We start from the raw sequence: 144179 nt of genomic DNA, 5'->3' as shown, positions 1-144179 counted from the left end.
TATAAAATCAATGCATGGAAATCAGTTGCATTCCTATACACCAACAATGAAGCAACAGAAAAAGAAATCAAGGAATCGATCCCATTTACAGTTGCACAAAAAAACATAAAATACCTAGGAATAAATCTAACCAAAGAGGTGAAAAATCTATACACTAAAAACTATACAAAGCTTATGAAATAAATTGAATAAGACACAAAAAAATGGAAAAAGATTCCATGCTCCTGGGTAGGAAGAACAAATATTGTTAAAATGTCAATACTACCCAAAGCATCTACATATTCAATGCAATCCCTATCAAAATAACACCAGCACTCTTCACAGAGGTAGAACAAACAATCCTTTTGTATGGAACCAGAAAAGACCCCAAATAGCCAAAGCAATCCTGAAAAAGAAAACCAAACCACGAGCATCACAATTCTGGACTTCAAGCTGTATTACAAAGCTGTAACCATCAAGACATTATGGTACTGGCACAAAAACAGACACTTAGATCAATGGAGCAGAATAGAGAACCCAAAAATGGACCCACAAACCTATGGCCAACTATCTTTGACAAAGCAGGAAAGAATATCCAATGGAATAAAGACAGTCTCTTCACCAAGTGATCCTGGGAAAACTGGACAGCGACATGCAGAAAAATTAACCTGGACCACTTTCTTATACCATACACAAAAATAAACTCAAAGTGGATGAAAGACTTCAATGTAAGACAGGAAGCCATCAAAATCCTCGAGGAAAAAGCAGGCAAAACGTCTTGACCTTGGTCGCACAACTTTACTCAACAGGTCTCCAGAGACAAGGAAAACAAAAACAAAAATGAACTATTGGGACCTCATCAAAATAAACAGCTTCTGCACAGCAAAGGAAACAATCAGCAAACTCAAAGCCAACCAATGGAATGGGAGAAGATATTTGCAATGACATATCAGATAAGAGGTTAGTATCCAAAATCTACAAAGAACTTATCAAACTCAACACCCAAAAAACAAATAATCCAGTGAAGAAAGACATGAATAGACACTTCTCCAAAGACATCCAGATGGCCAACTGACACATGAAAAAATGCTCAATATCACTCATCATCATGGAAATACAAATCAAAACCACAATGTGATACCACCTCACCCCTGTCATAATGGCTAACATCAACAACTCAGGCAACAACAGATGTTGGCGAGGATGCAGAAAAAGAGGATCTCTTTTGCACTGCTGGTGGGAATGAAAACTGGTGCAGCCACTCTGGAAAACAGTATGGAGATTCCTCAAAAAATTAAAAATAGAACTACCCTACAACCCAGCATTTGCACTACTGGGTATTTTATTCAAGGGATACAAGCATGCTGTTTCAAAGGGCCACATGCACCCCAATGTTTATAGCAGCACTATCAACAATAGCCAAAGTATGGATAGAACCTAAATGTCCATCGAAGGATAAAAGGATAAAGAATATGTAGTATGTACACACACACACACACACACACACACACACACACACACACACAATGGAGTATTACTCAGCAATCAAAAAGAATGAAATCTTGCCATTCGCAACTATGTGGATGGACTAGAGGGTATTATGCTAAGCGAGATTAGAGAAAGACAAGTATCATATGACTTCACTTACATGAGGACTTTAAGATACAAAACAGATGAACATAAGGGAAGGGAAGCAAAAATAATATAAAAACAGGGAGGAGGACAAAACATAAGAGACTCTTAAAAATGGAGAACAAACAGAGGGTTATAGGAGGGATTGTGTGAGGCAGGATGGGCTAAATGGATAAGGGCCATTAAGGAATCTACTCCTGAAATCATTCTTGCACTACATGCTAACTAACTTGGATGTAAATTTTAAAAATTAATTAATTAATTTAAAAAAAGAAGAGAGAATAGGTCACTGAGACAAAAATGGAAATATTATGCATAAATGCTGATTTATAGTAATTAAAATAGCCTTATTATTCTAATTGAACTTTGTGGGTATTGTTAAATTTTAAAATAGAAAATGGTAACAAACTTTTTTTTCTTTTCTATTGGGGTCCTTTTCTTACCTTTTCTTTGTTGTTGTTGTTTTACATTTTTTTTTTTTACTGAAATGAAACAAACATACAAAGAAGATCATAATCTCAAGCTTGGTGAAATGTCATCAAAAGAACACATTCATGTAACCATCCCTAGAACAAAAAGTAAAACATTAGCAGCATTTCAGAAGCCCTTCATCCCACTCTTAATCACTTGCCCCTACCTACTCCCCAAATATAAATAAATACTATTTTGACTTGCTATCCTGACACCATAAATTCATAGTGCCTACTTAACTTTATATGAATGAAATAATACATAATGGAAGATTCTGAGACTGGATTCCTTTAATAACATTGTATTTGTAAGATTTCTATGTTTTGGTATATGTAATAGTTTATTCATTTCTATAGAATTAGAATTCTATATTCTATAGAATATAGTAGAATTTTACTATGTGAATATACCAAATTTATCTATTTCACTTAGTGGACGTTTTGCCTTTGTCTGGTTTACTTTATTATTATAAGGGCAATTTTGATCATTCTTTAGATGTATTATAGTACATCATAAATTTGTGGTTATAAAATTTACATATATTTAACTTGAGTAAATAATCACTAATAATTTTTCAGAGTGATTGTATGAGCTACCCAAAGCCATCTATAGATTCAGCGTGATACTTATCAAAATTCCAATGGTGTTTTTCACAGAAAAAAATCCTAAAATTTATATAGAACCACAAAAGTATCTAAATAGCCAAAATAATCTTGAGAAAAAGAACAAAGCTAGGAGTATCACACTTCTTTATTTCAAACTGTATTACACAGCTATAATAAAACAGTGTGGTACCAGCATAAAAACATACACATAGGCCAATGGAAAAGAATCAAGAGCCCAGAAATAAACCCACACATATACAGTCAACTAATATTCGACAATGGAACCAAGAGTGTTCAATGGGGAAAGGACAGTCCTTTTCAGAAATGGTGCCAAGAAAACTGATATTCATATGCAAAAGAATGAAATTGGACCACTATTTTACACTTCTCAAAAAAAGTAACCTGAAATGGATTAAAGACTTAAATGTAAGACTTAAACCTTATAACTCAGAATAAAACATAGGGAAAACTCCTTGACATGGGTGTTCACATTTTTTTGGATATGATACCAAAAGCACAAGAAACAAGAGGAAAAATAAACAAGTGGGACTATATCAAACTAAAAAGTTTCTGCACAGCAAATGAAACAATCAACAAAATAAAAAGGGAAACTACAGAATGGGAGAAAAAATATTTGCAAACTATACATCTGACAAGGGTTACTATCCAAAATATGTAAGAAACTCATGCGACTCAATAGCAAACAAACAAACAAGAAAAAAAAAAACCTGATTTTAAAATGGGCAGAGGACATAAATAGACATTTTTTTTCCCCAAAGAAAATGCACAAATGGCCAACAAGTACATGAAAAGATACTCAGCATCACTAATCATTGGGGAAATGCAAAACCACAGTAAGATATTACCTCACCTATTAGAATGACTATTATCAGAAATATATATAATACATGCTGGTGAGGGTGTGGAGAAAAGAGAACATTTCTGTATTGTTGGAGGGAATGTCATTTGGTGCAGCCACTATGGAAAACAGTATGAGAGTTTCTCAAACAAGTAAAAGTAGATCCAGAAATGCCACTTCTGTGTATATATCAAAAGAAAATAAAATCACTATCTCAAAGAGATATCTGCACCCCCATGTTATCATATTCATAATAGCAATGACATGGGAACAGCCATACGTTCGTTGATGAATAGATGGATAAAGAAAATTATATATAATATATATGCATATAATCATACACACATACACTAGGACATTATTCAACCATAAAAAGAAGGAAATCCTGCCTTTTATGACATGGATGAACCTTGAGGGCATTATGCTAAGTGACATAAGTCAGACACAAAAACATTAGTATTGCATGATCTCATATGTGAAATTTTAAAAACCTGAACTGATAGAAACAGAGGGTAGAATGGTGGTTGCTAGGGACTGAAGGATGGGGGAAATGGGAAGATGTTTGTCAAGTGCACAAACTTTGAGTTATAAAATAAGTAAGATCTGGGTTTAATGTACAGCATGGTGACTATAACAATACTGTATTATTATATACTTGAAAGTTGCTGAAAGTTTAAATCATAACTATTCTCACCACACACACATAGTGACTATATGAGGTGATGGAGTGTTAACTAAACCTGTTGTGATAATCATTTCACAATATATATGAATCATATCGTCTCATTGTATATTTTAAATTTACACAGTGTTATGTGTCAAATATATTTTCAATAAAGCTGGGAAAATAAATTAAATTAAATTAAATTAAATTAAATTAAATTAAATTAAATAAATGTTTTCTGGAGGGAAAAAAATGGTTGTATGAATTTACACCCTTCCAGCAGTATAGGAGAATTCCTATTACTCTACAACCAACCATTAGTATTATCAGTCTTTTTTAATTTTAGCAAGGCTGATAGTTATATGCTGGTATCTTATGATTTTAATTTGAATTTCTCTGATGACTAATGATACTGAAATTTCTTTTCCTTTACCTGGTAAAGACTTCTGCTCATTTTTCTATTGGATATCTGGATCCTTCTTATTGATTTCTAGGAGTTTTGTAGAGACAGAGACATAGATTACAGATGGAGTTCTCTGTTGGTTACTGTATATTTCATATATATTCCATTCTATCAACTCTATCAACTCAACCAAATCTTGAGGTTACATTTTTGCTAGTTTTAATTTCCATTTCCAACTGTGTATGTCTATTTAGCAGTCACTGAGACATTGCTGGTTTCTGTGAGACTTATAGGGCTTAGCATTGCCAGGGTAGGTCTGCTCTACAATAGTATATGAAATAGGTTTCTTTTACAGGTGAGAGAAAAGTCACCTCCTTATCAGGGTTTGGTACATCCCTTCCTGCTGGAATAGTACATTCTTATATGACTAAATATGCAGAAGTTCAGGTCTTTTCTTTGTGATTCTTTTCAGTGTGATCTCTAGAACTCTTATGGCTTAGTTTTAGTGACTCTCTCTTCCCACCTCCCCCAAACTCCTTTGCACCATCGTCTTCACTGCTAGGCCCAACATGCCTGCTTGGCTTGGTCCTACAGAGGTGATTTTAATCTGGAGTGCAGCTGACTGGGGCACCAAACTCTGAATGGCAATAGGGTTTTAATCTTGAAGCCACAGTTTCAGTAGATGGGTGGGCAAATCCAGGATTCTCTTTGACAAGCTAGTGGTTTGGCTACTTTCTACATTCTTCGGCATCAGTAAATTTTATCCCATCAGGTAAGCAGGGAAAGGTGTCAAGAGCTTACCTGAGTCATTCCTTGGCTCCTTCTGGCCAGCCTCACATCCTCTGGTAAAAACAGGTAGGCTTACTGGCCATTGATAGTATTCAAAAAAAGAAACAATAGGTTATGAAGGCTGGGCCAGTATATGTGGACCAATGTGTCTCTCGTCAGGAAAGAGAGAGGCTACTTCCTGATCTGCAGAATAAGCTTTTCTGATGTCTTCAAATCCTCTTTTCCCTGGATGCACCAGCTTCCACGGGATTAGTGAGATGAATCCTAATTCTGATGTCTTAGAATCCAGCATGTTTTCACTCTCTTGATGGTGTCTTTTGGTGATCAGAAGTTCCTGGTTTTACTGTATTCCAACTTACCAAAATTTCCTTCTAAAGTAAACTATTTTGTGCCCTTTTATAGAAATTTTTGCCTACCTATGGATAAAGATATTCTCTTATGTTATCCTCTCAAAGCTTACTACTTTTCCTTTTGCATTTATATCTAAAATTTACCTAGAATCAATTTTTGTATGTAGTGTGAGATAGGCTTTCATTTTCGAGGTAGGGAAGGAATAAAAATGTTTTCACTCTTACAAGAGTTTGAAAATCACATGGCTATAATATATATCATCATTTAATGGGTACAGAAATAAAATCTAAAAGATGAAGTGATTTTTCTAAAGTCATATATTGTGTCTAGACCCTGGTAACCATTGACCCGACTTCTAATTTTACATCTGTTCTCCCTCTTCTTTCCTCTTTTCTGTCTTCTTCAAGGCCCAGTGTCCTAATGCTCTTCCCACTATTTCTCCACTTAAAAATATTTTCTGTATTTATGTAAGTTATCAATGGTCATAGCTTGGGGTTATCATTCTGTAAGTATCTCCATTTCACATAATCATTAAGTAAAAACTGGTGATGTTTTAAAGTAGACTTTTAAGAGAATGCCATTATGTGTGAAAGAATTAGGCAGGGGTGACAAGATGTTAAAATGTCTTTCCTTATTGATAAAGGCTCCAAGTTTAGGATAAAGGTATTAGAGGCCCACACATTCTAGAAGGATGCTACACAAAAACAGTAGGACTTGCTAACAAGTGGCCATACTGGCCCTTTGGCCATCCCCCCTCAAAAACCTATATAACATAAAGCTAGAGATTAATTGAAAAAGAATTCTTAGAAGAGAATTAATAGAAGTAGAGAAATTTATGTCAATTTTCTTTTCTCTCTACAGCTAATTATTACTGATCTAGTAATTAGTAAGCACTCACTATGTATTAAGAACTACACTAAGTTCTGTAAATATTTATCTTATTTAATTATCACAATATTCCTATGAGGTGGACACCTGTATCTGCCTGACCCTGGAAGTGAGTGCCTCTGTGAATTTTATGTCATAGGCTCTCTTACTTCACCCTGGGCCTGGCCTTGCTGGAAAATCATGAACAGTATGAGCAAAAACAAAGTCCCACCTTCCACATTTTCTCAGATTATGCATACAATTTATGTTCTACCAACTGGGCCCAGTTTAATGATACTTAGAAGATAGAAGTGAGCAGAGGTCATCTTTTGGTTGCTGTTCATGCTGGCAGGTGAAGGCTTGAATGTATGAGAATCAAGATGCAATAGTGGCAGCCAAAAATGGCAGCTGTGTCAAGAGGCATTTGTGGCAAAGACAGTAGCTTTTTGATCCCTGAATTGCAGCTCTAGTATTGTGTCCTTGAGCTGAATTATTTCAACCCTTGGCTCTATTGCTTCAGCAATTCTAATTTATTTTGAAGCACATAATTTTCCATATTAAGTCCCTTTCTGATGAAGATACCCTGAGTGATTTTTGTTTTATGCGCTGAACTCTGTCAGCAACAATGGATTAAAAAAAAATGGCAATGGTGTTTCATTTTTTGCTTACCCTAATAGATTCATCAAATCCAGTATCTAGATAGAGTCAAGTCTTTCCCATCTGGAACTCACTCTGTTATCATGAGCCAAGTTAGCTATGGAGTGAAAGGTGGAACCCCATCCAGGCAACAAGAGCTGGCACATGCTAAGCTTTTCATTAAAAGCAACTCTGAGGAAAGATGCCATCCTCTTGCTCTAAGACCATGCTGGAAACTATTCACTTTGCCCTCATCACCAGTGCTACACATGCTTTCCCAAACTACTTCCCAAAGTACTGATCATGAGGTTTCTTTCTTGGCCATATCTCTGATCCTCCCAGGGTCAGCTCCCAACTCTCCCTGCTGAGCACACTACTCTGTACTTGACCCTGACTGTCCCCCATAACTCCACTTCCTGAGTGTTCATTCACTGTTTCTATAACACCCAACCCTGTACATCCCAGTCTTTATCCTGCCAACCTTCATGTTGAGGCAGAATACTTCCTACTGCTATTTTTGATTTGAGAAGAAAAATCGCTAGAAATTTGTAATAAGTAGCAAAGCAGTGATGTTTTTGGCAGGACTTTGGCCTTCTCTCAGCAGGACATTTTTTGCCCTGCAAGGCAGTTTAATCATAACCTTAATGATGTCTGCCCACTGCTTAATATGATGCTGCTCTTGTCTCCAGAGTGAGGTGCAGTGTGGGCACGTAGGCACCCTAGGGCTTCGACATGTTTGAGTTGTCAAGCTCAGCTCTTGGAAATCTGTTAATTTCCTCTGAGGTAATTTGAGTGTGATTAAATTAAGCTGCCACCAGGTGGACATTGGAGCCTTAGTTAAGCCGTTTTAATCTCAGTAGCTAGCCTCCCTATAGACATGATAAGATGAAGAGAGGATGTAGTGTGATTTCCACTTAATTTTGTTTAAAAAAAATGAACAGAAGAGAAAAAAATCATAGTTTAGCATACTACTTAACCAGAAATAAAATAAAGTAGTATAAAGACATTTATGCGTTTAACCAATATTTACTGAGTATCTACTATATGACAAATATTCCTCTAGAATCAGGAATTGGGCAGAGAACATGACAAACCAAGTACCGGACTTCATAAAGTTTACATCCTAGGAGGGAGGGGGACAGGAAGGAGAATAAAACAAGCAATAAATAAAAATATATATGTATCCTATATCACATAATATTATGATATGTGATATTATATCATGATATATATAGTATATCCCTAAGCACAACCATAAAGACAGATTAAATCACAATAATAATCACCTAGATATTACTGACTCTACCTCCTCCTCTGCCAGTTTAGCCACGAAGGACTGTTCTCCTCTATAGAGTTTCCTCTTTTCCCAAGCCCAAAGTATTTCTGGAATTTTTTAGGACACATCTCAGCTATACTTATAGATAATCCTAATCAGTAATCTCAGTCAGTTACCATGTGGTTCACACCAGCCACAGTTAATGTTTATTCTGAGTACCCATTACCAACCAAGTATCTTTGCCTCTGCTACACACAACTGCTTTCATCTTCTCCCATTTATTGCTCAAACGAACATTTGTTAAATACCTACTTTGGTCCAACAGGGAATAAGACAGCTACGTCTTTATCCTCAAAGAGTTGATTTCCCTGCATTGAAGAAAGACAAGGAAAGGAAATATAATTGTGAATAAGTGTAGCTAAAAGAAAAGTACAAAATACCATGGAATCACTTAGAGGAAGAAGATAGAAAAGATGCTCATAAGATAGGCTTTTGAATAAGTCACGTGTAGACTGAGACTTAAAGGACTAATAGGAGTTAACTATGTGAACAATAAGTGAAATAATGTTCGCTGCAGAGGGAACACCATACTCTGTAATCCTGAGACTTGACACATTTCAGGAAGAATAGTCTCCTGCCCTGCACTTCTATTAATGTCACAGAACACTTAAAACATGGACATTAGGCCAAGAAGAAATAACCAGAGACTAGATATACCTTCCACCAAAAACAACTAAAAATTAACAACAATATAGATTTAAAACAACAAATATAGATTTAAAAAACATAGTGTTTGAGATTGAAAAGTCCCAGGATGGAACTGATGGCAAATTACACATTGCATAAAACACTAGCGAACTTGAGTATACTTCAATAAAACTATTCCAAACAGAGAAATTAAAGGCTGGGGAAAAAAGGACATCATTGGGCTTTAGGGAATTTTCAAGTGGTCCAATTTGTATACTAGGAGTTACTAAGGGCCATAAGGGATAGAAGTGACAGAAAAAACATTTTTTTTAATAGTGGCTAAAATTTTTCTAAATTTTTCATCCATGTCATGCCAAATGACAAGATTTTGTTCTTTTTGTGCCTGAATAATATTCCACTGTGTATATATACCACATCTTCTTTATCCATTCATCAGTTGATGGATACTTGGGCTGTTTCCATAATTTTGCTATTGCAGATAATGTTGCTATAAATATTGGGGTGCATGTATCCCTTTGAATTAGTATTTTTGTATTCTTTGGTTCTTAACAGTAAAGAACAAATTGATGGTTACCAGAGTGGAGGTTGGGGTGAGTTACATAGGTCATAGGGATTAAAGAGTGCACTTGTGGTGAGAACCACATGTTGTATGGAAATGTTGAATCACTATATTGTACACCTGAAATTAATATCACACTGTATGTTAACTAACTGGAATTTAAATAAAAACTTTAAAAAATAAAAATAGAACTACCCTATCTATGATCCAGCAATTGCACTATTGGTATTTACCCAAAGAATACAAAACATTCATTCAAAGGGATTCATGCACCCTTATGTTTATTGTAGCAATTTTCAATAGCTAAATTATGGAAGTTGCCCGAGTGTCTATTGATTAAAAAAGGGGGGCGGGCACCTGGGTGGCTCAGTCGGTTAAGCGTCCAACTTAGGCTCAGGTCATGATCTCACAGCTCATGAATTCGAGCCCCATGTTGGTCTCTGTGCTGACAGCTCAGAGCCTGGAGCCTGCTTCAGATTCTGTGTCTCCCCCTCTCTCTGTCCGTCCCATGCTCATGCTCTGTCTCCCTCTGTCTCTCAATAATGAATAAATTTTAAAAAAAAATTTTTTTAAAGAATCTCAACAAATCCAAGCACAAGAAATGTGAAAAAAAAAAAAGCTACACCATGCCAAATTCCCTAAAACCAATGATAAATAGAAAATCTAGCAGTCATAGAAATTATACATCTTGTATACAGAACAAATGTCATAGAAATGGCAGCAGATTATTCATTAAAAACATTGCAAGCCAGAAGTACTTTAAAGTACTGAAAGAGGAAAGAAACATTATTTTACCCAATAAAAGTATATTTCAAAGAGGAATGTGAAAAAAAAAACTACTTCAGACATTTTAAAAAGCTGAAAGAATTAATTATCAGGAGACTTGTTCCATAAGAAAACTTGAAGAACTTGTTTCAAGCAAAAAAGTAAAAAAAAGAAATAAATAAATAAAATAAAATTCCAGATAATAGTCTCAATTCATACAAAAAGTATCAGAAATGTGAAGTATATAGATACATGTGAAGATAATTTTTCCATTATTTAAATATCTTTAAGAGATAATTTATTATTTGAAGCAAAATAATAACAATATATTGTGGATTTTATAACATATATGAAAGTAAAAATTACATAAAAAATAAGCCAGGGGCACCTGGGTGGCTCAGTTGATTAAATATCTGACTTTAGATTTCAGCTCAGTCATGATCTCATGGTTCATGGGTTCGAGCCCCACGTTGGGCTCCGCATTGACAGCATGAAGTTTGCTTGGGATTCTCTCCCTGTTTCTCTGCTCCTCCCCTGCTGCCTCACTCTTTCTCCCTCAAAATAAATAAATAAATAAATAAATAAATAAATAAATAAATAAATAAATATTTTTTTTAAAAAAATAGCCCAAAGGCCAAGAGAAGAGAAATGGAAATATACTCTTATAAGATTCATAAGTTTAACAGGGGCACCTGGGTGGCTCAGTCAGTTAAGCGTCCGACTTCAGCTCAGGTCACGACCTTGCAATTTGTGAGTTTGAGCCCCGCATCAGGCTCTGGATGACAGCTCAGAACCTGGAGCCTGCTTTGGATTCTGTGTCTCCCTCTCTCTGCTCCTCTCCCGCTCATGCCCTCTCTCTCTCTCAGAAATAAAGAAACTTAAAAAAAAATTATACATATAACAATGTCATATTGTTATATTGTTTGACATATATGTATATGTCAAAGTAGACTCTGACAAGTTAAATGTTCATTCGACAAAGGTGCAAAGGCAAATTAGTAGAAAAACAATTGTCTTTTCAACATATTTGCTGAGACTATTGGATAGCCATATGGGGAGGAGGAGGTTAAAATAAACGTTAATCCATATCCCATACCACATAAAAATTAACTAACAATGGATTATGTACCTAAATATAAAACTAAAATTATAGGGGTGTCTGGGTGGTTCAGGTGGTTGAACATCTGACTTTGGCTTGGGTCATAATCTCACAGTTTGTGATTTTGAGCCCTACCTTGGGGTCTGCACTGACAGTGCAGAGCCTGCTTGGGATTCTCTCTCTCTCTCTCTCTCTCTCTCTCTCTCTCTGCTGCTCCCCCACTCATGCTCTCTTGCGCTTGAAATAAATAAATAAACAAACATTTAACAATAAATAAATAAATAAATAAATAAATAAAAATAAAATTATAAAACTTCTAGAAGAAAATCTTTGTGACCTTGGTTTGGACAAAAATTTCTTAGATACATTACGAAAAACATGATCTATACCCAAAACAAAAACAATAACAGAAGATAAATTGGGCTACATCAAAACTAAGACTTCTGTTCTCCAAAAGATTATTTTAAAAGAATGAAAGACTGGGAGAAAAATGTTTGCAAGTCACATTTATGATAAAGAATATGTATCCAGAGAATACATCAAAACTCTCAAAACTCAATAACAAAGTAAAAATAAACAACTCAATTAAAAATGAACAAAATACTTAAAAGATACTTCACTAAAGATATTAGCTGGATAACAAATAAGCACAGGAAAGGATGTTCACAGGGTTAGTCATGAGGGAAATGCAAATTTAAATCATGAAATACCTCACTACACATGTATTAGAATGTCTAAAATTAAAAATGACTGATCATACCAAGTGTTAGTAAAGATACAAAACAAAGGAACACTCATACAGTGCTGGTGTGCATATTAAAAAAGCACAGGCACTTTAGAAAACAATTTGGCAATTTCTAAAAAACTTAGACATACACCTATCAGATAATTGACATTCCATTCCTAGCTGTATATCCAAAAGATATGAAAACGTGTTCATCCCAAGATTTGTAGGCAAATGTTTGTATCAGCTTCATTTGTAATAACCCAAATCAACAAACAACTCATATGCCCAACATCAGGTGAATGGATAAACAAATTATGGTTTTCCGTAAAGTGAAATATTATTCAGAAATAAAAAATAAAATACTTTTGATATATAATATGTTCAACAATGAGGATGAAATCAGAATAGTTATGCTGAATCCAAAGTCCAGAAAAGAAGGGCAAATATTTTTTTTCTATTTCTAGAAATTTCTAGAAAATGCCATCTCATCTATAATTACAGGAAGCAGGTTAGTAGTTCCCTGAAGATAGGGCATTTGCGAAATTCATGAGGGAGGGATTAAAATGGAGCATAAGGAACGTTTTAGGGTGATGGATATGTTTATTATCTTTATGGTAGTGACACTTTAATGGGTATACACACACATCATATATAATACACACATCATATATAATGTATATAATTTTCCCAAATTGAAATGTACAGCTTATTATATGTCAATTACATCTCAATGAAACCATTAACAACAAAGACAACAATACTGCAAACTGGCTGAGGCTCTGTGGCGAGAGAGCCTCCATTGCCAATTTGGAGTGGGCTTGCTCAGAGCGATACCAAAGTCCTGCCGCTTGTGCTTCCAAGCCATAAAGAAGCTTTTTGTGAGATAGCTTTTTGTTCTTCTGCATACTCACTTCTCTTCCAAGGATGCAGCGTGGGAATTGGGGGAAGGGAGGGCGTGCTCAGTGCTTCCTATAAATCCAAATGGCAGGCTCTACGTTTTACCCAGAACCACTGTCCTTTCAGACCCAGAGGCTCCCTTTTGCTATTGGTCGAAGTTTATAAGCCAGGCTCTCTTTCCCTAAGGATGAGCACCCCCCTGGCCATCCTTGGAGTGTCTCACCCCAAACCACATCTGGTAGATTGTATACTAGTTTGCCAAACATCAAATGACTTGTCTGAACTCAGGATAAGGCTTCTACCATACATATTTAAAGGGAAATGCAATTAAAGCAATTTAAAAAAAAATAGAAATAATTACCCACTTAATTTATCAATCATTGCTTAATCTACCCCTGGTTTCCCCTGCAGATTTGAGTTGAATAATTTGTTCAGCTCAACTAAATGTATATACCTCTATGAAACTCCCTCTGCGGAGAGATGCACAATTTTTCATTTTCAGCATTTTCATCAGTTTTGTCTCTGCCTTCTTTCTTATATAGAGCCTTTAATTGTCCTGACAAGAGTGTACAATTTTAAAAGGCTTTTGTTAAGGATCCTTGCCTAAGTGCTCTGAGACCTCATTTATGGAAGGCTGGGATGGAATCCTGACAGACAATGAAGATGGCTCTTTGGGTGTAAAAGGGAGAGAGCAAGAGGATAAGCCACAGTGAGTATTGTCTTCAAACATTTCTCTCTTCTCCCAACATCCCAATAAATTGAATAAAGATGTATTCACTCCCCTGGGAAATCTCACCTTGCCTCAAGAATACCAAGGTATATGTAGCAAGCAGATAGCAGAAATTCATTTCCCTAGTTAAAACACTTGATAAGTCTCCAGTTCCAACTAAGCAGGGAAGGGAACATAGACTCTTAATCATGGGCTATAATTCTTTCTTATTATCTCAAAGTTTGCCATTAGTCTTTGTATTATAAAATTCTGATTACTTACAGATACCAATAATATCAATCACTTGAACCAACAAAGGACCTTAACCTTTTATAGAATTGAATGTGCTACTCATTACAGAAAACATCTTGTATCCACTGAAAATTCTGTTTTAATCAGTTTTTATCTTTTATTCTTTTCCATAATTTTTTCACCCAGAGATCCCTTGGGCTTCAATATGTCATATAAATCTACTGTGCCGTGGAATGGTCTGAAGTATATAAAGTGCTCCCTCAGTTAATACTACCACCCGCAGCAATTTGATTTCACTGCTTTCCTTGGGTGTTTCTATGTTCTCCAAACACAAACTCACAATCCTATCCTAATTCCTCTTTTCTTCTCTTCACCCTCATAACACTTCCAGCAGCATGATGGATCACGAGCAGTGGGTCACCCTTCAGTCCACCAACACAGACAAAACTTCAGATGGATAAAAGATAAATACATCATAATATAATACCATAGCAATCCCTTCTTATGCGTATTTCTTTGGACAAAGGGGAAGCCAGCCTCTTGTTCTGCCCTATAACCCACACCCTGTACCCCACACCCCACAGTTCCTATAGATATGGGAAATTTCTATACATTGCTTAAGTTTGCTTTTAAACATTACAATTACAGATACCTTGGCAAGGTTTATGGTTTGGCTTCTTTTGAAAAGTTATGTCCCTTTTCTAGTCATAAGTTCAAGCTTGTATGACTTTTAAAACAAATTTAAGTGGAACACGAACGTATTATGAAACAAATATAAACCTCAGGAAGGTGAGAGAACCTCAGAACCTTTATTTATAAACCCTCGCAATTGGGGCACCTAGGTGGCTCTGTCAGTTAAGCGACCGACTTCGGCTCAGGTCATGATGTCACGGTCTGTGAGTTCTAGCCCCGCGTCGGGCTCTGTGCTGAGAGCTCGGAGCCTGGAGCCTGTTTCAGATTCTGTGTCTCCCTCTCTCTCTGCCCCTCCCCTGTTCATGCTCTGCCTCTCTCTGTCTCAAAAATAAATAAACGTTAACAAAAATTTTAAAAAAAAAAACTCTCAATTAACCCACTGTTAATAGTTAAGTAGAACAAGAAGCTGTGAGCTCTTCCATTCTTGGTTGTCCTGAGCACTGTGGAATAAGCAGCCTTGCCTTGTGCTAATACCATAAGGACTCTGGTTCCAAGATTCTAGCTTTAGAATCTTGGCATTCAAGAAGATTTCTTGACAATATCGATGTTGAAATTGAATAGAATTTTCCTTTTAGAGTCCCAGAGCCAAGTTCGGATAATTACTATCATCAAATGCACAAGGATCTGAATGAGACTGTTTCTATGTCCAGGAAGAACTTTGGATTTGAAACTACAGACATTTGTTGCCATAATTAACTTTTTTAACATCTTGCTTTCCATGTAGATAAAAACAAAATGCACTTTTTAAAAGCTCAAAAGCAGATAATTTTGGGGTGCCTGGGTGGCTCTGTCAGTTAAGCAGCCGATTCTTGTTTCAGGTCAGTTCATGATCTCACAGGTTCGTGGGATTGAGCCCTGCATTGGGCTGCATGATGACTGTGTAGAGCATGCTTGGGATTCTCTCTCTCCCTCTCTCTCTCTCTCTCTCTCTGCCCTCCTCTGCTCACACACATTTTCTTGCTTTCTCAAATAAATAAACATTAAAAAAAAAAAGCAGATATTCTTTCCAAAGTCCCATTCATCTTCTGCTATGGGTTGTTGGCTTGTTTTGTGGTTTAACAAAGTTACCTGGCATGTGTAACACCCCGGGTGCAAATTGTTATGACTGAGAAACATGATTGCATTTAGTCAGAGAAAGTTGAGAGATAATTCCCACATGGCAAACAGAAATTACCTCATTCCTCTGAAAACTGGAAACATTTTAATGGGATTTTCTGAGGAAACTTATTTCAGTTAGTGCCTCCAGGTTTAACAGAATGCATTCATGACAGCAGTTCAACAGGCTGCACATTCTCCCTTAGGTCTTTGAGATGTGTGAGTCTCTATAGTATGTGTCACCTGATCTCAGGTGATCCTGAGGTGGCCTGCATTGAAGAGTTCCACTCAGAAACAGTGATAGCAATTAGGAAAACTTATCAGACTATCTTTCTCTAAAGTTTGCAGTGAAGGGTGTGAAGAGATTTCATTGATCAGTAGATCAACTACTGCTTAGAAATAAGCAGTTGCTTTGATTAAGACACCACGGAGTCCATGAGACCAAGATGGAGAAAGTAGCCAGTCCCCTAAGTGCCTCCCTATCCTGATGCATTCCCAATGCCAATCTTTGTATCTGCACAATTCTTTTTCTCACAGCAACCTGAAAGAGCCTTTTTACGTTGTAGCATAAACATAAAAAAGATACTGATAGCATAGTAATAACAGTTGATTTTATTGAGACCTTACTGTGTGCTAAGAAAAATTATATGTGCTTTCTTTATAACTTAGTCATTGTTAACTTAATCCTATTAGATAAGTATTTTAATGTCGATCCTATTTATAGGTGAGGAAAATGAGGCACTGAGAAGTTTAGGAGATTTCCCACAGTCATGCAGATGGACAGTGGAAGATCTGAGATTGAAATGTAAACAATCTTGCTACAAAGCCCACATTATTTCACATTTAACCTCTATACCGAACAACGTGATGACCAAAGTTTTAATGGTATAGACAAGAATCAAAGAGGGAGAAGAAAAAAAGGAAAGAAGGTAAGAGAGAGGAAGGTAAGATTTGGAAGAATTTGTAAGGCTAGGAGTAGAAATCAGAAATTAGATATGAGAAACCAAGACCATCCAGGGATACAGGAACAATGCACAAGACATAGATAACAAGAGTAGACAGGACATGTCCCAGAGACAGAACAGAAACACCAAATTAAAGTGACACACTCACTTGGGGTAAAATTTGGCCTTCTGGTTCAGGCTGAGGAATCCATGCTTCATCTTATCTTGTCCTGTCTAGTCTCTCCACCATGTCCCAGAAATGTGCACACCTCATTTCCCATGGAAGCTGCCCTACTATGTCACAGCTCACTGGCAATGAGAAGAATGCCAATAATCAGTAAAGGCTGTCATGCAAGTCTAGATGAGCAGGATCTAACAGAGAAGGGATACTAATTCACAACTCTCTCCTGTATTAGCAGAGAAGCTGGATTGTGTCTTCCATATTATTGAGAAACTAATAAAGTTCAAATCTCTTTTCTCTCTTCTGAATCTTCATCAATGTTTAACTTGAAAATAGCTGTCAACAGCCTTGACTATCATGTCAACACCGGGTCTAGAGCAAGGATAACCAAAAGAGTGGGATCATTCTGTTCCATTCACTGAATATTAGGGTATAGAAAACTTAAGCCAGATGAAGACCGAATAAAATGAAATATTTAAGTGCTTAGTATAATGATGGGCACATAGTAAGAGCTCCAAACGGACTGCTATCATTAGCAACAGTAACTGTATAATGAAATTCAACTCATGAATCATCACCATACTATCAACATTTTAACATCTAGCCCATAGAACACTGAAGTCCTTAAAGAAAATTAACATTCAGATCACTCTTGGGCAGAGGCATAATTGCTTCTACCTTGCACACTCAATCCCTAGCCTTCAAGACCCATTCTGATGCATACACCTAAGATGCTCCATTCTGATGCATACACCTAAGATACTCCATTCTGATGCATACACCTATGATGGTCCTCATGACAGCAGCTTCTGCAGCCCTCTAAAATTATGCTTTGGTGCTCTGGCTTACACCCCAGGACTACTTAGCACAGATGAATGATTGCCAAAAAAAAATCTATCTTGTCTCAAACTTAGAGAGTTCTCTGTTTCTTACCTGTTCTTTCTCTAACCACAGGATTTGGCTCCTGATTCCCTTCTAATAAGAGATAGTATGGAAAAAGCTTGAGCTTTCAAGTAAGGCAAATATAAATAAAGGAACTACACTGAGGAGGATCAGGATGAGCATGACATGAGAGGATTCAGTCTGGGGACAGATACAGCTATTTCTTTAATTTTATCTATAAGGCTATCAGATATTACATACTACCATTAAGTTTCTGCAGCTTCTATAAGAAACAAGCACCAGTTCTGTTGGGAGACTGAGGTGAGGTCATCTAAGAAAAAGTATTCTTTAAGTAAATTTGACATGCCCAGAATCCTCTGATCAGGTGGTTTTTTGGCGCCCACAACTGCAGAAAACTCCTCTCAAGCCTTGTGGAAGTAAGGGCCCCAGAAGTCCTGGGCTGTGTTATGCTTGAATGGTCAAGACCAATTCCAACTCCAGCATAGATTTGGCTCCCAGGGTCTGGCCCACTCCCCACCTCTCATAGCTCAAACTTCAAAGTGGCCAGAAATACCTACAAGTGTCACACATATGGTTGCACTGATTACCACTCTCTGATTTGGGGATTCCTGCCAGGGAGTGGGAGACTGAAGGGCACATGATGCTAAAGAGACATGAAGAAGAAATCTGTGACTTCCATATGGACAATGCCAGGGTTCGGGAGGCCCTTTCATCAGGCTTTTGTAAATTAATGATCAGCATTAAGTCAACAGAGTTTAGTGGGGTGGCTGCTCCCTAGTGCAGAACGGGGTAAGTTATAATTCATGAAATCTGTTAGATGTGCAGGCCTCTGACAAGTTTGAGAAGAAAAGGTAAGGAGATGCAGTGATCAAGGACTTTAAGACAGGAAGCGATGGTGTCAAGAGAATGAGCAGCTGTGTCCCATTTCCTCTGATGACACCATCAGAAGGATCAGACTGCTTCGCAATAGGAGTGCCCAGGTGAGTCTAGCCCAGCAACCCCTGGCAAGCCTGCAGCTTCCATATGCCTCGCCGTGTTCATGGCTTCATTGAACACTACACTCATTGCATCTATCCTTGCAGTGATTCCTGATGGCAAGGAGGTGAAAGGCATCCAATAGTGAAGAAATGTCAAAAAGTCTTTCAATATCATATGAGCAGTTACCAGGGTTCTGGCAAAACTATCCTTCCGACCTCATACGCCCATCCCCAACTTTGATCATTTCTCCTTGGAAATGCCCAGCACCTGGTGGGCCAGTTCAGACTGGCATGTGCTCCAGCTCAACCCATCAAGACACTGAGTTCTCATGCCACCTCCACCACCCACCAGTTCCATTCCACCTGACAACTCCATGCTCACGAGGTAATAACCAGCTGTCAGATTGGGTTTTATCCTGGTTATAAATTAGTCTGTTTTAATTGGTTTTATTTCCAGTCAAATGTAGAGAATGGGGCAAGGGATGGATCCCTGTAGGGTTTCAGAAAAGCATTTTATTTTACTCTATCACAGCATCTTAGAAGAATTACAATAAAATAAAATGTGGATGCCCCCTCTCTCTTGCCCGCCTGTGTCTCAGAGTAATAAACTTTCCATTTCAGTGGGGGAATGAAGCTATTTGTCAGTTCCAATGTCAAGAATGAATACAATTTGAATTCTCCAGCCATTTATTTCAACAATTCTCTATTCTACAGCTGAAATAACTTAACATAAGAAATAGCTGTTCACTGTATGTAAAACTTGCAAACCTGGTTCCACAAGGCATATTTCTAAAAAGTAATGAATCTGGAAGGGCTGTTGGGTAAGACGCTCCATCCATCGTGGTGCGATGGTAATGCCCAAGTCCACTGGAGCACTTTCCTCCATCGTCCTAGGCTCAGGAGAAACATCCCAGTGGGCCAATCTCTTCACTTCCCTCTTCATTACCATCATCATAATTGCTGCCGTTTTCTCATAAACATTCACGATTCATCATCTTTCCTCTTTAAACCTGAAGCATTGATGACACCCAAATGGCCCTGAATGTGAAACCGTCAATGACTGAGACATTGAGAAAAATTAGAAGTAATGATAAAATTTTTCATTTCACTCCTGACAAGTCCCTACTGCAGACTGCTACAGAAGGCAAACCTGAGCCGCAGCATACAGCAGGAAAATGGCTTTGTCTGGATGATAGCATGAGGAGTAGACTCATGGGAAACCTGTCAATACCCAATGCTAGACTCCCATGTTTGGTATCTGTCCTGGGACTGAACACCAAACCTCAGTGTTTGGAAAGATCTACACTTCTTCACCTCTGCCCCCATCCCTGACACACCACCCTAACCAGGGTGAGCATGCAAACGTAAAGATTGACAGGAGCCTAAAGAATGTGGTCTAATGAAAGACCAAATTTTTAGCTTCTCATTAAAAAAAATAGCAAACATTTATGCATTCTATAGCTGTGTACCAGATTCTGAAGTATTTTACATATACTGCTTAGCCTTTATTATAATCCTAGAAAGTAAATGCTTTCACTATCTCCGTGTGAGAAAACTCAGATTCAGTGGCCTGGCCAAAGGCAGAGAGTTTTCAAATTGTGGTACTGAAATCAGATCTAGGTAATTTCACCAGAGCCTGCGCTCTTAACCAGCGCACTACATGTCCTCTCTCAAAACTGCATGTTACTGAAATTTCCAGAGGACACTTTTTGAGAATTGAATGTTCCTAGCAACGGTTTCAGTGAGGTTGTGCCTAAAAGTAGAAGACAATAAATTCCAGCTACTCTTGCAGCCTCAGTGTACCTATACATGTTTACAGCTGTTTTCCATATTCTACAAAAGAGAAAGAACCAGTCCTTTTTCTAGTATGTTTGTGTTCTTTATTTCCCTTTGGGTAAAATGAGGGGAAAAAAGAGGGGGACCAGGGAGGAGGGTTAAAGGCCAACACAGATGGAAGGAGCCACAAATGGAGGCATCTTGCATGTTAGAGAGAGAGTGGGGAGGAAAATCTCCGAAGCATAAAATTCACGCAGGAAACTATAAGGAGATATAGTTAGGTGGAAAGATGAACTGGAACAAGTTACATATGGCCTTGGACATTAGAGTAAAGAGTTAGGCAAGGTTTACTGTGGGACTGGTGGAGCAGGGGTAGGAATGGACAGGAACCCCACCAGAACTACACTCAGTTATCCTTCCCTGACACTCAGAAACTGTCCTCCCAAGGTCCTTCCCTCTGCTCTCAAAGACCTTGTCATCTCTTTTGTTTCCAGAGAAATTTGGAAGACAAAACTTAGATCTGAAGGCTCCCCTCTTATAAGGCCAGGCTGCTTGTTAAGGAAATTTCCCACAGCTCTTTTCTCTGTTTACAGACCAAAACAGAGCTAATATCCACAGACTCTTGCCTGTCAGTCATCAAAGTCTCCTGTCTTTCACAAAGAATTTATTTCTGCATGTCTTCTTTCATCTACCAGAGAGCCCCAAGTGTAACGCCAGCCACATTCACAAATCTCTCTTTCTCTCTCTGTCTCTCTCTGTCTCTCTCTCTCTCTCTCTTTAAGCTCCAGAGAAATATTTTATCCACTGAGTGATTAGTTCATAGACTGCTAAGGAGGAATATACAGTGCAACTCATCTCTTAGCTGAGTCAAGTCCACCTCCCTATTTCCATCCATTTAATTACTTTCCAGTGGCTATCAACCACCATGAAAGTCTAGAGTTTTGTGGGGGAGAAAAGAAGGGGCCTCATTGTCACTCCTATTCTCCCAGGACCTTGGCCATTGGTAGTTGGACCAGGTAAGGGGAGATAAAGTGGGATCAATCATAAAGGTGGGGTGAGTGTGAGAGTATCACATACTTTTTCTTACCCACACTTAAGGGATAGGGAAATAAGGGGCATGTCACTGTCTGCCAAAGCCAAAGATAATAAAACCTTGATCAACCAGGATAATGCTAAACTAAATCCTCAATTAATTAGACCTTTTTTTGTTTCTCCACTTTTGGCAAAAAGACAAATAATCAGATTTCAGATTGATGCCAGATATACATTTTTAAAAATCTATATCATAAGATTGAGAAGACAAGCCAAAAACTGGAAGAAGATATTTTAAAAGATATATCTGATAAAGGGCTACTATTCAAAATATACAAAACTCATAAAACTCAACAATAAGAAAATGAACAACCCAATGAAAACATGGGCAAAACATCTGGACAGAAACCTCACCAAAGAAGATATACAGATAACAAATAACACATATGGAAAGATTCCCCACAACACCTATCATTAGGGAAATGCAAATTAAAACAATCATGAGATAAACAGCTATTAGAATGGCCAAACTCCAGAACACTGATAACACCAAATGCTGGGGTGGATGTGGAGCAAAAGGAACTCTCATTCATTGCTGGTGAAAATACAAAATGGTAAAGCCACTTTGGAAGAAAGTTTGGCAAAATAAGCATACTCTTACCACATGATCCAGCAATCACAATCCTTTGTGTCTACCCAGCAGAGCAGAAAGCTTATGTTCACACAAAAACTTGCACACAGATGTTTATAGCAGATTTATTAATAATTGCCAAAGCTTGGAAGCAGCCAAGATGTCCTTCACTAGGCGATGGGTAAATTGCAGTACACTTAGAAATAGAATATTGTCCAATATTAAAAAGAAATGACATATCAAGTCATGAAAAGACATAGAAGAACCTTAACTGTATATTACTACATGAAAGAATGTATGTTATATGTTTGCAATTACAGGCAGTCCCTGACTTATGGTAGTTTGACTTATGAATTTTTGACTTTATGAACATGTGAAAATGATATGCATTAAGTAGAAACCATACACCAAATTTTTAATTTGGATCTTTTTCTAGGTTAGTAATATATGGTACATTCCTATCTTGGGATGCTGGGAAGGAGCAGTGAGCTGCAGTGAGTTGCACACAATCATGATAGGAAACAACCCATACACATAAAGCTATTCCATACCCATAAACCATTCTGTTTTTCACTTTCAGTATAGAATTCAATAAATTATATGAGACACTTAACTCTTTATTATAAAACAGACTTTGTGTGAGATGATTTTGCCCAACTATAGACAAATGTAAGTGTTCTGAGCATGTTTAAGGTAGAGTAGGCCAAACTATGATGTTCAGTAGGTTAGTGTATCAAATACAATTTCACCTTAAAATATTTTCAATTTATAAAGATTTTATTGGGCAAAACCCCATTGTAATCTGATGAATATCCGTATATGACATTCAGGAAAAGGTAAAACTATGGAAACAATAAAAAGATCTGTCGTCTCCAGGAGGCATAAATGGTTGCAGCACAGAGGCTTTTTAGGGAAAGGTAACTAATCTATATGAAATTATGATAGTGGATACATGTCATTATACATTCATCAAACCCATAAAAAGCACAACACAAAGACTGAGTGCTAATGCAAACTATGGACTTTGGATGATAATAATGTGTCAGTTACAACAAGTGAACTGAACCACTCAGGTGCAGGATACCAACAATGAGGATGATTGTGCATATGTGAGGCCAGAGAGCATATGGGAACACTCTATACTTTCTGCTCAATTTTTCTGTGAACACAATACCACTCTAAAATATTGTCTACTTTCTTCAGAGCTTGAATAACAAATCTCTCCAAACTAATCCTTCTGAAGTCCTGACTCCTGAACAAATTATGACCAGAACTAGGGTCCTAAGAAAAAGGCTCCTACTGCCTTGTAAATTTTTTTCAAAAATTATTTCTCTAATACTTCACTAAGCAGTTATTGAGGCACTGGACTAATCCCTGAGGGTCTAAAAATAATATAACCCTGACTCTGGCCTTTGAGGAACTCACAATGCAGTGGAAGAAACAGACCTGCAAGCAATCAATTGTACGAAGTAGTAGAGACTCAATGCAGTAAATGTAAATTGCTGTGGGAGACCTTAAAAGAGATGAGAGTTGGCTTGGAGGAAACTTTTGGTCAATGCTCAGTGAACCATCATCCATTGATACCTTCATCCATGCATTAAGGGACAATTCTGCTGAGCATTGGACCAGATAATAGGGAAACAACAGTAAGCCAGATGACACAGCCCTTATTGGTCAGGAAGATGACAGTTTAAAGGTCCCTATTTTAATTACTGAAGAACATAATATTTAAGCAGAAGCAGAAAACTCTTCTCAAAAACCTGGGTAAAAAAAATGTGTAAGTTCCAATCACAGACGAGGGACATTAGAGGTGCAATATTACAGTGGTTCACAAACCTACTTACACATTAGCCCTGCATGGTACTCTGTCAGCAAACATCAACACCTGAATTTCCACCCAAACCGATTAATTCAGAATAGCTCGTGATTGGTAGTAGGTTTACGTGCTTCTTAAATATCTCTAAGTTATTCTGGTGCATAGTGAGGGCTTGAAATACCGACTAATCTAATCCTATCTTTTCACTGATTGTGAATGATTGTCAAAAGATTGAGGTCAAAATTATAGATCCAGTCAATATAACAAATCCATGATCCACCATACAACTTAAGAACTATAACACTACCAATACCTTGTATCTAATATTCTCCTCCGAGTCCTTTTCCCCCAAATAGTAACCACTACCCTGAATTTTATAATTGTCTTTTTTGTTAATTTATGCCATATATATATACTGTTTACCCACATAACAAGCTATTAGACGTATCTTGGTTTTGAGCTCATAAAGAAGGTGTTTATATATATATAACCTATATATATAGGTTGCAGCAGCAACCTATAGATGCAGCAGCATCACCCAAAAGTTTATTAGAAATGAAGAATCTGGGGTGCTAGCACAGATCCACTAAATGAGAATCTTCATTTTAATAAGATGCCCACATATTAAAGTTTAAGAAGCACTGTTCTAAAGACTCATTTTATCACTGAGATTTATCCCAGTTGTTATATGTAGGTGTAGTTATGTAAATGAGTACTTATGATGCTTCCAGCTATTTTTTATATTATGGAAAATACCCCTATGAATAATCTTGTATGTCTCCTACTGTACAGGTGAAAAGGTTTTGTAGGATATATACCAAGGTGTGGAATTCATGGGAAATAAACTACATAAATGTTTAAATGCCAAAAATTTTCCAAAGTACTTAGATTTATGTATCTACTGGAATATGTAAGAGTTTCTATTAACTCACATTTTCTCTAACACTGAGTATTGTCAGATTTCTTGATTTTCGCCTGTTTAATGAATGTACTTATCACAGTCTTGATTTATATTTCCTTGATTTATTAACGACTTTTGAAATAATTTTAAATGCTTTCTCGTATTTTTCTTCTGTGTATTTTGCCAGTTTATTTATTGCATTATTTGAGCTTTTTCTTTGGGTTGTAGTTTTTTTTGTATTTATAGATACAGATATGTTTTCAATCATATGTGTTGCAAATAACTTTTTCTAGTATAGAGGTTCTCTTTCTATTTTATTCACTGTGACTTATGATGAACAGAAATTCTAAGTTCTACTGTAATAAAATTTATTTCTATCTTAGTAACTGTTCCCTTTTTAAGAGATATTTCTTTACCCTGAGGTCTAAAATATATTCTCTTCACATTTTCTTCTAACAATTTTAAAGATCAACTTTCATATTTAAGTCCTCAATCTATCTAGAATTAATTTTTGTGCTCTTGGTGCAGTCGAGATTAATGTCATTTTTTTTTAAGTATGGAGAATCAATTGTCGCAGAACCATTACGGAATAGCCCCTCCTTTCTTCCAGATCTGCAGGACTCTTGTGTACTATATATTCACCAATCTGTTTCAAGACATTGTCTTGTGTCACTGAACAATTTGTACTATTCTGGCACCAATACCACAGAGTATTAATCACCACAATTTTATAGTAAAACTTGGTATCTATTAGGGCAAGTCCTTTCACCTTCTTCTTCTCCTTTAGTTTTTGAGCTATTCTTAACCCTTGTAATTTCCATATAAATTATAAAATCAGTCTGTCATATTCCACTCAAAACATTGTTGGGATTTGTATTGAGACTACATTATGAATCAGTTTGAGAAGAATTTATATCTTTATAGTGTTGAGAATTTCTTTTTATGAACATTGAACATTAATGTCTTTCAATCAAGTTTTATCATCTTCTCCACAAATTATTATATATGTTTGGTTACATTTATACCTAAACATCTTTTTTTTTAAACTTTGATATTGTAAATTTTATTCTTAATATTACTTTCTAATGTTGTGTTGATAAACTATAGAAATGTAAATAATTTCTATAATTGTTTTTTAAGCAGTCACTTAGATAAACCCTCTCATTATCTCTAATTATATATATACATAATTTGTCAATGAATTATTTAAAATTTCTATACATACAAGTCATTGTATCTGAAAAAAATAACAGTTTTGTTTCTTATTCTAATATGCATATGTGGCAGGGACTGCTAACCATACTATATATATATATATATATATATATATATATATGTATACACACACACACACACACACACACACACACATATTCTTTCTTTTTAGTAATAGAACACTGTGAATTTCAGGTGGGATTATTGCTACCTTGCAGCTAGGTGTGAGCAATTGACCAAGTTCAGGGCAGTCAGTTGTGAGCAGAAATATATGAAACTTCCACATCATAACCATAAGGACCAAGTATAATCTAATTGACTGAGACTAGGATTTTGAGTTTGGCTGTTTTAGAAAAGTTAACTGATTCTCTACCCCCAGACAGCAGGCAGGATACTGATACTCGGAGACTTTCTCAAGAATCTTCCATTACCTGTTCTCATCAACTAAAGAATGAGAGATAATCTAGTGGCAAAAATCAGATTAAGACTGGTGCTTCTCACACCAGACTGTCATGGCAAATGGCCTCAATACAGCTACGACTAAATTGACTGAGTTATGAGCTGAGCACAAAAGTTAATACCTAAAAGAGATTTGACAGATGTAAAAACTACAATCTGAAGAGATCATTGGATGTGTTTACTTTTACATGAAATTGACTAGAAACTCAAAGATTAAAAGCTATTTAGTTTGTGGGGCATTATATTAATGCGAAAGACAAAACTCTTGCCTTTAGAAGTATAAAGTCATTCAATTCTTAAAGCCACACTTGGGCCCCAAACTTGCACTAACAGGAATTGGGCTGTGAAGACGTGCAGTTCCAAAAAAGCCATATTTTCTAATACTTATTCTAGATAGATGTATAGAGAGCCATGGAAAAGGGAAAAAACCTAGTGGGAAAAGGCAAAGAAAAATGCACAATGGACTTACTTCCAGAGGGCAGGAGCAAGGGCAGGCAGCTGTGCTAAGCAAGGAATCTGCTCTACTGCCAGGGCAGGGAGGTTCATAATTCATGCCCAGCAAGATTTGATGACCTTTGCTGTTTCTCACTCTTTGCTTTCCAAGTAGGAGTTTTCATTCTAATTGTATTTTTCTTATTTGGATTAGTAAAGATGTAGGCTAAGCTGTTATAGAAAAAGATACCAAAATAGAAATTTATTTTTTTCTGAGATAATATTCCAAATAAATACCAAAATAGAAATTTATTTTGTTCTGAGCTAATATTCCAAATAAATTAGACTCTAAGAAACAACCCAAAGTCATAGGCTGGCAGAGTAGAGCTCTTATCCTTAATACATGACTATAGCTTCTTTTTCTGTGTCCAAGTTGTTATGAATTCCTTACTAGCTATAAGTCCACAGTGAGTAGTGAGTATGCCGTCTTTAAGGAGGTATCACAGAAGGTACACACATTACTTTTACATATATTTCATTGACCCAAATTTTGTCACATGTCTGCACCTAGCTTCAGGGGAGTTTAGAAACATGGTGTGTAGCTAACTGGTCATGTCCCCATTGTAAAACTCTACTACTGAAGGAGGAAAGAGAGAATGAAATCCTGGAGATAATCAGTCACATTAATTCATTATTTTATATTGAGTGTGAAGTATTGGGATGAAGTTACTTTGCCCTTTATTTTTTCATAAGTAAACTACAAGAAGATAAGAGGAGAGAAATAAGCATCATACAGATAACCTGAATTTTGAACCAGCTGCATTAACAGAATGGGGCTTTGGGTTATAAGGGAAGAGTTTTGCTGGGGAGTAGCGGAGTGGGGGAGGGGGAAGAAATGCATGAAAACCTAGATGCCATAAAGGGAAAACTCAAGTATACAAGGGAAAATGTACAAAGATATTCATCATAGCATTATTTGGTGACAGGATGTAGAAGTAAATCTAAGTGTTAATCTCTGGGAGAATAAATACATAAATGTGGTAGATGTATATAAGGTTTACTATGTAGCAAACAGAGAGCAGCAGTAGATTAGATAAGTGGGAATATGGATGCATCTTAATGACAGTGCTAAGTACAAAAAAAGCAATTTATACCTTAATACAATTTATATAAATGTAAATGTACTTTAAAATCTAACAATACATATATGCCAGATTCCAACAAAAATATACAAATTAGCTTGTTACAATGGTTACCTATAGTGGGGGAAAGAAGTAAGAGTAGGGATCAAAAGAAAAATGTGGAAAATTAAAATAAGCAAAGAGCCTTATGTATATCCATGTCATTTTCTGACATAAACTGCAAAGGATTAACCACCTTCTGAAACTGAAGTCTGGGAAAAAAAAAAAAAAAAAAAAAGGAGTGACGGTGGTGTTCTCAGAAGTGAAGGGTTTGGAAACTTAGCCCCATCTGAGATAAAATTTTGGGGGGAGATGCCACCTGGCAGGCGTGGACACAGACAGTGTAGAAGTAGGGAGTGAACAGAAGCCTGAGACAAAGGAGGGGTGCTTGATTGCTGGTTGGTGAGAGCACAGAGTTCCTATGCCAGAGACTAGGAAGCTGGGTGACACCATTTTCACTTCTCCCGTGCATGTGTGTGTGTGTGTGTGTGTGTGTGTGTGTGCGCGTGTGCGTGCGCACACACGGCCACATCCATCCACCCCAGTAAGCTAAGCAGCGCCAACTAGTGGAGAATGGAACCATTACACCAACCCTGCCCAACTGTGCCCTCCAAGCACATGCCTTAGAGGACCAGCACAAGTCTCTCCATTGGCTTAGTGTATGGACTATAAAGTGCTTCATAGTTTGAGTTCTAGGGGAAATTGGATGTAACTTCATTCAGGTTTCATTCTGTTTGGTGGTTCATCTATTTGTGTGTTTTTTTGGTTTTTTGTTTTTGTTTTTTTTTTTTTGCCTTACTTTAAGTTGGTTTTCTTTTCTTTCTCCTTTCTTTTTCTTGGATACAAAAAGAGAAAAAATTATTTTTATGTTTCTTTTTTACAAATTTTTAAATTGTTTTTACTATTATTTATTTTTTGTAAACTTTTTAATTCTATTTCATTTTCTTCATTTCATTTTATTCTATTTTATTGTATACATTTTTTTAAATTTTTAAACCTTTTCTTTCTTTTTTTTCTTTTTTTCTTTTCTTTCCTTTTTCTCTATTCTATCAAGCTTCTCTCAGCTACCAGACCAAAACACACCTAGGATCTAGCTTCCTATGATATTTTGTGTTATTTTTTAATTTTTTAATTTTTTAATTTTTATTTTTAATTTAATTTTATTAATTATTTTCCTTCCTTCAATAGGAAAAAATGAAGGAATTCACCCCAAAAGAAAGAATAGGAAGAGACGACAACGAGGGGCTTAACTGACACAGATATAAGCAAGATTTCTGAACTAGAATTTAGAATCATGATAATAAGAATACTAGCTGGGCTGAAAAAAACATAGAATCCCTTTTTGCGGAGATAAAAGGAAGTAAAATCTAGTCAGGACAATATTAAAAATGCTATAAACAAGATGTAATATCTAATAGATGCCTTGTTGGCAAGGATGGATGAAGCAGAACAGCAAACTTTTTTCCCCAGCAGGAAAACTTTCTTAACCTGGGGAAAGACACAGACATCAAAATCCAAGAAGCACAGAGAATTCCCATTAGGCTGAACAAAAAACAACCATCAAAAAGCATATAATACTCAAATTCACAAAATACACAAACAAGAAAAGAATTATGAAAGAAGCAAGGGAAAAAAATCCTTAATCTATATGTGAATACAGATCAGGTTCACAGCAGAACTATCCACAGAAACTTCTCAGGCAAGAAAGGAGTGGCAGGATATATTCAATGTGCTGAATCAGAAAAATATGCAGCCAAAAATTCTTTATCCAGAAGCACTGTCATTCAAAGTAGAAGGAGAGATGTTTCCCAGACAAACAAAACTAAAGGAGTTCATGACCACTAAAACAGCCCTGCAAAAAAATGTAAGGGGTACTCTCTGAGGGGAGAAAAGATGAAACAAAACAAAAAGACCAAAAGCCACAAATACTAGAAAGGACCAAAGATCAGAAACTCCAACTCTACAGGCAACACAATGCCAATAAATTCATATCCTTCAGTACTCACTCTAAATGTTAATGGGTTAAACGCTCCAATCAAGACAGAGGGCATCATAATAGATAAGAAAACAAGATCCATCCATAATGGATAAGAAAACAAGACCCATTTTATAACTAAAGATGGCTTCAGATTGAAAGTAAGGGGATGGAGAACCATCTATCATGCTAATGGTCACCAAAAGTAAGCTGGAGTAGCCATATTTATAACAGAAAAACTAAATTTTAAAAAAAGACTGTAACAAGAGATGAATAAGGGCATTATTTCATAATTAAGAGGTTTATCCACCAAGAAGACCTAACAATTATAAACATTTATGCCCCCAATATGAAGTACCCAAATATATAAATCAATCATAAACATAAAGAAATTCATTGATAATAATACCATAATAGTAAGGGACTTTAACACCCCACCTACAGCAATCGACAGATCATCTAAAGAGAAAATGAACAAGGAAACAATGGCTTTGAATGACACAGTGGACTAGAAGGACTTAATAGATATATTCAGAACATTTCATCCTAAAGCAGCAGAATACATATTCTTCTCGAGTGCACATGAAACATTCTCCAGAATGGATCACACACACTGGGACACAAATCAGCCCTCAACAAGTACAAAAAGATCAAGTTCATACCAACAAGTACAAAAAGATCAAGATCAGACCACAACACTGTTGAAACTCAAAGTCAACCACAATAAAAAATTTGGAAAGACCACGAATACTTAGAGATTAAAGAATATCCTACTAAAGAATGAATGGGTTAACCAAGAAATTAAAGGATAAATTAAAAAGTATATGGAAGCCAATGAAAATAACACAACAGCCCAAAGCCTTTGGGATATAGCAAAGGTGGTCATAAGAGGGACATATATAACAATCTGGGCCTTCCTAAAGAAAGAGGAAAGGTCTCAGATACACAACCTAACCTTACACCTTAAAAAGCTAGAAAAGGAACAGTAGATAAAGCCCCAAACCAGCAGAAGACAGGAAATGATAAATATTAGAGCAGAAATCAATGCTATTGAAATAAAAAAACAAACAAACAAACAAAACCAGTAGAACGGATGAATGAAACCAGGAGCTTGTTCTTTGAAAGAATTAACAAAATTGATAAACTCCTAGCCAGATTTATCAAAAAGAAAAGGAAAGGAACCAAATAAATAAAATCAAGAATGAAAGAGGAGAGATCACAACCAACACTGAAGAAATACAAATAATAAGAGAATATTACGAACAATTATATGCCAATAAATTGGGCAATCTGGAAGAAATGGACAAATTCCTAGAAACATATAAACTACCAAAACTGAAACAGGAAGAAATAGAGAATTTGAACAGACCCATAACCAGTAAAGAAATTAAATTAATAACCAAAGATCTCCCAAAAAACAAGAAGTCTATGGAGGGATGGCTTTCCAGGAGAATTCTATCAAACATTTAAAGAAGCGTTAACACTTTTGAAGCTGTTCCAAAAAATAGAAATGGAAGGAAAATTTCCAATCTCATTCTACGAGGCCAACATTACCTTAATTTCAAAACCAGAAAAAGATCCCCCTAAAAAGAACTACAGACCAATTTCCTTGATGAACATGAATGCAAAACTCCTCAACGAGATACTAGCCAACCACATCTAACATACATTAAAAGAATTATTCACCACTATCAAGTGAGATATATACCTGGGGTGCAAAGCTGGTTCAATATCTGCGAATAAATCAATGTGATACATCACATTAATAAAAGAAAGAATAAGAAACACATGATCCTCTCAATAGATGAGGAGAAAGCACTTGACAACATACAACATCCTTTCTTGATAAAAAAAAAAAAACCTCAAGAAAGTAGGGATATATGGATCATAACATAAGATCATAAAAGCCATACATGAAAGACCCACTGCTAATATCATCCTCAATGGGGAAAAGCTGAAAGCTTTCCCCTTAAGATCAGGAAAACAACAAGGATGCCCACTCTCACCACTGTTATTTAACATAGCGTTGGAAGTCCTAGCCTCAGCAATCAAACAACACAAAGAAATAAAAGACATCCAGATCAGCAAGGAAAAATCAAACTTTCCCTCTTCACAGAGAATGTGATACTCTATGTGGACAACTCAAAAGATTCCACCAAAAAACTGCTAGAACTGGTCCATGAATTCAGCAAAGTTGCAGGATATAAAATCAAAGCACAGAATTTGGTTGTATTTCTATAGACAAATAATGCAGAGAAAGAGAAATCAAGGAACTAATCCCATTTACAATTGCACCAAAGCCCATAAAATATCTAGGAATAAACCTAATCAAAGAGGTAAAAAATCTATACACTGAAAACTATGGAAAGCTTATGAAAGAAATTGAAGAAGACACAAAAAAATGGGAAAATATTCCATGTTCATGAATTGGAAGAACAAATAGTGTTAAAATGTCAATACTAACCAAATCAATCTACATATTCAATGCAATCCCTATCAAAATAACACCAGAATTCTTCACAGAGCTGAAACAAACAATCCTAAAATTGTATGGGACCAGAAAAGACCCTGAATAGCCAAAGCAATCTTGGAAAAAAAAAAAAAAAAAAACAACTGGAGGCATCACAATTCCAGACTTCACGATGTATTACAAAGCTGTAATCATCAAGACAGTATGGTACTGGCACAAACACAGACACATAGATCAATGGAACAAAATAGAGAACCCAGAAATGAACCCACAAACATATGGCCGCCTAATCTTTGACAAAGCAGGAAAGAATACCCAATGGGAAAAAAAGCAGTCAAATGGTGACTTCAGCAAATCATGTTGGGAAAACTGGACAGTGGCATACAGAATTAACCTGGACCACTCTTATACCATACACAAAAATAAACTCAAAGTGGATGAAAGACCTAAACGTAAGACAGGAAGCCATCAAAATCCTAGAGAAGAAAGCAAGCAAAAACCTCTTTGACCTTGGCTGCAGCAAGTTCTTACTCAACAAGGAAAACAACAGCAAAAATGAACTATTGAGACCTCATCAAGATAAAAATCTTCTGTAAAGCAAAGGAAACAATCAGCAAAACTAAAAGGCAACCAATGGAATAGGAGAAGATATTTGCAAATGACTTAATGGATCAAGGGTTAGTATCCAAAATCTATAAAGAACTTATCAAACTCAACATCCAAAAAACAAATAATCCAGTGAAAAAAATGGGCAAAAGACATGAATAGACACTTTTCTGAAGAAGATATCCAGACAGCTAACAGACACATGGAAAATATGTTCAACATCACACATCATCCGAGAAATACAAATCAAAACCACAATGAAACACCACCTCACACTTGTGAGAATGGCTAAAATTAACAACTCAGGCAATAACAGTTGTTGGTGAGGATGCAGAGAAAGAGGAACCCTTTTGCACTGTTGGTGGGAATGCAAAATGGCACAGGCACTCTGGAAAACAATATGGAGGTTTCTCAAAAAATTAAAAATAGAAGCACCCTACAACCCAGCAATTGCACTACTAGGTATTTATCCAAATGATACAGGTGTGCTGTTTTGCAGGAGCACTTGCACCACAATGTTTATAGCTGCACTATCAACAATAGCCAAAGTATGGAAAGGGCCCAAATGTCCACCAACTGATGAATGGATAAAGAAGATGCGGTATATATACATATACATATATATGTACATATATATGTGTATATATATACACACACACACACACACACACACACACATATGCATATATGGAATATTACTAGGCAATCAAAAAGAATGAAATGTTGCCATTTGCAACTAGAGTGTATTATGTTAAGTGAAATTAGCCAGAGAAAGACAAATATATGACTTCACTCATATGTGGAATTTAAGATGCAAAACAGGTGAACATAAAATAATATAAAAACAGGGAGGAGGACAAAACATAAAAGACTCTTTTTTTTAATGTTTATTTTTGAGGGAATGAGAGAGCAAGAGCAGGGGAGAGGCAGAGTGAGACAGACACACAGAATCTGAAGCAGGCTCTAGGCTGTGAACTGTCTGCACAGAGCCCGACATGGGGCTCAAACTCACGGACCATGAGATAACGTCCTGAACCAAAATCAGATGCTTAACTGACTGAGTCACCCAGGCACCCCAAAACATAAGAGACTCTTAAATACAGAGAACAAACTGAGGGTTGTTGGAGAGGTTGTGAGTGGGGAGATGGGCTAAAGGGTGAGGAGCATTAAGGAGGACACTTGTTGGGATGAGCACTGGGTGTTATATATAGGAGATGAATCACTGGATTCTACTCCTGAAATTATTTTTGCACTATATGCTAACTAACTTGGATGTAAATTTTTAAAAATTAAAAAGTAAAATAAAATAAGAGGATAAAAAGTACAGCATAGGTACAGTACAGTATAGCATAGCATAGTATAGCATATAGTCAATAATATTATAATAATTGTGTATGATGACAGGTGGTAACTGCACTTACTATGGTGAGCATTTCATGTTGTACACATACCTGAAGCTAATGTAACATTGTATTGTCAGCTATAGTTTAATAAAAAAATTTTTTAAATTGAAATTACCAGGCATGCAAAGAAGTAGGAAAATATACTAAATATAATGAGGAAAAATGAATCTCAATAAAAACCAACCCATAAATTATGTAGACAATAAGATTAGTAGATGAGGACATTATCATAACTATATTCTATATGTTCCAGAAACTAGAAAAATATTGAACATGTCAGAGATGGTGAAAAGTTTTTTTTTAAATTCCAAAATGGAACTTCAAGAGATGATAACTACAATGTCTGAAGTAGAAAATACAATGGGTAGGATTAACAATATATTCGACATTGCAAAAGAAAATATTAGTGAATTTGAAGAAACTATAGAACAAAAAACATGGAAAGGAAAAAGATTTTCAAAATAAGCAGAGCATCAATGAACTGTCTGGTGATTTCAAGATGCCTAACATGTATTTTTTAGCCTGAAGAAAGGAAAAATATTGAAAATTGAAATTTTGAAATTTCAAATTGAAATTTCAAATTTCAATTGAATATTGAAAATATTGAAAGCAGAAATATTGAAAATTTGAAAAAAAATAGCCAAAATTTTTCCAAAACTGATAAAAATTTAGTAAATACACAAGTCTAGGCACCTCAATCAACCCAAGCACAAGAAACATCAAAGAAGCTCCAAAAAGACACATCATAATTAAATTACTTAAAACCAGAACTTAAGAAAAAATTTCAAAGCAGCAAGAGATAAAAGGCATATTTCATACGGAGCAACAAGATGAGGATGAGAGCAATTTCTCATCAGAAACAATGAAAGTCAAAAGAAAGTGAAGCAATATTTTTAAAGTATTGGAAAAGGAAAAAAACTGTCAAACAACCTTGAATTCAATACCCAGAAAATATATCCTGCAAAAGTGAAATAAAGACTTTTTCAAGCATAAAAAACTTTTAAAACTTTTATTACCTGCAGAATGTTGCCACACACACAGACACACAAACACACAGACACACACACACACACACACACACACACACACACACGTTAAGGAACTCCTTTGGGCAGAATAAAAATGATACCAGAAAGAAATATGAATGCACAAAGAAAGAAGAGCATCAGGTCTGGTAACTACATGCGTAAATACAAAATACATTTTTATTACTTACATCTCTTTAAAAGACAGTTTACTCTTTGGCTAAAATGAACAAATCAGACTATAGATGCTGGAGAGGATGTGGAGAAATAGGAACCCTCTTGCACTGTTGGTGGGAACGCAAACTGGTGCAGCCGCTCTGGAAAACAGTGTGGAAGTTCCTCAAAAAATTAAAAATAGATCTACCCTAGGACCCAGCAATAGCACTGCTAGGAATTTACCCAAGGGATACAGGAGTGCTGATGCATAGGGGCACTTGTACCCCAATGTTTATAGCAGCGCTTTCAACAATAGCCAAATTATGGAAAGAGCTTAAATGCCCATCAACTGACAAATGGATAAAGAAGTTGTGGTTTATATATACAATGGAATACTATTTGGCAATGAGAAAGAATGAAATCTGGCCTTTTGTAGCAACGTGGATGGAACTGGAGAGTGTTATACTAAGTGAAATAAGTCATACAGAGAAAGACAGATATCATGTTTTCACTCATATGTGGATCCTGAGAAACTCAACAGAAGACCAGGGGGAGGGGAAGGGGAAAAAAGAAAAAGTTACAGAGAGGGAAGGAGGCAAACCATGAGACTCTTAAATACTGAGAACAAACTGAGGGTTGATGGGGGATGAGGAGAGGGGAAAGCGGGTGATGGGCATTGAGGAGGGCACCTGTTGGGATGAGCACTGGGTGTTGTTTGGAAACCAATTCGACAATAAATTATATATATAGATAAAAAGACAGTTCACTCTTTAAAGCAAAAGCAAAAATACTGAAATGTATGTCAGGGTTTACAAAATATGCTGAAATTAAATGTATGACAATATCACAATGATCAGAAATAGAAAAATAAAAGTATGTTTTTGTAATATTCTTAAACTATATATAAAGTGGTATAATTTTAAATATTTTTTATTTTATTTTATTTTTTTAAACATATTTATTTATTATTGAGAGACAGAGAGAGACAGAGCATGAGCAGGGGAGGGGCAGAGAGAGAGGGAGACACAGAATCCAAAGCAGGCTCCAGGCTCTGAGCTGTCAGCGCAGAGCCCGATGTGGGGCTTGAACCCACAAACCGCGAGATCATGACCTGAGCCAAAGTCAGACGCTTAACCAACTGAGCCACCCAGGTGCCCCAAATATTTTTTTATTTTAATTTCAGTATAATTAATATACAATGTTATATTAGTTTCGGGTGTACAATATAGTTATTCAACAATTCTATACATTATAAAGTGGTATAATATTACCTGAAGCTAGACTGTACTACATTACAGATGTGTACCATAAACCTTAAATGAAACACAAAAAGATCATTGCAGATGAGGCAACAAAGAAGAAAACATGGTATCATTAAAATGTTCCATTAATCCAAAAGAAAGGAAAAAAACAGCTAAAAGAAAACAAAGAATAGGATGGCCCAAATGAAAAACAAACAGCAAGATGATAGATTAAAATTCAACCATATAAATAGTCATATTAAATAGAGGTGGTCTAAACACCCACATGGTTAAAAAAAAAAAAGCAATAACTAACTAAAAGCTACCTACAAGAAACCCACTTTAAACACAACACATTGTTAGAAGTAAATGCATAAAAACTACATATTATTCTAACACTGATCAGAAGAAACCTGGAACACAGCTTGAAAGGGATCTTGTTAGCCAAATTTGTGGCAGGGCATTAAAAAGAATAATGGCAGAACGTGGAAAATGAGGGACTTCTTTCCAATTCATTCTATAAGATCACCATTTCTCTGATACCCAAACCTAAGACATTATAGGGAAAAAAAAAAAGAACATCTTTCTTTCCTTCTCTTTCTCTCTACATACATATACACACATATATGTGTGTGTGTATGTATATCTCTCATAAATATTGATGCAAAAACGCTCAACAAAATTTTATTCAATCAAATCTAATAACAGTTTTTTAAAATGTTTTTTAATATTTTATTTATTTTGAGAGACAGAGAGAGACAGAGAGGGAGAGTATGGGCCAGGAGGGGCAGAGAGACAGGGAGACACAGAATCCAAAGCAGGCTCCAGGCTCCAAGCTGTCAGCATAGAGCCCAACATGGTACTCAAACCCACAAAATGCGAGATCATGAACGGAGCTGAAGTCCAACGCTTAACCGGCTGAGCCATCCAGGTGCCCCTCTAATCATATGTTTTTTAAAAATAATACATAATGACCAAATGGGGTATGTTCCAAAAATTCATGTTTGGATTAGCATGAGAACATTAGTTAATGAAACTAATATTAACAGACTATATGATTCTCTTAGTAAATATAGAAAATGTATTTGATGATGTCAATGTTAGTTTTATGCATCAACTTGGCTAGGCTACAGTACCCAGTTATTTAATCAAACACTAATCTAGGTGTTACTGTGAAGGTATTTTGTAAGTGTGGTGAACATCTACAATCAATTGACTTTAAGTAAAGGAGATTGCCCTTGATAAGGCAGTGGGGGCAGGGGCCTCATCCACTCAGTTGAAAAGCCTTCAGAGTAAAAACAGATTTTCCAGATAACAAATTCTGCCTCAAGACTGCAGTATTAATTCCTGCCTGAGCCTACCCTACAGATTTTAGACAGGCCAGCCCCTATGATTGCATGAGGCAATTCCTTAAAACAAATCTCCTGATATTTATATAGATAATTTATGAATATAAATATATATTTATTATTTACTTAATACATTCAAAAATATACATTATTTATAAAAATGTATATTATTATTCAAATTCCATCTATATATAAGATATAGATAGATAAACAGAATATTAAGGATAAGTTTCTGAATTGGTTTGTGGGTTTCTGGAGTTGGTTCTCTAATCTTACTAAATTTAAAGGTAATAATGACTTTATTTCCAGTGGTAAAGACAGTGATAGTCTATGGCATGATGCGACCATAAAGATATATAAAATATCCTTACTGGATACTCCTCACCAAATACTTACAAAAGACAAGGCTCTGGGTGACCATCTGTTTGATACCTAGTTTATTTAGACTAATAAGTATAATGAGATAGACTGGTTGCTCCTAAGTGCACTGGAGAAAGTAGGAAAATAAGCAGTTGAGCTCAAGGCTTCAAGTTCCTAGCTCAAGCTCAGCATAAATCAACAGAAAGTGTCTATGCCATGCTACAAAGAAAGTCTTATGTCCTATAGCAGCAGAACTGAGACTTCTGAAAAACAAACTCGGAGTCTCATCCCCCAAGTAGCTGAATTACAAAACAAATTGAATTCTCAATTTCATAAGGTATATTTTGCTAAACTAAGGACATTGTCTAGGAAGGAATAGGATCCTGAAAACTAGAATGAGAAGATGTGGGCAGATCCTGATGAAGCTGGAGTTATTGAACCCCGAATCTTCTTTGCCAGCAGACTGCTTTGCTATCCCTGTCCGAAGAGATGACCCCACTTTGCCTGAGAGAACTGTAATAGCCTTTCCTGAGGTAGTTGACTTGCAAGACACTACTTATTGTTCTCAGGATCTACCCTCACATGACCTCTAATTGCTTCTAGACCCATAGCAAGATTCAAGTCCCAGCAGATCCTCAAGGATGAGATACAAAATGTGACCCATTAGGAAATGCATACACTCTAAAACACTGTGTGATTTTTCCAATTCATACAGGGATAAATCTGGGGAATATGTGTGGTAATAGATATTAGTGGTGTGAGAAAATGGTAGAAGGAACATAAAATTGGATCAGATCAAGTTCATTGGCATGGTCCACTAAGCAGAGATTCTCATTTCAATGTTATAGCTCCAGGGGTTAGAAAGAGATCTAATAGTTTGTCTGGTTTGTTAGCTGAAACATGGACCAAAAATTGGCCAACACTAACTGAAATTGACATGCCAGAACTGCCTTGGTATACCATAGGGTAACATATCCCAAAGCTTAGGAAGATTTGAATGTTACAGGGATTTTATCAGGTAAGAACTGCTTTACTTCTGTGTCCAAGTGACTTGCCTTTCACCACAACTCTGTGAAATAAACTGTGAGGTGAGCCCTAACATTCTTAACTGTGGTCGCTTTTCTCCTTAGGCTAGAAATTCCAATGGGATCTGCTGCTCCAAACTAGGATACTTAAAAGAATGGATATAATTGGATCCAAAGGTAGCTGGGGGTCCAGTGGAGGCACTTAATCATCAAATACAAGGTGGGTGTGGTTACAAATGGACAGCATGATCAAGACAGTAATCAGAATAATCCGACACAGATACCTATGCTATTGGTTATTTGATCATTGTCCCTGGAAGAGAAATAGATGGGCAATCTACTAAATCAGCAAAAGTGTTTTAGGTCAAGAGAACAGAAGTCTAATTTGAATCACGAAAACAAAAAGTATTGCCCCTTCAATCAATGTTAAGACTTGATCAAGTTTTACCAGGGAGATTGTACATTACAGAAAAGGAAAATAATTGTACTTTTGAGGGGTTATTGAAACATTGGCTCTGAACTGTCACTAACTTTAGAAGACCCAAAATGTCACTGTGGCCCACTAGTAAGAGCAGGAGCTTAAGGGGCTTATGCAGGTCAGATTATCAATATGGTTTTAATTCAAGTCCATTCCGCAGGGGGTACAATGGGTCACCAAACACATCCTGTGGTTATTTTCACAGTTCAGAATGGATAATTGGAATAGACTTAATGAGCAACTGGCAGAATCCCCACAAAATCTTCCCTAACCTGTAGAGGAAGGGCTACTGTCATAGACTGTAAGTCTAAAGTTCTCTTTTTGCCAGGAAAAGAGTGGATGCAGGATTAAAATGAGAGATGGCTTATGTCCAGGGAAAAGACAAGAGCCCCGAATAAGGATCCTTGCCCCGTATTTATTCAGATCAGAAGGCTTACAAACGTGATGGGCGTGCCCAAAGAGACAAAGAAACTGTAAACATTAACTTGGGGATGTGAGGGGGAAAAGGGGGTTTTGGAGATATACAGTGTTTGGGGTTTGGGTCAGTGTAAAACAAAATCCTGGTGCTGGGCAGATGGGTAGATGGTTGTTAACAGCAGACAGGAGGCACCATCCCTGTTTATCTTTGCTAACCTAAGGGATGAGACAGACAGGGGAAATAACCTCAGGGTTAACAAGACACCTTTTCTTTTGTTAGCCATCTCCGCTCCAGGCTGCTTTGCCTGCAGCGCAGATGTCCATAGCCCAATTCACCAATTTACCTAACCTGGCCCTCTTCTCCTATGAAAGCAGCCTTCTGCTATAGTACTAAATTTGGGGTGCTTTCACCCTGAATATCTAATCTTGTTATTCCTATGTATTGGCCACCTTTGTGCTGTTTCAGTTCGAGGCCTTTGCCTCTCCATTTTGGGGGCTCTGCACCCCCTCTATATTTTGAGGGTGCCTTTGCACCTCCATATTCCTGGCACCTTTATGCCTCCCTATTCTCAGGGTGTCTTTGCACCCCCCTATTCTTGGAGTGCCAATCTGGTTTACCCAAACTCAGGTGTGAACATTTTATGACTTTGTATTTCTTTATGCCTCGTTAACCCATTGGTGTAAGCCCAAGAGATTGCTAAACTTATCCCCCACAGGCTACTATGGTGGGAAAGGCCAAGTGAAAGCCACTAAAACTGCTTCTACCTGGGAAAAGAGTAACCCAAAAGCAATAGCATACTCCCGGATGGATTTCAGAAATTGGTGCCAGCATCAAGGACTTGAAGGACACAGGGGCAGTAATTCTATCATACTCCGATTCAACTCCCTAGTTTGCCTGTGTGGAAAACAGATGGATCCTGGAGACTGACAGTGGATTATCATAAACTTAATCAGGTAATGATTCCAATTACACCTGCTGTTCCAGATGTGATTTCAGTGCTTGAACAAATTGACACATCCCTGATACCTAGTATGTAGCTATTGATCTGGAAAATCCGTTCTTTTCTTGATACCTATTAATAAAGACCACCAGAATCAATTTGCCTTGAGCTAGAATATACTTTCACTGTCTTAATTTAGGAGTATATCAGTGCTCCAGCCTTATGTCATAATTCAATCCACAGAAACTTGATTGCCTTTCCCTTCCACAAGATCTCACGCTGTACCATTACATTGATGACACTGACATGCTAGTAAGCTCAAATTGGCAACTATTCTAGACTTATTGGTAAGAAATTTGCATGTCATAGGGTGGGAAATAAATACAACAAAAATTCAGATGTTTTCCAGTTCAGTGAAATTTCTAGAAGTCCAGCATTGTCATACATATTGAGGTGCTCCTGTATCTCCTACACACAATGCCTAATGACCCTCTGGATTTTAGAGGAAACATATTCCTCATTTGGGCATGTTATTCTGGCTCATATACTAAGTGACCCAAAAAGCTGTTTTGAGTGGGGTCCAGAACAAGAAAATACTCTGTAACACGTCCAGGCTGACATGAAGGTGCCCTGGCAGTTGGGCCATATGCTCCATCAGGTCAGTGGTGTTTCAAGGATCAGTGGCAGAAAGGGATGCTGTTTAGAGCCTTTGGCAGGCCCTTATAGGTATTTTCCCAAGACAGGAAAAAAAAGGAATATCTCCATATAGAGAATTGCACACAAAGGTTCACAAGAGTTTTATTTCATATAGTCGTAAACATTAAAAAATCCAATGTCCATCAACAAATGAATGAATAAGCACATTATGACATATCCATACAATGGAATACTACTCACCTATAAAAAGAATGGATCAATTGTTAATTGATCCATGCAACAATATGAATGAGCCTCAAAACAATTATGCCGGGTTGCCTGGGTGGTTCAGTCATTTAAGCATCGGACTCTTGATTTCGGCTGAGGTCACAATCTTACCGTTCATGAGTTTGAGCCCCTCATCGGCCTCTGTGCTGACAGCCTGGAAGCTGCTTGGGATTCTGTCTCCCTCTCTCTCTCTCTCTGCCCCACCCCTGCTCGCTCTCTCTCTCTCTCTCTCTCTCTCTCTCTCAAAATAAATAAATAAATAAAAACTTTTTAAAATTAAAAATAAATTTGAAAAAAAAGACAATTATGTTGAGTAAGAGAAGCCAGACACAAAAAAGTCTATGGTGTATGATTTCATTTATACACAATTCTGGAAAATATAAACTAATCTAAAGTGAAAGAAAACAAATCAGTGGTTGCCTGGGGGAAGGGGCAGGACAATGTTGCGTGCACAGAGGGAAAGTTTTGAATATGACAGATATGTTAGTTATTACTGTGGTAGTGGTTCCATATGTCAAAACTTAATCAACTTGCACACTTTCAGTATGTGCAATTCATTTTATGTGAACTAAACCTCAATCAAGTTGTTAAAAATATTTAAATATAAAAAATTAGTGACATGGGGAAAATGCTTCTCTGTTTCCCATTCAAAATGATACAGTTGCCCTCTTACCATAGTTTGTTTTGAGGGATGTTTTTATTTTATTTTATTTTATTTTATTTTATTTTATTTTACTTTACTTTTAGCCTCTTAGGACGTTTATATATTATATATATTTGGAATGACTATATTACATTTGGAATTGGTTTGGTAGAATTGGCTGGTAAAACTCTCCAGTGTTTTCTTTGTGGTAAACTTTAAAAATAGTATTAAGTTTCTTGATAGAGTAGATTTATCCAGACATTTTATTTCCTCCTGAAATTATTTTGTAATCTACATTTTTCTAAAATTTTTTTCCATTTTATCTTAGAGTTTAAGTTGGCTGTCATAAAAATTGTCTAGCCTAGTTCTCCCCTATATCTGTAATTATGTCTCCTTTTTCTGACTCAATATTGTTATTGTGTTTCTCTTTTTTGTTCTCAATTTATTTCACTTGATTTTTTCTTCTTTCTTATTACAATCAACTTTTGACTTTCTTACAATCAACTTTTGACCTTGTTGATCTACTTTATATTATTGATGCTTCCTGAATCTATGTGTGGATTTATGTTTTCATTCCAGTTTTAGAAAATTCTGTGCCAATATCTCTTTGATTCATCTTCTCCATTCTATTTTCTATACATTATCATACCTCCTTGCTCTCTGTGATATAGTCTAAGTAATATATTTAACCATATATTCCAGGTCATTAATTTTCTCTTTGGCTATGTATAATCAACAATTAAAGACATATATTAAGATGTTTATTTCAGTAGTGTGATGGAGGAAAAACTTTTCCTCTACCCTCCTGGGTTCTGTGACTAATTTAAGAATTGCATTGACATAAAACAGATTAACAGGGAAAAAACATTTTAATTATTCTTATATGCATCAGAATTTCAAAAAACATGAGACTCAAGGAGGCAGCCAGATGATTGAGACTTTATATACCATCCTGAGCTAAGGAAAACGGGGAGGGGTTTCAGGCTTCTGCAGGTGGGGGGGGGCAAAAAAGGGGAAGGAGAGAAGAGGAAATACATGGTAAATTAAAGTTGCCTTCTTATGCAGTTAAGAGTCCCTCAGATGGGAAAAAGTTAACTCTGGAAGTAGCTCTCTTCCTGGTACATACACATTTATTAATGGAAATTTCATTCATAAGTGTAAGTTTCCTTTATACAGGGGAAAAATTAAACTTTATTTGAAGCTTTTTTTTTTCCTTTAGCTCAAAATAATCCATATGCCAAAGTGACATATTTTGGGAACTTCTGAACTTCTGCAATAGATTTTTTCACTTATAAAAATTCCATTTGGCTATTTTTAAAAAATCTATATGGTCATATTGTATTATCTGTAATTGCTAGGTCATATTTATGTTTCATTCCTTTGGAGTTCATACACAGATAAGTATCAGTTAATTTCCATTTCTACAGCCCTGTTCGTCTAAATTTGATCTGTTTATTATTTCTTCTGATTGTCACTCAAGGTGGCTTGCCTTCTCATATACCTGATGACTTTGGATTTAGAATTCATATTCAGCCTATATTAAATGTGATTAATTTGGGGGGTTTAAAATGAGTATATTTTCTTCCAGAAAGGATTTTCATCTTTGTCCTCCAGAAACTAGGGAGCACCACTGGCCTGGAATCTCTTCAAGTTCCCCTCAAGGATTGTGGGTAAGGCAGGAGTCAGGGGCTGAGTTTTACCTCCTTCTGCTGATACAAGGCTCAGAACCTGGATTACAGTCCTGCTGAGGACATCTGTCCTTACGGCCACCCCGCCCACTACTCCTAGTTCTGGCTTCATTTCAGAGTTCATTTTCTGTTCTTTTGTTTTGGGAGAGGGACAGGATAGCACAGCTTGAACTTATTACCTATTTGTTTCCTCTTATGGATCCATCAATTCACCAAAAAGTATTTGCATTTGGGATCTAGTTGTTCTGCAGTGGAAAAGCACTTAATATTATGTGCAGTCAGATGACATATTTAAGTCTGGGTCTCTTTGAATTGTAGTTCAATGTTATTTTCATTTTTGTATGCCATGAAAGCAAATCCTGACAACTATTAAAACTATCATCCTTCTTTTCAGTATCCTGATCATCAAATTGTGACCATCCAGATAAGCCACAGACAAAAAGGAGCTCTTATGAGCTGAATTGTGTGTCTCCAGAATTCATATGTTGAAGTCTTAGCCCCCAATACACCTCATAATGTGACTGTATTTAGAAATAAAGCCTTGTGGTAGTTAGTTTTACATGTCACTTCGACTGACCATGGGATGCCACATTAAACATTATTTCCGCATGTGTCTGTGAGGGTGTTTCTGGAAAAGATTAACATATCAATCAGTGGACATAGTAGATTGCCTTTTCAAATAAGAGTGGTCATCAACCAATCCATTGAGGGTCTGAATAGTACCAGAGGTGGAGGAAGAAGACATTCACCATTTTTACTGCCTCACAGATAGAGTTAGGACATATCATCTCATCTTCTCCAGCCTTTAGACTGGGATTTACATCATCAACTCCCCTGGTTCTCAAGCCTTTAGACTTGTACTGAATAATACCTGGATATCCAGGTTGCCAATGGCAGATCATGGGACTTCTCAGCCTCACTGGCAGGAGCCAGGTCCTCGTAACGAATCTACATGTGTGTGTGTGTGTGTGTGTGTGTGTGTGTGTGTGTGTACACATATATACTTGTTCTGTTTCTCTGGAGATCCAGACTTAGACTAAGAACTTAGTCTAACTAAGACTAACTAACTTAAACTAACAGACTTAGACTAGCTAAGAACGGACTAAGTTCTCCTGACAAAGAGAACTTTAAAACAGTGAGTAAAATAAAATGAAATTATATAGGTGAGCCCTAATTCAAATGAGTGGTGTATTTATTTTTATTTATTTTTGAGAGACAGAGACAGAGCATGAGTAAGGGAGGGGCAGAGAGAGAGGGAGACATGAATCTGAAGCAGGCTCCAGACTTCAAGCTGTCAGCACAGAGCCAGACATGGGGCTCAAACCCATGAACAGTGAGATCATGACCTGGTCTGAAGTCAGACACTTAACCAACTGAGGCACCCAGGCTCCCCTGAGTGGTGTCTTTAAAAAGGAGAGAGAGAGGTACCAGGGAGGCACACACACACAAAGGAAAGACCATGTGTAGACACAGTAAGAAGGTAGACATCTGCAAGCCAATGAGAGAGGCTTCAGGAGAAACCAACCCCGCCAACATCTTAACCTTGGACTTTCAGCCTCCAGAACTGTGAGAAAATGAATTTCTATTATTTAACCCACCCAATTTGTGATATTTTATTATAACAGTTCTAGCAAATACAGGAGCTTACTCGGTGTTCCTCATGTTTTCCTTACTCCTGGAATGACTTGTTCTTCTTGTCTTCATGAGAAATTTAACCCATCTTTCAAGGCTAACACAAATGTCACTTCTTCTATGAAACTTTCCCTAATTCTCTGTGTTCCGGTATTTTGACATATTTCTTTGATAGCACTCTGAACATTGTGTCAATGCCTGTATCTTGTAAAAGATTGTGAATTATTTAAGAAGAGCAGCCACACAAAATCCATCTTTGAATTCCCAATACCTAGCTTAATGCTAATGAATGGATACATGAAAGGAAGAATGAAGGAGTAAAGGAGATAGAATTTCCCGTTAAGATGCCATTCTCCCTTCTGCCCTCTGGTGGCTATTTATTCTCCAATGCTACATCTGAGACAGCTCTTTGTAACTTCTTCCAGATAACTTGTTTTCCACTTTATGAAAAACTCCCTCCTCCTATTTTGATATTACCATACACCACTCTTCTCATTACATCACCCATAATGGGATGACCAGAGGGTCATCCTCCTCATTTTTGTACCAAACCCCCAGTCCTCGCTACCCTAACATCAGTACCTTCCAATGCCATGTAGATCATCCTTCTCAAAAACAGTTTCAAAATTTCTTCCTCAGAAGAAAATTTCTTCTTTATCCTACTTCAGAATCTCATTAATTGGATACACCCAGACTTTATCATCACAAATATTTTCACCTCTGGATATTTTGGCTCTGTAAATTAAATAATGACCCCCCCCAAAGATGTCCACATCCTAATCCCTAGAATCTGTGACTGTGTTACCTTTTATAGCAAAAGAGATTTGCAGATGTGATTAAGTTAAGAATCTTGAGATCAGAAGATAACGTTAGATTATCTGGGAGGGCTCAATACAATCACAAAGATCCTTATAAGACACACTTAGAAGGGTTAGAGTGAGGGGAGAAGTGACAACAGAGGCAGAACTCAATGTAATGTGAGGTCATGAGCAACAGAAGGCAGGCAACCTCTAGAATCTGGAAAGGGCAAGAAAACAGATTCTCCCCTAGAGCCTCCATAAGGAACACAGCCCTGCCAGCTGAGTTTAGATTTTTGACTTTCAGAACTTTCAGAGAAAAAAACTTACATTGCTGTAACCACTAAGTTTATGGAAACTTGATAGAGTTGCAATGGAAACTAACACAGGCTCCAACAAACCAATCTCTAACCACAAGCTTTGGTTCTTCTGGCTCACTCAGTCTCTTTCAATACAACTAACCCTATCTCATAATTGATGATCTCTCTCCTGGCTTCATTTCCTTCCTTAGACACATAGACATGATGATTTTAAGTTTTAACAACTCTCTTTTCAAGACCTCAAGGTCCTAACCCGAGTTAGGTCCTCAGTCCCTCTTTATTCTTTACATGAACTTCAATACCTTCTTCTGTTTCTCACAGCAATAATTCCAAACCAAATCACTTGCCCCATCACTACTTCTCTCTTTAGTAAGTTACCTTGACTTCCATTTTTCAGAGAAAATTGAGATGTGGCATGAGCTGCTTTCAGCATGCCCCCTTGGTGCAGCCCCCTTGTTCTCATTGTCAATGCCTATTTCTCTCTGCTGTCTCTGCCTAACAGACTTTCCCTCTCTCTTCCGCTTGCTCTCTCTATCCTACACTCACCTAAAATAATTTATTTACTTCTTTTTCTTTTTCCAACATTTTTCCAACTTTCTATGAAGACTTTATTGGCACCACCCAATTCCCCAGTTGACCACCCTTCCTTCGTGTTCCCATTTTATTGTACATACCTCTACTGCAACCATCATACCACACACGATAATATTTTGTTGCATTTATTTATGTGTCTTTCTTCTATAATTAGACTAAGAATCCCTTGAGGTGAATCACTATGTCTTATTTGTCTTGTTATCTCCAACAATCTAGCACTTTGCCTACAATGTTTTAAGAAATAGTAAGAAGGAAAGGAAGACCCTACTGAGATGGTGAGTGATGTGGCCAAACAGCCAGCCTCCTCCCACCACATATACACAGCATCACTACCACCAAACATCAGTTCTGCCTCTCACCTCCTCCCTGTGATTAATCTGTTTGGAGACTAAGGCTGGCCCCAGATCTCTAGGCAGAAACTCATTCCAGTCAAAATGACAAGTGGACTGGCATGTTCATCTGAGAGTCCTGTTTCATCAAATCCATTTCAGAATCAGGAAGGCACTCTTGGCTACCTCCATGCTCCAGACCATCTGGTCAGGTGGCACAGCGCCCACTTACAAGGTCAGTTTCTTACTACCCTGAACACTCCAGATTATGCTGCAGAGTAAACTTTCTCTCTGAACTGTCATTTAAAACTCTTCAAGATCACATTAGTTTCTTCCTCATCCACTTCTTTTAGTTCTTGGCTAAGTGGCAAGGATATTTCTCCAGAGCATCATTGTGATCTTTTAAGGACAATGAAGTGGTCTGGGTGGATAAAGGCAGCAGCACCCGCTTCTTATCTTCCTTTTCTGTGGGAAGAAGGGCAGCAGAGAAGTAGTCTGTGCCATGGAAATACTGAACCACATTCTAGGATCTCAGGGATGTGCTCAGTCTGCTTTGTGGACATTCTGATATTAAATCAAATATTTGCATTAGAATTGATAGGCATTAACTACGATGGTTCCTTTTGTTTTCAAAAGAAATCTTTGTCCGAACAATAGAAATGAGAGAAGCTACAATACATTTTCTTCTTGTTGGCACAAATATTGGTTGGAGTTTGCCTGATGATTCCTCTAAGCATCTGGGAACTAATGCTATAATGATGAAGGCTGCTAACACCATTGAGAAACCTGAAGATGAACAATCATAAACAGCACTATACAAATGATATACATCCTGTGTAAAAATAAAAAGGATAGCCACATTGCAGGCAGAGCTCCTAGGGACCAAGACGGTGAAGAAAGCTAGCTTCTAATGACACTGGCACAAACATTCTTACACATGGTCAGTACTACTGTTAGGTATTCAATCTTGTAGGTAATTTGGTCTGTGTAGATAACTGGAGGCAAATTTACTAAAACAAAACAACCAAACATAGAGCACATTTCAAAACAAATATATTTGATGATTGTCTCTAACTTCATCTCTACTTCTGCCTTCTTTTCTCATATATTTGGGGAAGAAAGGGGAAGAAGACATGGAGTGGGTAGAAACAAACTCACCCGCTTGAAGATTCAACATAAAGGCTACTTTCTCTGTGAGCTTTCCCTTACACCACTGCAACCCACAGTGATCTGTCCTTCCCCTGAACACCGATAAGATTTTGCATTTTACTATACACTATACTGACTTGTGTTGTTATCCATCATGATCCAAGAACTTGTCGTCTCCCCCATTAGCCACAAGGTTCTTGAGGACAAGGACTGCTTCTATTCCTCCACAGTACCCATTCACAGTGATTAACTATAGCAGATGCTCAAAGTGTCTAATAGCTTGGGTAATGCCACCAGCAAATAACTCCCAAATCACAAATAGGATTTTGTAACACAGTATATGAAATTTAAGGAATAAATCCATCCCTTAATAATGTTTTATGCCTTGTGTTCTGCAATTGCTCAGAACAAGGTAGGTGAGCTGTGTATTGGGGATTCGAGGGGGGGCTCTGGGGGAAAGCAGGGTAAATGTTGAAATGTATCATGACAACGAAAACATTTCCATATGGGATTGAAACAAACTGGGTTACTGAGACTTTGCCTAAGCAGGAAGAGATGTCAGCGAACTTTATTTAATAATTAAACCTAGAAGTCTCAGTCCTTCGGCGGGGGGGGGGGGGGGGGGGGGGGGGGGCGGTTCTGCCTGCAAGGCCGCTCTGCGTTCCACGAGTCTTTGGTCACACCCTTGAACACTGGCTCTGCAAGCAGTTTGGGAAACCGGTGTCCGCAGGTGCTGTCACGGCCGTTCCTCACCACCAGGGGGCGCTGCGCAGCGCCGCGCCTAGGGGTGCGCTAACGCTCTCCCAGCATGCCCTGTTCCGCCGACGTCGACCCGGAAGCTGTCGCCGGCGGCCGCCGGCCGGCAGCTGTGACAGAAGTCGCGCTGCGGAGCGCAGTCGTCCGGGACCCCAAACCGGCGGAGGGTCTCAACGAGGGCGGCGGCGAAGACACCGTTGAGTCCCTCGAACATCGGGGCTCGGTCTGGGCGCGCCCTCCAGCGGTATGTGACCCGGTGCACGGCGTCTGTAAGTGTCAGGTGAGGGCCGCTGAAGGCCCTGCCCCGCCCTCCCCAGGCTGCGCGGAGGCTCCCCGACCCCGCATTATGAAGGCAGCCGAGTCTTTGAGAGCAGCTTCTCCGCTGGAAGGGGCTGGAGCGAGGGGGAGAAGCAGAGCCGCCTCTGTCGCTTTGCATTGCCTCTAGGACGTGGAGGGCCCAGAGCCCCGCCGGGTCCTGAATAGCACTCCACATAACCTCGTCTCCGTACACAATTAATGCCCCATTCCCTAACTCAGGTGAGATAAGAGAGCGGTTGTCTGGGTAGCCACCTGCCCCTTTCAGCCATGAAGGCAGAGACAGTGTCCTCGTTGCAAGAGACTCCAGCTGAGTCCAGCTGGAGCCTCAGTAACCTGCTGAGTAGCCGGAAGCTGATGACTGTGGGGATCGTGCTCGGCTGGCTCATGGTCATCCACTTTCTGGTCAATGTGTGGCTTCTCTGCCTTCTGTCTGCATTGCTAGCGGTGCTGGGAGGATGGCTGGGCTCAAACGCCATTGTGGGGGCTTCAGGTCGACTGCATCTGGAACGCTTCATCCCAGTGGCCACCTGTCCTCCCAACCCTGAGGCAGAGAGGCAATTGGAACAGGAGATCAACCGCACCATCCAGATGATTATTCGGGACTTTGTGTCTTCCTGGTATCGCTCAGTGAGCCAGGAGCCAGCCTTTGAGGAAGAAATGGAGGCCGCCATGAGAGGCTTGGTCCAGGAGCTCCGGAGGAGGATGGGCATGGTGGACAGTCATGCTCTTGTTCAGAGGGTTCTGACTCTGTGCGGTTGTCACCTGCAGAGCTATATTCAGGCAAAGGAGGCCACAGCTGAGAAGCAGAGTGGTACAGTCGAGCCCTCCCAGCTCTGGGAGGCTTACTTCCGAGCTACTGCCCCACATCCTGCTGTACAGAGCCCCAGCACTGAGGTCACCTATACACGTGGCATTGTAAATTTGTTACTGCAAGGACTCGTGCCAAAGCCCCACTTGGAGACCCGGACCGGGCGCCATGTTGTGGTGGAACTCATTACTTGCAATGTAATCTTACCACTAATCAGCAAGCTTTCAGATCCCGACTGGATCCACCTTGTACTTGTGGGCATCTTTTCCAAGGCCAGAAATAATCCTACAGGAGTGGTTAAACCAACCTCCCCAGCCAGTGCTCTGGAAAAGCCCTCAGTGCCCACATCTCTGCCTCTGATTGTTGAGGTACAGAGTCTGCCAGAAGTGAGAGCCCCGTCTCCAGCAGCAGCACCAGTGCTACTAAACTGTAGCGAGCCAGAGGGGCCTTCCCACCACTCGCCAGAAGTTGAAGAAGGCCATGAAGCAATAGAGGGAGAATTGGGTGGAATGCCAGAAGAAAGAAAAGTAGGAAACAACTCATCTCATTTCCTACAGCCAGATATTCGAGGCCCTTTGTTCTTATGTGAAGAGCTGGAGTCTCCATTGTCTGAACTGAGTAAAGAAACCATCATGCTCATGACCCCAGGCAACTTCCTCTCTGACAGGATCCAGGATGCCCTGTGTGCCCTAGAGGGTCCCCAGTCTCTGGAGTCTAAGAATGTTGAGGCATCTGAAGGAATCGAAGGAGCAGAGGCTGAGGAGGGTCCAGGAACAGAAACAGAGGCAGGCCTGCTGGTCTCCATGCTGACTTCCTGCCCAGAGATCCACATTGACACAGCAGACAAGGAAGTAGAGCAAGGAGATGTCACCTCTCTTACAGCTTTGCTGACAGATCCGGAGAGGACCTGCCCCCCACGACCCTCATGCTTAGAGAAGGATCTCACCAATGGCGTGAGCTCCTTAGATCCTAGTCTCCCACAGGTTCTGCTGTCCTCCTCTCCAACCGGTCCTGTCAGCTCAGCCACCTTCAGCTTTGAGCCCCTGAGCAGTCCAGACGGCCCAGTTGTTATCCAGAACCTTCGTATCACTGGTACCATTACTGCTCGAGAGCACAGTGGCACTGGATTCCACCCATACACACTCTACACGGTGAAGGTAACAGGATTAGAATTTGGTCACCCCCACTGGGCTGGGAATGGGTTTGGAAAGCAGAGTCAGCGAAGCTAGGAATCTAAGGGAGAGAGGGTACTCTTCACTTATTATGTTTAATTGAACAAGAATCTATATGTGAATGGTCTGAAGATCATTTGTAAAGCAGAGTTGGCCTCTGTTTTGTACCCATGCAGACAATCCTAGAATCTCAGGATTCTTAGGATACTGAGGGTCATATTTTTCAGTGGTTCCCAATGTATAGAGTTTTGTCTAGAAATTCTCTTTCTACTGTTCATTTCTTTCTTTCCTTTTTTAATTACTAGTATTTTTTGTACTTTGTTTAGGAAGGAAGTTTATTTACCTATATACATCTCAGAAGGTAGCAAGTTCCTCATTCCTAGAGATGTTTAAGCACAGAAGTAGGAACTACTTGGCAAAGATGATATGAAGGGGTTCATGTATCAGATGGGTTCAGTTATAGCAGAGTCTCCCTTTAACTGGCTGTAGGATAGGCTGCTTCCAGATTACCTGAAGAGGGTATTTTTGGAAATTCTCATTCCAAATCTATCAGAATCTGAATATTTAAAAAGCAGCCCAAGTGATTTTTGACATGCAGCCAGGTTTGGGAATGTATGAGTATTGACTAGTGTCCCTCATGGAGAAAAATCCACAAAAAACATCCTAATTCGCAGGTGTTCCAAGTTTGAGAGCCCCACCCTGAATTCCATCTGTCTCATAGCTAGGCCTTCTCAGTGCTAGTGTGAGGGACTACTACTTTGCTCATGTCAGTTCATAATGAATAGTTCTCTCTGGCTCTAGAGAATTTTAAAATAGCTTTAAGTCCCACCAACAAAGAGATCGTTTCTTCCATCACTTGCCTCACACTATAATACCTCCTCCAAATAATAATGGTAACCTACTCCTAATGACAAGTGCATACATAGTTCTTCCACATAATTTCATTATATCTTAACTACTCTGTCAAAAAGTCTACCCTGTACTAAGTCACAGCTTCCATGCTGTTCAGGGTGTTCACTCTGGGGGAACATCCAGTACAAGTTGTCTTTTCCCACATACTGGCCCTCCACGCATATTAAGACAGCAAACCTTGACCCCTTACGACATCTCCAGTCTTCATGTGACTTCCAATCATACAGATGATATGTACTTAGGAAAACAAATTTCACTTGAGCTCCAAGAATAATAATTAATCTGCCCAAAGCAAAATAAAAACACATGGTTCTTTAATGCATTCCAGGCAAACAAATGATTTTATTCATCAGCTGTTCTGGATTATTTGTTCTTCTCCCAACTAACATAAATAATCACTGGTTGAGTATAATAGCAAATGGTTATCCTCTTATAACGTCCAAACCCATTATTTAGGAGTGAAAGAGGCAGTGTCACTTTTATTGCTGTTTTATCTTCTGTTTTATACTCTGAGATTTGAAAATTAATTAGCCAATTTTATAAGTCAAAGTGTTTGCAGGAGGGAGTTTTGAGATGGAAGAAGAGAATGGAGAACAGCAAAACTCTTCTTTTTCTGGGGCACATGTGTTAGGAAATGCATCTCATTCCTTAATTCAGCTGCCCTGGGAATTTGAGTTACTCATTACAACTCAGGGCAGCAATCAGCTCTAATAGGTTCAGAAACAATAGGAACATCTTTCTCCCTCTACCCCTACTCTGCTCTTACTCTGTGGCCAATGAGCTGCTGCACTAAACAAATTTGTTCATTCAACAGTATGAGACAGCTCTGGACGGTGAGAACAGCACTGGCCTGCAGCAGCTGGCCTACCACACTGTGAATCGCCGCTACCGCGAGTTCCTCAATCTGCAGACACGTCTGGAGGAGAAATCAGATCTACGGAAGTTCATCAAAAGTCAGAGTTTCCCCAGGCTGGACTGCCTGCTTGCTTTACATATCTAGCCACCTGATCTGAGAGGCTAGAGGCCTACTAGTTTGTGAGGAGGGATGGTGGAGGAGAACACAGCATCAAGGAGCCTGTGCTTCCCCCATTTGTTTTCAGATGCTTTTTAGTGCAGGATGGCACTGATCACATTGTTTCTGAGGAATTTCTTTGCCACTGAATGCTCTGTTCTGGGGCCTATCTAGTTTAAGCTTAAGAAGCTTTCACATTTGCTCCTGTGTCTGTGAGGTAGCATGAGGCATTAAATTAACTTTTCCAGAGGCATCGATGGATTGCTCTTAAATATTAAAATAGTATCCAGAAATGTTTGCCATCCTTCAAAAATCAGGCTTTTGTGTCTGTGTTGTTTGACACCCATAAGGCGTAGGAACAGTACAAAAAGATAATAAAATTTAAATCTAAATAAAAGCTGGTAAGCAGCTACTTTGTTTAAAAAAAAAAAAATTACTGATGATCACCCAAATAAAGTTTAGGCATAAGTTATGGATTTCAGTTATGTATTTTCTTTCTTAATAACAATAGCTACTACTGAGTTAAACTTGAAAATATATTCCAGTTTCTCTTCTGAGTACTTTACATATATTAGCTCATTTAATTCTAACAGCTTATGGAACAGATATTATCATTATACAGAAAAAAAAAGTCAAAGGAAGATTAAACAACTTGCCTTAGGTCATTCTCACAGTAGGGACTGGAGCAAAACTTTAAACTTGCAGAAGAAAGGGACGTCTGGGTGGCTCAGTCGGTTAAGCATCCGACTTCAGCTCAGGTCATGATCTCGCAGTTTGAGTTCAAGACCTGCGTTGGGCTCTGTGCTGACAGCTCAGAGCCTGGAGCCTGCTTCAGATTCTGTGTCTCCTCTCTCTGCCCCTCCCCTGCTTGCACTCTGTCTCTCTCTCCTCTCTAAATAAACATTTAAAAAACTAAAATAAATAAACTTGAAAAAAATTTAACTTGGGCAACTGGAGTTCAGAGCCTTCATCTATAACCATTGTAGTGTATGGCCTCATATACCTTAGTACGAGAGTAGATTGTAAGTATTATTTCCTTAAGATATATTTGGAACTCCTGAAATTAAAAAAATCCTAGGAATGTATTCAGTAGTTCTGTTTTCCTTACATATATGATATGTTTTATATGGAATACCTCAGTAAGTGTTAAGTGAATGAGTTTGTGTTTTTGTTTTTTGTTTTTTTTAAGACGTAAAGGGTCCTAAAAAGCTCTTTCCAGATCTTCCATTTGGAAACATGGATAGTGACAGAGTAGAAGCCCGTAAGAGCCTCCTGGAATCCTTTCTAAAGGTCAGTATCCTTCTGTTTTGGTTGTGCTCTCATTCTGATTACCAGATACCCAAGCCAAGCTGGAGAGACCTGGGGACAGGAATTTCTCTTTGAAGTCTTTCTTGTGTCTTTTGCAGCAACTCTGTGCCATTCCAGAGATCGCTAACAGTGAGGAGATACAGGAGTTCCTTGCTCTGAACACAGATGCTCGTATTGCCTTTGTCAAGAAACCATTCATGGTGTCCAGAATAGACAAGGTACCTGCAGGGCCACTGTGCTCAGCTTTAGTGTCCCATCAGAGCATAGGCAGGGACTAAAAAATAAAGGAGATTGGGGATGGGGAGAGACAGCAGAAAGGAGTCAGTAGAACGTGGACTAGAATTTTCAAGACCTCTTGCAAATATTGCTTGGATCATCACCTTCCTGAATTACAGTAAGCAACTATGAGGATACACTCACCCTGACACTATACATGTACACATATCTCCTGGGGGATATTATGACATTGTTATTCTAGTGGAAGGAGGTAAGGATAGATCTGTACCTCCATAAATAGGTGAGGTCAGAAAAGTCTTTTCTGGAGGAGATCATTCTTGGTATTGGTCACTCAAGTAAAAGAGCCCCAAGACCACACACTCAGCTGGACTTAGACTGGTGTGGTGATTCTCTGCTAGGGAACAGAGAGTGGAGAGAATTGTACTTTCAAGAGGGGATCTCAGAGCCTTTGGAGATGGTAGGAGAAGGATATTTCTGTAGTACATTATATCCTATAAATAGTGATTACCAGCTGATTTTAGAGTCCCCAGGGCACAAGTCTGAGACTTATGTTTATCAAAAGATGGGATATGTTTTAAAAGGTTAGAAAACACTGACTCATTAGCAGAAGGTGGGGCATCACTCTAGACTTAAGAGGATAAAATGTTAAAGTGGAATTTCATGTGGTAGAAATTAGGAGAAATTCACTGCTGTGAGGAAAAACCTGCAAACTGGAAAGGGATGAATGAGGTAGAATCCCCAAAGTTCCATGCAGATGTGTCCATCCACACAGATGTGTTCACTCACTGACTCACCATCCAGTTACTGCTTGCCTCCTCAAAGCCATGAATAGTATTAGCTGCTGGTGACACAACAATGACAAAGCAGATAAAGACCCTCCCCAGAGATCTACAATTTTGTGAGCCTTGAGAGCAAGGTGCCATTATCTATTCATACTGTCCTCTGTGTTCTTTCCTTGGTTTGTTATGCCCTATGCTTTACTGTAGTCTTAGCCACTCCAGCCTTGTCTCAGCTGTGCTAGCTGTGCTCCTTATAGAGGATGAACACAGGCATGAATTCAGGAAGGCATGACACTACTCTTAGCCAGCAGTGTTAATTAGCAAGGAGCACCAAAGGAAAAGTAAAGATTTCTTTTCATTTCTTGAGTATTGTAGGGTTTCATTTGTTTGTGCATTTTCCTTTTTAGCAAATATCTATATGCCATTTTCCCATTCTGAGAAATACAGACAACTCTTACTCTTCAGTGAGGATTGCTTTATTTGGTCTTTATGACCAAATATTTGGTGTTTATGAGTAGAAAAGTTGATATCAACTCAAGATTCCTTAATTTTGACATGAGTGATTTTTGTTATTCTTTCTGTAAAGAAGAGAAATTGTTTGAATTAACTGGAAAAACCAGTTCTTTACTCTGTGAATTACTCTGAGCATGTTAATATGTATGCTACCAGACTGCATTTCTTATTTGATAATCTTTACTCTTTCTTTTTTCCATATATCCCTGCCTATGTTACTTCCATTTATTTACATCTTGGTGAAAGTATTATTGATTTACAAACTAAAAATTATTCCTTTATATACAAGGAAAGAAATTGAGAAATGAAAAGTATTTCACCAGCCTGTAGAACTCTCAAGGTTTTTATTTATCTCATTGTTTGTTTTGACTTATTTTCCCATGGTATTGTTTGTCTTAACTCTGTGAGGAAGAAGATTTTTATGGCCATAGAGAAAAGGGAGAATAGTTGACAGTAAATCTGCCTGATACCTGACTGTGCTGATGAGTAAGACTCCACTAGCTAGCCTAGCTATCTGCGCATCCTAATTGCATAAAGCAGCGTGAGACAACTGCTCATTTGGTGGTTCCTGTCTGACCCTGCACCTCTGACCCCTGCAGATGGTGGTGAGTGCTATCGTGGACACCTTGAAGACAGCATTTCCTCGCTCTGAACCCCAGAGTCCCACAGAAGAGCTGAGTGAGGCCGAGACAGAAAGCAAGCCCCAGACAGAAGGCAAGAAGACTAGCAAGTGAGAAACCCTTCAGTTATCCAGGGACCCTTTCCAGTTCTCAAGTTGATTGCCAGTCTTCAGCCAAATCCCATCTCCACTTTCAATCCCTAGGAGAGAGGAGATGGGTAACACATACCAGTTATTATACAAAACCAGGCTCCACCAACCTAAAGGAGCCTAAGATCCAGCATAGGCATCCCTGATGAATGTTTGTCTCGCCATAGGATCCCAGGACTTAAACTGATCAGGAATTTTTAATTAGAAGGAAAACTCTAGAATAGAGATAGTGTCCTTTTCTATTTTCCTGTAAAATTGAGATGTTTCTTTTCTATGAAGAATTAAGGCTGATAACTGATCTCTGTTTGCCATCGTTTCTGCGACTCTTAGCTCCAAAGATGCATATACTAGCAATAAACAGGAAGGGGCCAGCTATTGTTTCCTGCACTAGGGTCCCAAATATACCCTTTCAAAGCCAACATGTGGAAGGGAATGGCACCACTCTTAACCTTTAGTGCAAATTTCATATCTGTATCTGGGCCATTATGAAGAGACAGAGAGAAAGACTGAGAGAGAGAGAGAGATAAGGTGTGTTTATGTGTGTGTTGGAGTGGGGAGAGGGAAGGATAGAGTTTGTATGTTTATGTCTGTACGTCTGACTGTCTTTGTGTACATGTGGGCATGTACCAGCAATAACACTCATAATTTTTAGCCTTTTTTTTTTTTTTTTTTTTTTTTTACCGAGCCCGTATTTTGAAAGGTGACCATGATATCTGTGCTTATAAGATCCTTGAAACATTGAGGTTAGCACTTGTGGTCCCTCCCCTGGTTTTATTTGGAATACAAGGAGAATAAATGGATGTGCAAATAGGGTACCAACAGTAACAACTAAAGCCTTGGTTTATTCCACACGTCTCTTTAATCTTTGACAAATTTTTAATGAGAATATAGTATATGCTAGCCATTCTTCTAGCTTATGGGAATACAGCCATGATAGACTGGTCCCTGTTTTACATTAGCAAAAGCCCTTTCACAAATGCGTTGTGCACATAGCTTAGTGCAGTGGTTGCACTATGTATTGAGAATTGCCTGACTATCTGTCACTTGGGGAATTTCAGGGCCAGGTCTCTCCTGGCAACTCTGACCACAGTAAGATCCCTAGAATAAGTATGAGTGTTCTTGTTTTAAGGTATTAATACTTGTCAGTCCTTCATATAGGAATCAAAATCATGCATTACATTCTGTTTCTGCTCGTTGTGTCAATACCAGGTCCAGGCTGAGGTTCTCATCCAGTAAGATTGCTCCAGCACTGAATATAACTGAAGCACCTGAGAAGATTCTCTATTGTTTCCAGGAAGGCAGTGTGGTAAGATAACCAGATGACTCCTGGAATTAATCACTGGGAGGTTGACCCTGCAGTTATAGACAATTGAGACATTCTCTAAAGTTAGGAGGGATGTAGGTGCCTTGCTGAAGGACCTAACCAGCATCTGTGTCTCTAACTTTTATTCTTTTTTTTTTTAAGTTTTTTTTTTTAATGTTTATTTCTTTTTGAGACAGAGAGAGACAGAGTGTGAGCTGGGGAAGGGGCAAAGAGAGAGGGAGACACAGAATCTGAAGCAGGCTCCAGGCTCTGAGCACAGAGCCTGATGCAGGGCTTGAACTCATGAACCACGAGATCATGACCTGAGCTGAAGTCGGATGCTTAACCAACTGAGCCACCCGGGCACCCCTCTAACTTTTATTCTAAAAGTATTTTCTCTGGGTAGTTTGTAATTCCTACTGGCTCTGGGTCAGCAGTTTGACTTCTCAAGCACCATGGGTTTGGAATAAAAGGTGGCAGAATGAGAAGGAAAGCCAGTTCCTGGAAAAGAATAGATGACCCAAATGTGTTTGCAGCAAGTGCAAATACAAAGGCATTGTTTGACTTGCAGTTTTGGTAGAAGCTAAAGACTTTCCTGAGGTAGTCACAGAGTCATTTGGGTTCTGTACTCATGATACTTTTGCAGAGAAGGAACAGGGAAACTCAAGTGCCACAGTTGCTCTCGTATATTCCTCATACTTTATGTGATGTGCCACTGGCTCTTTCCTCAGGAGTCAGAGATCCTATCCATGTCTGGGATGGAGTCCTTTATTGAAAAACAGACAAAGTTACTAGAAATGCAGCCAGCAGAAGTCCCAGAAAAAGACCGTGAACAAATCCCCAAAGGTTGTGTGGATGGTTACTTGTCAGATCCAGCCGTGCCAGCCCAAGACCTCAGCACCAGTGATCCGGGTAAGCGACAGGGTCCCTGCTCCTACAGAGAAGGGAGCCATGGTATAATATACTTGGGACTTGTGACAGTTGGGATTTGTCCATTTAATTTCTCTTCTGTTTAGCTAAGCAAACCATGTGTTAAAAACCAGTGCTTGAGGTGCTCTGCCGAGCCTGGCATACAAAGAAGAATCCGACACAGTCCCCAGAGCTGAGTCAAACAGGGGAACAGGGCACAAAAACAGGGAGCTCTGATCCAGCAAGATGAGATCCATGCTTATCATATCATTATCTTATGTATGTTATTTATGGCATGCTTTGGCATCTTTGGACTACTCCCTTTATCTGCAAAACTTCCTTCCTTCATGTCTGTGGTCCCCCTCTCCTGGTTTTCTTTCTGCCTCTCATGTAGTTAGTCTCTTAGTCCCATTTGTTGGTTCTCTTACTAGCCTTCCAGAGCTTTATTTTTGGCTCTCTATTCTTACTCTGCATGGTCCCCCTGAGTGATCTCATTTGTACTATTGATTTCAAATCTAACACATGTGCTGATGATGCCTAAATGTTGGATGTTGTCTTTCCACTTGCCTACTAGAAATCTTCACTTAGATATAGCACAGGGCAGCTGAAGTGCAACCTGTGTGAAATGGAATTCTTCCTCTCCCTGGAGCTTTTCCTTCTGTTTTATTTACTGCCATGGCAAGTGATACCACCCAGTGCCCCACCATAGAGCAGGAAAGAAGAGGTGAGGATAGGGCAGGTTTGCTTCCTAGAAAAAGTGCAGATGTTTTCTACATGGGCAAAAATGGGAGCCCAGGATATTAGTATGTTTGCTGAGCTACAATTTATAAAAAAGGTTTTCAGTTCCACCAAGACAAAGTTTCCCACAAAGTCTCTTCAAGAAGAGATCACAAAATCTTTAGTTCAGAAGGAAAAAAAAAACAAAAAAGCCTATTTCAACATTGTTTCTTGGATGTCCATGAATAGTCACTTGACCTCACTCTATGGGACCTCTGCTTAACCGTGAGGAAGAAAAAATGAAATTTACAACCCCACCTCTTCACACATGTCTCACTGGGTAAGTAAATAAAGTGTTATAATGCAAAAGCATCAGAACTGTAAGAAAGATGAAATGGGTAAAACAGTATAAACAACCAAAATCAAGGCTGTAAATTTTCAACATCATAACTCTAAAGATATAGTTTATGCCTGAGCTTTTCTTTTAGCCTTAAGAAACTCAAAATTCTCACATGAGAGGAAATTCACCATTTTGTTCCAGAGGACTTGGTGCCTTGTTTTCCTTTTTCTTATATTTTCTGCTATGACTAACTGTCACCACATGGTGGCAGCTCTAGGTAAACACTAAATCTGAGAAAATAGAATTGAGAAGGGTGACAGATGATCAGAATGATGCTGTTTCCCAAGGACCTAAATATCCTGTCTTTGAGCAAATGACTGGAAAGTAAACATACAAGTTCTAATTTCCCCTTGAAATGCAGTGCAGAAAAAATATATATATTGGGTGGGATTAAGAAAAAAGTAGAATTCAGTTCTAACAGATTCATCTAAATCTGAAGTCATTAATGTTCTAAAGAACCCTTTAGGGAGAAGAGCTTGGGCAAACTGGCCCAGACAATACCTATTTGTCCTAGACCAACAAAATTATTGTTGATGATTAATTGTAATATTAATCACAGCAATAGCATCAGATTGCTGAGATTCATTCATTCATTCATTCATTCATTCATTCATATATTCCTAGGGATGTCTCTTGGGAGGCAAATCACAGATGACATGGGACCCCTGAACAGGGTTAGAGAACAGATGCTTCCATCCATGAAATACATCTGTTCAAGAGACTTCAGCTTAGCACGGATGTGAACTCATTTGTGGTCCGCTTTCCAGTCTTTGAAATAGGAAAGAAATCAATAATTGTCATGGCCTATTTTACCAAAGGTATAGTGCTCTTTCTAGAACTGCATGTTATCTCAGAACCAAACTGAAGCCTCCTGGATCCCAACCCAACAGCTCTGTGTAATGGAGACGCTTTCAAAGCAACTTGTTTACAGGAGAATGAATCCTAAATCTTTCCCCAGATCTGCTGCCCACAACATTTCCATGATGCTTTGTGGAGGCCAGTGGAATATAAGGATGGAAGAGACTGGGCCTTGCCAATTCCAGTTAGTCACTAGTTGGGAGCAATTACTTGGAACAGAATGTATTCAGCTCCCTGGAGAGAATACAGAAGAAACAGAAGCTAGGTGGGAAAAATATTTATATGCAAAATCTTTTAGAAAGGCAAACAATATTTACTGAGTGACTGAGGAACATAAACAAAAGAATTATAAAGAAATACAGAGCCTATCACTGAACTTCTTAGATATAAAGTAAACATCTCTTGATTTGAGTAAAGAAGAATTACAGAAATACAAGATGATTGATATAAAGGTGAAGATCCAGTTCATTGAAATATGTTCCACCTGAATGGGTCTCTTCTCAGTTACTTTTGATGCCTTTCATTCCCCAGGAACAGAGACAGAGCTAGCTGACACAGCCCTGGATCTGCTCCTCTTGCTGCTAATGGAACAGTGGAGATGGCTGTGTACAGAAAACATGCAAAAAGTTCTTCGTCTTGTCTTTGGGACCCTAATTCAGAGGTAAGACTGCAGAGTTCTCTATCGTATTAGAGTCTCAAGTTGGACAGGGCTTGGGTGTGAATTCTGAATTCTGCACTGGAGAGGGAAAGTGTCGAGTCCAGGAAACCTGTGGCCATAACGGAAGACAGAGACTCTGTTGCAGGGGTACAGGGATGAAGACTGCCTGAAGTGTACCAAAAGGCTTGTATTAATCACCTCATTGTCTAAAGAGTGAATGGGTCTGCTTCTATAGGACTTCTGGCATAATCCACCGAGTTACAGACATTGCCTGTGATCTTAAAATACTTCAGCTCTTACTACTGGGGGATCCATTCTCCACCCAGTTAAACCCCAAGCCCTACACTGTTCACCTTGTTACAGTGAACATTTCACTGACAGTATGTATTCACTGTGATGATAAATAATGAGAAAGACAAGGCGAAAACAGATCAGTGCTCTGAAAATAAAGATTGTTTTCTCCAAAAGGTGTGTAAATAGTCAACAACTGAGCAAGTACTTCCACAGGATGGTAAGGAATAGAAGTATACTTGGACTTAAAATGTGGATTGTGATCCCAACACCACTTATATCTCTTAAAAGATCTGTGAAAAGATGTATTCTGTGGAACTTTTTGTGGTATCCTCTCCCACCTTCCCCAGAACTGAGGAGCCCTCTTGTCTACCCTTAGAGTTGTGATCATAATACTGATCACACAGCGTATTAGAGAAATAATGTTCTTTCCCTAAACTAGTGGTCCTCAAGTGAGGGCCAGTTTTCTCCCAGGGGTAGTTGGCAATATCAGGAGACATTTTGAGTTGTCACAACTGGGAAGGGAGATAGGAGACTATTTAATCTAGTGGGTAGAGGCCAGGGATGCTATTACACTACACAGGACAGCACTCTCCCCACTCCCAATGCCCCAAACAACACTGAATCATCCTACCCAAAATAACAGTAGTGCAGAGGTTAAGAAACCATGTTCTAGACTACCAGTTCTTTAGGGAGTACACCTGACTTTATATCCCCAGCAACTTACACAGGACCCAGGACATAGAAGATGCTCACTAAATGCCAAATCAAAGATAAACATTTCCTTTCTCATCACCTTCATACTTGAAAGCAGAGTCTGTCTGTGTTGTTTTCAGTCACTTGTGGATGTTGTTAATTGAGCCTTTGTTTCTCTTCTTCCTCTGTTAAGCTTTCCCTTGCTGATCTTCCAAAATCTTCCAAAACGCTGATCTTTCAAAAAATTGGAAGATCCTAAAACTAGCTAGTATGTGATAATTGATTACCCTCGTCCTTGAAAGCATTTACATGACAAATTGGTTTCAAAACACAAGAAAGTATTCAAAGATAAGGATTCATATATGAAAAAGGTAGGAAGAAGTTTACCTGAAGTGTAAATAACTCAGAATATTAAAGGGCTTGAGCCAGTACCAGATAAGGAGAGAGAAATATATTTGGCGATTATAGGCTGATCACTGAAAAAGTAGTATTTTACATAGTCAGGGTTCTTAGAGATCTAAACCAGGGAGATTAAATACAAGGGAATTTCAAACTTGAGAATTCTAAGCCAGATTGCATTTACCTCAGTGGGCAATGATTATAAATTCTCTCAGGATAGGGAAGAGAGAAGAGTAAAGTGGAGTGGATGGGATGTGCAGAAGTAAATATATTGTGCCCTCTGATCTGAGCAGTTTCTGGGTTTGACTGGTAGACAGTTGTCCAAGCTGTTTGTAGCATTCATCCACTTCACCTTGAAATACTCTTACCTGTCTATCTAGCTGGGAAATTGTTTTGGTCTTACTCCTTAATTCACCAGGCTGATCAGTAGTGAACAAAACAGATAGTCTCTACTTTTCATATTTTGTACAGTTTAATGGGGGTTAGAACAGAGGGCCTTATCCACGATCACAAAGCTAATGCATGGTGGAGCCAGAAATCAAATCCAGAAATTCCAAAGCCCAAGTTCTTATCCACACAATATACTACTACCCTGCTATGATTAATTTCTCTGAGCTTTGGTTTCCTTATCTGGAAAATAGGAATAACAATAGTGTCAATCTCAGGTGCGTAGAAGGTATCCAGTAGATGTTAGGTCTTAATTATTTGCACTTCAGAAAAAGGAAAGGATAAAAAAAAATTCTTTCTCTTTCTAATTCCTCCAGCTGGTGACCCCAGATTTGTTCTACTTTTACGTCTTCAGGTTGCTCTACCCTATACCCATCTCCTGTAGCAACTGCTATCCCCACTGTGCCTGTGTCTCTGAGTTTTGCAGAATAGAGCTCCTAAACAATAAAGGCTTTGTAAGGGGTTTCTAGGTGACTTTGTGCCAATGGGTTCCTTTGTTAAAGTAACAACTAGAGTATTCCCATGTCTGACATCATGAAGCAGACCACCCAGGTATCTTTCCAGCACAGACAAGTGTAGGTTAAGTACAGAATTCAGTAGTATTTTCCAGGTGCTCCTGGTTACATGGGTGGGGAGAGCTGCTAGACTCAAGTAATGCCTTCATGAGAAGAACTTTGAATCAGGCTTGCTCACCTTTTCGTCCCCAGCCCTTGACACTTCTACTAGAACTACACCTCTAGTTAGCTGGATAGATAGCTATCTGGTGAATGAGTATGAGCAAAACCCACATGGAGCTCACACCATAAACAAAATCAGGGAGAGGGCTTACAACTAAATTTCCCTTGACATTCCTTTAACTTTTTCTGTTTTAATGGAGTGGCATCTCTGTTTGTTAAAGGAGGGAAATTCTGGATGTCTTTAGTGAATTTGAATGAAGCCAAGATGAATCTTGTGCAAGAACAGAATTTTGTGGCTAGTTACTTCTGGAAAACTCTTTGTAACTGTGGTCTGTTATCTTTGTTCATCAAAGATTTTTCCAGGCGATGATATTTTGTCCTTATTCACTTGTCTCATATCCCTTCCTATCAAAAAGTTCCCACTTCTATCAAATGTTATTGTTAGGTCCATTTTGTTTTGTGTTAGCTACAGTGGAAATGGGAACATAGCCAGTTGACACCCTTCACACCCTAAGTCTCCACAGACTAGAATTAAGAGTTTCATCCTTCCCTGTTCAAGGCCTTTCATCCTTCCCTAGAAATCATTCCCATCTTTTAAATGATGCACATGGCCCCCTTCTCAAATAGCTGGTGCTGGGTTCACAGTGTTCTTGAAGCGTTTTAAAGGGAGTCAAGGAGTACCTGGGGGGCTGTCAGTTAAGCGTCCGACTTCGGCTCAGGTCATGATCTCATGGTCATGGGTTCGAACCCTGCATCAGGCTCTGTGCTGACAGCTCAGAGCCTGGAGCCTGCTTTGGATTCTGTGTCTCCCCACTCTCTCTCACTCTCTGCCCCTCCCCCATTCATGCTCTGTCTCTCAAGAATGAATAAATGTTTAAATAAATACATACATACATACATACATACATACATACATACATACATAAAATAAAAGATGGGAGTCAAGAGGCAACCATGGATATCTGGGGAAAGAATTACAATTCCCCTTCCAGAAGTTCAAAGTATCTGTGGTCTTACACCAGCAAGTTCCCCTGTGCATGGTAGACAGGGAATAGACAGGGCTTACTTCAGGACTCAAAGTGTAGATACTTTGTAGATAACAATGTAGATAACACAATGTAGATAACATTGTTACCTTCAGCGTATTTAGTGCCCAGCAAACCTTTGTTGAGAGTTTACTTTGTGCAGACACTATACTGAACACACAAGCGCATTATATCATTTAATCCCCTCAAAGCCCTGTAGAACAGCTATGATCCCCGTTTCAAAGATGAGGAAGCTAAGGCTTACAAAGAAGTGTGGTTACTTAATCCAGATCACAGAGCTAATAAGTATACCACAGGCAGAATCTGAACCCATGTTTGTCTAATTTTCAGCTTAATGACTTTATCTTTTCTGATCAGTTTTGTTCTGGGATTTGAAGGGATTAAAAACCAACAAAATTGGGGCGCCTGGGTGGCGCAGTCGGTTAAGCGTCCAATTTCAGCCAGGTCACGATCTCGCGGTCCGTGAGTTCGAGCCCCGCGTCAGGCTCTGGGCTGATGGCTCGGAGCCTGGAGCCTGTTTCCGATTCTGTGTCTCCCTCTCTCTCTGCCCCTCCCCCGTTCATGCTCTGTCGCTCTCTGTCCCAAAAATAAAAATAAAAAATGTTGAAAAAAAAAAATTAAAAAAAAAAAAAAAAAAAAAAAAAAAAACAACAAAATTATTTTGCCTCAGAGTAGTCTACGTTCCCCAAGAGGAAATTTTCAGTCATTTTGTAAAATCCAAACCACATTTCCCTATATGCACATTCTCATGTAACACAAAGGGCCCTGCAGCATCCTAATCCTAAGGTCATCCCATGTTACATGTCCCCTGAACGGCTTACGCTTCTTTTTATTTTTAAGATGCAGTTTATACAGTGCTACATTCTTGGGCTTTATTTGCTTTGGTAAGCAAATAAGTTGGAATTTGATATCCCCCCCAAAGCTACAGCACCTCCCCCACCTCCCCACCACTCCACATACCTTTGTTACTATTACAAGAGGTACAGTGTGGTCCCTGCCTGCTTCAGTGTTGGCCTCTCTGAGACTGTCCCCAGGAAGCACCATGGCTGTTCAGTCTCTGAAACCATAAGTATCTGAGCTGTATCCTTTTGCAGCATACTTGGGCTGTCTTTAGTTCTGCACTTTAAAGGTAGTTGGTATTGATGGCACTGATAGCTATTGCCACTTCTCTAGTCATCGTGAACACACTGCAGTTCAGGCATCAGGGACAGAACTGCCATCTAGATTTACATTCATTACCTTAAAATGTCATAATTTTCCAGCCGCCAGCATTATCATCTCTAAGAAAATAAGTTAGCTTCTGCTTTCAACTTTGTTTACTCCCCTTGCTCCCTTAAAAGATCTATATACGTAACTGCCTTGGATGCCAAGGACTCCTGCCAAATCATGAACAGTCACTCCCTCAGTCTCTCTCTAGCCTGCAAAAAAAAAAAAAGGAGAGTAAATTCAACCTCATGACCCCTCCTTCTAAGCCAGGGTTGGAAGAGTTCTGGTCTGAGCCAGGCTTCATAAATCTCCCTTGATTGTTGATGTTGTTGATGGTGTGGAGAGAGTGGGGGAAGGGAGCTAAAGAGAAGTTAGATGCCCAAAAAAGGCATTGTTAAGTCAAAGGGAAGTCTTGCACGCATGCGCGCCTGACCTCGTATGTCAGCTTCCGTGCTGGGAACATCCAATTATGTAAGAAGGAGCACTCCTTGTTTGGAATTAGAGACAAAGGGAGGGGAAGAGGAGTGGGGGTAGCAGTCTAAGCCAAGAAGTGAATCCAGCTTGTGCAGACTGCTCATGTCCGAAAACAGAAGAAACTTAACAGTATCCCTGCATGCATCAGAATCAGGGTTAAGAAATTGGACAAGTACTCAGATATGACTAGGCTGGAGGGAAAGAGGAGAGATGTACTGTGCTCCATTGATGGTAGAAGGTTTGGGGCAGGAAGACCCAGCCAAGGTAAGGGGTGAGATTATTATGGAGTCCTGATGTAGAGCAAAGGAATGAGAAGAAGCTGGACTGGTTCCCTGCTTGGATGCCCAGAGCAGTGATCTGATAAAAATATGAGGCAGGCTAGCAGTAGAGTACACGAATGCCACGTCTCGTGGCTCTGCCCTCCCCATGGCCCCGAAGATGGCATCAGACTCTGTGTCAAAAGGGCAGCAGACACATTCTTGGCATCTACATCAGGATTTCTTAAAGAGTGAGTGAGTGAATGTGTTTGTGTGTGTATGTTGAGGGGCACGTGGGAATGGAATAGTGTGGTAAAAAGAGTAGGGAAAAGGGAAGAAGGTTCTGTGATCTGTGGGCAAAGAGACTAGTTAAGTATGTTAAGTCAGGAATTATATGGAGATGAAGAAGAAAAGAAAGAATGTGTCAGGTTTAAGGAGTCCAACAAGCAGTGCACTTGAAAATTAAATGGATGAAAAAATTAAATGGCAGGCACTGGACTTTATGCCAGGCCATGGACTCATTTTCTTAGAAAAGCAATATCTATAGATTATCTCCAGGGAAAATCAGAAGGTGTATGGGGAGAGAGTAGGGGAGCATTGGAGAGGCTGTGCTGCCAGGCAAGAATGTGCATTTTCCAGAAAGAGAATTATGAATGGCTGACCGTGTACTCTTTTGCCTCCACTAATTCTCTTAGGTCACTCCAGAGTCTTAGGTGCTCTCTAAGAGGAATCTATTCAAGGGCCTCTTTCTCGGTGGGCATGTCTAGGTAGCAGATGGATAAAGGGTCTTTCTGACATTGGTTATGTCTTAAGGGGGGAACATCAGGCCTGCCACCAAAGGGTACAAGTAAGTACAACAGGAAAGGAGCTAACATTTGTTAAATACTAACTATACCAGGTAAGCAGCCATGTACTTCAGGTACTAATGTGCAGTGCAGTTCTGTGAAATAGACATATATTTACACATTTTACAAGTGAGGAAAATGATATTTGGGTTAAATAACCTTCCAGAATTATAGAGCTAGTAAGTATCACACCCAGGATTCCACTTCAGTCATCCTGGCCTCAAAGCCTATGAAATTGCTGCTGCTCCATACTGCCTCCCAACTCTGCAAGCTTCCTCACCAAGGCGTGACCACTAGAATTGACCTTGCAAGTTCCTATGCCTTATTTCCATCTAATCTCTCTTGCTTTCCATCTGACTAGACTGAGGGACACATGCACATGATGGTAGTATATAAATTCATTTCCATCTGCATATTTCTGATTTTATTTTTAAAACACTCCTGGATCAGAGATTGCATAGTTTCCCTTAGGGTCCCTGTTCTATATCCTATTCCCAGTCAGAAAAAGATTTTCAGAGTTAAGATTCAGAGTTTCTCAAGAAACGCAAATTACAGCTTTCTCCTTTGCTCCATAAACTTCTCTTTTGATTCAGCTTTGGTGCCTTGTGGTTTCTTACACTTGATCTCTTTCTACACACAATTTCTGTAGAAAATAGCATACTTTTGTAAGAGCCCCAGATATAAAATTATCTCAGACTAAGTCTTCAAATTTTCCTATCAGATTATTTTCTGGACCTCTCATTATTGACTCAGGCAGTTTTTAGAGTTGCTGAAAATAATTTTTTGCACTGATGGCTTTGGATTAGGTTGTATTGTGCTTCCTTGGGGAAAAGGAACATCGTTTGTCTTACGCTTCTTCCACTAGACCTTGACAAAGGTCTCAACTTCTATAGATTGTGCCAGGATGGGCCACAGCAGTCTCTCCTATTATGAGTGGCCTCCCTGTCAGATTTCTTAGGTGCCACTTACCCTACACCCATCTTAGGATAAAGACTTCATGCCTTTTCTATTATATACCGACAGTTTCTACTTGAATACCCCTTTAAAGTTGTAACAGATAGGTGGTACCTGACTGGCTATGTGCCTATGCCTGTGGGTTTTTGCACTTCTGTATATAAATTCTCATACACTGAAACACAGGCAGAATTGATCATTGCATCAGTTATGAATAAAACAGTATCATGAGGTATTTCAACTTCAAAACCTTCTTTCAAGGCACATTACTTGTATCTCTTGTCCATCTATAACTACAAATTGGAACCCAGGGCACCTGGGTGGCTCAGTTGGTTAAGCGTCCAACTTCAGCTCAGGTCACGATCTCACGGTTTGTGAGTTCAAGCCCCACATCAGGCTCTGTGCTGATAGCTCAGATCCTGGAGCCTGCTCCAGATTCTGTGTCTCCCTCTCTCTCTGCCCCTCCCCCACTCCTGTTCATTGTCTCTCTCTCCTTGTCTCTCTCTCTCTCTCTCTCTCTCTCTCTCTCTCAAAAATAAATCAACATTTAAAAAAAATTAAAAAAACAAATACGAACCCAAGACAGTTTTGAAGGACAGTTTCAGACTGTCTGTATCCTGAGAGTGGGGACTCTGTCTTATTCATCATTCTGTCATAAGCACCTAGCTATATATGTGGAAAGCACTTAACAAATTTATGTCAAATGAACATCTTCTTACCACTAGTGAGAATTGCAGGGATTCCTCAGTAGTGCTAGGGGACAAGAAACACAAACGTGAACTGAGCCTCTGTTATATCCCTCCCCCACAGCTCTAAGTGAGCAACTTGAATTCCCATAGCCATGGTTGAGCCTGAAAAGAGGGTTTTCCTTTGGGCCTTTCAGGCCTTCTCCTATCCTAGTGGCACTCTCCTTTCCGAAAGAACATAGTGCCCTCTCTGTCCTGGGCCTCCCACTGTAAGACCCATACAGGCTTGACCTCTCTGGAAGCGTCTCCTGCTGTTGTACCTTCTCAGCCCCTTTCCTTCCACACAGGGAAGTAAGAATATGTGCTTTGAAGTCAGACAGATCTGAATTCAAATCCTACTACTTTGTGTCTTACTGCCTGTGTGACTTAGACAAGTCACATAACCTCCCTCTGCCTCAGTTACTCTCCAAATGGAAATAAGAGTTCCTAACTCATGAAGTTAGTTGGAGAATAAGAGATGATAATGAAAGCCTCTTGATGTGAGCCTGGCACAGGGCAGCATCACCCATGACTTCTCACCCATCTTTATAAGGTCCATGTTCCATTTCCTTGGGGATTTTGACTTGCTGGGGCAGTAACATATCTGAGGTAGAGAATATGTTTACATTTCAACATCTTTCTGGAGAGGTCTTTCTACTGTGCTTGCTTTGTGATCTGCAGGGCCTCTTTCTTCATATGATCTATCTATGCACTCCATGCTACCTTACATACTTAAAGTCTCCCCCAGTCATATCCAGAGCAGAACCTCAGAGTTTCTTCAGAACCAGGGGACTGCCCTGTAATGTAGATGCTCCTAACTCTCTTCACTTGCTTTCTAGGAAACTAACTTTATGTTCTTGTTATGGTGACCTCTTTACAAATAATTTTTGAAAAGTCTAAGATTTGATACCTCTGTGCTAGCCCTTCAGATCTGATGTGTGACTGTTTCTACTTTAAGGTCCTTTCAGCCTAAGAGAAGAAATAACCCATATGAAACAATTAGAAATATTGAATAATGTGAGGCCAAATGACACTGGATATAGACTGTAAACATAGTACAAAACAAATTAGGATTCTTGGAGCTAAAGGCTTTATAAAAGAAAGTAAGTGTTTAAAGCTGTATGTGAGATGGGTGTCAGTTAGGTTTAGCATAAAGAATAGTACAGACACTGAACATTTTAAGGAGAAGAGGGGCATTATTTCTACTTTAAATAAAAAGTAAACTTTAAACGTATTTTGAATATCTTCATTCAGTCCCTCTCTCAGAGAGACAGAGACAGATACAGAGGAAGTGTTTGGGTGAGAGAATCTTCATGTGCACAGAAGACAGAAAGATCATTTTGACAAAAACATCTTGGAAAGCCCAGCAAGAAGCTGAGGGAATTAGAGCAGGAATTCTCCCTCTAGGCACCAGGTGGCACTGCAAGTTAAATTGTGCCCATTTGCCTTCTTTGAGGGAGGGTTTATTTTGCAACTACAGGTCCTTGTCTTGGTGGTGATAGGAACAGAAACCATTCCCTGCCTTGCTCCATGATTCAGAAGCTACTTATCTGCCCTCTACTCTGGGCCACTGACTTTTAGATGAGCCCATTTCTTTTATCTTTCACCCTCTCCCCTCTCTCTGATCGGTCTTCAGTGTACACTTGCTTCTCTGAGCAGTATGTACTGCCAGAAGTTGCCCGTTTGAGTGCATGCCACCCCTCAAGGATTCAGTGCTGGAGCTGATTCATCAAGAACAGTTTTAACTCAGAAACCCAGAGTAAACCAGACAGCCTACAGTGATTAAACCAGCTGGACATCTGAAGTTGAAAAAATCTGTTGCTACTCTCTATAAGCTAGTTGGTCCTATACTCAAGGCCTTTTAAGATACCAGAATCCTAGATATATATGTCACTAAGGTAGACATTGTCAATGCTAGATTGCACTGATATTGGGAATCTTATAAACCTCTTAAATGATCAAGGGTATTTCGTTTTGCTTTCAGCCATGGATGGAGATCATTTGTCTCTTTCCTGTTGACTTGGTATTGGAACACAGCCATATGTTAACACTTCAGGTTTGATCTTTACCTCTGTCTTTAGACAGAGACTTCACCAAGTGCCCTGTGGAGGAATAGACCTGTATGGTACTAGAGTAGGGAGGTAGTAGGGGTGACCCGGTGGGAAATACACCTTAGTCTAGTGCTGTAATTATGGCACCGGAGATTTTCTTTGGGGGAATTTAGCCCTTCCTCAGTAAATATATAATCTCTATAACATGGTATGCTTGGTATGGAAATGCAGCTTCAAGGTAAGCCCCTTGACCACCTCCTCCTCTCTCCCCCTTGTTTTCTAACCACAAGTGGTGCCCCCAAAATCCCTACTATGTGGACATCTGGAGTCACCACAGCTCTATTCCATATCCTTAGGATCAGAATGGATAACCTTCTATTTGGAAAGGTTTTAAAATTCAGCCTATAGACAAGAAACTGAAAACAACTACCTTTGGGTTACTCTTCTACCCCTTGTTCTTTTTAGCCTTTTCCAGCTTCCTCCACCCATTTTCACAGTATAATTTGGAACCCTACTATGTCTACTTATTTAAACCCAATCCCTAATTCTCTTCCAGATCATGGCTAAGCATACTTTAACCTGAGATCTAGTAGAAGTTGGGAGCCAGTCGCATCATGTAGAGCACACACTTACCACTTTTCCATCCTTCAGTTCTCCCTCCTTCTTCCTCTCCGATAGTGGTGGGGTTTGCTCAGAGCAGAACCTGGGCATCCTTCTGTGAGGTAAACTCAACCAGGAACAACAGGGGTTTAGCTGTCAAGACAACAGTGAAATTCCTGCCTTCTGCCCTCTTTTGTGCCCTTGCCTTTCTTTCCAGGGCTCCAGTTCTAAGCATTCCTCTCCGTCTCCCTGTCCTTTCCCCTCCATAGACTCAGTATTCTTCTGAATGGGTGACCATTTTAATCAGTCTTCCCTTTCCCTGCCTTCCTGCCTTACGTGCTGAGAAAGAAAGGCTCAGCTGCCTGGTGACTGAGAATGACCCAAGCTTGCTGTTCACATGGGAGTGAGGAAAGAAGGAAAGAGAGATTTTGGATCCTGCAGTCCAGCCCTTGCAGTGAAAGTTGCATTGTTTAGTATTATTGAGGTCTTGCTTTAGGAAGGATTCCAAAATATAATCTTCAAATTACCCATAAGCCCCTGTGGTTTCTCTCCAATCTTCTTAAACACACAGGACAAAAGTGGTTCACTGTTCTAATATTTATATCCCTAAGCCTGCCAGGAGGAGAGTCAGTTTGCAAAAGGGAAAACTAAGGCATGAAATGCAAAGCTCACTCAGGACTTTACCATCATTAACTTTGTGAAGAAGGTAAGGCAAGAATTAGCCCATTTTATTAAGAAGGAAGCCAGAACTCTGGTCATTCAAGTGGTCAAGGCAGGTTCAAAACTGTGGCTTTCTAGTGTTATTTCCAGTCATTATAGCACACTGCTTGTGTGAAGCCTTTGTAGCTATGGCCACTGAATGTGTCTTTTCCATAGAAGAGTATGAGCTAGTTTATACTCAGTATTGCCTTGAAAACTGTGGTGACGGGAATCTCTTGGGCTTGGAGAAAAGACATGGACTGTTCTAGAGACGCTAAGGAGGCTGCTGGTTGTGAGGCAGATGTTCTGCTGCTGCTTTTACATGGATCAAACAAAGAGCACAGGCAATTGTCCAAGAAGCATGACTTTGATTTTGCCTAGCCTTAGAATCTATCAGCTGTGACTTTTCAGGGCTGGATTATGGTGCATTAGCAACATTATATGCGGCTGAGAAAAGTTGATGGGAAGGTCTTCAGAGGTTTACTAGATTTGTGTAACCAACTTTCAAACTGGAATCCTAAGGGTGTCACAATCCTCAAATCTAGAACAAATTTCTAGAGCTCTCCCTTTGCAATTAGTCTCATTTATCCCATGAACACAGAACCCCTCAAGTGTCTTCCTCTCATTCTGTATTTGTTAGAAAGGTAACCTGACCCTTGCTTTTGGTCACTTTTTACCCAGACGTTCTGCTATTTTCTTCTTCTTACTAGTTTCAAATAATGGGCTGGAATCAGTTTGATGCTGCTCCATCCATCAGGGGCAGTTCCCAAAATACAAGTGTGACTCACAGTCCTCTTAACCCCTTTGCTTTTGTTTGACTTTCAGTTTCTTCCATCCTCTGGGCCTATTTGCCAGGAAAAGTGACAAAACATAGACTGCTGGCAGGTGTCTCTCTTCTCTAGGCTTTATAGAGTGTGCCACATACGAAGCATGGCTGACCCAGTCCCTTCCTTCTACCTCTCTTGCCTTCCAGGGGAATACATAACCAGAGGTGAATTGCATGGATTATTCATGTTTTTTTTGTTTGTTTTTGTTTTTGAGAGAGAGCGCACAAGCAGGGGAGGCACAGGGGGAGAGAGAGAGAAAGAAAGAGAAGGAGGGAGAGAATCTTAAGCAGGCTCCATGCCCAGCACAGATCTTGACATGGGGCTTATCTTGCAACCATGAAATCATGACCTGAGCCAAAATCAAGAATCAGACACTTAATTGACTAAGCCACCCAGGCGCCCCTCATGATGAACTCTTAATTCTAGCTCAGCTGACTTACTACCTGGGATACTTACAACATTTACCCTATACCTGGTGTGTTGGAACACAGTTTAATTTTAATGTTAACCTAAATAAAAGATTATTAGGAAAATAAATCTGCCTAATATTTATGTAAATACATATAAAATGCCAAATACAAAGGATTTCTAGATTGTCCACAATTTTTTTAATCTCTTACTGTCTTCTTCCATAAGCATGAATAATGAGGAGCTTACTGTTCTTTTCTACTCTTACTATTCTTTTCCTGCTTTAAGTTTTGGGATATTTGCCTTTTCCAAAGCTTATTTTGAGCAGTGTGCCATGCTTTTAGACCATTGTCCCATAGAGAGCATTAATTCCCTTAGTAACTAACATTTATTGATTACCCTCTGTGCTAGACACTTCATTAAGTGATCAAAATACAAAAAAGACCCCAAATTCCTACCCTACAAAATTTAATATCCAGTTGGAGGTGCAATATTATAAATTAGGAATTAGAGTACAAATTTAGGACTTTAACAAGGACCCTGTAGGTGATTAAGAGAAGTGATAAAGTAATGAACAATGAGAGGCCCAGAGCAGGCTCACAGGAGGATGGCTTCTGAGGCAGGATTGAAACGAGTAGGGAAATGGAGAGCAGACACTGGAGAACAGAGTATTGATGGCAGAGCAGTAAACAGCCTGGTGTATTTATGGTACTCGAAGAAGTCAGGTATGATTAGGAATATATGACGTGCAACGAGAGTGGCCAGATTACATTGAAGAGTCTGATGGGTGCCAACTCATACAGAGCCTTGTGAGCCATTCAGAGAACGTCAAGTTTGTCCCCCATTTGTGGGGAAGCTTCTTACAAAATGTAAACAGGTGATGACATGATTGACTTTGTAACTTAGAAAAATCACCTAAATAGCGCTGCAGAGGATCAGTTGAAGGAGGCAAAGTTAGCACCAGGGAGACAAATTAGGAAAGGGTTGTACTGACAGCAATGAAAGGTGATGAGGAATTGTGATAGAGATGGGAAAGGTTGAAGAATTCGTGAGATGGAGGAGGTAGGATCACCTAGATTTACTAATTGTTTAAATCCTTGGTGTTGCAGGGTCTATGTGGATTCAGAACAGGGAAAAGGAGAAAGAATAACTCTGTTTTCCAGTGTGTAGATTGAGAAGCATGACTGATAGGACAGTATGACATCTTTCCATACAGCACATCTGACTTGTGCTTTAAAAAGTCTGCGGCTGCTCATTAAATCAATAGATTTTTATCTCCTTTTGTGTAAAAATAAGTGATGATATATGAGGAAACATGGACTATATCCCTAGTCATTTTGAGATTTTTAATAGAATACTTAGAGACCCAAGAGCCCAGATTATATTTTCGTCTTTTCTTCTGTCTATAAGTTCTTTTGTCTTTGGAAGACAAAGGGAAATGTGGAATGTATAGCTGGTACAAAGGGAAGATTTTCTAATTTTCTGTTCTTTGGCACATGATACTCACATGGTGGACTCCTGACTATCAAATAGAGCATAACTCAAGGATAATAGAATGTACATGGCAGGAGACCTGTCAATTCAGTGAAGAGCAAGAAGGTAAAAATAAAATTGTTTAGATAAAGCTAACACTGGATATGAGAACAGACAGAGAATGAGATAAGGAATATTACTGTTTTATATGCCATAATAATGAGTTAACTCAAAAATTTAACGCTCAAAGTTACCATGAGAATCGTGGAATAAAATTGATTCAGTATTTGATGGCTTGTTGTATGACTGGCACTATTATAGTAAATGCTGAGGAAGATATCAAAATGAATTCAGTAAGATCCCTTTCCGCAGAACCTTACCGTCTATTCTTTTGGCACCTACAAGAAGCTCAACCAATTTGTGTGGAATAAATGGAATAAACAAACTAAACACAGAATTCCAGTGAGGAAAGAAAAGAATCAAAATCAGATGAAACCAGCTTCGTTAACTGAGATCAGATTCTAGAAGTATGCATATATTTAAAAAGGGGGCAGAAGGGAGGACACACACTGAGTAATGCAAAATAGTAGCAATAGAACTAATAAGAATGTGTCCAGTAAGCTTAAACTCGGGAGTTGAATTTGTGGATAAATGTTAGGGGTAAAGGCTTTAAAAAACAACAACAGGAAAAACAAGAAAAGCAAAGAAAGTAAGTTAAATTGTTTGAAACAGATGCTGTAGTATTCACTGGCTACCTTGAGAAAGCATTTATTCATCTGTTCAACAGTAAATTGGCCTGCTGTATGCTAAGCTGTTTAATTTCTGTTTGTTTGTTATTTTTTTCTTGTCAAGGAAAATGGTTTGACAAGAATTGGACAGACATAATTAAACTAGAAGACTAAAATAGAAATGCAGATAAAAGAGCACTTAACCTATTTTGAAGCTCCCATACCTGACCCAGATGAATTATATTCTGTGGAACTGAACATTTGTATTTATCATTGAAGACCTAAGTTCATTAAGAAAATTGGCATATAGGATGTGGTGGGTTGGAGGTGGACAAATATGTTGCCTTTTAAAAAATGGATACAGGTCATTAACCCTGATATTTACCTCTAGAAATTTCTGAAGCAGATTATTAAATAGATGTTTTGTGAACATGCTTGGAGGGAGAAATGGCGAGCCCCAGAAACCAGTATGCGTTCAGTGGGAACATGCCCTGCCTTATTAGCATAGTTTCTGTCTTTCTTTAGCAGGATTATTAAACCATTAAAATGCATTGGTTAGTAAATTGTAGGTGGATTTCCACAAGCTTTGGCCATATTCTTATAATATCCATGTGGAAAAAATGGGCATATGTGGCCTGAACTATAGTACTTTCAAGTGATTCACGGCTAGTTGAGTTTCTCTAGCCCAAGATATCTATCTAACAAACTGACGGCCTCCTGGAGGGAAATTTTTAGTGATAGAGCATTTTTCTTGTTCTTATCCTGCTCAATTTTTTCATCAGTAAATTTGCAAGTAATTGTAATCTTAGAGGTATAATTAATACTCTGGATGACAAAAATCCAGTTTCAAAAGGTTAGAATAATAGGTCAAAACCAACAAGGTGTATTTAATAGAAATAAATGTTATAAATTAGAATTTAGATTTTAGATTCAAAAATTGCACAAGTACAGAAGGGCAAGACTAGGCTTAACAGAGAAGCATGTGATTTTTTGTTAAAGTACATATGTGGAACTAGGGTCCTAGTTGACTACAAAACTCAGTATGAGTCAGTGCTTTGATGTGTGTGCCCAAAAAGCCAACACAGTCTTTGTATTAATAGAAGTATAGTATATGGATCAAGGAAGGCACTAATCCTCTGCATTCTTTCATTCTTTGCTGGTCAGGGCACATCTGGAGGTTGTGTTTTGTTCTGGGTACTCCATTTTAAGAGAGAATAGAAAGCGGCACACACCCAGAGGTTGGAACCAGGATGAGGAATCGTTCATTTCTCTCCTCCATTCTTTAGACCTTTGTTGAGTGTATTCTGTGTGCTCAACTTTGAGGTTATCAGAATCGTGGATATATAACTTGTAACAGAGACTTAGGGGAGAAATAGCAGTTGAGTTTAAAAATACAAAGTGTTTGTTCAGGAACTCTGCCCATTTTTAATTGGATTACTTAGGTTTTTTTGGTGTAGAGCTGTGTAAGTTCTTTATGTACTTTGGATATTAACCCCTTATTGGATATATCACTTGCAAATATCTTCTCTTATTCAGTGTTGTTTGTCATTTTGTTGATGGTTTCCTTCACTGTGTGCAAAGGCCTTTTTTATTTTGGTGTATTACTGATAGTTTAATTTTGCTTTTATTTCCCTTGCCTGAGGAGACATATCTAGAAAAATGTTTCCATGACCAATGTCAGAGAAGTGACTGCCTGTGTTTTTTTCTAGGGTTTTATGGTTTCAAGTCTCACATGTAAGTCTTTGAAACATTTTGAAAGAGATATGACCTGGTAACTTTAAAATTCCTGTTTTTAAGTCCAGAGGGTAGAAGCAAGAACAATGACCAGAAGTTACAACGAGGCAGTTTTTGGTTGCCAATATTTAAGAAGCATCTCTAATAAATTGCAGTTATCCTTTTCAGGAATTAAGCAACTTCCCCAAAGTCACATTCCTAATTGGTGGCAGAGCTAAGATGAAAGCCCAGCTTTCTGGATTCACGGACCAGAACCCTTGGGCTCTGCCATGATGTTACACAGGAGATTTCTACTCTGGGAGGAGGTGAGGTAGGGATTGCCTGTTTCCTTCCAGCTATGAAGTTGTATGTTCTTATTATAAACCTTTTGCTATGCAGTAGTCCTTTTTCGTTCTCTGTTTTCATGTGTGAATTGGTTAGATTATTGGAATAGATCACCTCCAAGGTTAAACAGATGATTTCTTTAATTTCCTTCCTTGATTCAAAATGCTTCAGTTTGTAATGCATAATAGTCTTATAACTGTAACTTGTTCATTTCTAATCAAAAACAAAAACTGTGGCTAGATACAGAAGTGTGGAACTCAGGATTCTCAAATCGTGGTGTTTAGGCCATATGTAGTCTTCCCTTGAAACACGTGTTTTAAAGATGTGGATCCATTATTTAAAACATGAAAGCAAAAATCAAAGAAGAAATTGTGTAGACTCCATGGCCATTTTAGATTTCACAATAGTCACTGGAAAAAAGAAACAGGAGTTTCTGGCCCTCAAAGTTCATTTCCTCCCCATTCTTCTTCCAACACAGAGCAGGAAAAGATGGTGACCTAGATACACAGTCAGAGAGCAACAATGCTGAACTTTCTCAGACACAACTGAGTAACCTGGGTCTGGCCAGTTCTAGGACCAAGAAGGCTAGTGAGAGCTGACACGGAGGAACTGTCTGTAAACAAAAGAAGGGGCAATGGCAGGAAGGCAGAGGCCTGGGAAAGGAATCAGAGGGAAGAGAAGTGTTACTTTTATCAGGTGTGATACTGGCAAAAATAACTTGTTTAATGGGAAATGCCCTGGATCCACACCATCACCCTCAAGATCTCCTTTCTCTGCACTCTGTACGTTGGGGCTACTGAGTTAATGAGCAAATACTCATAGGACTGTGGGTACAGAACACAATGTTCATGGTTTATGCCATTGTAAACATTTTACAGGGTACTTGGGGGATGGGTGGAGGGTGGGGAGTGTTTCCAGGAGGCTAAAAATGTAGCTTGGGCTTTTTCCCCCATTTCTTGGAACTCCTCATTCCTTATACTATATCAATGTTTTTCTAACTATTTTTAAACTTCAACCCACAGTAAAAAATGTATTTTACAACAGGACCCACTGTGAACACAACACATGCATGCACACACATCAGTAGGTCCATGTATGAAACAAAAGAGTCCTAAAGCAGGAAATACACTTCTATGTATTCTAAGCTGTTTCTACTTAGATGTTTTTAAATGTTGTCACAAACCAGAGTTGAGTACATGGCCACCTCTAATGCTATTCAGAATTTGAGAAATACCGTGCCACAGCCACCAGAGTTGAAATGACTTTGGAAGTAGCCTGACACATGGCAGCCAAGACCCTAGGTCTAAGTCAGTGATTCCCAACTGGGGAAGATTTTGTCCCTCAGAGGAGATGTGGCAATGTCTGGAAATGTTTGTGATTGTCACACAAGAGGTATCTGGGAGGGCAGAAATGCTTCTAAGTGTTTGATAATGCACAGGACAGCCCTTCACAACAAGGATTTAGCCTAAAATGTCAGTAGTGCCAGAGTTGGAAAACCTGGCTCTGAAGGTAATTGAAATGAGCTGACACTTCTAATCTACTATAGATCTTTTACAACGGCAGAAGCTTTAACCTGATCTTCTTTTACTCTTTTACTTTGAAGTGTATTTGGTACATTAAGGAGTTGGAGTATAATCACCCTTGGATTGTCTACAGAGGTAGCCCAGTTGAAAAAAGGATGAGAGGAATGATTCTGCTGTATCTTTCATTTAGGCTATACCAAGCATTTTTTGTTAGAATATTGTTACTGCTGTTAAGAATATTTTCTCTTTTTTTAATGTTTGTTTATTTTTGAGAGGCAGAGAGAGAGAACACAAGCCAGGGAGAGGCAGAGAGAGAGAGGGAGACAGAGAATCCAAAGCAGGCTCTGAGCTGTCAGCGCAGAGCCCAAATCGGGGCTTGCACTCACAAACCATGAGATCGTGATTGGAGCTGAAGTCGGACACTTAACCAACTGAGCCACCAGGCACCCCAAGAATATTTTCTATGTTATGATTTCACTCTCCTTCTCCCCCTGTCCTCCCCATTAGGCTCACTTACCCACGGCCCCTCCTCACTCAGCCATAGAAGCTCTTAGCAGAGAAGAGAAGGGAATTTGGCTAATTAGATTAGACATGGTCCCTTAAGCTTTCTCCCCTTACTTGTGAGAGTTGATTCTGTTGTTTTGATGGGAAATGACCTTGTGCTAACCTTGAGGTGCTGTCTTAAGCCCTAGTATTAAACTGTCTCCTTTTTAGCCACTGCTCCATTCCTCTATCTGTAGCTATTTCAGACCAGGTTCTTGTGAACACGGATAGACTTGCACTCCCAGTGTAATGAAAAGCCCTAATCTCCACATCCTCCCTCCTTCCGTGTCTGGCATCAGAGAAGCTCATGAATATCTCAGTGTCAATCTGTTGTTGCTTCTTTCTCACTTTATTGGCTATTTCTGGGCCCACTAGTAAGGCTGCCATGTGCTCTGAATCATTCAGAGATGGCCTCATAGAGCAGACCTGGCTTGGCTTTTTTTCTTCTTCTTCTTATTGGGGAAAAGGTAGGATGGTAGGAGGAGATATCTCTAAACCAAATAACAGAACTGGAATAGTAGTAGAAAATAAAACCAATGCTATTTGTGGATGTTCGCTACCATATTTATTTTAGCATATTTACCTCATGCATCTTGAATTACATAAACAATAACATTTGTATTTAGTAAATGAATTCTTATAAATAATTTATAATAAATAGACTGAGAGATATGTGTTTGTGTCCACCTTGAAACTTCAGATTTCTGTTAGCATAATAGTAAGTGGTACCAGCAGATTCCAGAAACTGATACTGGAAAAGCTCCTGTGGTACCTTGGACTTCAGACACATGCATTCCATTCCTTTTGCTTCAAGAGAACTACCGGGATACAGATTTCTTTTTAACTTTCCCACTTGTAAGTTAGGAATAGAAAGACAGCATGTGGAATAGAGAGATGAAGGGAACTAATAAGCTAAGGCATTAGTCTCTCTTTTAATTTTCCAGTGCTTAATCTCTTCACCTTCTCTAGCCCGGTTTCAGAGTGAACAGACCAATATGAAGGGAATCAGTAAGACTAGATAAAGCACTGTGGTGGTATGTGTGGAGCTCTACTCTGGAGAAGGATGATAGAATAAGAGGAAGGGAAAAGGGGGATGGAAAGGGGAGAAGAGATCATTGGATGAAGAAACCCCTGCCTTCTTTGTTGTCATCAGTTGTTGGTTCTGTGCTAGGTGTTAGGCAAGGTAAATAATACAGAATCCCTGAATCTGGTCATTTGCAACTTAAGAAAGGCATTTGGTGTAATAATAAAGCATGCCTTAGAAATTGTTCTAAAGCTCACAGATTTTTTCTGTTCTGTCTGAGGCGCAGGGCAATTTGGGTGGTGGTAGTAGTCGGCACTGGTCATTTTCTTGGTTTTGGCTTTATGATTTTTTTTCCTTCTACCTTGGGATGCTCATCATTCACAATAAGATACCATATCTCAGGAGTTCTGTGAGCACGAAAGGTTTTGCTGCCCTGCCTCTTTTCCATGGGCTGTCTGGGGCTAGAAAATGAAACATGGCTAACCCTAGATGTCCAGGAGAAAGCCTGTTTTCTTAGAGGAAGAGAGGTAGGAGGAACCTGGGCAAGAGGAGAATCTTGAAAAGGGTGAATGTTTAAATCTGCGTGGTACAAGTGTGTGTGGTTGGTGTCTTTTACCTTCAGGGTATGAAGAAGCCTGAGGGTAAGAGAAACCACAGCACCTTGCAGGTAGAAGCCACTTTGTACATTACATTCCTCTTTTTAGACATGCAGTTTGTTTCGTTTCCACCAATTTGTACAAGTCCTATACTTTCTCATATTCCTTACATTCCTGGGAATAACTTGTTGATCACTTCTGTGCCTCAGGGTTTATAGTGGTTGACAGTTTCTTTATCAGCAGTTGACATTTACTTGGAGACCTTAGTTCTCTTTGTCAGTTCCACTTAGCTCCCACAACTTGAGTTGACTCACTGACTCATCCTCATCATCAAGGGCCTTATTTTTACTTTTCCCTACTTTGTTTCTCCTTCCCAACATTCCCATTTAGGGTTCGATAAGTTGTAGTTGTATAGATTTGCATACATTTATACACTCATATTTTGCCATGTGCCAAAATTTGTTTTGCACCCAGCTGGTATGCTTGAGTCACGAAGTCACAATGGAAGAGAACAAAAAGGACATCCTTGCCATAATGCAGTGGTGCAAGGGCCTGTTCCTATCAGGTGAATTAAGGTTAATTCAAAACAATCAGACTCCTATATTGTAAGACGTGCCCAGAAGATGACCGAGGTCCCCAGATTTACTGTTCAGTATTCTGCTCTAAGAAGGGTTGAGCAGATGCTGAGACAGATACCTTTGAAGAGTGGAGTCACAGGCATCACTGGCCCCAGAGAACAAGAATAAGGGTACACTGGCTTATGTGCAAATGGGAATGAGAAGCTGAGCTAGAACTAATTCCAGGCAAAGGTTTCTGGTTTAAGATTCTCCTGGCTTTTTTGGAGGACTTCAAGATTTTGGTTTTCACTCCAATGAAACCAGTTGCTCAGATGAGACCCTAGTGCACATCATTCACCTTAGCAGAAGTCACACAAGTATTTGTGGCCTGAGGTGAAGAACGAGAGTTGGGTCACTTGATTCCCTGCAGATAATCTGATCAGGCCATTGCATACACCTCCCTTTGCTGACCCTTTTCTATAAACAGGAACAGAAATTCTTGCTACTGGATCCCTTTCATCAGGCGTCTTAGGCTCGCTGAATGAAAAGCCCTATAAAAAGGAGATGCAGCCCTAATAATATCAAATACGATCGTGATGGCTATTTTGGGCAAGAGCAGCTTTGTGCCGCTCTTGATCTCCATCGGTGTCTGCCATTCCTGCCCTGCCATTACCTTTCAGACTTCCTATTCTTAGAATCATTTGTGAGCCCTCGGCTTGGGGGATTGCAGCCCCCAAGGCTGGAATGCCTAGCTTGAGTGGAATGCAGACTGTCTGGCAGAGTGGAGGTTAAATAAAGTTTGCCTTGGCAGCCCCCTCTGCTCTTGGATGGGCGACAAGTAACTCGGGTATAGGAGCAATGGCATGAGCTGCCATGTGGTGCAGGACCAAATAGAGTAGAAGTGGTTGATGGTCCATCCGTTATAATCATAGCCTTGTCAGGCTCAGCCCTGCTCCATACTGAGGAGACTTGGCAGGCTTGACCCTCAGCTAGTAACCATATTGCTCTGAAGAAATGCAGGAACAAATAAAGAATAAGGGTGAAATGACTGCAGGAACTGCAGATTTAGTAAGTTTGCCCCCTCAGAGTTATTGCCTCATTTTTGAATGTGAGATAAAGGGGGAAATTTTCATTGTAATAAGAACTATCGCTAGTCAATCAGCAGGCCTTTCTTGAGCACCAGGGCACTGCGGGAAACTTTTTAAAAGTATAAGACATATAGAAATCTTGTGGTGCTTATACTTTAGTTAGAAAAGTAAAGCTGTAAGCACATGAGAAAATAATTTATATTCTAGAGTAAATTATTAGTTCCAAATCTATACTGTAGAACTAAGTGCTGAAGGAAGTCTAAGAGGAAAGAGAACACTTCTAGCTGGAATGGTCAAGCAGAATTTTGTGGAGGAGGTGGGGCTAAGCAGGTCTTGCTAGGATGGCAGACTTGTACTGGAAAGAAGAGGGCCTTGTCAGTGAGCAGACTGTTACAAGCAAAAGATGGATGTAGGACACTCTTAGAACAGCTCATGGGTCCATGAAGAGCCTGGATGTGCCACACCCTGGATGTGGACAGGGTGGCAAAGGAGAGGGATTTATCTAAAATCACCAAACCCTTAGCTGGAAAGGCAGCATGTGCACCTTGCTGAGAAATGACAGAACTTCCCACTAGAAGACAGTTGGAAAGCTCCAGCCCTGCCAGATACTGGGGCCCTCCTAGTGCTCTGTTCTGTGCAACCTCTAATACAACATGCAGTTCCTATCAGACACACAGTAAATAACAGTATTATTACTATTACTCATCTTCAAAGTCTGTGGTGCCGAGTTATTAAATTGGCTGGGTTTCATTTGTGAGAGTTGCCACTGCCTTCACTTTGCTCTGTGCTGATTGCTCACATGATTCACACCTTTCTGCAGTCCTTCCTTCAGATTTATCTGACCATTCTCTCTTCCACCACAGGTGGCTGGAGGTACAAGTGGCTAATCTAACATGTCCACAACGCTGGGTGCAGTACCTCCGACTTCTTCAGGAGTCCATCTGGCCTGGTGGGGTTTTGCCTAAGTATCCACGGCCTGTAAGGACCCAGAAGCAGAAAGTGGCTGCTGAAAAACAGGCTTTGCAGAGCCTGATGGGAATCCTGCCAGGTAATTGGATGATGAAATAAGTTATACTGATGATTAGTCCTTTCTCATCTGGCTTTGCCACCATTACCCCACACCCCTTCCCATTTTTAAAAGGGCTTAAATGTGATTAGACTGTTGACCCACCATTTCTCAGGCCAACAGGAAAATGATCGGGGCCGCAATTCTTTTATCCCTCATTCAAGTGATGCTGAGGGAATAGAAGGAATCACTGAGACCACACCGTAAATAGTAGGTGAGAATCCTGCAGATACTTGAGATAATAACAGCTCTTCCTACACCACAGAGGCAGGTCTCAGAACTATTCCCACCAGATGAAGATCTCAGGTTCTCTGCCAATTCATGGTTTTTGGACCAGGGAAGAAAATGATATGTGCCATAGAAGCTTGGCCTTGATAAATTGGGGTCATTGAATAAAGTACCTGGTTATTAGCAGTAGATAAAAACAAACTCTGGAGAGGACTTTTTTTCCTTTACTTTCTATAGACTTTTAGAAGGCAGGAAAGGCAATTTGTTGCCTGTCGCTGTGCTATGGTAACCAGGGTACAGTAGTAAACTCTTAACTCTTAAAACAATTTTATATACTCTTATTAACCTCTGCTCTCCACCCTAAACTGTTACATCAGAAGTACCTGAACTTTAGGGGTGCCTGGGTGGCTCAGTAGTTTGAGTGTCTGCCTGTTGATTTCGGCACAGGTTATGATCCCAGGGTCATGGGATCAAGCCCCACATCGGGCTCCATGCTGAGAGTGGAGCCTGCTTAAGATTCTCTCTCTCTCTCTCTCTCTCTCTCTCTCTCTCTCTCTCTCTGCCCCTCCCCTACTCATGCATATGCTCTATCTCTCTCTCTCTCTCTTAAAAGAAAAAAAAAATCCTGCACTTTAATGACTGGTTACAGAATTATTTCTTGAGGCCCATTCTTATTTAAACACTTGAGAAACATTTCTCTTAGCTTTTCCCTGTTTTAGTTTGACTATGTAGTTCAGAAGTTTGCCAGAAATACCTCCTTGAATAAAGATGGCAGATATCATGAGATAATCTCCTTAGAATCTAAGGCTTCCACGATAGCACTGAAACCACATCTGCTTTTTCCTCTTCAGATATTGTAGTAGAAATCCTGGGGGTGAACAAATGCCAGCTGAGCTGGAGTCTAGTCTTGGAGTCACTACAGCAACCCGTCATCAACAGGTAGGCTGAAGACGTATGTATACTCAGCATCACCACAGCTGAAGCCATCTCTGGTCTCAGAGGTGTCCACGATTTCTAAGTGTGCAACCCATATTGAGAAGAATAGAACTGCAGTCTTTGTTTGCCCTGGGCCCTGACTGCAGGGTGTGATGTCCAGATCCACACATACTAAGAAAAACCTACACTGAGAGCTTCATATGTCACTGACAGGTCATATAATTTCCAGCTCTACATTCAAGGCTGCACAGCAAAGCTGAATAGTATTACAATCAGGAATTGTCTTTGCTTAATATGAAGTAGACAAGATAATAAGGTTTGGCTCTGATAAAGGGACCAGAAATATTGGGTGAATACTCCTGGAATAATCCAGAAGAGGTAGGTATTTCCCTGGCTGGTGCCTTGGGATATAGTGCTTCTGAAAAGTATTTAGGACTTCCAGTCCTTTCTCAAACCCTGTCCCAAAGCAGACTGCATCGATTAACTGTCACTACTTAAGGGCCCTGGCTTTTGCTTCATTGTCTGTAAGGTCACCCATAGATCTATGATGATTAATTATGAGAAACAGCCATAGTCAGAAGCTCTGAAAATTCTTAGTAAGTTGATATCACAAAGATTTTCCCTACTTCACAGTTTTTCAGAGTAGTACTGATCTGCTAATGCAGCTATATAAATAAATGTGGAGTTTCCTAAAATCTAGTCTCAAGTTCTATTTCTACCTCTCTTGCGGTCATAACCTTTATTCGCAAACTTTTATTTCATGGCGGAGGCTTCATCAAGCTATTGAAATTTAGAGTTCACTAAGGATATCAGTAATGGGCAAGGAGGGGAAGGGAGAATAAATGTCATAAACAGGGATCTGGTGTCTGTTGACCGAGCCAGACCCTCCTCTAAGTTGTTTTGTCCATTTGTTTCAGGCATTTGATTTACTGCCTTTGGGACATCATCCTGGAATTCTTGGATCTCAGTGCCTCTGTTGAGGAGTCTACCATAACCACCTCTGCCTCAGATACCCCAGGCAACCCCAGGAGAATGGGTGTCTCCCCTTAGCCATAGGTTATTTGCTCATTCTTTGAAGGCTAGGAAAGGAGAGTTGTTCTCCCACCCCATGACCAGTCAGGAAACCTGTGCTCTCTGAAACTGGGCTGTAACTCAGAAGGGGCACAGTTCTTCCCTAGCTCTACTCCATTTGTAGCAGGTGATGGGAGAAATATGTACCAATCGCATGCGTATCCATTCCCATACCTTTTTTTGTAATGTTTGGATTGTTACTAGTGGAAAAGGAATCCGTGAGGTAGAAGAATGAGCCCCTTTTGCCTCCTCTTTGCCCTCCTTCCTAAGGTTGTTTGACAGGAGCCTGGCCCTGTATATACATGTTCCTAATCCATTAACACAAGTTGAGATAGACCAAGAGAAAACTGGTAACCAGATTTCTTGGAGGAGTAGACAATCTTCTAGAGCTCTCTGTTCCCACTAAGAAACTGAAAATTCATTCAGGTCCACCCTTGAAAGCCAGATCCTCTGAGTTCTATCTAGTTTCTCAACAATTCCAGAAGAAGGAGGGAAAACATTTCTCAAGGGACTTTTTGCTGATGGGCTATTTCCCAACACATCAGTCCTAGGGAGGATATCGTTGAAGGCTGCTTCCATGGGTGGCTACACTTTTCCTGTTCAGAAGACTTCAAAGTGGACTGCTAAAGCTTCTGGGTAGATCCACCCCACCCTCCACACCCTTTCCTGAAAGGAGTTGCATCAGATTTTATTTATTAGCTTTCCTCCTAACCCCTCTCCAAGAACAGTTGAGTTTTGGTCTTTGTGAACTTCTCTCTGTCTTCCTTCAGCAGAATCATATGGCAAGTTGCTTAGTCAGCCCAGTGCTTCCAAAGGGAAGGGAAAGGCTTGTTCCTGCTCTGTGCCTGGGAATGTGCCCAAAGAGGAGGGAACCCAGGGGAAGTACAGGGCTTCTCTTTTCACAGGTAGGGGACTTTTTCACAGGCAGGGGACTTTTAACTTGAACCGATAATATTAGCAAACCTGTAATGGATTGATTACCACAAAATGCTTTAAACAGGAAGTACTGTTCTTAAGATTATAATTAGTCTTTAGGAACACTTGAAGATGGAGGCAAAGGTACTATATCAGACACTAGTGTCTTAGAAGAATGGAACAATTAGGAGAAACTGTTGGTAGGAAAGAGGCAGACAGAAAGTCACAAGGGAAGTACTATACATTAAATTCATGTGAGTAGCTGACAGGGTTTAAGACCTTTGCCCCCCCTCATCCCTTTAGCTTTGCACTTGCCTATTAGTGCCCTGCTGTCACTGAATTATGGATCCTCCCATTTAGAAGGGGATCTTGGGGTAAGACAGCAAGGAGATGGATCTAGAACAAGTGTCAGGTTCCCTTAGACTCTGAAGTAGATGATGTACACAAAATTAAAGTGGTTTATGGGAGAAAGTTGTGTTATCTTTTACTTTTTTTTTTTTTTTTTAAATACCCCTTGGGAGGCTTTTACCTATAAAATGTGTTCTGCTGTAATCAGAAGGCTTTAGTTAGGCTATTATTGCCTAAGGACAGGGAGATGAATGAGATCATGTCTCATGGCACCTTCTAGCCTTAAAATTTGATTGTTACAGCGACTTTATGGCTCCGAAACTTCTTTCACCCTGAACACTCACAGGCAGAAAGAATTCGGCATTTCTAGCTTTAGTAATTACGTATTTGCAGGATTACAGGGGTTCCAGTCTCCCATATTGAAGTGGATCCTTCACCTTTTTCAACTATGGGGCCGGATGCTCTTTGGGATAGGTACAGGTGGCCAGCTCATTTCTGCTACCCTTCTCTTCATACTTTACCCTCACAGGTACTTAGCCACCTATACTGCTTTGAATCTGTGCTACTAGTTCTGGCTCAGATGTCATACAAAGCCAGTCCATAAGCTGACACACCATAAAATCCTTGTGGCTGTAACATCTAAGGAATCTTTTGACACTGCCATTGTATTTCATTTTACGTAAGAGATCCCATCCCTGTTTTCTATGTCCCAAAATATGAGTTGTCTTCAGATCCTCCTGCCCAGAAGGGAAATAATGGATATCACCAAGGAAATAAATAATCAAAGCCCATCTGATCTTGAAATAACCTGTCAAGTTTGGGTAGAAGGGACAGACTGCAAGGGAGATCAGCATTTGGGAGAGAGCCACAGGTATCAGGAAAAGATGCTGTTGGCTGAATGATAAAAGGCAATGAAAAATTGGGTCTGCACTAACCCAGAACATTCCTGAATTTTCTTTTGCCCTACCCAGCACGTTCATTTCCAGTTGCTCCTAATACCCAACAGCAGTTGTTAGGTTCTGGGTGGAGTAAAATATGTATAAACATGGTCCGTGGCTATATGAGTCAGGATGCTTTGGACTGAAAGGAAACTAATAGGAAAATTTATTTTCTTCCATAAGATCAGTACCTGAGTAGGTAAGTACCACAGTAGGTAAGATTGATGGATTCAGCAACTCTGACCCCATAATGGGCCCAGAATATTCGCATCTTTCTTTTCTGCCATCATAAACATGTTTTTTCTGTTCTCAGACTGCCTACCTTCAGGGTTGCTGCAGTTTGGGGCATCACATTCATACATAAAATGTGAAAGAACAGGGGCACCTCTTCCATCTTTTCTTTTCTTTTCTTTTCTTTTCTTTTCTTTTCTTTTCTTTTCTTTTCGTTTCTTTTTTTAACATTTACTTATTTTTGAGAGAGCACAAGTCGAGGAGGGGCAGAGAGAGAAGGAGACACGATCCCAAGCAGGCTCCAGGCTCTGAGCTGTCAGCACAGAGCTTGACCAGGGCTCAAACTCACAAACTGTGAGATCATGAGCTGAGCCAAGGTTGGATGCTCAATTGTCTGAGCCACCCAGGCGCCCCCATGTTTTCTTTTAAAGAATGAAGAAACCTTTTCCTAGAAGTCCTTCAAGAATGCTCATGACTCACTGGTCAGAACTGTTCACCCTGAGCCAATCCACTGTCACTGAAAATGGCATTACCTGGTTGGCTTGCAATAGTATTTACCCCACCAGAGAGGAGATCACCCCCCAGGAAAGTTAATACCTAAAAAAACCATTAGATGTTAGCAAGGAAGAAACAGAGAATGTGTGTTAATAGTATTCTATCATCTGTTACATCAACAAACCCCCATGGCCCTAAAAATATATGGTACCAGGTAAGAGAGAATATTTGCTGAAGGCACCACTTGGAGCACTTCATCTACATTAACTTATTCAACCTTGTAAAGTAGGTTCTGTCATATGTCCCCATTTTATAGATGAGGAACACAAGGCACAGAGAGATTGTGAGTTGCCCAGTCACTTGCAAGGAAATGGCAGAGCCTAGATACAGATTTTGCCAGTCTACCCTCAACCCTACATGCATAACCATTACACTAGTCTATGTTTCTTCTTACAAAGCAAAATAAGACCAGGTTCTCACTTTTAAGGAGCTTACAATCTAGTAAAGAAGTGTGCAAACTTTTCGGTAAAGGAGCAGAGAATGAATACAGGCTTTGTGGCCATATGGTGGTCTCTTTTGCAACTACTGAGCTCTTCCATTGTAACACAAAAGCAGCCATAGACAATACATACAGAAATGACTGTGGTTATGTTCCAACAAAACTTTATTTACAAAAACAGGTAGCTGACCGGATGTGGCCCATGAGTCATTTGCAGACCTCCTGTCTAATGAGTTAGAACAGTGCTTATCAAACTTCAATGTCCGTGTGATTCAGCTGGGATCTTGTTAAAGAATATGCTGCATTTTTAACAAGCTCCCCAATGTATGCCATTGAGAATGTGGATCTTCTACCACATGCTGAGTATCAAGGGATTAGAACATGGGCAACTCTTCATCGAGTGTGATTAATCCACTACTAAATATTTAGGAAGGGCACTTAATTGAGAGTGGAGGACCAAGGAAAGCCTGAGATTATAATATCTGAATTGACTCCTGAAAGATTCATGAGAATTAGCCAGTGAAAACATGGGGAAGGTGTCCAGATGGAGGGAACAATGTGTGAAAAGGCAGTCATCACAGGAAGACAAATACCATATGATCCTGTGTATCCAAGGTACCTAGAGTGGTCAGCCTCACAGAAACAGTAGAAATGTGGTTGTCAGGGACTAGAGAGGAGGATGGGGAGTGTGTAATGGGTACGGAGTTTTAGTGTTACAAAATGAAAAAGTCCTGGAGATCTGTTTTACAACAGTATCAATCGATGTGACGCTACTGAGCTGTACACTGAAAGTGGGTAAGATGGTAAATTTTACATTATGTGTGTTTTACTACAATCAAGAAATTTAAAATTAAAGCCATGGAGAGCTACAAGTGGCACAGCAGAGTGGGAGCGCAGGCTGCGGGGAGGGGGGTGGAGAGAGGGGGTGCTGGGAGAGGGCCTGTCTAGTGTGACATGCTCAGGAACCTGGTGCTGTTCTCCCTCTACACAGTGGGGAATTGTTGAGGAATCTTCCAGAGGAGTATTTCTCATCAAAATTAACAGTTCCTGTTTACGGGACACATGGTGGTATAAAAGGTAAACAGCCTTTCTTAGTCCTGCCCCTTGGATTTGACCCCTGTCTCCGTCACCTTCTGACCCTCCTTAATTTCTTCGAGTCTTTTCCTACTCTTTCTTACATATAAGGTGGCTTCAGGATCTATAGAGTATAATGAGCTGAAGTGACAACAGCCTGACTGAAACCTAGCTCTGTCACTTAATCAGCTGTGAAGATGTGGTCAGGTAACTTAGCTTCACTGAGACTTAAATTTCTCTCTCAGAAAAAGGGACAAATACAACCATTTTGAGAAGTGAATTGTAAGAACAAGCTTTATAAAACACAAGAGCTATGCCATAGAAACATCAGTGGTATTATTATCCTGCTGTCCTGCTGTCTGAGGGACAGTTGGGAGATGCCTTGATTCACATACCATGGAGCCACACTGTCCTCTAGCAAGCCTCAGTTCCCCAGCCCTCTAAGAACCTGCTGTTTATCTCGGTCTTCTTTGCACTGGGGCAATATGTGTTTTCCCAGGAGGAGGAAAGGAAGGTTAGCCAACCCTGCTGGATGCAAATGGGAATGGGAACCAACCAGGGGCAGGAGTGGTTAATTGGGGAGCAAAGGAAACCATGATGCTTTTGTAGTTAAAGGCCTAACTGGGCAAGCTCTTCCATCACTTGGCATCTCCATTTCCTTTCCACTGAGAGTGCCAGAAATAACAGGGCAGTAGTTGCTTTCACTGCCTTTGTGGACAAGAGAATGAAACCATTGCAGGGGGAATTTCTGCTAACAAACCCCCGCCATTCTGTGGTGTAAAGGATGAGAAATGCTACACACAGCAGTGTTTCTCAGAAGAGAGCCAGTGAGGGGAGACTACCCCAAATACTACTTCCATAGCCTAAGACTTGTCCAGTATTTATTACACAAAGACATCACTGGCCTGTTTAAAAAAGAAAGAAAAAAACAAAAATGTGTCGAGCAAGTGAAAATCATCATAGCTGTTTTCCTGTAGTGACCTAACAGCAACAGGGTTGGAAGCCGGGGCAATGCTGATTTGGCGGAGGAAATGCGGGCACTGACAGCCACCTTGGCAGATACACTGTGCTATTCTCAGACTTGCCGAGCCTTCTTGCCGCCTCCCTACATCTCTCACCTGTCTCTGGTCTGAGAATGCACTTGAACTCTGCTTTCTTGGAAATGAAAAGAAGCATGCAGCTGTATCCAGAGAACTCCTGTCTGATGTCTGTTCCACATGACAAAATCTGTTTTCTCTCCACATCTTGACTCTTCAAACCTTACCTACAAGTGCTTCTGTAGAAGTCACTAGCACACTGTTTCTGGGATGTGGAAGTTTGGGAAGGAAAAAAATATATCAGTATCAGGATCCAAACTTAGAACTAACATTTCTTTAAGTGACAATTATCTACTCGTTTTAACTCAAAATAGACCTCCTTGTTACCAGAATTTGTTTAGGAACTGCAAGCTAATTGTAACATTAGGGTGTTGTAATGATTAAGAAGGTAAGTCTGTGTCAGATATCTAAATTCCTACTTTGGCTTTTTTTCCCCCCTTCCCCTTATGTTCCGTATGACTGTTGCAGCCTATTATTATGAGCAATGGAGAGCTATAGCTATAATTGTACTTTCAGACACTTGCATTCATCAATGAGGGCAAAGGCCAACCAAGATTAACCCACAAGTCTGTGATTGCAAAGAAAGGCTCTAGTATGTCTGCAGAAGCTGTGACTTCTCTGTTCTGGGTTGCCTTGGATTTAGGCATCTTCAAGCTCAGGTGATTGGCCCTTTTGCCTGTGCACCATTGTTGGAGAATCATCCTGCCCCAGTAGCATCAGAAAGATTAGCAAAGATTTAGCAAAATGTCTGCATTTCATATCTTGCCTTTAGGGAGGATTGACCTTATTAAGAAAAAAAAAAAAACTTAAAAAGTCCTTCTGGAGTTTACATTCTTTACCAATACTAACATGAAGTCCAAATTCAAACTAATGGCAAGCCAGTTCCTTTCCAGCTTCCTGTACTTGTGGCAAAAGTTTGCCTCCTATCATCTGTAAACACAAATGATTCAAGAATACTGAGGGTACCTTTCATTAAGGCTTCATATGGCTCTGGGAGAGTCACGTGGGCTTGGTTGGCAATAGGACTTCTGCTGGGAGAGAGAATGTATTATGGAGATGGTTTCGCAGAAGGTTGGATGAGATGGCTTCCCAGAAATCTAGGGGCCTGCATCCTGTTCTCTCCAGCTTCTGTCCTTTGGCCCCTGTTCTTTCATCCAGCTGTGCACAGGTGGGCACCCTCTGTCAAGGCCAATTCAAGTTTCACCTTCTCCAAGGAGCTTTATCTGATTGTGCCAATCAAAATTCTCTCTCCTTCTGAGTTACTTACACTTCTCAATGTGATCAAGGTCAATGTGCATTTTATGGGGTCCTCAGTAAGAGATGAATTCTTCAAGGGTAAGAAACATATATCCATTTTATTCCCATTATATCCCTATGCTTCAGCCTCCCCATAGGTAGTGCATAATAGATACAAAATAATAAAGACTGAGGCTTATTTAACTAAAGAAGATTATGCTTGTAATACTTTTAGAAGGTAAAATATGTTAATAAATTAAAGAGTTTACTGGGCACAGAGATGTGAGAGAGGGACAAGGGGGAAGCACATTTTCATTTTTCTGACCTTATATCTTTATTCAATAGCAAATATAAAATGAAAGAAGTTGGTTTTTATATTTCCCATGCCAAAATCCACACAGTTTTATAACAGTACTGTTTGCAGTCTATGTGGACCATAAGGTGCTAAAGCTGTAAGCTTTTTAAAGAAAATTAGTCCTGATTTGAAGATATTTTTAAAATCCTCCAGTCACAAAAGTACAAAACATACCCTGTCTACTTTCTAGTCCCCACCTTCACCTACTGGATCAGAAAGCAAAACAAACAATCACAGGAAATATTCTCAACTCTTTCCTGCCCCAGACACAAATTTGTAAGAAAGCAATTACCATGAGGAGAACGATTGGTTTGCTACCTGACTGCTCTAAGATAATCTTGGAAATCCTTTGGTTCCAGATTTAAAATTCTTTACTTCAGACCTTTTCTAACAGCATATCTAAGCCATGTCTAAGATCCTACAAGGAAAACTCTTCAAAGACAAAGTAATAACCTTGAAGAAAAGAAAGGATAGCATAAATTCCTCCTCGTTCTTACAGGTGTTTGCTATCTTCCCCACCACATTTCCTGCTGCAACTATTTGCCCAAACACAACAGATCAAAACTAGGCAGCTGCCATAGGAATGAAAACTAACGAATCTAAGACACCTGGATTAATGGCAGGACAACATGTTGGCCCTGAGGGGATAAAATCACCTGCTGTTTTGGGGGCCCCAGAAAGGGCCTCCAGGCCATGATTTGAAAGAGGGCAACAGCAGGTAAAGGAGCACAGGAGGAAGAAGTTCAGTCTGAGAATTAAAACAATGATGTATTTCATGAAAAGAAGGAAACTCTAGACAATATAGCGCTTGGGTCATATATTATCTTAGACTAGGTCTGCATAAAAAGGATCCCATCTGCTATGGAATGAAGTCCATTCTGGTGCCAGTTAACATTTGCACAACACATGATGTGGAATAGTCTCTGGAGCCAAGATTGGTTCTGTATCCACCCAGGGGCAGGTTGGTCACTCTCCAGTGTAAACCTTCTTGGGATTAACCACTTATTCCAGTGTTGTGCACTGCATAATTAATACCAGATCAGTTCCAGACAGCTTTGTACATCCTGCATATGGATGAAGACCCAAAAAAAAATTTTGGTGATCTGTTTGGATGAGATAGAGAAAGGTGTTGTTCTAATGTTTGAAGCAGAAGTCATCCCCATGTACAGGGGTTTACCTTGCACAGATGGGGGCTCGTGGGTGGCATGTGACATTTACCAGGAAGGAGCTTGTCTGGACAAGTAAGAGGGGTGATAAGTGTGCATGTGTGGATACAGAAGTAACATCTGAGGCATTAATGCTTGAAGAGCAGGGCTATGCACCTCCTTTTAGCAATCTGGAGAGGACTGAGGCAAGAGCTTGTGTTTCAGCAAGGTTTTGGATATGGAAGAATGCCCACTGTTGGGGTGGAATGACCTGAGTTATAAGATTAGAGTTTCTGTGGATTTTTCCCATGTAATAGAAATTTTTTTTCTTCTAGTTTCGTTCATAGCAGGCAGCATTGGACCAATAGTTTGCCTAAGCCTACTTCTTCTCTATATTATTTCTGAAACCCTTTTCTTAAACACTAAAGTAAATAACAAGAAAAAACAAGAAACCTTTTCAAAAAACTTCATATTTCTGTCATTTCTCTTTATTGTGTGTGCAGCTCCAAAGCTGCTTTTCCTCATGTTTAATTTTTTTTCCTATGTCAGCTTACCAATCTTCATGGGTTTGACTTGGCTGCCCCACTAGTCCAGTTGTCTTTTTGATAAATTAACATGGACAGCAACTTAAGGTTCCATGGAAATCTTAAACATGATATTTCTTATACTTGACTCACAGTCGATATTCTAGGAGGAAGATTGCCCTACTGTCCCCTCCTGTGAAATCAGAATAACCACCAATCCTGAAATTAAACATTTTGATAAATTCTTTCCATGTCCCAAGCTGTTCGTACAATGTTATGGACTAAATGTTTGTGTCTTCCCAAAATTCGTATGTTGAAGCCCTAGTCCCCAATGTGATGGTATTAGGAGGTGGAGCCTTTGGGAAGTAATTAGATTTAGATCAGGTAATGAGGATGGTGCCCCATGATGGGATTAGTGCCCTTACATGAAGAAGAAAAGACAACACAGTTTTCTCTTTCCTCATGCACATGAAGAACAGGTCATGTGAGCACATAGAAGATGGGACACCTGCAAACCAAGAGCAGAGGCTTTAGAAGGAAACCCACCTGTGGGCACCTTGATCTTGGACTTCCAGCCTCCAGAACTGTGAGAAATAAATTGCTATTGTTCAAGTCACCCAGTGTGTGGTATTTTCTTATGGCAGCTCGAGCTAAGATACACAACTAAACAGTTTAGTCATGTAAATCTCTTACCCTGATTTTAAGTCCAGATTCTGAGACTCAGAGAATTTAGGGACTTTCTGAGCCCTCCATGGAAAATCTGGTGTAAAAACTGTTCAGGCACTAAAAAATATAAAAACTGCCTCTGAGTATATTGCTAAAGCTCTCCTCTCCCTCAAATTACCTCTATGAGCTTTCCCTCCTGGAGAAACTCTGAAAACTAGTGACTAAGTGCTCAGATGGGAAGGAGGATAGGTGAAAGGCAAAACACTATTGCTAATTGCTTCTGTTGTTCATAGTACTATATGCCTTTTACCTACCCACACTGATAAGCAATATTTAATAAGCTCCTTTTCAAAAAATAAAATGTAATTAAAAGTTTATCTTAAGTTGGCTGGACTCAGCACAACTTGCTTGAAACATACCCAGCTAGCTTCATTGAGAAGCACCTAAAATGTCCATTCTAACCTGTGCCTTATCAGATGGCTGCCTGTCTTCCTAACTGAGCTGTAAACCCCTTGAAGCTGATTGTCATGTTTATTACAGTCTCTCCAGCATTAAGCATTACACCATGGCACCTCCCTATTTTCTCCTTATGCTGTCATCTCATAGATTCTCAGAAAGCTTGTCAAGTTCCTCTGTCCTCTCCACATAAGCTTGTGACAGACTTTGCCTGTACACAGTTGCTTGATCCATAAATGAACTTGGCAGCCTTCTTGTGTCAATGGGTAACAGTTTTCTTTCCTTCTGGTAGTCTTGGGATCCTTATTGCCATCTGGCAATTTTCTTTCCATCTTCCTACACACAAAATAGAACAAAACCCACTTGACTAACCCAAGTTCCATGTAAGCAAAGGTGGGGCCCTTGGCCTGTGTCTGGCCCCGACCTCCCCTCTGCCATCAAAGTATACCAACTTCTCAGTTTGATACCAGAGAGGGTATCTTGTGTGAATTTTGTAGTGGCAGCAGGCTTCATCTGAACCTTGGGGACTCCTGTGGGCCTGTTGCCATGGTAACCAGCCACCACCTGACTCTAACACTCTTTAAGACTGTCTGATCTGAGGTGGAAATGTCCCAAGAAGCAGACCCCACACTGACAGCTCTTAAACACATGACCCATCTCATAAGCACATAGCCAGCTGGAACTTCTCGGTTGCTGGGGCGAAGGAGCCTCTTTATCACCACAGGAGGAATCAGATGAATTCTGGGCTCAAAAAAGTGTTTTGCTTTTTTCCCCCCTAACAGACATACTCTCCAATCCCCAACCTAGCTTGTGGTGAAAGGGCTTCCCCCCTTTCTTATTACATTATGCGTTGTTCAAAATGCTGAGCAAAAGTGGGAGGGAGCAATAACACTAAAGGATTTGAAGTATCTTCCTGTCTGTGGGGGAAGTCTCTGCCCTCAGTGTGGGAAAAGAGAAGGCAGAGAAGGAGGGGAGCAGAAAGTCAGCCTCCTGGGATGCATTGTTGTAATTGATTGTTTCAGCTCACAGGAACACACAGCACCATAAATGGGAGCAGATTTCAATCTTAAAGGGCAGTACTCCTTCACACAGGAAAACAGGTGATTAATAGTATCCATGAGGCCCATATAGATGGTGCCTGTTCAACTCTTCAGGCATGTAAAGGCAGAGAAAGAAACATTCCAAAGATTAGCTTTAAAAAATGACCACTTCATTCTTTGGAATTGTCACAAGGGCATGATATGGACCTTGAACAAATTCCCAATCACCCCAAACTCAGGCAAAGAGAAGCAACAAAATGGGAAGGAACATATTTGGGCATTGAAAGAGCTGGCTTCTAGTCATGGTCACAGTGATCTTGGACAAATCTCTTTACTTTCCTGGACTGATGTTTCTTTCCTCCATACAGAAAGGTTGGACTGGATAATAGGTAAGACCCTGTTCAGCTCTGCAACATCCATTAGACAGCAAAGGCTGTCTTCCAGTTTGAGACCAGTTTCTGGAACAGTGATGATGCTTTCTAAATGGTTTGTCATGAAAATGAATGAATGATTATATTTCATCTTGACTTTTATCTCAATAGAGATTTTCTTTCACTTCATTTGGGTCTCAATTTGAGGAAGGAAGGAAGGAAGGAAGGAAGGAAGGAAGGAAGGAAGGAAGAAGGAAGGAAGAAGGAAGGAAGGAAGAAGGAAGGAGGGAGGAAGGAAGGAAGGAAGGAAGGAAGGAAGGAAGAAGGAAGGAAGGAAGAAGGAAGGAGGGAGGGAGGGAGGAAGGAAGGAAGGAAGGAAGAAGGAAGGAAGAAGGAAGGAAGGAGGGAGGGAGGGAGGAAGGAAGGAAGGAAGGAAAGAAGGAAGGAGGGAAGGGAGGAAGGAAGGAAGGAAGGAAGGAAGGAAGGAAGGAAGGAAGAAGGAAGGAAGGAAGAAGGAAGGAAGGAAGAAGGAAGGAAGGAAGGAGGGAGGGAGGAAGGAAGGAAGGAAGGAAAGAAGGAAGGAGGGAAGGATGGAAGGAGGGAAGGAAGGAAGGAAGGAAGGAAGGAAGGAAGGAAGGAAGGAAGGAAGCTTTGACATACTCTTTCTGAGAGGAATGTCTTGCCTTTCTCTGGGCCCTAGGATACAAAGTTCCAATCCTACATTTTCCATCTTTAAGCTTGCCAAAATTAAATTGTTTAAGAATACTGTACAGATTTAAGGAAAAACTACATCCCCAAATTTTCAAGGAATCCAAAGACCTATTCATCTCCAATCAACCTTTCTTAGGATCATCAAAGTACACCATTTCGTTTTTCATTTTCCAGATTATTTTCTGTGAACCATCTCATTTTATCTTCTCATTATTCCTTTGAGGGATGTAATACTTGACACATACATAGGACTTTCTAAATCACAAAGTATTTCATATACAATATCTTATTTAGATCTTGAAAATCACTTTTTAAGATACTTTGGGAAGTTATTGGCATCCCCATTTTACTGAAAAGGAAGCTGAAATACACAGAGTTTGTCTCTTGCCCAAGATTCTGCCCATATTTTCAGGAGGCAAAAGAACCAGGATTAAGAAAATGGCTTTGCTAGTAGACATCCAGGTGAGAATCCTAGCTCTGCCACTGATTAGCTCTGTGTCTGTAGGTAAATTATTTAAAATCTTCATGCCTCAGTTTCCTCATCTATTAAATTGGAATAATAATGGTACTTTCATCACAGAAACTGGATGGGGGAAGGGACTAAATGAATTAATGCATTTAGATGCTTAGAAGAACTTCTAGCACACAAAGCATCTTAATTGTTTGTCATCATTGGCAAAACCAAGACTAGAACTTGGGTCTTCCACCTTTTAGCTCAGTGATGTTTCTGCTGCCCTACACCAATATTATCCTTATTATACAGAAGAAAACCTAAAGCTGACAACGTTTAAGTGCAAATCTCATCCAGAGCCTCTCTTAAACAGAGAGGTCTAGAACCAATGTCTCCTGGACTCTGTTTAGTCCTTCCACCATTAAACCACGCTGCCCTCCACTGCTTTATGTTTTTAAAAGTTATAAACCAACCACTCTCATGCAATACTACTGACAGCCTGAAGGCAGACTCTCCCACTCCTCTGGGGAAAGGATCTTCTACCTTCAGTCTTAAGAGATCAAAGGGTTGCAGAATGTTCACTACAATGGGAGCATGCTCACTACTACCTCTAGGCCGTTTCTGGGATAGTCTCTCTTCTTTCCCTTCCAACTGTAGTTATCATCAGCACCAGATGATTCAATATTTGACCATTTTTGGCTTTCTGAGAACAAGTATTGTTTTTTCATATTTTCATTATATACTCCTTTGAGAGTGCAGACTATGTTGCGTGCAGGCTTGTATTCTCTGTTGCACATGGCAAAATGCTCAGTCAATAGCAGGTACATAAACAGATCTTGATTCATGAATTGATTGTTTGATGGACTGATAGTGTACCCTTCCAGTGGTTGGCAATTGCCCTTACCTCTTTGTTGCAAATTCAGGATGATCAGAGAATTGCCTGGATGGCATTTAATACCACAGTGACTGAGCAAGGGTTTTCTGTGGAGGGAGGAGCAGGGGCTGGGGAGGGGAGAGAGTTCCCCTTTGCTCTCACCTGGGCTGGCTTCCACAAAGCCTCAGAACCAGGCCCATGCCACTGTCTGACTGCACATTTTGTATATGGAAGACACAGACCTGAACCAGGGCTTGCCCTCTTGTCCACAGTCTGGACCCCTCATAGCACACCCAGACCAGACGTGACCTTGCTCTACAGTTAAAAACAAGTGAAAGTCATCTGCCAGGGTCACTTGGCACCAAAGTCCTGTGACAGAAGGGGCTCCACTTAAAGGGCAGCACAAATCCAGGGCATTAAAATAACCTGAATGGTGTCATTTTCTGATCAAATGCCTTTCCCTGTCGGGTTTGTGATTTTCGAGCCTGAGAATGTCCCCTCAAGGCTCAGGTTTCTCTGCTGTCACACTGGTCTCAGGCCTGGAATGTGAGTACTGGCCGTGGAGGTCTGATGTAGCTATGTCACAATCCCAAAATGGAGAGACATTATCTCATAGACAGTGGCAGCAGGCAGGCACCAGTTTGCTGCTGGCAGGCATGGTCAGAATCTGGCCCCGTGAGTATTTCTCACCCACGGTTCTCAGTGGACACACAATTTGAGGTCCAAGATGCCAATCTATGCACTAGAAAATTAGGGTCTTGCAAAGCTTCTCATCCAGGAGTAAACCCAGGAAAACATAAGCTGAGGTACAGAGAGGCTCATTTTTGTTATAAGTCCTGTTGGTTTGCAGGAGGGTGATCCCTGGTGGAGAGGCCCTGGAGTACCTGAAAGGCTTGGTCAGAATGCAGAGAGCAGCAATTCGCTAGGTGAAAGGGTACTCAAGGCAGGGCTAAGCTGCCATCCTTACTTCCCTGGGCCTGCGAGGGCAGGATTGCTGACCACAGGGCAGGTGGGGCTTGGTGGCCTATGAGGTAACCATCCCTTTCAGCACTTGGAGGGGATGAGGTCCCAACGGGAAACCATTTCCCCTCTCATAGAGTAATAAAGGCCATCAGAGTCATAACTACTTTGATCGTGAACTATCTTTAGGGATGAAGAGAAACACCTTCCTACCCAGCCTTAGAAAGGGGGGGTCCTTTTCTCATTGGTAGCCTGTTCACCCACTTACTTCCTATGGCTCTGCTCTGCGACTTTTGTTACAACCAAGCCATTTTCCAAACCAGCCCTGCATGCTCCTGCCTCCTCCTTTCACTCATTCCTTCCTGGACTAAAGAGTCTTCCTCTTCTTAGTCCACCCTTTCTTCCAGGTGCACCCTTGATTGATTCCTCCTGCTGAGTGAGGCATCTGAGTGCTGCAGCCTCCAGTCTCTGGGGCTCCTTCAGAACCAGTGTCTATTCCTTTCACGCGACCCTTGGCACACACCAGCTTCCCAGTTCCTTACCATCATGCACGAGGGTTAGAGCATGTTTGTTGGAAGGCCCTTCAGCACAGAGGCTGTGTTTTATCTCTCAGAATTTCCCATGCCTAGCAGAGGGCTCACAGCATTGACTCTTAAGAATGTATGACCTCTCCAATGGCTTCCCATCACACTTAGCAACAAAACCTAACATAGAAGCCAGCAATATAGCCTCATGTCCTAATTTCCCCATTTCTTTACCTTCCTCCAACACATTGGGCATGCTAGCATCAGGCCTTTGCACTTGCTCTTCCTTCTGCCTGGCATATCTTTCTCTGGACCTCCAGGTGGCCACCTCTCTCACTCCATTGTCTCTGCCCAAAGGCCACTTTCTCAGAGAGGACTTTCCTGGCCACCATGTCTAAAAGATAGCACTCCTCATCCCATATGCCTTGTCTTGCCTTATTCTTCATCACAGCACCTAATTACTGACTGACATCATATTAGTATAGTATAGTATAGTATAGTACATTACACTATGTATTTTTTTTATTGTATGGTCCCCATAAGAATGAAAGTTCCATGAGGGCCAAGACCTGACTTTATTCACAGCTTGTTCTCAGTACCTACAGTGGTATCAGGAATATTATAGGTATTCAATACTTGTTGACCAAATGGATGGGAAAAATGAATGAGCAAACATTTCCCTGAGAAGTGGGGACCATTCTGGACAATGATGTGACATGCGGTCTGCTGTGGGATAACATAAGGCTTCCTTTCAAAGAACCAAAAAGCATCAGAACTATAAAGGTACTTCAAAGGAGGTCAACTCTCAACTGTACAGAGTAAGAAACTGAGTCCCAGGGAGGGAAACATAAATGGCATAAGCACTTGAAAAGTTAAAATCTTTGACTTCTAATTGTTAACTCTTCCTAGAATGTGGCCTGATGTGACAACTCTTCTGAACGAATTCTGAGTTACCAATTTTCTACTGGTTTTGCACTTGAATAATTTTTATAGAATCAAAACAGTCAAGAGAATAAGACCAGTCGCATAAAATTTTACCTCTTCATGCTTCCGAGTGTTTTTAGAGACATTACTGCAAAGGAAGCATCAACACTGATTTTGTCCAGTGTCCCTTCTGCAGTAGCCCAGTAGCCCAGTAGCCCAGATCTGGACAAATATTGAATGCTTTACAATGTTGCTTTATTCTTCCCAACCTTTGTGTGTTAGGCAGGACACTGCAGGACATCTTCTTTTGGAATGAAGAAGAAATCTAAGCATTTGCCCAAAGCTAAGCTGCAGCTGAGTTCCAGGTCTTCATCTGGCTTTCTCCTTCAGGCACCTGAGTAGTGCTGGTTCTAGGTCATTGAAAATGGACTGGAACCACTCATTGCCACTGGTGGGTGGTTCAGCTGACCATGAGTGTCAGTATTCATCAGACCACAGCCATTCTAGGTTTTCCTTTTCCTTTTTTTTTTTCTAATTCCCCGGAGGGTTCTAAGAAAATCCCATCCAGATCTCCTCTCCCAGGTGGCCCTCGAGGGTGGCTGCCCCCTTGCTCTTCTTGTAAGATTATGTTTGACAGCAATGAAAACCAACAGTTGAACAGCAATAATTTCTTGGCAGGACAGATTGGCATGAGACTTATCCCAAAACAAAATAAGCCTTTCAAGGAAGTGTATTTCAAGTTGGGCTCACGTTCCCAAGACACTGAGATTCTTACATGGCTGACACAGGAGCTGAAGCTGAGCCCCAGCCAGGGCCGTCAATGATTGTCAATAACACGACAGAACAGAGAGAAGACTCAGGGGCTGAGTATGTTCCTGAACAGTTCAAACAGGGGTAACTGGAAATGCTACGGAACTCGTTCTCAGAAAAAGTTTTTTGCACTCTGGCCAGATTTTCTTAAATGGCCTTGTTAGTGATTTCAGTCTTGGAGGAGGGTGTGTGGGTCAGAGTAGCATCCACTTGCCTTCCTTCCACTTCTTTTCACTACCCATTCCTTCCCATCATTCTCCACAATTCTTTCCATGCCACCTACCACCATTTTCACTGCTGTATGTGCCACTTAGAGGAGCTCTCTAGACATTATGCCACAAGGGAGCCTGTCATGTTACCTATGAATGGCAACTTATATGCCTCTGGTTGTCTGCATCCTAAGTTGTTATAAGCCTTCCTCTCTAGGCTTGGTTACAATGCACAAGCTCACAGAATAATTCAAACATCAAAGGTGGAAGTATCCCCAGCGTGACCTGGGGATAACCAAGTTGCTTTTGCGCTGCATTCTCTCAAAGCCCACAAGAGGACGCCCAAGACCTCTCAAGTCCAGTTACGACAAGTGGCAGTGAGGCCAGGAGGTGGCGCTGTTGCCTTAACCATCAAGAAGGAAGCGGTTCCGGTTTAGGCGGGGCTGTGAATGTACTGGTTGGGGGACACATAGCACCCCTGCCGACTGCGAGTAATCGCTATGTGGGATGCTAGGCTGTCCCAGCCAAACATTGCTACCCGACCCTGAGAGGTAAAGCCAAGCTCTAGCCAGCCTGATTCAATGGAAAAACTCTAGGTGAGAAACCAGAATTCATGGGTTCTAGTTCCAGCTGCCATACTATTTTGCTGGGAGAGCTTGAAGGAAATCACTTACTCTTTTTGCCCCAAAGGCTTCCTCGATGTTCCATGTGTTCTAACAACATAACTTAAGATTCAGGAGTGCCAAGTGGGCATAGGATTCAGGAATAAGAAAGACAAAGCTCATGTCCTGAACAAATTCATTGTCCGCAGGTTGGGGAAGGGTATAGGGAAGGACACATAATCAGAAAGTCACAGGTTGAGGAGGGAAGTGGAGGTCTGGAGGTGCACACAGATGCACATGCGGGGAGGACTTCACCAGCCTGATGGATCGGTGAAGGATTCCTGGTGATTCTAGACAGTATCAGAGCTGAATAGGACTCATGTTGGTAAAGATTTGGACGGGCAGAGGGGCAGCCAGGGCAAAGGCAGTGAGGCAGAAAATAGCCTAGTGGGTGAGTGGGGCTCTTGTGTAAGTGAGTAGTGTTAGGAAGTGGAGCTGGATGAAGACACAGACACCAGTCAGGTGGGGCTTGCAGATCCTGTCCAAATGTCCCTTTATAGGCTTTGTGGTCAAAATGCTCTGAAAAGGGAGCAATGCAAAGACCAATGGTGTCACTAATACATGTATTTATTACAGGTGCATAAATCTGTGCTCATTTGGAGATAAAGAAGATAAAGAACTACCAAGGGGGAAGGAGGGCCAGGGGAGACACAAGACCAATGTCCACCTTCTGCTGTGTTTTAGCTTGACCTGAAGTCACCACTAGCCACCATTGTTCTCTCTCTTTCCTCCCTGACCAAGAAGTAAAACAAACTCATTAGGACATGGACTTGTTAAGATCTAAAATTGAAGAACAGCCATATATTTATTTATCAAGACAAATATATACATTATTTATGCAAGATAATAAGTCACCAAAGTATAAAAGCACATATTGTCATTTATTTATCAAAACAAAGGTATGTGTTCATGTTTTACAAATGACAAATAGGAGACCCAGGCCACATGACCCAAAAATGGTGGTGCTGGCACTCTATCTGGGCTTTCTGATCGTACTACATGCTCTCCACTTTTCACCAGCATGATTTACTCTGAGCACTTTGAGGACTGACCTCCTGGCTGGGGAAGGCAAGCCCAGCATCACTGGTACCCAGTTCATGCATTCACTCTGTGATCTGGAGGGCCTATAAAACAGGGGTTCTCACACAGGCTGCTGCATTCACAGAAAGCGATGTTGGATCTCTGGTTTTAGTATTTACTCTAAAACCCCTGTTTTTCTCAAATGAGCACTAATTGGTCACCAGCACTGAAGGAGCATGCAGTGTGCCATGAGTTCTAGAGAATAAGAGAGATTTTCAAATGCACTGCTGTACAGGCATTATGGCTGGGTACAGGCAGTTAGGCTGGCTGTGCAGTGCTTTGTTGGTATCTGGGACGATGTTGCAGGGAGGGCCATCCATGAGTGTCTGTGACTTGATGTACCCTTAGTTAAAATGGCATTTTTCCCAGATGCTTAGTCTCCAAACAGAAAACAGCCTGAAATGTCATTTTTCAAAGTTTCTGCTACAAAAATTGTTGCCAGTATATTTGAAGTTTATGGAAAGAATGTTTTTAATCAACTAAGTGTACTGAAGTATGTAAAGTTCCGGGAAGGAATACAGCCCACCAGTGAGGCAGAGAGAAGTGGAAGTCTAGCAACAACAAATGAAGGACCCCAGACTCAGCAACACTGGAAAGAAGTTACATCCAGTAAGAGGACTGTGATGGGGGCAGGACTGTAAAAAACAAAACAAAACAAAACAAAACAAAACAAAACAGCAAGCAATCTGTGAGAATGGAACAAATGACATGCAAAATAGTCCAAAGAATAACATGTAAATTAGCATCAGATTTCCAAAGAATCTTATAGTTGAGAGCCTAGAGAGACCATCTCTCCAGATAATGCTACTGAACCCCCACGGAAGGGAAGCAACTTGCCCTAATAGAAACAGCTAACTTCAAAGAGGGCTCACAGGGAGTGAGGCCCTGATTTCAATGCTCCATGTGAATTAACCCATTTAATTGTCCCAGAAAGGGCATGAAGTGTGAGGCTTCCCCCATATTGGCAGATGGGGCAACGGATGCTTAGGGAGGTTAAGGTACTTGCCCAGCTCATCTCATTAGTAAGAGGCAAAGCAGGGACCAAACCGGGGCAGTCTAGCTCCCAGCCCATCTTCACAAGCATATTGCTCCTGGAACCATTGCAAACCAGCAGCAGAGCCAAGACTAAAGCCCTGGTGCCCCAGTTTCCTATTCCTGTTCTTTCCACCATTCTGCTCTCTCCTTGGGCCCAGAAGGTTCTCCTCTCAGAGCCATGGCGCTTGCTGGTCCCAGCATCCTTGTCTGGAATGCTCTTCTCCTACATCTGCACAGAGTCTGCTCCCCGGATTCCTTTTCTGTCCACCCCAAATAAAATGGCAACACCTCCACTGTCCATAGCACTGGAACATCAGATACCCCTTACTTCATTCATAGATGAAACATCTCACCATCTACTTGCTGTATATTTACTCATTTTTATTGTTGTAGCTCAGTGTTTCCTACCAAATGCAAGCTCGTGAAGGTAGCATCCATGCTTTCTTCAATAACATGTCCCTGGTGCCTGGCGCCTCAAAGCAGGCAAAAAACATTTGATGAAAAAGTAAATGAATAAAATGAACAAATGACCAAATGGTAAGTAATTCCCAGGCCTAAAGCAAAGAACTCAGGTGCCCTGTGCCACACGGCAAATGTCACCCCTGGCTGCTTTACTCACATGCTACCCAGGAAACCTGACTCCTTCTACCGTGAGTTCCTGGCAAGATTCATTTCTTGAATTGTAATATCATGTCTCTAAGAGTCTTCTATTAAACTGTAAGTACTTCTGGGGCACCTGGGTGGCTTAGGCAGTTAAGCGTCCGACTTTAGCTCAAGTCATGATGTCACGGTTCATGAGTTCAAGCCCTGTGTCGGGCTCTGTGCTGACAGCTCAGAGCCTGGAGCCTGCTTTGGATTCTGTGTCTCCCTCTCTCTCTGCCCCTCCCCTGCTCACTTCTGTCTGTGTCTCAAAAATATATAAACATTAAAAAACATTTTTTTAAACTGTAGGTACTTCTGAAAGGGAGAACATCATACATGAATTAATTACTAGCCATTAACACTTTGGGATATACTAAAGTGATACATAAACATCATTTTATATATAACAGATCCAAACTAAAATACAGCTCGCATGGTTGGAGCATTCAGAACATGCCGGTCATAGTGCAAGGTACTTTACACATGGTACTAATTGCCAAATATTTCTGGCTCTCTGCCTTCCTGGCACTCGTGGGAATAGCACTTCCCAGGTCTTTTGTGGTGGGTAGCACCATGTGACTGGTTCCAAACAGACATAAATGGGCCTGTTACCCATTTACAGGGCTAATGAGAGACCCCTCAGAACTCTCTTTTCCTTTCAGCTCAGCTGCCTTCAATATGGGACCTGCCTTAGCCTGAATCCCTGAGTGATGTGATGAACACAGGACCTGCCCACCCCCACCCCCATCCCCAGTGTCTGTACAGTGATCTTCTGGGGTAATCTGTGCTATCATTTCTTTACAGGTAAAGAAGGGGCTGTGTGTTATTAAAGGATTTTCACAAGATTTCATGGCTGGCAAGTGATGGAGCCACAAAGGGAACCAGGTGTGTTTGATGCTAAAGCCCATAAGTTTCACCTACATTTACTCTCTCTCCCAAATCTTTATGGAATAAATAAGGAGAGAGAAATGAGAATAATACCATCTGTGGCCTGGAAAACAGAAGCTTCTTATGGCACTACAACTTTGGGGAGTCAAGAAGGCTGTGGGATCTTGGGGAAATGCTTATAAAAACTGGTGGTATTGGGGAAAAAACTCTATTGTGAATATTCTTTCTCCCTGTTCATATTTTTGCTTGTTGGAGAGGTAGAATCCATGATCTTGGGTTTGATTCTTTTCCATTGCAGATTCATTGGTGAGGAAGCCAGCACACGTACAGAGATGTCTCACAGTGCCCCGGCCCTGTGCTGAGGGCACCCTGATGACTCCAACACTCAAGCCCCTGTTTTCAAGGATCTGCCACTGCCCAGTCAATCCCCCTCTCCTTCCATTGTTCCTACAGGGAATGGTCACTACTGCTGAAGATAATTGCTCAACTGTTTGCGCTGAGAGTTAGGGAGGGTCAAATCTCCACTGCTCCATGTACTCTTTGTATCCTTTATACAAACTACATGGAAGTGATAGAAAATTCTGAAGGTCTGGATCACCTAAGAACAAAACTGGAATGCTTGGGAGGCAGGAGCCTCCTGCCCAAAATTTTTCACCCACTGCTAGCATGGTACCTAAATTTTCTACCATTAGAAATTTATTCCTTTGGGTTTAAAGCAGATTTCTCCTCTTGCCTAGAACTTGCCCAGACTATTGTATAAAATCTTCTTTTGTCATACGTCCAAATGACTACCCTAACAACTCCTAACAACTATCTCAACATTGAGATCTTGTAGAAATAGCCCAAGGAACCCGGCAACATAAGGAATGGCTGTACTTCCAGGTGCTAAATACTTCAATTTTGAGGATTAAAATGTTCCTTATGGCCTTCTCCTTTTAATTTCCCTTTTCCCAACAGAACTCAAGTAGAGGGTTTGTTGGTATTGTTTGTTTGCCACTGGTGTTGACGAGGGGCAGAATGCCATCTTCTCATGAGGACTAAATTGATGAGAATTCTCATTGTGCTGTACAGAACCCAAATTACCCACACCACTATCCATCACAAACTCTGTGGATTCCCGAAGTTTGGACTGAAATTGTGCTCTGAGAAGTATCTTTCTTTCCGGGAGTCAGGGGATGGTGGAGGGATGGGGACACCTTTACGGAGAGGGACAGCCATGGACTAACGGAAATGAGAAGATGTGGAAAATGTCATAGCCTGGGAAGAGAGGATTCTAGGAGGGTCAGGGGAAATACGGCATCAAAACTCAAAGGCACAGGTCTTAGGGATAAATATCCAGAAACTCACTTAAAAAAACAAGGAGGTATTATGATGACCCCAAGCAGAGAGGAAAGGCAACACAAGAATGTATTTGTAGACTTAACCATGACATAAAATTATATGATTTGAGGCCCAATTTGTTTTGAATGTCTCTGCTTTTCTTGATCTCTTTAGTTTATTATCCAAGACCACCTCGTGAAATACTTTGAACCCAGATTCAAGTTGAACATAAAACACAACTGAGTGTGGAAAAGAATAACTGAACAAATGTCTAACCAGAGTGATATGTGAAGGTTCGGCTCACCTGGAAGCCTGCAGGACTTGGGGCGGCTGCAGGACCTGGGGGTCTGGGGCCGGAGATGAAAGAGAACTGGCCCTGGGTGGCCTGTGTGTGCCCAGCACTCTGCAGGGGAGCAGTTGTGTCCCAGAGGAATAGCAGCTTCCTGCTCTGTGTGTGTTTATCATGTGACACAAAAAATAGCAGAGGTTTGTTTTCTGTAGGTTTGCCAGAGACCCAAAGCTGATAGGGACTGATGGTTCACCAGATTGCATGTGACGTTTTACCATAAAGAGAGGAAGAACGGGGGTCACACAGACCTGGGCTTTGCCATTTATTTACTCCTCCATGACTGGAGGCCAGCCACCAAGGATGACAGAACCTCAGTTACCTACAAATAAGATGAGTACAGCCAGACCGCTCACACACACTTTCTATAGGCACATAAGTGAATGATATGAGTGAAGTGTCCAGCTCACAATGGACACTCACAAAATCCCTTTCCTTTCCTGGAGGGAGAACTGAAATTCACAAAGACACTGAATCATATGCTGATTACTGCACCCACTCAGACTACTGTCCCCTTACCTAGCTAATCTCCTTCTGGTCTCTCTGACTCTGGTCTTGGGTCAATCAGTCACTCAAAGCCAGAGTGCTTTTACTAAATCTTAAATCTCATTTCAAAACCCTTTTGAAACCCTTCAGTGGCTTCCTGTTCCCATATACTCACAGGGCTTTTGGAGGCTTCTCATGAATTTTTCCTACTTACTCTCCACCCTCACTGTTCACTGCCATGAACCCCCTCACTCAGCCTCCCCCAGGCCATGAGCACTCCAGCCCTTCTTTCCCTGCAGTGCATACAGGACCTGCATTTCTCCAAAAGCTCAGCTTTTGCACAATTTATCCCCTCTGCTAGATGATTCCCCACATCTATCTCCTTACAGGCCCTTTTTTTATTTGGATAACTTCTACCCACCCATCGGGGGCTCAGCTTAGATGTTACTTTCAGCTTTCTCCAATCCTCTTATGCTCTCTTCATTGCACTGTGTGCATACATCCAGGATGCTTATGCCAGGTCACATCTGCACCCATCAAGTAAGGAGGCCTCTTCTCCCTACCACCTTTCTCCCTGAAGGAGCCAGGAAGAGCAGGAAGGGTGAGTAGGCCAGTGGAGGGGGGGGTGGGGGGGTGGGGAGTAAGACAAAGAGGAGAAGCAGGTCTCTGTAGGCTTCACAGCCCCAAGCAGGCCTTGACAGGGTAAGGGAGAGTTTGGTAAAAGATTACACTGGACTTTTTAACATCAGAAAATGACCAGAACATTCTATGGGATCTTCAGAAATGAAGAAGGAATCAAGCAATTTAACACATGGGGCACCTGGGTGGCTCAGTCGGTTAAGTGTCTGACATGTCTGACTCCTGGTTTCGGCTCAGGTCGTGATCTCACGATTTCGTGGGTTTGAGCCCCATGTCGGGCTCTGTGCTGATTGTGTAGACCATACTTGGGATTCTCTGTCTCCCTCTCTCTCTGCCCCTCCCCCACTTGTGCTGTCTCTGTCTCTCCCAAAATAAATAAATAAACATTTTTTAAAAAGAATTTAACACAAAGAGGAGGAAAAATAAAGTTCTTTCTTGTTTGTATCCTACCAAGTACAGCCCCTCAGAAATACTTCTGTAAAGTGTGGTTACCTGAGAAGCTACAGAGGTCTGCACCTAGAAGGGCCTGGGCTTACCTTAATGCTCTGCTGCTACCATCTTGAAATTCTTAATAATTGGTAAAAAGGGGCCCCATGTTTTCATCTCGCACAGGCCCCACCAATCATGCAGCTAGGCCTGGTTACTACATAGCAAGGATTTAGCCATATTCTATGCTACCCCAAGGGGCACAATGGGACCAATCAGTGAGAGGTGGAGAGATACAGATTTAACTCAATATTGGGAAGAGTTTTGTTTGAACTTGTGGCTGCCCAAACTGGAATAGGCGGTACATTGGTAGAGCATCCGGTCACCAGAATCCTTACAACGGAAGGTCAGCTACTTGGCAGGAACATTGGAGACACAGTGCAAGCTCTGGACTCTGTGGCCTACACAATCCCTGCCAACACTGGGATTATGTAATTCTTTGATTAATATCCTTCAAGATGTCTGCTTTACCAGCTTCACTGAGAAATGAATTTACCAGTGCTGAGACCAGGTAAGTGTATCTTCAAGTCCAGCCTCTAACCCCTACATAGTTGGGAGTTTCACTGACTCCCCAGGTTTCTGTCCAAATTGTGAGTTGTTGATTTCCTTTATGAGGACATTATTGCCATTACTCACTGTATTTCTGATCATTGTAAGTTGGATCCTACTATGGCTGGCACACTATGACTTCTTATTTCTAAGAAAAAGGCCTAAAAAGCCTCAGAAAGTGTTTTAGGCTTAAAGCCACTTTCATTAATCATCATTTTGACAATAAAGCATAAACAGACATGACAAATATTGATTAAGTTTAACATTAAAAATCTACAGGCATGTTTTGGTTATTGTTGTCATCGTCATTATTATTTATTCACTCCTTCATCGTTCACTCCTAATTTGTTTCAGAAGAAGAAAATAAATTCCATTTCTTCCTGGGATCTCCCAATTATAACTTCTCAAGCTAGAAAGTGCATCTTCTCTGCTCCACCTTTATAGAGCTAGTCTCGGAAGACACAACTTAAGGGTCAAAGCTCCACTACAAAGATTCACCATTGATGACAATTTGGGGCCAGGAACTGACAGGAAATGGGTACATTTGGTCATGCTTAGTAAACCCATTTCCTCACAAATTCACTTCTCCCTCATATTGGAAAACTTTGAGCTTCTTTCATACCATATTTTGGCCTTGACCTTTCTAGCACTTAGCCTCCCTACAATGAAGTCTATGTATCTCCATACCCTCAGTGCAGGCCCCCTAATTATAGCCATTCGTTAAACTGTCAGGAAGAAATCCTCAGTTCAATCACGTCTTTATCAGACTCTGGCTGCCGATGGGGTCAAGTTAGGCGTCAAGTCTGACCTGCTCAGAGCCCCTGTGATGTTCTGGTCTGCATGCTCACTGGGGCCTTTGTGAGGAGGCAGGCCAGACAGCCACCTGGTTGCCCCCAGCTAAGTTCCCTGTCCAACTGCATTGCCCAGACAGGGTGGAGCCAAGAGAAACAATGGGGCTGACTTACGTAGCACCTTCCCTTTGGCTCTGTCTTTGGGGAATTTTGTGCACAGGAGTTATACAGGGTTATCAAAGTCCTAAATTGTAAATGGAGACTTTACTGAATAGGGAGGAATCTGGTGTCAGGGGAAAATAAATTCTTCAGTTTGGATCTGCTCTCAGAGATTGTAGAATCATGGAATTTTATCACTGCCAAGGAACTCAGTGATCATCTGTCTAACCCTTTATTTTACAGATCAGTATAAATGTGGCCAAGGGACTTGGGTTTTACTTTTACTGCTGAGTATGGTTTTCTTGAATTTCAGGTGAGTAATATTTTAACATGAGCTGCATAACAATGAAAGAAATCCAGGTTGTTCATATGTCACCTCATATTATTTTCCAGTTTTTTCATGCAGATATGTTTTCTCTTTCATACCAAATTAGAAAACATTCCAAGGACAGGTTATTTCTTCCTCTGTTCCCCATAGAAATGTACTAGTGAAGAGAGTGCTTTGAAGTATTTGTTGGGGTGTCTGGGTGGCTCAGCCAGTTAAGCGTCCAACTCTGGTTCTGGTCATGATCTTGCAGTTTGTGGGTTCAAGCCCTGCATTGGGCTCTGTGCCAACAGCTCAGAGCCTGGAGCCTTCTTTGGATTCTGGGTACTCCCTCTCTTTCTGACCCTCCCCTCCTCCCAAAACTAAAAAATAATTTTCAATATTTTTAAAAAGTATTTGGTGAGAGTTAGTATATGTTCTTTACTCCTTTTTCTGTTTTGGTGTATTTCTGCATGTCTGTGTCTCCTTAGGTACATTATAAACACTATGTGCAAGTTAAAATAGAACCACCAAATTTTATAGCTAGTCCTACTATCCTATTTAAAAGGTGAGAACACTAAGATCCAGAGAAGTGAAGTTACTTGCACAAGATCACTTGATTAGTGTATGATTTAAACTCAGATCCACTTTCTGCTCATTCAAGTTACCTCCTTATTATAACAATATATCAATATTGAAGGTCACAAAAGAAACAAGACATCAGAACAGACAAGGGCAATCAGCCCTTAACTGATAACATTATCATTATTAGTAGTAATACTTTAAATATGTAGAGCTGTTGCAGTTTATAAAGATAAACATTAAGCAGTTTCTTATATATCCTTCAGTAACAAAAACCACAAACAAGTCTATGTCCCATATATGCATGTTTACTTACACAAGAGGAATTTTACTATACACATTGTTCTGCACTTTGTTTTTTATTTTTTTTATTTTTTTTCACTATATGATATTACTTAGCAATCTTTCTATATCAGCACATGGAGATCTACTTCATGCTTTTTAAAGGGCACTTATGGTTGGATAGACCATAACTTATTTAACCAGTCTCCTACTGATGGACAGTTAAGTTTTTTCCAGATTTAGGCGAAGAAATGTGCTTTTTTTTTTTTTTTTTTTTAAACAATCTCCCCTGGGGAGTTTTAAGTAACTAGCTTGACATCAGATCAGCATTTTGGAATCACCAATAGTCTTATACCTTATTTTAGCAGATGATAAAACTGAAGTCCAGAAAAGTTTGGGAGCTTCCACTATTAGGGGCAAAACCATAACTAGAGCCTGGTGTTCCTGCATCTTCTTTCACCATCCATCTATTCCACTGCATTTGGGCCATGTCAGGGCACCGGGCATGCTTAATTTGGCTGTTTGTAGAAATCAATGGCCACCACCCAATAGCTGGCCCAACAGAATCTTTGTTAAAAGAACTGATTCATCAAAAGATTCTCATCGTGGCTTAAATTTTACTAGCCCAAAGATCACTGAGTTAAACTTCCCATTTCAGTAGATGAACCAAAGTGCCTTGAATAAAGACGTAATTCAATAAAAACTTAATACTCTCATAAAATTGAATATTCTCTGGTTCCCCAATGAACTCCAAAACTTATTATATTTCTTCTGCAGATGATGTGAGATGGCTTGTTTTACCTAAACTAACCCCATTATGCCTTTAAAAATACGTTATTATTTAAATGTTTACATTTCTTTTATCCTGCAAATGTACAAAAAAGCAAACATAGTATTTCTGGGAGAGAAAATGCTGGTGGAGGAAATTATCACATGGGGAAGTTTAGGACATTCATTCAAGAATTAGGAACAAAAAGCAGATTGGAGTAGTGCATGTTTAACGCATGAGTGGTCCTGGGAAGTGGCTGTTTCTACAAATTGCCACATAAGGAGCTCATCACTGAATGAGGGAAGAGGGGTGATTAGGATAAGGGTTTTCCAGGGATGAGAATCTGAACACTACTCTGACTTTTCAAACTAAGAGCCTTTTGTTTGTTTGTTATAAATAAACAAAGAGAATTTCTTTATTAAACAGTAAAAACCAAAGTTTTTAGTTTGCTTTCAATAATTAAAATTATAGCTACCATGCACTGTGCACCTGTTCTGCTGGCACTGTTCTCAAGGATTTGCATGGTCATTATTATACATTGTAGAACAATCTCAGAGACAAAAGATAAATACTAGAGAACTTCTGGATATAAATTTCTTACTGACTTCTTAACAACTTCCATGTGCCCACAGGGTGTGCCTCACGGAAGTCTTAGTTTTGGAGAAGAGCTGGAGCCAATGTGTACCTCACACCACCTCTCGGCCCCAGTACAGACGTTGGAAACTTTTCTTTCTACACCATTTCCAATCCTGCAGTGCAGGCCCCTGCTCTCTAAGAATTCACACACTTAGCCCTTAAAAATGGGCATCTGTAGGGGCACCTGGATGGCTCAGTCAGTTAAGCATCTGACTTTGGCTCAAGTCATGCATGATCTCATGATTCATGGGCTCAAGCCCCCTGCTGGGCTCTGTGCTGACAGCTCAGAGCCTGGGTCCTGCTTCGGATTCTGTGTCTCCCCCTCTCTCTGCCCCACCTTCACTTGTACTCTGCCTCTCAAAAATGAATAAGAGTTAAAAAACGTTTTTTTTAATGGGCATATGTGGGGTATTTTGAAAAGCGTTTAGCAAAATTTCAGGGTATCAATGGTCGTCTGTCATTTTTTTCTAGATGATCAGAGGGAAACAAGAAGGTCCTCCAAGATAGCTTCTCGAGCCATGAGACATGACCTCTTATCAAAGGATGGTGGGATCCTTGCTCCAGTCCTATGTGGCTCCCCAGCCCTGGCAAAGGACGGTGCTGACAGATGGAGGCCGACCAGTTTCTTGACGCAAACTCTGACCCCTATCCTTGTTGTCCTTCCTACACTGAACTCTCGTTTGGAGAGACCCCTACCCTGGACCCCTACCCTGGACCCCTTCTATTTCTTCTGTCTCTCAACTTATCTTCCAAGAGAAATTTCTACCTAATTTTTGGGGTGCTGATTTTGGCCTTTTAAAATTCTCTTTCCAATTTATTGCTAACTTTCCAACTTTAGTCATTATTTTCTTCCATGTGAGTTTTAAAACTGTTTCCTCTGCCATGAGTCTGAAAAGACATTTTTGAAGATAGGGAACACCACGGTACTCTGACTGTGTTACCTCACAGAATTAAAGGCAAAAAGATAATTACTAGGAACAAATGCCATACCTGTTACTGTATGCAGATAACTTCCATGCTGTGTATGCTCCATGACCTTCTCCATATTGTATCTCTGGACTCAGAAACAGAAATTTCTATCTTACTAAAATAACTTAAGACACATTCAATGCCCATGGAAATATTCAGCCCCTAACTCATTAGGCTTTCTCTACTTGCCTCTGTGGATTTTGCTTTAAGCCAAAGGTTCTACCTCTGTTCATTCTCTTTGGGTAAAATGTTCAGGTAAAGTATTCAAGATTCCACTTTTCTCCCTTAGTATTTGTTCATCTCTATCCCTTAAATATATATCAGAAATCTATGAGGAAACATAATATTCTTTTGCCTTATGGGATCATTCATCTAGTTTCTTCCCATCAAAGCTATGATTTCCTGGTAATTTAAGCTCAAGAAATGTATAAACACCTCCCTGGACTTTCTTGCTTCTAGAACAGGGACACCAAACTCTTTCTGCAAAGTGACAAATACCAAATATTTTAGACTTTGACAGCCATACAATCTCTGTCACAATGACTCAGCTCTGCCCCATAATGTGAAAGTTGCCATAGGGAATATGTAAACAAAAGGACATAGCTGTATTCCAATAAAACTTTATTTACAAAAACTGGAAGTAGGCCATAGTTTACCTGCCTCTGTTCTAGATGATGTGGAGGAGAAGGAAAAGGAAGATATTTATTATTATTATTATTATTATTATTATTATACAATTAACATTGCTCTCTCTCTGCAAATACTGGGCTAAGTATTCTATTAATATTATCTCATTTAATGTCTAAAATTTCATAATTGAAAAAACTAAGCCTTCAAGAGGTTAAACAATTTCCTAACAGTCAAACAACTAGAAAACAATGGAGCCAGGAACTCAGATCTGACACCAGGGCTCACCAGAACTTTCCATTATTAAGCCGAGCCATAAAGCATGCATGTTTGCTGTTTAAAGGTATTTGGTCAACTTCTTTTAAAAACTATTTCTAAACACAATGAACTTGTGAATTCGGTAGAAAGATTAAACATAACTTTAATTTGCATAACCTAAGTCAATTTGGGGCTATCGATACATTAGTCAAATGAACATTTATTACGCCACTACTATAAGCCCCAAATTATGATAGTGATTTGAGGTGGAAAATAATAGAATCTGGTTGCCTTACCTCAGAAACACTTAGAGTCTTGGGCGGCGGGTATCTTTTTCTTTCCTTTCTCATGGAGTCCATCTTGGTTTGAGGAAGCAGACCCACAGCTGGCATTGCTTAAGGACGGCAACCAAAATTTATTTGCAACTGTCTACAGGCACACAAATATGTTTGCCTTTCCAACCTTTAATGATTTATGTTTTCACATGGATTGGTTATTATGGTGATGTGAGCAGTTTTTAGAGAATTTCAAGTGATCTTAAAACCCAAAATATCTTCTCCCAAGATTTAAAGCCCAAGTCCTGACAGCCTTTCCCTGAACATCTTAGCCTGATTGTTTACCTCTAAATATCCAACTCCAGCAAGCCTCTTGAACTCTCTGACTCAATGTCTCCAGTTGTATTAAGAACAGAGCCTTTCCTCTCAACACTTCTTTTCCACCTAGCCACACTTGCACAGCACCAGGTGTGTGTGTGTGTGTGTGTGTGTGTTCTAGCAGGGTGGATTACTTCAATACTACAGAATCACATAAGGAAAAGTGAAAGTTCCTACTCTCATAGAGCTAATGACTCATAATAGTTCACACATTGCTCAGTTTTAGGAAATCTTCTCTCTGCTTATCATCCATAAAACTTCTCTCCTTTACCCCTCTCCTGACTCCAAATGAAATGCCTCTTTAATTTTGTTCCCCTCTAAACAGATCTGTTTAATTGTCATTATGCCTCATTTGCACTAAATCCAAGTGGTAACCAGCCTATGGTGGTGGGATTTGGTGTTGCTTTTCCCCAAAGGTCAAACCTCACACAGCTGTTCATCATGAGCTATCTCCAGCTCCCAGCAGCTGCCCAGCATTTATGTTATGTTAGTGATGTTCTCTAGTTGCAAAGTCCAGAGAGCTTGCTGTTCAGCCAAAAGAAATCCTAAGGGAAAAGAGTCATAATGAATGGCCGCACATCACGTGCAGTGTTGCTGGGCACCTCCTTTGTATTGCATTTCCCATACAGAAGTTAATGCAAGCCAGTCCAAAGTCACCAGCAAGACCCATAGCTATTGGAGGACCCCTGATCCCCAGCTTCCTTAACATACAGAAAGTTATGTATGTATTCTTGAAGAGCCCAAGAATATGCTAAGGACTTCCCTCTGGGATTGAGATCTACATCTCTGATTACCAGCCACATGGATACTAGGAAAACAAGGGCACAACATGTGGACATCAGTGGCTTAGAAAAGCATGGGATTCACTTCTCTATTATTAGGTTATTTTAATTAAAAAGTAAACGGAATTTAACAAAGATAAAGGAGAAAAAGGAAAGAGAAACAAGGAAGAGAAGAGATGAGATTCTGCAGTTACACTGTTGAGTTTTATTTGCTACAACAACACACACACACATACTGATGAGGCTGTAGCATGACTGCCATACTGTGAACACCTTTGACCCTGCCCAAACCACATGAGCATCCCCACTTGTCTTGAGCACCACTTTAGCCATCTCACACAACTGTTGGCCAATGGCAGAGTCCACGGCTGCCTTACCCGCTGGGTACCACCGCAGAGATAAACAGGAGCCCCCCTGGACCCGGGATATGCAGCCCAGAGGAGGAGTTGCTGGAGAAGTTAGTGCCCCAGGGGCAACATTTACAATTACTAAATACTCTGGCTTCCCAGACTTGCTGTGGGCAATTCCTGGAGGTGGATGATTCTGTATGCTTCTTGGGAAGTCTAAGAGAATTGAACCCCTAATGTACACAGCAGCAACATTGACCCAACATTCTTATATTGGCTTTTTTCTTCTTCTGTTTATCACTCTTGCTTATCCCTCATTATGCACCTTGGAATCATTATCCCAAATAAGTTATCTGCCTTAATGACCCTGTCTCAGACTCTCCTTTCAGGGAAATGAGTCCTTTTAGAGCTGCCTACTCTGCAGTTAAGACATTTATAAGTAGCTGTGTATGTGAGGTAGGCCACACACAGGCCTAGGTAAGATGCATGGACCTCAGAAGGCTTTAGGTTTTCTCTCTGGGCTGATCCAGGGGCTCAGAACATGCCTGACTAATTATGTAAAAACTTCCTCAGCACAGAGCCAGTCTGCAAAATTGGAAGAGGTAGTTTTTCTTTCAAATGCTCAATTTTCAACAAAATAAAATTATAAGCACACAAAGAAGCAGTAAAATATGGTCCATTCAAAGGAAGAAAATTAAATGGCAGAAATTATCCCCAAAGAATACAACATTGAATACAAGACAAAGACTTTAAAACAACTATTTTTTTTCCTGTAGGTTGACTATTGAGAACATTAATGGTTCTAGGAGTTACCAATTCACTCTCAGAGAGATGTGCAAATAAGGTACGTGTGTCTATGAAGAGTTTATTTCATCCTTAAAGAATTTCAAGCAGGATTGTTTTTGGACACTGCTCCATAAAGCACATTAGTTATTCACGTATTCACTTTTGCACTCATTTACTCACTCTTGCACTCATTTACTCACTCTTGCTAGGTCCTAAATTGGGCATCTAGGTTATAATGGAGAACCAAGCAGCCAGGGATTATGCCCTGAGGCCCCTGGAAGTACCTGTTCATTCTCTTCTGTCTTGCCAAAAAAAAAGGTTGAAAAGCATTGTCACCTGATACATGAAATCCCTCTAAAACAAGCAAGGTGCTTTCAGGTTATTTCTTAAAGGAAATAAATGACTGGGGGAAAGAAATTCTTATGCAGTAACCCATCCTTATTTGGAATAATTAAAGTGGAAGAAAGTTTCTGTTGGTGAAAAGCCTAATCTATAGTATAATTTTTAGAGAACTGTATTTTATTTCTTTCAAGTGTATGCAATAAATTAACCATTAAAATGATACGGGTAGATAAATGTCCTGCAATATCTATGATAAATATTTTATTAAGATATTTTTATAATTATAAAAATAATATATATATACTGCATAGAAAGTATTGAAAATACAGAAAAGTATAAAGGAACAAAGTACATGGTTCAAAGTACACAACTCCACTTTTTATTTTTGACAGAACTTAAAGACAACTGCTTTTAATATAGGTCCACATCCCTTATCTGATTCTTGGGACCACTTGTGTTTTGGAATGCAGAATTTCTCAAATTTTAATAATGTGTGTGCCACGGTGTTTTATTTTATTTTATTTTATTTTATTTTATTTTATTTTATTTTATGATGTAATTGGCATATAATATTATATTAGTTTCAGGTGTACAACATAAGGATTCAATATTCATATATATTACAAAATGACCACCACAATAAGTGTAGTTAACATTCATCACCACATGTAGTTACATTTCTTTTTCTTATGATGATAAATTTTAAGATTAACTCTTTTAACAACTTCCAAATATTCAATACAGTCACCATGTTGTGCATTACATACCCAGGACTTATTTATTTTACAACCAGAAGTTTGTAGTTTTGACCACCTTCACCTATCCCTGGCCCTTGCCTCTGGTAACCACCAATTTGTTTTTGTAACCATGAGAAAATAAGTGTCTTAAATGTTTCCAAAGAGTTAAAGGAAAACACAAAGAATTAAGGGAAATCAGAAAAACAATATATGAACAAAATGGGAATATTAACATAGAGATAGAAATTACATAAAAGACCCAAACAGAAATTCTGGAGCTCAAAAATACAGTTAAAAAAATTAACTGGAGGGGTTCAACAACAGAATTGAACAGCAAGAAGAATCAATGGACTTGAAGATAGGACATTTGTAATTATTGAGTCTGAGGAACAGAAAGAAAAAAAAAGAATAAGGAAAAGGGAACAGAGTCTAATGGATGCATGGAACACCATTAAGCAGATTAGCAGACTACTTATGCATAAGACTTCCATAAGAAGTCCCAGGGGTAGAAGAGAGGAAGGGTCAGAGAGCTTATTTCAAGTAATGGCTAAAAATTTCTCAAATTTAAGAAAAGCGTGAATCTACAAATTCAAGAAATTCAATGAATTCCAAAGAAGATAAAGCCCAACAGACCCACATGAGACACATTGTAATCAAACTGTTGAAAGAAAAAGAGAGAATCTTGAAAAGAGCAAGAGAAAAATGATTCATCATGTACAAAGGATCCTCAATCAGACTATCAGCCAATTTTCCATCAGAAACCTTGGAAGACAGAGGGCAATGAGATGCACATATGTAAAGTGCTAAAGGACAAGACATATTGCCAAGTGAGAATTCTATACCCAACAACACTGTCCTTCAAAAAATGAACAAGAAACTAGCACATTCCCAGATAAGCAAAAATAAGGAATTCATTACCACTAGCTGTGCCCTACAAAAATGCAGAGTCCTTCAGGTTGAAATGTAAGGACAATATAAAGTAACTCAAAGCCCTATGAAGATAAAAATGTCTGGTAAAGGTAAATATGTGGACAAATATAAAAGCCAGTATTACTAAAATCTTATTGTATAACTTTACTTCTTATTTTGATAAGATTTAAAGACAAATGCATAAAAATAATTATAAATCTATTTTAATGGGTACACATATATAAACATGTAATTTAGGACGTCAGTAACATTAAGTTGGGGGGGGATGGAGTTATAAAGGACTACAGTTTTTTTTATATAATTAAAGATAAATTGGTATCAATTCAAAATAGGTTGTTATAATTTTAGGATGGTTAAATGTAATCCTTATGGTAACCACAAAGAAAATACCTATAGAATATATACAAAAGGAAATGAGAAGGTAATCAAAACATGTCACTACAAAAAAATCAACTAAAGGCAAAGAAAGACAGTAATATGGGAAGTGAGGGACTAAAAAAATCTGTAATACATACAGAAAACAAATAACAAAATGGCATAAGTAAGTTCTTCCCTACTACCAATCACTTTAAAAAGGTGTAAATGGTTTAAATTTCCCAATCAAAAAGCATAGAATGGCAAAATTAGGAAAAAAAAAAAAAAAGCAGGAACCAACTTTATGCTGCCTACCAGAAGATCATTTTAGATCTAAGGACACAAGTAGGGGTGCCTGGGTGGCTCAGTCGGTTAAGCATCCAACTTCAGCTCAGGTCATGATCTCAAGGTCCGTGAATTCGAGCCTCACATCAGACTCTGTGCTGACATCTCAGAACCTGGAGCCTGCTTTAGATTCTGTGTCTCCCTCTTCCTGACCTTCCCACGCTCATTCTCTCTCTCTCTCTCTCTCTCTCTCTGTCTCTCTGTCTCTCTGTCTCTCTCTCTCTCTCTGTCTCTGTCAAAAATAAATAAACATTTTTAGATCTAAGGACACAAGTAGATTGAAAGTAAGGGATGGAAAAAGATATAACAGGCAAATAGTAAACAAAAGAGAGCTAAGGTAGCTATACAAATGCTATACAGAACATACTTTAAGTAAAAAATGACTATAAGAGATAAGGAAGGGCAATATATGTTGATAAAGGTGTCGATTCACCAAAAAGATATGACAAATATAAACTTATATGCACCCGGAGTCAGAGCTCCAAAATATAAGAAGCCAACATTAACAGAATTCAAGTGAGAAACAGCCAGCTTTATAATAATAGTAGAACATTTTAATATCCCACTTTTAATAATTGGTAAGGTAACCATACAAAAGATCAATAAAGAAATAGGACTTGAACAAGCCTTTTTCTGTCTTTGTTTCCTTATTTTAAACTATTATTTAGCACTTTTCTGTGAGGAAGACTCTATCCTGGGCTTTGCAAATACCAAGAATGAGCATTACTATCCTTGCCCTCAATAAGATGTCAGTTTCATAAAGAGGAAGACAGATTATATAAGCAATGAGCCTGACCACAGAGACATGTATACAATGTTTCAGGGACACTAAGAAGAAACTGATGGACTGTTCTTGGGTGGTCAAGGCTGGAGGGTAGGGAAGGATTTAGAATAGATGATGTTTGAACTGACGTTTGAAGGATTAATTGGAGTGAAGTGAACGAGAGATGGCATATGAAGGAAAGGATAGAGAAATGCATGAGCTTAGAACTGTTTAAAGGAATTGCAGCTAATTCTGTATGACTCATGTTTTTATGGCAGGTTCAAATACATTATTACTACAACAGTCCTGTGAGGTAAGGAGTAATATCATCCCCATTTTACAGATGACAGATTTGAAGAGAAAAGAGATTAAGTGATTTTCCCAAGATTACATTGCTACTCAAAGACAGCACCCACATGAATTTCCAACCTAGGAGGAAGGATATGGATATCTTCCCTAAATTCCATGCCCAGAGCAAAACGAGAAGTCTTTTGACACTTAAGCCAAACAGCATTGCTGAAACATTTTATTTCCTCTGTGAACCAAAACAAAATTCAGATCTGAAGTTACATTTCTACCACCACAGTCCTCTATACTCTTGCTTTGAGAATACATGGTATCTTATTTCTAAGGGAAAAAGAAACACTTACAAACAAGACTGCAAAGGCATCTTAAGACAACAAATCACTCATAAAAAAGGGAACATTTTGATGAGTTAAGTGTAAATGAATCAGAAACATATGGATTTAATCTACTTTAAAAGGCCCAGTGGAGTTCTCAGTGAAGGGCAAAACCCTGGAGAAGATTATATTGGGGATAGTTCCAGACCCAGGACCATTAGTTCTGGCCAGGCCCAGAGCTAGGCTGGTATATGGATCTCCAAGGAAATCAGCAGGATGAGAACCTCAGAAAGGTGTGAAGGTCACTTTTATCCCAAATCCTCAAGCCCAGACTTGAAAATCTGCAAAGCAGCAAGCCTCCTAGAAACACCTTTGCTGAACATTTCATTCTGGCCTGGGGCTGGGACACGAAGTCCAGCCAACAATTTCTCCCAAGAAATGCAGCTTCTTCCAAACGGGTGTAGAGGTTAAGCTGAAACCCTTCATTTCTCCCAAAGATTCCCTCCCTTTGGATTGATCCCTTTGATTAGGAACAATGTCTAGGCCATGGGCTTGGAAGATAAGAAAACAACCCTAGTCCTCTTTGGCAGCATCAGATGGGAAATGAATATGCACAGAAATATTGAGCACAGTCAGCTAAACAGGAAACAACATAAGAAAAGGAGAAATATCCAGACTCATCAGTCTGGTTGGGTAACATCAGCCATGAAAATAAACACAGGACAGCAGGCCTAGAGCCCAAAGAAATCAGGCTGGTTTAATGGAAACCAGGCAATGAACAGGTGTGTTTCCCTGGATGCAATCTTTGGTGCTCCCACACGTACCAAGCTTTTTCTGGGGTCCCACATGGTCAACCACTAGGAAATCTGGGGCTCAGAACCTGCTCTGTGTTAACTGGGCCTTCACTTCTTTACCCACCCAAGTGCCTGCTTGCAAATGAAAACAGCCTGCTCTGTGTTGCTGATTTTTCCCTATTTCACAGTGGTGTTGCTATGGAAACAGGCCTTTCTCATCCACCACTGATGGAATCAAGTTTGGGGGGTGGGGGTGGGGGCGCGAAGAAAAATGATCGAGTGGAACAGAATTCTCCCCAAATACTGCCTTAAATTGAAATCATCTGTCTCAGGGCCCAGCCTGCCCCACTCCCCAGGCCACACCCAGGCAGCTGCGGAGGTGGGCGGGGCCACCCTCCCTCACTGACTCCTGGAATCGCTGCAGTAAGGTGATATGCTGAGAAGAAACTCACTTCTGGGCTGCTTTTTTGTTCAGCTCCCACTGCAACCCTTGTCATCAGCTTTCACACTCAGCATGAGCCTCACAGGGAAACCTGTGCGTCACTTCCTCCCAGTGTCATACAGATAGCATGGGAAGTTCTGGGTGGGACTGGTTGGGGAGCTGGGGCTCTAGGTCTCATAGGCATTTTCTGTGTCTTCAGAAGTCCCCACTGTTACCCCCTCCCAATGCAGGCCTTCTTCTCCTTTATGATGCTGGAAATCAGTCATCTTAGAGATTTATTCCTTTAGCTTAAGACTTTGATACATGAGGCAAATAACCAAGGTGAGGTAGAATATGAGCTTGTTAACATGAAGAAAGGATCAACAAGGGGAGGGAAGCCATGGTGATGGGGTGGCAAGGTGGTGGGTTGGCACTGTGGGTGGGGCAGAGGCAGGCAGGGAGGGTTGGAGTGAGGCTGAGAACATGGAGATACACTGCATTCACTTCCCAAGTCCCCCACCCCCACCCCTGGGCCTTTCTGGAAAAGAAACAGAGAGGGCTCTAGAGCTTCAGGATGCCGCCATAAATGGGCAACATCCACCCTCAGTCAAGATATATTTTCTGAGAAGCCGCTGTGTGCCCTGGATGGCTCTAGACCCTGGGGTACACCAGTGGGTAAACAGGGCTGGGGTCACAGACACTGTTCCGAGGAATTCAGGAATGGTGGGGAGCACAGGAAGCAGAAGTGACCAAAGATGTCCTGTCATTCCCTCCCCAGCTCCCCCACTGGAGTGCAGAGCCCAGGGCCTCTCTAGTTCCAGATTCTTCTTCAGTAGATCCTGCCTTGCAGGGAGGGCTCAAGCTGTCCAACAAATTCCTTCAGATGCAGTGCTGAGCTCACTGGACTCCAGAGCCTGAGTCCACTCAGGCTCTGAGGCGCTGCTGGGGTGGATGACCAGGTGGCTCATGGCCTTCCTTAGCCATGCCTCAGTTTCCACATCTGTTGCCATAGTCCCAAGAGTCTGTACACAGAGCAGGGAGGACAGCTCCAGGAAAGCATGCTGTTCGGCAGTGTTGTTCCTTGAACAGATGGCCAGGGCTTTGGCTGAAGCTGGCCCAACCTCCCAAGGGAGAAATGCTTCAGAGTCCAGTTACCCCTTCCCCAGCACTCCAGAATCTTCAAATCCACAGGACTGAGCTGGTGCCTTTGGAACCAGTGCATTGTTGGCCAGTGTTCTCAGTTGGTCTATGGATGGAAAGAAAAGGTGACTCAGAAAGGGAAAAAAAATGGGCTGAGGGTGCAAAGCAGGGGACAGGATTTGGGGGTGGGCTTCTTGCCCAACTTAATTGTTTTCATCCTCAAAATGATTCTCAACAGCTGGGCCAGTGATCAGCCTGCTCATGTTCCCTGGGCAGCACGGGGCTAAGGAAAGCTAAGGCATTTGGCAAAGGCAGAAGCAAGGCCAGGGCCTGTACCACCACCAGTAAGCTCAGTGATGGGGGAAGGGGTGAGGGAAGCTGGGCACCCACTGCTTTGTTATGATTGTTGTTGGTGAGAGCTTTGAGGAGGAGGGGCAGGGCTGGCCCAAGGTGAATATGGGCTCATTGGGCAGGGTGTCTTTCCCTCCACATGACACCCAGGATGGTCACCCTCAGGCTCTCTGGACAGCTGACTTGTGACATAGCCTTTGATTTCCTGTCATCTTTGGTCTGCTTTCTCAGGTGGCCAGAGCTCTGGGCCAGCAAGGCCAAGGGCTAAGTATAAATTTCCGAGGAGATAAGTGAGCTGCATTCTGTCTGAGGCCCCAGGTGCCTCTCCAGCCCTGACAAACTATCTGATGTCAAAATATCAGCCTCTGGTTACAAGAGGAGACAAGCAGTGGAACCCAGTGCTGCCCAGGCATCTGCAGTCCATCAGTGACAGAGAACTGTGCATTCCCCCCACCCCCCAGCATGGAGCTGTAGAAAGGATGTAGCTGGCCCTAGCTAACTGTCTCAAGGGGGAAGACTTCAGTGCATGTGCTAGTTTCTTCTGAGCTGCCTTGGTTACATGATTTAAATTATTTTAAAACTCCCCAATGTGTAAACTAGTTGACAAACACCAGGGTAAACACCAGGGTAAAGTTAAGCACTAGAGAACAGGGGCTGGGAACTAAGAACTTAGCCATCTCACAGTATAATCCTATCTGAATTTCAGATACTCATTCACCCAATTCTTACTGTGTGTCTAACAGTAATAGCAAATGTGCCAGACACTATTCTAACTGGTGATCATCTCATTTAATCCTTGCAAAGCAGGTACTATTATGATCTCCACTTAACAGATGAGCAAGTAGACCAGTTAACTAGCCTAAGTCACAAGGCTAAATGGCACAGCAGGGATTCAAACCCAGGCAACCTGGATAGAGGCTGTACCTTCTTGACCATAGAGCTAGTTTGTCTATTCTGGGCAAAGTACCATGCTGGGCTACGTGAGGGAATTCAAATAAATACATGATGTGGTCATTGCCCTTGGGGAATTTATCATCGCCAAGACTTAACCAGTCTTTCCAGACTGACCTGCACAAATCTCCAGCCTGAGCGGAATTCTTCAATCTCTGTGTATATCTTTGAGTCTTTGAACTTCAGTGCTATGGCTAGACCATCACCAGCCCCCTCTGCTATCCCTGAACATCAAATTCCACAGACACTGAAATCCTACCTTACATGCCTCAAACTATTCTTCCAGACAAGTCAGCCAAAGCGCCTTCCTTCCCCGACCACTACTCCAAAGTAACAGAAAGAATTAAGCAGTCCTTTGCCAAGCTTCATGACAAAGATGTTGTGTGCAGGCCAGAGGACACAGCTGAGTCGGGCCTGCTGCCTGGGCTGCAGCCCCAGCCAAATATGAACCAGGTCAAACAGCAAAGTAATGGAACACACTGCACTGCCTTTGCCTGCCCAGTCCAGCTCAGCCAGTAAGGTCACCCCCGGCCGCCCACTTGCAAATAGGTCATTTGGCATTTGAGATACTTCCTGATTGCACTTGCCTGCAGGTTTGGGGGATGCTTCTTGGCATTTGGTCCAGAATCCAGTCCATATGGGACCCTTAGGGCTATGATAGTTGTGTTATAAGTTAGCAAAAGTCAAAAAGAGGATTTCATTAAGAGCTTGAGTGTTAAGGCTCCAATCAAAGTTGAACCAAACAGGTAGAAGGAGCTTGGTGCCAGGCTGACCCAGACACAAAGAGGAGGCCCATGAAGCCCAGGAGTTCTTCTGGAGCATTGAGCCTACTAATAAGGGCTATCAGAGGCCAACATAAAACGTTGACTGAGAGCCGGATCTCCTTCCTGGAGGAACATTAAAATACAGCTATGTTTTGGAGGCAGGATGCTGGGGAAGATGTTCTGTTAGTCCCCTGTTCACTTCTGGCTCTAGAGTCCCTGAGAGTCTTTTTAAAGGCCAGTGGCTCTCCTTTTCCATAGTGAGCACTTGCATCACAGAGATACCAGGGTATTTGAGTGAGTACAAGGGCCCTTATGAGCATCTTGTAACAGCACCCTGGCTCTAGACTGAGGAAATGATGCTTGGAAAAAAAATACAGTGTTTTGGGGGCATAATGTGCATGAGAAAGAGGGGCATGATACATCAAAGGTGACAGTAAGGACACACCCCTTTCCTTTCCTGAAATCTGGCTTGGCTTTGTAGACCTCCAAGGGAATGCAAGTCTATTCCAGGAGGAAAGCCAGCTGCACCAGCATGAACTCCTAGACCATCAAGAGCCAGAATAACCTCCAATGCTGGGCTCCAGAGTAAAGAGCACAAACACCCAGTTACTCACCTCGACCCTTCTTGCAGTGCTCATTAATGTTTTCACGAGTAAATGGCTAAAATCTGGGGAGCTGCTCAGATTCAGGCAAGTTCCAGGAGGTAGCAGTCACGTGTAGGATCTGGCCCATCCCTAGCACACAGGCCTAGAGGCAAGCACCTCATCAAAAGGGTACCTAGGAGAGTAGCAGGCCAGACTCGTGAGCCATAGCAAGCCTCAGACAGACAGCATGCCCATGGTGCTTGAAGTCTGCCTTCAGAAGGGTTCAGAAGCTATGGAGTGGCCATAAACAAGCTCAGCTGATTTGCAGAAAATCAGGCAGATGCAGGGGCTCCAGAGTCAGCCTACTGCGTTAGCAACGCCATCCCGGGGTAGTCTGGACTTGGTGCTAGCCACCCGAAAGGGCAACCCCAGGTCACCTGAGTCATGACAGCTTCTCTTCTGATTGTGCATCCTTCCCAGAAGGCAGGTCATACAATTCTTGTTGCAACTCATCTACAGCCATTTAATTTCCACTTCTTCGAAATAAGAAAGGGAAAGAAAAATTAGTTAAGACCTCAGAGTACCTTCTAAAAGTTAACAATAAACTAAGACAAGAACAATACGTGCTTTCCAGGATTTCAGAAGCTTGTGCAATTTCCCTATGTTTATAAAGCACTGGGGCCTGTTTGTCCAGAGTCACTACGATGAAACTCTCAAGTAAAAAGTTGCCCAGTGATGGTTTTTCAGAGGCAGTAGAGAATGGCCTTGGAAATTTGTTGTTGTTTTTGTTTTCCCCACTCCACAAAAGTAAATCCTATGGGGAAAGAATGCCCAAGAAGTGGTTGTGATTTTTAAAATAGAGTTTCTCAGTGTTTCACAGAACCTCAAAGCATTCAAATTAGAAATGATTTTGGAAATCACGTAGGCACACCTTCTGTCTGATGTGGCCAACAGTTCTGGAGTATGACCAGCAAGATGGTTCAGATGTCCACCTCCAGAGGCAGAAACTCATTCTCTCAAGGGGCAGCTCACACATTTCTGGACAGTGCTATGTTTTAGATAGTTTTTCCTCATATTAAGCCAAAATTAATTTTCCTATACCTTCTAGCCAGCATTTCAAACTGTGTTCTTTGGAGTCATTATAAATACTTCTCCACTTTCCCCCTGTGACATCCTTCAGATCTCTGAAGATAGCTGTAGTGTGCTTTGGCCGCTCATGCCTTCTCCAGCCTAGAGTCATTGGTTTGTCAAACAACCCACCTTAATAAGCCATTAGCTCCCTAGATCTTTTCCATTTCCACTGAAGGGCAATTTTTGGCAGAATCAGAGTTACTGTTGCTCTGCCTTTTCTGATGGCATCCACCCCTGCCTTCTACTGTGCTGTGCCCCACGGTTGTCCTGCATATGGACAAGTGCTTTTTCCAACTGGCAACTTGGCTCAGCCTCCATCAGATCACAGGGGCAGTGTTAGGTTCCAGAAGTAGAATGACTCACCTCAGAGTGCCTTTCTTCAAAGAGGCAGAGGACTGAAAGCCATGTGAGGAGCAGAAATATGCCTGCCTTCTTTACTGCTGTGTTCCCAGGAACTGGTACATGGGACTCATATTTTCTGATCTGTGAATGCATACAGGAATGAAGGAAAGCAAGCTGGAATCAGAGGTAGAGACAGAGAAACACTTCTATAGATTGAAACCGTTTACCGCAAATATCCTGAATCCCCTACACTCATCCTGAAGCCCCTTCTAAGCCAACACATGGGCCTCTGAAGCTACGCTCTACCCATGGCTATGCACACCACCCCACTTTGATCGTTTATTACTCCATTAAACTTCCATTACCTCCTCCTCCTCACACCCTCACCAACCTCTTCCCATTTCCTCTTCCTTCTCTCCCCATCTCCCCCAAGGTCACAGTCCACAGCCTCATCTGTAATGGTCCCAGGGTGTGCCTCTGCAATACAAAATCCAAAGAAAGCCAAGTAGGAAGAATTAAAAATGGCAGAAGACATTGCATTGCTTTGGGGGCACCACTGATACCCTTTGGCCCTGGTCCTTATTTGGACCCAAGTATCCCAAACTCATTGCCCTGGCTGCACGGACAGAAATCCCTGCCATGAAGGGCTGTCTGGGCTGTGTCTGTCTGCACACTGATCTCTAGTAATGAGGCCTGGCTCAAAGGCATCTTAGGGCCATATGTTGTTGAACAGCACAAGATGCAACTGATCTATAAGTGGGCAGTTTCATTTTTTATTTTTCCTCTCTGGAGTAAAAAGAAAAAGGAACTCTGGCCACTGGTGACATATAATCTCTGCAAGCCTCAGGACTGAGTCCATCTACACATGGAAAATAACTGCTCAGGCCTTCCTTCTTCACCCCCACCTCTGGAGATAAACTATAATAAAGTATTAACAACTGGCTCTGCTCTTCTGACAGATAAGGGATAACTTTCTTTAAAAGACCTTTGTGCTCTGTTGCTGCCAAAGACATTTAAACTGCAATCATTAGTGACTTCTCTGCTTACTATCCGGGCCAAGATGGATTTCTCTGGGAGAGGTTCCATCAATCACGTGCTCTGGGTGGGGAGCAGCTTTCTGAAGCTAGGAAGTAGGAGCAGGGCCCAGCAGGGAATGTGGGGTTGGTTTGGGGCCTCTGGTGTGCCCAGCTGGGAGGTGCCTGACAGCACAGTGGGGTGGAGAAAGCAATGGGACCCATGCCTCCCCATTCTCAAGCAGCCTGAGGAAGATGGCAAAGGAACATCCACAGAGAGGGAGACAGCTGGCCTGGGGCCTGAGATATTGTGATGTCCTTGGGGAAAGGGGCTGGGGAGAGGAAGGAACATTTAGTGACAGCTGAGTTCTCTTGTTCCTGTTTAAGACTTTCAGATTACTGGAAACCCTTGGGATGGTGAGACTTAAGAGGTAGGAAGCTGGAGGAAAGCATGTGGAAAGGGTGGGGAAACAAAGATATAAGATGAGGGGAAAAAAAGAGAATGGAGAGAGAACATAGCTGAGAAACAGGAGTAGGAAAAGAACAAGGGAACAGATAGGGAGAAGGAAGGAGAGCCAAGGCAAAGGAAAATGAAAGGAGATATAAAATAAAGAATGCAGGGATGCCTGGGTGGTTCAGTCAGCTAAGAATCCAACTCTAGATTTCAGCTCAGGTCATGATCTCACAGTTCATGATATTGAGACCAAGTCGGGCTTAATGCTGGCAACACGAAGCCTGTTCAGGATTCTCTCTCTGCCTCTCTCTGCCCCTCCCCTGCTCTTGCATGTGCCCCCCGCCCCAAATAAATTTTTAAAATAAAATAAAATAATGCATTATCATGAGGACAGAGAACTTAAAAACATGAATAAATGAAGGAGACAGGGACCGATTTCCTTTTTTTTTTTTAAGTCTAAGTAATATTTCATCATATGTATATACCACATTTTTTAAAATTCTCTCATCTGTTGTTGGGGTATTGGATGCCATTTGCAAAACCATGGATGAACCTAGAGAACGTTGTGCTACATGAAATAAGACCAACACAGAAGGACAAATACTGCATGATTCCATTTATATGTGGTATCTAAAATAGTCAAAGAAGCAGAGGGAAAACTGGTCACGCAGGCTGGGGGAGGGGGAAATGGGGAGTTGTTATTCCATTGGTATAAAATTTCAGTAGTGCAAGATGAATTAGCTCTAGAGACCTGTTGTACAGCATAGGACCTCTGCTCAACAATATTGTATTGCCCACTTAGAAATTTTCGTAGTAGGCCTCATGCTAAGCATTCTTACTACACACACAAAACTTTCAAACAAACAAAAGAGGTGATGGATATATATCTATTATCCTTGGTATTCTGGCGATGGTTTCACAAGTATATCCACATGTCTAAATCTATCAAACTGTGTACATTAAATATGTACAGCTTATTGTATATCAATTCTACCTCAATAATGCTGTTTTTAAAAATAAGAAGAAAGGAATTTTAATTAGAGAAGGCTGAGTCTTTTGAGAGAGAAAGGTTAAAAACTGGCAGCACTTTCTACACCTATGAAACTCAGACACATTCCTGAATGTAATTTTTCCAAATCAAAGAAATTCCTTTTTTTTTTTTTTTTTTTTTTTTTTTTTAGTTTCCAGAGTTTAAAAGTCCTATTTATTGCCTAAACTTTGTGATCTGTTCCAATCAGGTGACTGAAGCATCTGTATGTGCTTTTTTCAGAGAGTTGTGTAAGGATTACCTCCAGCTGTCTCACCTACATCACATTTCAGATCCTCAACCTGTTAGGAAGTGGATGGAGTGCAAATCTTGAATAAAGAATAAAACACACACTGGGGGAACCAGGAAGATAAGTTCTCCCAACCCATCTTGTCTCAGGAGGAGAATAACACATGGCCTACAAAAGAAAGACAGGGCTGCACAGTAAAAGGACTTGGGAGAAGAGGAAGATCTGGGAAAGGCATGAATCTCAATGGAGCAGGCTTGCAGACACACAGTAACCAGAAAGACCAGTTAACCAATCAGGATTGTTGAAGTTGTCTGATTACTTTGACTTATTTTTAATTATTTAATATATTTAGTTGATAATGCAAGAACATGGTATGCATTCCCAAAGGTCCAAAAAGATCTGCAGTGAGAAGTAAGGCATTCTCCCAGCTTTGTCCTCCAACTATAGTCTCCCTCCCACCACCCAGGCAAATGCTGGCCTCAGTTTCTTATGTCTAAAGACAAATGGTATGGTTCTCTAAGAGGCTTGACAAGGGACCCTGGCTCATCCTAAAGATGGGGTTAGAAAGGCTTCTCTATGGAAGTGATGGTTGCACTGAGAGGTAAAGGACAAATAGGGATTTGCTAGTGAAAGAAGGAACTGCATGTGCAAAAGTCCTGTCATTGGTGTAGGTATAGCACTTTTGATGGAATGGTAAGCACGAGCAAATTGTAGAATGAGATGAGGGGTAGGAGTATAAAACTGGGCAAAGACCATATTAGAATTGAGATCTTTATCCATAGATGTGATCTATGTGGTCCATTTTACATTTTGAAAACACAATCACTATGGCTCCTACTTAGGGAAGATAGAGGAACCAGCACTGATGAGGACAGAGCAGTTATGAAGTTGTACAGGAAAACTTGGGTGTCCTGCTCCACATTTCAGCATCTCCTTTGAGTTAAGCCACGGCCCTGGAGGATACTCTTACATGGGCTCTCTCTTCATACTGACAGCCCCAACCTCAAGTACATCCTTCCTGAGGGCCTTCTGCAATGACACTGATGCCAGGGGAAACTACTGGTGTATGTGCAGGAATGATCTCGGAGTTCAGGTAAGTTCATGCTTCCAAGAGCAACCTTCAGCCAGTGGAGAAAGAGAGCCAATGGTTAAATGTTCTTCCTGGGCAACCCACGGAATACATTCCTCAGAAGGTCCTGGATAGGTCCTAGGTGCTGACAGCAGTGAGGTCCCTTATGTATTTCTATATTATCTTTCCTTCTTCTCCTATTCTGCCTATTTCTCATTTCTGATCCTGGAGATTACCTCCCAAGTAAACAACCAGCACAGAAGTCTTTGTAGGCTCTGCTTTCTGAGTATATCAGAAAGAACTGCAAAGTAATTGCAGTTATCCAGGTAAGAAATCATAGGAACTTAGACTATGGGATGGACAGATTGGAAAGGAGTTTAGACTATAGGAATGGACAGATTGGAAAGATATTTAGAAGTTTAAATCAAGCGCCTGATGCAGCCATGTTTTCTGGCACCACCCTCTTTTATGTTCCCTTTTATGTTATTTTATATTCATTGCAGCCAGTCCAGGCTCATAGTTTGTGGTATGTCCAGGATGGAGGAAGTATGGTGATGTGCCACAACCCTGTTTTATAGCTCTGCAAATGGGCACCATATATGGAGGTAGAACTGAACAGCCATTGCAAAACCAAAGTTACAGGAGATGAAGATGGTACTTACAGACAGTCCTTAATTTAAATGAATTTAAAATGGGGCCTTAGACAAATATCCATGCCTGAGTGTCTCCCTCAGGCAAGACCACATAGCCAGGTTCATTGTAGTAGAGAAAGAAGTAGCAGTAATAATAAGGGGAGTGGGGAAAAGATGTTATTTCTTTAAACAAATTATTTATTTATTTTTTTGTTTTGAGAGAGAAAGGGTGCAAGTGAGCGAAGGACACGGGCAGGGGGGAAGGTGGGGCTCACCTGAAGCAGGGCTTGAACTCACCTGATGTGGGACTCAAACTCACAAACCATGAGATCATGACCTGAGCTGAAGTCAGATGCTTAACTGACTGAGCCACTTAGGCACCCAAAAAAGATGTTCTTAAAAAAAAACAAAAAAACAAAAAAACTTTTTAACGTTTATTTTTGAGAGAGAGAGAATGAGATAGAGCACGAGCAGGTGAGGGGCAGAGAGAGAGGGAGACACAGAATCTGAAGCAGGCTCCGGGCTCTGAGCAGTTAGCACAGAACCTGACGCAGGGCTCAAACTCACAAACTATGAGATCATGAGCTGAGCTGAAACCAAGAGTCAGATGCTTAACCGACTGAGTCACCCAGGCGCCCCTTGAAAAAGATGTTCTTGAGCCATGCACACTAATGCCCACACCTCTCCTATGAAGGTATATCATTATCCCTATTTTGTAGATGAAGAAATGGAGACTCAGAGAGGTATGGTATCTTCCCAGGCAGGGTTGTCTGAGAAGTGATAGAGCAAGGATGCACCTTCATCCAAATGGCTGCAAAGGCCATGCTTTTAACTACTATTCCCTTTTGAATTTCCCTCTGCTACAAAGTGGATGGAAAGCTCTGGGAGAGTCCAGCTAACTCTATTTATGCTGGATTTTTAGATTAGTTGATTGTCAGATTCTGTTACTTGTGACGAAGGCTCAAGAGGACATTTGGTGTGTTATGGTGGTAATCATATTGCAGTACACAGATGTATCAAATCAACATGTTTCACACCTTAAATTTACACAATGTTATGTGTCAATTATATCTCAATAAATTTTTTTAATTAATTATTTTTAGGAAGATGAAATTTGGTGGGAATGAAGAATAGAGATGACAATGTGTGGCCTTGGCATACTGGATGGGTGAGAGGCAGCACTGAATGCTTCTCACTTCTTTATCTAACAGACAACTTATGTTAATTAATTTAGTCCTTATAATAACTCCATGATGTAGGTTCTGCTATTATCCTCCTTTTATAAATGAAGAAACTGAGGCAAAATAAAATGGTTTAATAATTTGCCCAGGGAATGGGCGCCTGGATGGCTTAGTCCATTAAGCATCCGACTCATGAAAATCATGTTCTCAAGGACATGAGATCAAGCCCCATGTCAGGCTCCGAGTGGACCATGGAGCTTGCTTGGGATTCTCTCTCTCTCCCTCTCTTTCTGCCCCTCACCTACTTGTTCTCCCTCTCTCTCAAAATAAATAAACTCAAAAAAATGATAATAACTTGTCCAGGGAAACATAGTTAATAAGTAGGAGAACTGCGATTTTTAAGGAATTCCAAAATCTGTGTTCTAACTCGCTGTTCCACATTGTTCCTCCTTCACTGACTCAGTCTACAGGCAAACACTCGCGGGTGCTTGCTTCATATCAGAATTGAGTTAGATGCTGTGGGAGTGAGGCAGAGCAAAATATAAAAATGAATCAAGTAGGAATTCAGTCCCTGAGTAATTTATTCTCCTATAGATGGTAAGTATTTACACGAATGACCATGAGAAAATGTGTAAAGTGACAATTGTCCAGTGAAAGATACTGATAAAACACCATGTGGATTCAAAAAAAGAGAGAGATTCCAAACTTAGGAGAATGTGACGGGATGGTAGGGCAGTTTGTTTTGCTGTGTAACAAGTCACTCCAAAATTTGGTGGCTCAGAAAACACCTATTTATTATTTTTCACAATTCTGTGGTGGGCCAGGCAGCTCTGTTGGGCTGACTGCATGGTGCTGGATGATCTAGCCTGGCCTCACTCACCTGTGGAGGCTGGGACCTCTCTGTATATGACCTCTTATACTGCAGATGCATAGTGTGGCCTCACTTTTGTAGTGGAAACCTGTTCCTATCAGCAAAAGAGAAGGCCCTGATGCACAGACCTTTTTAAGCCCCACCCTACATCATGTTTGCTAATATTCCATTGGCTAAAACAAGCCACATGGCCTAGTTCAAGATTCAAAGGGTGGAGAAATATACTTGACCTTTTGATAGGAAAAGCTGCAATATCACTGTGCAACAAGACATGCTTGGAGGAATTGGAAGGATATGTAGTCTTTCCCCCATCCCACCCCTACCCCCAATTAGGACCAGAGAAATCATTACAGAAAGGATAGGCCTTGAAAGGGTCTGGGGAATGTGGCCAATTTCCCATTTGTGGGTACAAAACCATAGAAGCAAACGAGCTGAGGGATCTACAAGGACCAGCAAGGGCTTCATTTATGCTAAAGGAAGGTTGGAATTGAATCTGAGAGGGGATGGGGTAGCATCCATCAGATCCTGGATGGTTTCCAATGACTAATGAAGAGACTGATCTCTGCTTGCAGACCATTGTTCCTCTGAGAACAGGCTCCGTCTACACACTTGGCTGCCATGGCAGCATTTCTCTTATGTCTGTGCAGTGCCCTCACTCCCTGGCCTGAGTGGCAGGCAAAGCACCTGTGGTATCTGGTCTATGAGCTGTCAAAGCTCTATGGTGGCCTGTCCTGGAAAGGTGATCTGGCACAATGGTAAGTGAAGGGTGACACGTCTTAGGGATTCAGGCATTAGTGGCAGGGGTGAAATGAAGAGTACACTGAGGTTAAGTCAAAACCAGGTCATCAAAAGTCATGTTCAAATTGGCCATGTGGAAGCTGAGAGTAAGGGTGCCACCTGGTAGAGAGAGGAGAAGAAGCACATACAAATCAAGAAACAGACCCAGAGAGAGAAGATCAATCCCTGGAGCAGCCTCAGGTCCTGATGACTTTCCCACCCATACGTAGGTTTACAGGTAATTCTTCTCTCTTCAGGTTTTGAATGGTTCTGTCCTTGCATTAGAGGATGAGTGGTCTGCCTCTGCATCAGGTGATGGGTGATTTACTCCCTACCATCTCTGGCCAGGACATTGGATGGAATAAAGCTTTGAAAATAAGCAGGGCAACCAGGAATAGAAGTATGTCTTTGTCAGTTTGCAAAGTGAGGTTGAACCCCAAATGGGGTGGGTATTCAGGCTGGGGTTGTTCTTAAAATAAACCATTCTTTTTCTACCTCTCCTAGCAACTAGACATACCATAAAATGAAAACTGAAGCCATCATATTTTCAGGCAAATCCTGTGATTAGGTGAGGTCTTGAAAGCTTAGAGAATGTTAGTTTGAAGTCTATTTCTTTCTTTATTATTTCTTTCAAATATTTTATCAGTTCTCACTCCAGTTGTTAAAGAAGCCAGACGCCATTCCATCCTGCATTTTTCCTTTTGGGAACATTTACCAAGTACATCTCCGCAGTGGCACAGGAAAATATATTTCCCTGGAAACCAGAAGTCACACAATAGTCCTCACCCTTGAAAGCCCCATGGGGTGGAGAAATCCCCATTATAATTAAAATCCGATTATTCTGCTTTTATGTCACCTCCTTTGCTATAAATGAGGGCCAGTCCAGCTGCCAGAGCACAGAATGACACAAATACAATGTGGTGTGTCAACCACTCATGTTTCTCTTTTATGAGATCAACTTTTATAACTTTGCAGTCAGCCCACTGACAGACTATAAAACGTGGTTTATTGGAAACAGATACATCAACCATAAGACATCATTTGTCAGAGGATCCAGCCTCTCCTGGACGTGAGTCCATCCTTGGAGAGAATGCCCCTGGGAATGGCAGCCTGAGTTTCATCTAAAAATGTGTAGGCACCTGTCCTGAGTCACACCAGCCATCACACCTTGTGGAAAACACCCATGCCGAGCCCTCTTAGAATTTGCAAGATATTTATGGGTTATTCACCAGGGAATGAAAGCTTATGAATCTTATTCCAGTAGAATTAAGAGTCCAAAAATCCAGCCAAATAATACACTCAAAAGCATTTCTAGTCTATTTGTGGCAACAAAAATGTCTCCTCTTTTGGGAACACAGAAAGCTGGCATCAGGGACCAGCTTCCACTTCAAAGGAAGAGTGCTCAAAGCAGATGCCCCTTTGGACTTGAGTAACTATAGGACATACCCAGTTTTCATGCATATTTAACTACTCACGCTCTGCCTTACCTTCACTGCATGCTCAGAAACAACCTCTGACCCAAAATTGGTCTCCTTCTGCACAAATGGAACTTTGAAGTCCATAGACAGAAAGAACTTGAGGAGTCTCCCTGTTGCCACAGCTTTGTTCTCTTTTGCGGTCTGACTTAGCTCTGTGCATGACTCTCTTTCTTCGATATCCAGGCATTCAGCTGATGAGAAGCAACACTGTGAAGTTTCATGGTGCAGGCACCACTGGAAAACATGTCTCCATGGCAACCCCAGAGTTACCTCACCCAACAATGTTCAGGTGTTAGTGACCACAGAAGCAATTTTTTTTTTAATGTAGAGCAAACATCAACTATGTATACATAACCAAGGAGTGTTTTTTTTTTTTTGTTTTTTGGGTTTTTTGGTTTGTGTTTGATGTTATATTGCTCCATTCAGAGCTCTTGGAAAAAAGTCATATGTTTGAGGAGCATTTTGTATGTAGACAACATTTTCCCCCCGTGCCTCTGCCTCACCACATGGATATTTCTTTCCTAAAAAAATAAGAGGGGTTCTTCTAAGGAGACAGTGTCATTATTCATCTCTGCTCTAGTCACTGCCTGTTGCCAAAGAGTTTTTTTTTAATGTTTTGAATCCAAAATTTATATTTTCTCACAGCTTGAGCAAGATCCAGCCCACTCAACATGTGATTAGGGTTGTTCACAGAAAATCCAGGTGCTTGGGTCAGAGTGGGAATGACTGCTGCCATGGTGACCCTTCACCCTCCAGACTGGAATCATTGACTCAGGCACACACGTGGTTAGCACTTCTCCACTTTCCTCAGCCTGCTGGTGGTTAGCATTATTGGGAATGATGCCTCCTGTCCCCAAAGAGCTAACTTAATTGTTGTGAAACAATGGAGATAAAAAGATGTCTTTCCTCTACTTCAGAGGTGAAGTTTTATACCCTAGTAACATTTGGCAATGTCTGGAAACCTCTTTAGTTACCATGAGTGGGAGATAGTATTTCATGGGTAAAAACTGAGATGCCTCTAAACATCCTCCAATGTAAAGAGCAGCCCTCTACTCCCCAATATTAATAATCCATCTCAGAATGTCATTAGTGCTGAGGTTGAGTAACTGTGCTCTACGTAGCCAGACTGGAGTGCCCTATGTAGTCAAACTGGAGACCCAACAAGGTGTTGATTCATAGTAGTTCAGATCTCTATTATTATCAATGGAAGGCAAACAATGGGCTATTTATTAACTATAAGCACATTCACTGGATAACTTCAGTACACAGTACTTTCTTGTGGCTGAGAGACTTTGCAGTATATGCTAATCCCTTCTGGAAAGCCTTTTCTTCTCTGAATTATGATCTCAGTCTACATTGTCTCACACTACCTCTCTCTTGTTAAAATTCCTTTCTGCACAATTCATATGAGCATAAATCCTTCTTTTAAGGCTAACCAATTAGACTTAAAGAAAAGTAGATTATTTAAAAGCTATTTACTTACTTCTAATCTCTCTTTCTCCTTGTCTGTCTCTGAAAACCTCAAGACAGATGAAACCAGGGGAATGGAGTGACCTTCAGGATCCCATCTCATGGCCACATCTGTAATTTACTGTTCATGCTTAATTGCCATTTCTTTGCTATCACTAGTCTTGTAGTCATATGTCCTAGAATTATTACCTAAATGTGATTCATATGCTGTATAAATATGGCCAATTTTTTTATGTTTTCCTCACTGATGGAAATAGGAGGAAGCATGAGAGAAGCTTAGCTCCTGGGATCCACCAGCATATAAGCCAACAACAGAGATCACACTAGACAAGTTCTCAGAGTAAATCACTCCAATTTCCACCACTGGCCTTCTTACCAGGAACACTTTTCTTCCAAAGCACGAGTGGCTAAGTCATATCAAGGCAAACTTAGGTCACGATTACAAATATGTAGGCCCTCTGAACATCACACCTACTTGCTCACTGCCATGGGGGCAGATGATGTAAGGGTAAGGAAAGAAACTTGCTAAGTGGGCGCTCACTCAAGACAAAAGGGGCTGGTCCAAGCATTTACTGGTTTAGTGTTCCACAACAACAAGATGGCGGTTCTCTGAAAAGTGCCACTGATTGGGGAGGACCATCTAGAGTGTTCCACAGAGTTTCTATCCCAGTTTTTCATAGCTGTTACATTTTTTAAAAATGTTTAAGGTGTTAAAGCAAAGACAGCATTGTAGAAGTTGATATAGATGATTCATAAGTTAAGCATATAAACAGAGGAAAGTGATCTTAAGCCTCAGTAGCTAAATGCCACTTCACAGTGGAAATTAAAAAAGAAGAAAGAAAGAAAGAAAGAGAAAGAAAGAAAAAAAGAAAGAAAGAAAGAAAGAAAGGAAAGAGAAAGAAAGAAAGAAGAAGAAAGAAAGAAAGAAAGAAAGAAAGAAAGAAAGAAGGAAAGAAAGAAAGAAAGAAAGAAGCAAAGATCATATTGGTGTACTTTTTTAAATGTAATTTATTGTCAAATTTGTTTTTCCATACAACACCCAGTGCTCATCACAACAAGTACCCTCCTCAATGCCCATCACCCATTTTCCCATCTCCCCCAACCCCCATAAACCCTCACTTTGTTCTCTGTATTTAAGAGTCTCTTATGGTTTGCCTCCCTCTCTCTCTGTTTATAACTTTTTCCCCCTTCCCCTCCCCCATGGTCTTCTGTTAAGTTTCTCAAGATCCACATATGAGTGAAAACATATGGTGTCTGTCTTTCTCTGACTGTCTTATTTCACTTAGCATAATATCCTCCAGTTCCATCCACCTTGCTGCAAATGGCCAGATTTCATTCTTTCTCATTGCCAAGTAGTATTCCATTGTATATAGAAGCCACATCTTCTTTATCCATTCATTAGCTGATGGACATTTAGGCTCTTTCCATAATTTGGCTATTGCTGAAAGAACTGCTATAAACATTGGGCACAAGTGCCCCTATGCACCAGCACTCCTGTATCCCTTAGGTAAATTTCTAGCAGTGCTATT

The 144179-nt window shown here is 40.4% G+C and overlaps 1 protein-coding gene and 1 long non-coding RNA gene across 4 annotated transcripts; one reads left to right on the top strand and one right to left on the bottom strand.

Moving 5' to 3' along the window:
- Positions 1-50857: 50857 nt before the first annotated feature.
- Positions 50858-90314, top strand: SNX19 (sorting nexin 19). 3 transcript variants are annotated; one of them, XM_042904528.1, is made up of 11 exons: positions 50858-53045; positions 54787-54925; positions 56174-56274; positions 56391-56510; positions 58421-58551; positions 59800-59896; positions 60625-60805; positions 63309-63438; positions 86491-86675; positions 87773-87860; positions 88775-90314. In XM_042904528.1, the coding sequence occupies exons 1-11, from the start codon at positions 51348-51350 to the stop codon at positions 88905-88907; spliced, it is 3003 nt and encodes a 1000-aa protein (XP_042760462.1). In that variant the 5' UTR covers positions 50858-51347; the 3' UTR covers positions 88908-90314. The 3 variants fall into 3 exon arrangements, 2 of the variants coding, with proteins under 2 accessions (XP_042760462.1, XP_042760463.1); XR_006193506.1 differs by lacking the exons at positions 87773-87860; positions 88775-90314 and adding an exon at positions 80141-80282 and having other exon boundaries at positions 86491-86561; XM_042904529.1 differs by lacking the exon at positions 86491-86675.
- Positions 90315-94292: 3978 nt separating this feature from the next.
- Positions 94293-102877, bottom strand: LOC122200776. Its single transcript, XR_006193931.1, has 2 exons — positions 102385-102877; positions 94293-94730 (listed from the first exon to the last, which is right to left on the bottom strand). It is a non-coding gene; the product is annotated as an uncharacterized LOC122200776 (long non-coding RNA).
- Between the last annotated feature and the right edge of the window lie 41302 nt (positions 102878-144179).

The sequence above is a fragment of the Panthera leo genome, chromosome D1, assembly GCF_018350215.1.
Source record: "Panthera leo isolate Ple1 chromosome D1, P.leo_Ple1_pat1.1, whole genome shotgun sequence".
NCBI classification, from domain to species: domain Eukaryota; kingdom Metazoa; phylum Chordata; class Mammalia; order Carnivora; family Felidae; genus Panthera; species Panthera leo.
Note: the sequence above shows the minus strand (reverse complement) of the source record. Positions and strands in the feature narration are given on the sequence as shown.

Excerpts from the sequence above, each read along its gene's own strand:
- SNX19 (XM_042904528.1), top strand. The coding sequence starts at position 51,348 with ATGAAGGCAGAGACAGTGTCCTCGTTGCAAGAGACTCCAGCTGAGTCC. Across the intron at positions 58,552-59,799 it reads GAAGGCAAGAAGACTAGCAA|GTCCAGGCTGAGGTTCTCAT; the intron begins GTGAGAAACCCT and ends TGTCAATACCAG. Across the intron at positions 86,676-87,772 it reads CCTGATGGGAATCCTGCCAG|ATATTGTAGTAGAAATCCTG; the intron begins GTAATTGGATGA and ends TTTCCTCTTCAG.